This window comes from Phaseolus vulgaris, chromosome 8, assembly GCF_051622355.1.
Source record: "Phaseolus vulgaris cultivar YP4 chromosome 8, ASM5162235v1, whole genome shotgun sequence".
NCBI classification, from domain to species: Eukaryota; Viridiplantae; Streptophyta; class Magnoliopsida; order Fabales; family Fabaceae; genus Phaseolus; species Phaseolus vulgaris.
The window spans coordinates 8,093,002-8,237,180 of record NC_143505.1 but is presented as its reverse complement, the minus strand read 5'-3'; the positions used below and the strand labels follow the sequence as shown (position 1 = coordinate 8,237,180).

Here is a 144,179-nt window from a genome sequence, read left to right as displayed (position 1 = left end):
GTTTGGTCTTGCAGAGTAGTGAATTTGGTTTGGTCTTGCAGAGTAGTGAATTTGAACTACATTGCATTTATAATCATTTAAGTGCAGAAGAGTTACAAAGTTTATTCAATCTCAACATGTTATCAGATATGAAATCTTCCTTCTTTTGCACCTAGTTTCAACTTAATATAACTTGTAATCTCTTTAGCTTACAATTATTTATAAGACTTCAATGAATATGATCATACTTTATAATGAAAGTGCATGTGATGTGATTACATCTAGTTCCCGAGGATACGACTACCCCTTTTATGATCTATATTACAGTTGACTTGATCCACTTGTCTAGAAAGAAACCATCAATAATCATCTAGTGAAGTCATCAACAATGACTAGACCATATATTTTGTCCTAAAAGGTCCAAGTGTATCAACTCAAGAGGTTTTAGAGTGAATTTGTCATTTTTGCTCTTTAATGAGCTCTTGACTTGTTTCTCCTTTACACATGTCTCACAAGAAAGATTATCATTGAATGACATTATTAGCAAATCTCCCATGAGATTAGGTGATGGAGGACCATCCAACACCACTCATATAGGACATCTGACTCGTGCCATGACTAGAATAATAGATATAGGAGACACTAGTCAAAAGACTCTTCTCATGTGCTCTATTATGATTTCTAGTCATGCATAAAATGTAAATAGTAGAACACTCATGTTTAAGATTTGTATTTTGATTTCCTTTTAAGAGTACTTTGTAGATGAATCAAAGACACTCTAAAAACCCTAACTTGTCACACAAGTAAGGGTCTTGAGAGCATCTCAAGAGGACATACACAACCCTCCTTATGTCACCAAACCTCACTACAGTTAAGCTTGCTTAACTAGGGTTATGGTAGCAAGCTACCCTCACTCTTTTCATCTATAAATACCTCAAACAAACCTTATCTATTCAAATTTGGCATTATTGAATGAAGTATTCAAAATTTGAAACTCATTAACTTGTCACACAAGTAAGGATCTTGAGAGCATCTCAAGAGGACATACACAACCCTCCTTAAGTCACCAAACCTCACTACAGTTAAGCTTGCTTAACTAGGGTTATGGTAGCTTAAGTAACAAGCTACCCTCACTCTTTTCATCTATAAATACCTCAAACAAACCTTATCTATTCAAATTTGGCATTATCGAATGAAGTATTCAAAATTTGAAACTCATTCTCTCTCAAATCTCCCTTGCTAGAGAGCCTTATTGGCCTAGTTAAACCCTAAGAAAGTTGGTCACACCTCTTTCTTCTTTATAGCACCTCAAACTCGCTCCAAACGTCACCTTTTCCTCTCATTTTCGGTGCATATCTCCAATCACTTTCGCTATCACTCCGTGTCTTCATCCAATCTCAAACTTAGATTGCATTAGGTGGATCAGAGTACACCAAGATCCCATTGCCAAGCTTCACCCAGCTAGGTCAAAATTTACAGTTTTTGATCTGTTGTTCAACCTTGTTCTTGCTTTTTCTTCTATAATTTTTGTTTTTCCACTGTTTATAATCTCTTTTCACTGATTACATTCTGTTTCCACTGTTTAGAAACACTTTTCCACAGATTGAATTCACTTAAACCTTCATCAAACACCTTTCCTTTTGTCCGCTGCAAAACCTCACAAGTGGTTTTTCTTCTTAGTCGAGGCCAGCTGAGACAATGCGTTGGCCCTCATGTTGTCTTCTCTACGGATGTGCTACACCGTCACTCTTTCAAATTAAGCGATGAGGTTGGAAACTGTATGGTAGTACCTTTGCAACAAAGGTTCCTTCACTTCAAACTTTTCCTTGATCGGGGTGACCACCAATTGGGAGTCGCTTTTACACGTTACTTCACGAGCTCCCATGTCCCATGTCGTACGCCAAGTTTAGACCAGTGAGGATAACCTCGTACTCGGCTTGGTTGTTGATGGCCTTGAACTCGAACTTTAATGCCGAGTCGAGAATGAGGTCGTTCGGACCTTCGAAGACGATGCCAACTCCACATGCCGTCTTATTGGACGACCCATCAGCATAGACAGTCTACACACATATTAACAAGAAGTGTCTATATTAGAGATCGTTAAATTGAAGTTTGTTATAAGATCGTGAAATTGGTGAATACCTTGTAAAGGAAAATTCTTTTCTTTTATCAGCAAAGAATTAATAAATTAAAACAGAAACACTTCAGAAGTGTCTCAACTCGTATACAAAATCAACCCGTACCAACTACCGGCATTGGACTCTGAATGTAATATTTATGGTAACATAAAGACCCATTCCTCCATCATATAAGAGCCTACGTAATTGACCATACCTCCCATAATTGCATCTAAGTCACTGCAGAACAATTCTTCTTCAATTCTAAAAAATAGCCTACTAGGTGTTTATCAGTATTCACACAAACGACACACAAAGATACTAAAACCCTGTTCTGTTTGACATCTGCAGCAACTACTGAACAACACCACTGCTGAACACTATGCTTATTTGATCTTAGCAGAATATGATTGATTGACTTGTAATTATGAGTTTTTAATAAAAGTTTTTTCACGTTAAAAATATTTACATTTTTTCATAATTTTTGCATAATTTTTATTATTGTTGCTCCGTTGATTCTTATAAAGAGAGTTATCTTCATCATATACTTTTTTTTGGTATATTTTGAATTGTGAAATTGTTGGTTTCCAATCACTTATCTTTTAAGAACACATTAAACAAAACAAAAAAGTGTTAGCATTCCCATCGTGCACTATAACAAACCATAATATAAACTTAGGTTACTTTTGTTATATTTAATCTCAATTAGTAACTTAAACTTAGGTTAATTTATCTCCTCACTATCCGTTGCTGCTATGCCTTCACGAATTATTGTCACTGCCAAATATTATTTTGCACTATAATACTATCATCTAATATACATATAGAAAATGGGTCTAGTAAAAAAACCCATCCACAAAAACTAGAAAATTAATTGAGTCACACAAATATAAGAATATATATTAATCACAATATTATATTTTCATGAAGTCACGTTATCTCACCTCAAACTTTTAAAAATACTAAAAAATCATCAAATAATATTAATTTATAACAATAAAAATTAATTTATATATCAATATTTTTTTTAAGTTTCCAAAATAATATCTAATTTAATCAATATAACAACTAATTATTTATTGTTTTTAAAATTAGTTTTTATTTAATATTTTTTAACAATAAAAGTTATAGTCCTATAACTTTTTCATTTTTACTTTAAAAACAAGAGTGTCTTTTATATATAATATTAATAATAATAATAATAATCTCAGTTAGAATTAATGTAAATAAAATGAAAATTATTATTTAGTACTCCTAATAATCTCTCGTGTATAAAATAGATGGTAATAGTTTTTATATTTTTTAAGTTAATGTCAATTAATTTTACATGATTGATCTTCCCCAAAAATTTCTTCACTCCTATATAATACAATTTCTTATACTTATTATGTAAAATATTATAAAATATCAATCGGATTATTAATCTCTACTAACAATATCTCTTCTCTTTTTTTAATTGGTAACAGAAAATATATAAAAAATAGGAGTGTTTCAGTATACACAATTAAAATGCAAAATTAAGAAAAGAGAAAAATCTCTCCTTCTTAATAAATTTATATCCTTCACATACAAGAAACTTTTTAAATTGTATTTGAGTAAGCTGATTTATATCAAATAATTTAAATAGAAATTAAATGACGGAAATGCAAAAGAAATACATTTAAACCATCCTTTATTTTGAGTGAAAAATAAAAAATTTAAACAAAATATAATATTTTATAATTTCAATCTTAATAAGAAGATAAAATAATAACGAATAACATCGATTATTCACATTATATACGTGAACTTAATTTATTATTACATTATATAACAGATAATCAATTATATAATAAAATAATAATAAAGTAAATTTATATAATAATAATATTAACGATAAAAAAATAATAATAAATAATAGTAATAGTAGTAAATTAAATTCATATATTAATGAAATTAATAATCAAAATAGATATAAATATAAATAATAATAATAAAATTAAAACTAAATTTTGTAATTAAATGAATATATAATAACAAGGGTTATTTTTTTATATTTTTTTTAAATTTATTATATCAATCTAATCATTGACAAACTTTTTTAAAAAAATTTTCCTTTATTTTTCACTCTATTTTTCTTAATTCAAACAACATTTTTCACTCTCTTTATTAGTCTAAGTCAAAATGAAAGATTGACAATTTTTGAAAAACTACTAAGTTAAAATATAGAGATAGATACTTTAAGAAAATTCAATAATTTATTCTCTTTTAGTAGATATATTTTTGACATTTCCAAGTGATATAATGATGTGATAATTTTTTATATTTCAAATTGAACATTTAGTACTTCAACTCTTAATTTAGTGTATGAAATCCTCCATCAACTCTTTACCAAACCAATATTATTAGAGTATAAATATCTTAATGAATCTCATAACTTAATATTTATACCACATCTTAATAGTTATATTTAATAACTATTGACAATTACAAGAAATTGTGTTAATATCATGTATATCCACACATACACAACATATCATCAATCACACACCAAGTGATATTCAAAGTTTATAAAACATATTGCACCTCATTCATCACATATCCTATTTAAACCTTCTTATCTACTATATACACATATATTTAATACTACTCAACTCCAAAATACATCAATTATACAATAAATAAATATTTTACAACTCTTTCTTAGCTAACTGAGCTTTCTCCTAGCTAACTTTGATTGCGTTTGAGCGTTAAGATTCTCATCCGAGCTAAAATTCTTTCTAGAAAAGACAAATGTTTCATCTTGATTTTTAAATTGAGCGAGAAACATCTTACTCGATCGAAAATTTTCCACTCAAATTTTTACTTTAACAAAAATATAAGAAAAAATCAGATAATGTAATACTTCAAAAACCTTTCAAAATTCATCCAAAATGTATTTTATCAATTCAATCATTTTTAACAAGTTTAAAACATAATTTAACACTGCAATATCAATTTACAACTCACATATATCTAGTATATTCAAAATGACTACTTCCAACCCAAAAACAACCTAACATTACCATAACCCAAAATAAATTTAACCAGATAAAAATTCAATTTAATATTAACAATATCATTTATAGTCAAAAATTATAATTTCATACGTTTTCGTATTTTTAACTTAGTCCATACAACTAGTCAAAATTATACATTTAGAACCCTTTATAAATCCTCAGAGCTAGGATACTCAACAATTTCAAGATTTACTTAACCTTTTACAATTTCAATTATCTTCCAACATTCACTTTCAACTCAAGATACAACTAAAATAGAGTAAACATATCCGTTTTCATTACCTAGTGTACGCTTGTTTTTCAAATCTAAAGAAGAAAAATGTCCAAAAAATGCTCTTAAGAAACTTTGATCACTTAAAAATCACCTAAAACATCGAAATCAAATGAAGATTTTAATGAAACATCATCTCACCACCATCTCATTGCGAATTCAAAACTTTCACCTAAACTTGAAAAAAAACTAAAAAAATATAGAATATAAATGAATTTAGGTTATCAAAAATTTTAATCGGTTAAAATTAGTCTTACTTGATCCTCTCCTTAAAAATAATAATGAAAATTGTATCATAAAATTCAAAAAAGGTAAGAGTAATTTTTTAAAAATAATTAATTAAAATTAAAATTTATATATTTAATATAAAAATAAAATTTTAACTTGAAGAAAACAATCATTAAAAGATTAACTAAAATATTTTATTACCGTAAGATTAAGATTTTTCAAAATTTAATTGTTAGCGAGGAAATTTTTAGAGATTTTATAGTTATAATAAAACATAACTTTTAAAACTCCTAAATATATAGTTTTTCACTCCTCCTCTAACTATATCTATATAATAGAGATGACATGCGAGCCAGTTTGAATAAATTTCTCGATCTTATTCCTAAGATGTTTGACCCTTCTTAGTGCGTGTGTCCGTGGTTCCTGTGATACCGACACCTGCGAGTCCGGCCGACGTTCTTAGTGCTCGTCGCCTTTCTTGGTGGTGGGATCACATCGGCGCTCAAGGCCTTGTCCAAAATTCTCCCTTTGTCAACACTTAAAGGGGTATACATCATAAACCGAGGTCCTCGGTTCTCTGTGTGTCTATCTTCTCGACCAACAACAGGTCGGTTCAAGCGTTCTTTCTCCTTATCTTTCTCCTAATCTCCTTTGGCCTCAACCCTGACATGATTCCTGAACTGCCTTAGCTCTTCCAGTTGCATGTACTTAGTAGCCCTCTACTTAAGGTCATCCAAGTTTGCAACTGGCTCTTGCACAAGCTATTAGAAAACGGCCTCAACCGTAGGACCGTGACCATGATATGCATGGCCACGTCTGGACTCAGATTATGGATGTTCAGGGCCACCTCACCAAAACTTTCCATGAACAACCTCAGAGATTCTCCCTTCTCCTGGCGAATGTTTACCAGGGCTATACAAGTCAGGTGGTGCGATCGGCTAGTAGCAAACTATATCCCGAACTTGGACACCAGCATCTCAAAAGAGTCGATGGAATTTGGAGGAAGCCTAGCGAACGAGCTCAAGGCTCCTCCCTTCAGTGAGGTGGGGAACACTCGGCATAGGACCACGTTGTCTAAGGCGTACAAGCTCATGTGCGTGGTGTACACGTCCATGTGCTCGTCGGGGCTTGTCGTCCTGTCGTAACGGTCCATGTTCAAGCCTTTCCACATAGCCGACAGCTGTGCCCCCATCACATAGTCAGTGAATGGATGTATGCGGGACAAGTCCAGGGTACTAGTCCTGGGGACCGACCTGTTCAAATAGGACTCACCATCGGCTTCCTGGGTGTGGATTACTTTCAGCTTCTTACCAGTTATAGGGCAAGTGGGGGTGGTGAGAGACTTCCCAGCTGGGTGTAGAAGTTAAAAAGTAAGAGTTAAACACTGAAGTGAAAAGAAGAGTGCAAACACCAAGAGGATTTTCAATTTTTCTTTTTGTATTAATTCTCTTGTAATATATTGATACTATAGTCAAATAATAATGCATGTAGACTAGGAATGTGATTCAAAGGTCCATACCAATGAGCCTCACCTAGGATTCATCTAGTTTTAGTTTTATCTTAGTACATTTAGACAACGAATATGTCTTTAGAAGTTCGCATGTTCTTTTGAGCCTCACTTATGAGACGATATAGTAGATTATTGTCTTTCTAGTCTTTTCAAAGTTTAACTTTTTTAAGAAAAAAAGTTAATATGTTTTTTGTCACTATACTTTTCATGCAAAATTGGTTTTCATCCTTGTACTTTCATGTGAAATTGGTTTTCATCCTTGTACTTTCATGCAAAATTGATTTTCGTCCATAGTCTAAACTTTAAACCTCTTGAGTAGTTGTTCAAAGGAAATTACAAGAATGAGTCATTGTCAGTTTTCTTAAGGTAAAAAAGAGACTCTCAATGTGGATTATGATGTTAAAATACTTAGAATACGAGAATAGTTGGGAAAAATTAGAATTTCTCGATCTTAAGTTACATTCACATTGGATTAATATTGAAAATATAAATAAAAATAAACATTATTCTATTTTTTGTATAAATAATTAAAATTAGAATAAAATATTATTATAAAATTTTAATAAATACAAAATTATATATCTTAATAAAAATATATTAAAATAAACTAATGTATAAAATATCCAAATTTAAATTAATAATATTTATTTAATTTAATATTTTAAGATTTTTATTTTAATTATTTTTTTAATAAAATTCTAAATATTATGACATTAAAAAATAATATATTATATTAAAATATCACCGTTAAGTTAAAAAATCATAATCAATTATACTGCAATTTTCCTTTAAATCATTTTTTACTTGGGAAAAAATAGATAATAATTAGAAAAATGGATTATAATATTTTAACAGTTTTAAAACTATTGTGTAAATATCAAAATTAAGTTAATAAAATTTATTTTATTTAACATTTTTTATATTTTTTAATTATTTATTTCATTATAGTAAAATCCTATATATTATAATATTAAAAAGTAATATATTATATTAAATATAATATGGTCTGGTTTTTATAAGTTTGTACAAAAATGTATTTCAATAGGTTTTTAACATCAAAATGTTTAAAAAAAGGAAAAAAATGTTAAAAAGAGAAAAGGAAATTCAAAAACAAAACAAAAAAAAATGTTTAAATTTTTTTTTGAAATGAAGAGCAGTATCTATCAATAAGAGTGCAGCCTTCATAGAGCGCTTTGAAGCAAGAATTTCTGGGCAAAACATCTTTAATGTTATTTGATTAAAAATAAAGAAGTCATGATGATCAATTTTTGGTGTTATTTAATTAAAGTTAAAGTTGTGCATATGTGTATATAATTTTTATATCAAAATTAAAAAAATATTAGTTTGTTATTATTAATAAACGGTGGACTGATTTAATAAAAAAAATTAGTTATAACGAAAGTAGACACTATAGTTAAATTTTTAAAAATTAACATTTGTTCTGTTATAAAAAAAATAAGACATAGTTGATTTTTTATAAAATTAACAATTATGTAATTATAAGAAAATTAATATATATTAAAATATATGCAAATTAATAAGGTTTGTGATTAGGTTGTCATGCAAATTAAGTTAGTTTTATATATTTATATATTTATTTAATTGAAAATGAGAATTATTGGTCTAGTTATGACTCAAATTTCATGCCTACTATAAGTCAATTTCAAATATTGATAAGTCAATTTCAAATATTGGTTTTCTCATTTTTTTTCACATGATATATCATACATTCAATTTTTGTTCATTTAATATACATACAATGAATTATATTAAATTAATTAAAATATTAAATTAACTATTTAAATAAACTCTACAAAGTTACACAGTAGCAAATTTAAGAATTTTCAAATATTTAATGTTTTCACTAAAAAATTTATTAAATACATTACAAAATAAAGATAACATATTTTTTAATATTTCATTTAAAAAAATAGAATGAATGATTTAAAACAAATCCTCCAACCAAAATAATATAATATTTTATTAATTTCTATGTTTTTAATATATGCTATTTTGGCATAATTATTATTTTTTACAATGAATTTACTTTTTCATAAATAAGATTTTAACATAAAAATTAATAAAAAATATCAATCACTTTTTAAAATAAAACCGTATGCAGGATAAAAACAACGTGAAATCTGAAAGAAAAATATTAGAACATGACTTTAATTTTAATTAAATAACATTAAAATTGTGTTAGCAACACACCTTTATTAATAATTAAAAAAATTAATTAATACCAATTATGTTAAGCAAAATCGTAATAAATCTATTTCCATAAAAACACTAAAGTAATCCTTTTGAATAATATTTTATTATAGTTTTAAACAAAGTAATAATATGACATTTTTGAAAAGAAATTATATCATACAAAATATGACTTATTTATATATTTAAATTTTAAAAAAACTGTTATTTTTTTTATGATGTTCAATTCAAAATTGCACGATAAAATTCCCTAATAAAAAGGTGGTTGATACACTCCAAACTATAGAGGGATGTAATAAGAATACTATTTCAAGGAATAAATTAAATACAAGGTTTCAAAGTTGCTATATAAAATAATTCTGACAGTTAATTATAGTTAATGCTGCTACATATGATCCAAATGCCAACTATTTAATTAGGTTTTTAAATATGCTGATAATGTATTTTTGTGTGGATAGTGACACATGCATCATCTGTATGCACACTAATTTTTAACGTATTATTTTGTGTCACCTAATACTTTATTTGACATATTTTTCTTTATTAATTAGCATTTATTAAAAACTAAATAATAAGTGAAGTTTATTAAATAAGAAGTATATATAATCCAATTTTTTTTTTAATTTTGAATAAATTTGATCCACGTGTAAAAATATATTAATTTAATTAATATTTTTTTTCCAATAATGTCACCAATTATATGTTACATTGAGTGAATGTAATAATTATTATCTCTCAAATACAATTATATTTTAAAAATATTCCTGTTTTTTTACTAATAATAAAAAATATAAATAAAAAAAGTACTAGGTATCTCGATTCTTATACGTGAGTTATTTTTATAAGCTAAAATTCAAACATTACAAGTATATAAATACTCTAAAAAGCATAAACATAAATTATACACATATTAGAACAACTTCAATTTTCATTTCTCACTATAATTTCTATAAAAAAAACACAACAATGACCTATGTCTACCATCTTAAAAAAAGAAAACCTAACCGTGCACGGGTTGTGATGTGTAATGCTTGTGATTTTGACTTTAACATGAGATTATTTTGGTTTTTTGTTAGAACTTTTCATTTGAAAAGCAGAGTAAGGTTTTCTATGGAGCGTAATGTTCTTATAAAATATTAGATTTATAGTTTGTGCAAGAGAAACTATCTATTTATGATGTTTTATTAAGTTGGACAAATAGAAGTATATGATAATTGTTTAAGATATGATGAAGGGTTCAAATATCCCTCTCTATTATTATTATTTATATTTTTTTTCTAATAAAAAAAATACCACATGCAAAAACAAGATAAAAATAGAAAATTGTGATTACTCCACTTTCTACCAAGAAAACTCATTCCAACAATGCAACATACCATTATAACAAATGATTGAGATTGAATATGAAAAATCTAAAAAAATTCTCAGTATCTAGACTTAACAACCTGCTTCAAGTTATCTTATCCTAGATTTAACAAAAAAAAAATAGAAATCAAATAATCAAAAGAGTTGATATACGTTATTCAAGTAAAAAAAAATATAATAATGATTTAAAATATAAAGTGGTGAATTTTGTTTTTATTTTGTGGGTGAATAGAGATGAATTGTGTTGATTGTTAGAATCTTTTCTAGAATTAATTTAATATTGCATTGGATTACGTGTTCAAATCTGAATCCAAAAGTGAAGAGAATCTAGAACATTATAATTAAAGATATGTTTTATAGTCGAACTCGCATGTATTTAATTTATAGAGTGAATTAGATAATCATATTAATCACTCACATTCCAAATATGTTTAATTTGTTTTGAAGTCTTACTCTTCGGTTCAGTTGTTTCCTTCTTCAATTCTGAAATTGTTTTGGGGGAATTCGAGATCGAGCAGAACACTACAATTTCTCTTCGGTTCGTGTTCGCTGAAGTACATAAGTGCAACTGTTGCAGAGCGATTGCGGTGAGGAGATTGGAACCGCAAGAGATCGGTGAAAGTGTTTTCTATTTTAAACTGTTAGAAGCATGTGCCACGCAACTGGAGCGGTGATTTCCGAAGAAAATCAATGTGGGGTGAAGTCCAGTGTAATTTAGATTTTGTTGAATTGAAGAACTTGGAGGCATTGGTGGTGATTTGTGCATCTTTAACAATTTTCGATGAAGCAGTTGTTGAATGCGTGTCTAAGCGCATTGCTGTTCTGAATTGAAATCTGGAAACAATTTGCACCAGGAATGCGTCAGCTGAATCTGTGTTGATGTGCAAATGAGATAAATTCTGTTAAGGACTGTTGAATCGGTTTAAATCCTGATAAATATGCTGGAATTGGTGCTGAGTTGTTGAAGGAGCTTTTCTTGGAATGGTGATTTAGAAACTGAGTTGATGATAGAATCAAATTACCAAACAAATGGTGAGCAATAATCTGTTTTTAAATTTTGGTTAAATTGATACTTGAATTGCGTATATTGAAATGATTTTCAGAAGTTTGAAATAATTGAATTGCTGGAATAGAAATGAAATCAGCTGAAATCTGATACTGAAGTACATTCTGTCTTAGAACCATTATGGTGCCAACTGTTTGATGAATTGATTCATTAGAATTGGTGCAGATTTTTGTTTTCCAGCTGTGGAAATCTAAAAGTAGTTTTATTTGTTTGCAGCCGCACAGTTTTGGTGCAAAATTACTGAGTTGATGTTTTCTTACAGCTGAAAATTTTTTGTTAATTCAATTTTGGTGATTTGGAATCAATGGCCAATTCAGGTTTAATTTGGTGATCTGCAACTTGAATTTGTTGTTCAGTGTTGAGTGCAAGTGGTGTAACCCAATTGGTTCAAATCAAATAGTGCATGTGAGGCAGCATCAGGTTGATTTGGAAGTAAATTAGTGCAGTAAGCGAATTGAGTTCTGCAGAACTGGAATTTGCATGGGACCGTGTCAGGTAAGTTAATTTGGCTAATTGATTTGGAATTGATTCATTAGCATGGTGCAATATTCATTAGTGAATGGTAAAGGCTTGGAGAAATTGTAGGATGACTATGGAGTAGTCATACATTGATTCTTAAATTTTGTTTACAAATTTTTTAATCCATTCTATTGCCTATATGTAGTTGTTTCATTTGTGTCCTTACTATTTTTTTTAGTCTTAAATTTTTATTTTGAATCTTTAAAATTACTCAGTTGTCATTTAAATCTCTTGAGTTGAGTTTAGTTTTCTTAATTAAGTTTTTATTAATTTTAAATTTTATTAACTTTTTGAGATGAAAATTCTCTTTAAGGACTTTTTTGTAATATAACAAGAATTTGAGGATATATAATATATTATATTTAAATATCACCGTTAAGTTAAAAAATCATAATCAATTATGCTGCAATTTTCTTTTAAATCATTTTTCACTTGTGTTGAAAAAAATGGATAATATAAATAATTAGGAAAATGGATTATAATATTTTAACAGTTTTAAAACTATTGTGTAAATATCAAAATTAAATTAATAAAATTTATTTTTTTTATTTTTTTAATATTTTAATATTTTTTAATTAATTAATTTATTATAGTAAAATCCTTAATATTATAATATTAAAAAGTAATATATTATATTAAATATAATACGGTCTGGTTTTTATAAGTTTGTATGAAAATGTATTTCAATATGTTTCTAACATCAAAATGTTAAAAAAGGAAAAAATGTTAAAAAGAGAGAAGGAAATTAGAAAACGAAAACAATAGAAAATATTTAAAAAAAAATTGGAATGAAGAAGAGTATCTATAAATAAGAACGCCGAGCCTTCAGAGAGCGCCAAGCTAGAATTCCTGGGCAAATGATCTTCTTCCCTCCAAAGAGTTTCAAACAGCAGATAAAGTATCCGATCAACGATGCAGACGCTAGAGCAGCTATACAAGGGTTGGCCGATCCCCTCCCTTCCACTCTCATCAAGGTTTGAATTTGGTGACTCTGAGAAGAAGAACAAGATTGTAATGCAAGAAACAGTGAAAGTGGGAGAATCCATGGAAAAGATTAATATTTCCCCTTTTGAAGTTGCATTGATAGTAGATGACTACCTCTGCGCCAACAACTTATTCCAAACACGAGCCACCTTCCGCATGGAGGCCTCCTCCCTCTTCGCCGCTTCGCCACTCATTCAGGTTTCACTTCATCCCTTAACGATCCACAACTCTTTTTCTCATTCTCACTGTGCACACTTCTTTAATTCTTTCATTTCTCTTTTCTAGCCATCCAACACTTCCTTTCATTTGGACAAAATTCTCGCTGATTATATATGTTTGAGAAGACAAAAGATAATCTTGGATCAGGAAATGTGTGCGATCACTCAAGAAAAATATAGAGTTCAGAAGTTGTTGGATGACATGCACAATGCTGTCAATACTTACAATGTCTTTCTTAGCCCAATCCCAATGAATGTCTCTTCTGGTAAAAACTTCTTTCCCTGTTTAATCGTCAATTCAAAATTCTGGAATGGTGTTTTTTGATTTTAACTCTTATTTGTGAGTAATTGTGATTTTCTTTTGTTAGGTGTGTGTACTGCTACCACCGCCCATGTACAGAACACATGCAATGTACTGTCGCAGCAGTCTACCAAGAGAAAAAATAGTGAAGCTGAGCCTACAATTGCAAAACGACCTCGTGGCAGACCACCTGGGAAGAAAAATCAATTTCGAGGTATAATTATAATTGTTTCTGTTGAGTATACTTGTTTTTGTCATGTTATCAATTTAATTTTTACACTTACTTTATCGTCACCCTCAGCTCTAAACACGCTCCCATTGTCAAGGACTCAACCACAATCCACCAACTCATCAATTCTTGAAAAAACAGACAACCAAACAATTTTTTCAGCCTGCTGTTACAACATGTAATGAGAATGTTGTTTCTCATTGTCAAAACAGCAAAGTTATGGTTGATCCTGAAAAGGAAATTACTTATAAAGACAGCCTTCACTTTTCTCCTATCAATTCAGATACTAACAAACAATGCATTGCCTCTCCTATACCTCAAAGTTTGGAAAATTTAATACCAAATGAGGTTTCCACCCTTCACAAGGAAACACAGAACCACCAGTCAGACATGAATTTATCAAGCATTGATTTTGATGTGGATTATTGGTCAAACTTCTCATTTGAAGACAAAAATTTTTTGGATGATCTTTTTTCTGATTATCAACCACCTTCAACTCATTCCGAGGGTAATGCATAGAGGAATTTTTTTATGCTGCAATCAAATCTGACACAAAGGGGACCTGCTGTGCTGTGGATAACACTATTCTTTAGTTTATTAGCTTTTGGTAATTAGATAAGGCCAGTATAGTTTATTAGCTTTTGATCATTAGATAAGGCCAATACAATCGATCTTTCACTGTCTGTACATTAGTTCTTTGTAAGAATATGTTGTACATGAATAAAGTTTTCAAATTGTTTCATTAAAAGTTTATTTCTTTTTATCTTTCGATAACAGAATTCTTCAATTCTTCAGGCTTTGGTTAATGTGATGAATTTATCCCACCACTCTCGTTATATATTTTAAAATTTTGCAAGAGTTTTTAAAAATTGAATAAAGCTCTAATACTTGGGTTGAAGGATGACTTTTCATACTGCAACTGCTGTATATTTCTTGTACTTGAGAATGATATCTTATTCTTAGAGGAAGACTCTTCTGAATGGACATGTTGGCTGGTAAAGAGTACAATGAATTTGTTGTGACATGTGTTGTGTGGACCGCATTAGATTATAGTTATATGTTGGATGTAATGGTGGAGGTTATAGAGTTCTGTCCGACATTGTTGGGGTTGGGGTGTACTTAGTTTGCTGTTGTTTAATTTTCCATTATAATAGGTATTCGATTCAAGGCTAATTTAGTTATGACATTTTTAAAAAAAAATATGTACTTTCCTTAAAATCCACCCAAAATTAGAGGGTTGTTGATCTGTCATTGTATTAGAGCTTATATTATCGAGTGGTTAGGATTCAATACTTTTCAGTTACATTCTTAATGAAATTAAAAGTTCATTTGAAGGTATAGTTGGCCAGTGCTTCACCCATGATTGAACTTCGAAGTGCTAGTTTTCAAATGGGATTGTGATAGATTATGTAAAGCCATTCTTTTAGATGCAATTTCAGTTTGGATCTAATGGCATGCTTGGTGATTGGGAGGAGAATTTGGCTGTAATAACTTGTCATTATTCATCTTGGTGATTGCTTGTGTAGAGAAAGAAGATAGGTACAGTTCTGAATCTATATTTCTAGTTGTTTAGTGATTATGCAGATTTCAGTTTTGCTTCTAACTTGGGAGTCTTATATTTTAGATCATTGCTGCACACATGTGCTATTTAGTCATGTAGTTTATATTACTTCTTCAATCCTAAGTTAAAAAATCAGAAATTGATTGGATTGTGTAATTTTATGCATTAAAGTTTACATGCCAACTTTTAATTGTATAGGATTTTGTTAAGGTTTATATTCTGACAGTATTATATCCCACCCTACATATTGAAACATAATTTGACAAGTTACTGACTTCATGAACTATGGAATTGACAGTTAATTACTGATATCCAAAACTAGCGATTCTTCATATGAATATGACATCTCATGTGTACGAAGATATCATGAGGATGACAGAAAACATGAGTGAGAAGTATATATGGTGCGTCTACAGTGTATAAGTGTTTTCTCAAGAATTGTAAGTCAGTGCCTATGAAGAGGATCTATTCTCGCTATAAAGAATTTGAAACTGAACTCGAGTTGGCAGCATTAAGCACAGGAAGGCTACTCTTTGTCCCCTTATGGCCGCATCCTGTTTTATGACTACATGGAAAATGACACGGGATCTTCTTCATGGTAAATCCAAGCTATTTCAAGTTTCTTTTGTTTTTCAAATCTATTGATCCAATGAGAAATAGACCACCATATTAATACTGCATTTGTGGTGCAAGCTTGACCAAGCTTAGCTCATTTATGCTTTTAACTACAAGTTTGCTTTAATTTTTGGGTAAGACTGTCTCATGATGAGACAAAGATATAAGATTTTCAAGTATTTTTAGTTTTTTACTAGTAAAGATCATTAAGGAGGAAAACATAACCTTTAACATTAATCTTTTAAGGATTTAGAATTTTTACTTGTATTTTCTCTAACAATTAGTGTTGTTTTTCATTTGTAAGGTTTACATTTTTTGTAGGACCTTTTTATGTCTCACATTTTGCTCTTGGTATTTCAGGCTTCTCTATTTTGGCGAAACCTTTTGTATACAACTAGTTAGACATTGATTACGGTGGTTGGAATACTTCAGAAACACTGTTGAATGAGTTGTCATTCTTGCCTGATACTTTCAACAGAATGTAAAGGAAAGAAATTCTCGGAAGTTAGATGTTTTCCATGAAATTAATTATAGATAAGCCAATATGATCTATCTTCCACTGATTGTATATTATCTCTTTCTAGTAGGAATATGTTCTACCTCCTAATGAATAAAGTTTTCAAATTGTTGAAAACTTTTACTTGTTTATTTCTATAACAGAAATAGAACTGTCGTCTTCAAATTTGACTATAGTTACGTGCGATTTGAATTAGCAAAAAAATACAAATAAAATGTTGCAAAGAGTTTTTTAGAAATGAATAAAGCAAGTGTTTAAATTATGGGTTGTAACTTGTAACCTTTTGGTTCATTAGTTTTATAGAAGTAATTAACGAGCATGTGATTGTTTATCATCATCACTGATATCATTGTTATTGCAAATTTTAATTTGGATTAGATTATTGATTTTTTTTTTAACCGTTGGTTAGTTTGAAATTGACTTTGAGAAATCTGGCCATAAAAGATTTTCACCAGGGATTGATTTGATAAGAACTTTGGTACTGAGATTTCTGAGTTGGTTGATTTGACTGGGTTGGTGGATTTTTCACACCACTGTTGCATATTTCTAGTAGTTGAGAATGCTTTGTTACTCTAAGAGGAATACTCTTCTGCATGGACATGTTGGCTGGTAAAGAGTACATTGAATTTGTTGTGACATGTTTTGTGTGGATCCCTGCACACTACAATATTTTGTTTATGAAGTATTTGTCTTACTTTCATGTAAAACTACAATTGCTTGATGGGGAGTATGACTTATATTATAAACTAATAGATAATGTCGAATGACCTAAGAGCCAGAGCTAACAATTATCAGTTCGTTATATAATCACAAACAACTGTACTGTCTATTTGCACTTGCTGTTGTTGACTTTGTATAAGTTAATTTTATTAATTAATATGAAAATTAGCTACCTTTCTCCTTTGTTCTACTTTTACTATCCCTTTTCCAAACACGTTTAATATTTGCTGAAACTCGAAACTGCTCCGCACCATTGATAAGTGTATCTCACAGCAACAAAATTGTAATGAAATCTGTTGGTAAGTCCAAAATATTGTTGTCTTCTCTGCAATTAGTGCATTTATTAATTATATATGCTAAGCTTTTTCATTGTTATCAATTACATTTTAATTATACTTCAGAAATTTTTTTCTATTTAGTGTTATAAATGGATAGAGGATAAGATATGATGATATGTTCCTGGTGTGTTAATATGTGACTGGATGATTAATATCTCTCCGATGTTTCTTCCTCTAAGATTTCCCAACAGCAGTCTCAAAGTGAATGTTTTATAGTGATTCACTCACAATCTAAGTGGTGCTTCTAAGTGGTGCGTGCGTCATTGAGGTAAATGACAATGTAAGTAAGAGTAACTATTGATACGTACTTGTTTATTCTTTCATGTGATACTCTGATACTGTGATACTTCTGATTTTGAATATTAAACACCACTCATTTATGATGTATGGTTACATTAAAATGTTGAAACATGTAGGCTATATCCATTTTTGCTTTTGTCGGACATAATATCAAGCTTCTTTTAATAAGCTTAAATCGATTTCCTTGGTGACATCTGAAGATTTTTGTAGAGGCTAGAGGTTAATGAGGATGTAGGATCTGTATTTGAGTTAAGATATCCATCAATCCATCCATGTTTCTTTGTACTGATAAAAACATTTCGTTTAACCCATGAATTTCCTCTGGATTGCTTTTATAGCATTTTTGTGAGAAGTATGTAGAAGTCAATTAGGTTGCAAATAAGAATGAAAAATACCCACAAATAAAAAAATGCTACTCGGATTCACTCTGAAAAGCAAATGACTAGGAAGAGAGCCTTCACAATTCTCCGATGGAGGCAGATAGTGACAAAAAAAAGAGGTTATTGAACTTCAATGCCTTTCATATACTTGAAAGTTTGGAGAATTCATACCAGCGGAGAACCGGTCACATGCATTTTTCAGATTCATGTATGAAATTCATATTCAAATTATTGTAAGTCAAGTAATTGATTTTGGTAGTTTGCTTTTTAGATAACCATGATTAAGAGATTAACTTGGTTTGGCTTTTCAGAGTAGTGAATTTGAACTACATTGCATTTATAATCATTTAAGTGCAAAAGAGTTACAAAGTTATTCAATCTCAACATGTTATCAGATATGAAATCTTCCTTTTTTTGCACCTAGTTTCAACTTAATATAACTTGTAATCTCTTTAGCTTACAATTATTTATAAGACTTCAATGAATATGATCATACTTTATAATGAAAGTGCATGTGCTGTAATTACATCTAGTTCTTGAGGATACCACAATCCCTTTTATGATCTATATTACAGTTGACTTGATCCACTTGTCGAGAAAGAAACCATCAATAATCATCTAGTGAAGTCATCAACAATGACTAGACCATATATTTTGTCTCAAATAGACCCAGTTCTAGTAGGTCCAAAAAGGTCCAAGTGTATCAACTCAAGAGGTTTTAGAGTGGATTTGTCATGTTTGCTCTTTAATGAGCTTTTGACTTGTTTTCCCTTTGCACATGCCTCGATTATCATTGAATGACATTATTAGCAAATCTCCCATGAGATTAGGTGATGGAGGAACATCCAACATCACTCATATAGGACATCTGACTCGTGCCATGAAACCTTATCTATTCAAATTTGGCATTATTGAATGAAGTATTCAAAATTTGAAACTCATTAACTTGTCACACAAGTAAGGGTTTTGAGAGCATCTAAAGAGGACATACACAACCCTCCTTAAGTCACCAAAGCTCACTACAGTTAAGCTTGCTTAACTAGGGTTATTGTAGCTTAAGTAGCAAGCTACCTCACTCTTTTCATCTATAAATACCTCAAACAAACCTTATCTATTCAAATTTGGCATTATTGAATGAAGTATTCAAAATTTGAAACTCATTAACTTGTCACACAAGTAAGGGTTTTGAGAGCATCTAAAGAGGACATACACAACCCTCCTTAAGTCACCAAAGCTCACTACAGTTAAGCTTGCTTAACTAGGGTTATTGTAGCTTAAGTAGCAAGCTACCTCACTCTTTTCATCTATAAATACCTCAAACAAACCTTATCTATTCAAATTTGGCATTATTGAATGAAGTATTCAAAATTTGAAACTCATTCTCTCTCAAATCTCCCTTGCTAGAGAGCCTTATTGGCCTAGTTAAACCCTAAGAAAGTTGGCCACACCTCTTTCTTTTTTATAGCACCTCAAACTCGCTCCAAACGCCACCTTTTCCTCTCATTTTCGGTACATATCTCCAATCACTTTCGCTATCAGTCCATGTCTTCATCCAACCTCAAACTTAGATTGCATTAGGTGGATTAGAGTACACCAAGATCCCATTGCGAAGCTTCCCCCAACTAACTCAAAATTTACAATTTTTGTTCTGTTGTTCAACCTTGTTATTGCTTTTTCTTCCATAATTCTTTGTTTTCCACTGTTTATAATCACTTTTCACTGATTACATTCTGTTTCCACTGTTTAAAAACACTTTTCCACATATTGAATTCACTCAAACCTTCATCAAACACCTTTCCTTTTGTCCGCTGCAAAACCTCACAAGTGGTTTTTCTTCTTAGTCGAGGCCAGCCGAGACAATGCGTTGGCGCTTATGTTGTCTTCTCTACGGATGTGCTCCACCGTCACCCTTTCGAATCAAGCGATGAGGTTGGAAACCGTATGATAGTACCTTTGCAACAGAGGTTCCATCACTTCAAACTCTTCCTGGGACGACCACCAATTGGGAGTCGCTTTTACACGTTACTTCATGAATTCGCATGTCGTACGTCAAGTTTAGGCCACCGAGGATAACCTCGTACTCGGCTTGGTTGTTAATGACCTTGAACTCGAACTTTAATGCCGAGTCGAGAATGAGGTCGTCCGGACCTTCGAAGACGATGCTAGCAGCTCCACATGCTATCTTATTGGCCGACCCATCAGCATAGACACTCTACACACATATTAACAAGAAGTGGCTATATTAGAGATCGTTAAATTGAAGTTTGTTATAAGATTGTGAAATTGGTGAATACCTCACATAGTTGTAAAGGAAAATTCTTTTCTTTTATCATCAAAGAATTAATAAATTAAAACAGAAACATTTCAGGAGTGTCTCAACTCGTATACAAAATCAACTCATACCAACTACCGGCATAGGACTTTGAATGTAATATTTATGGTAACATAAAGACCCATTCCTCCATCATATAAGAGCCTACGCAATTGACCATACCTCCCATAATTGCATCTAAGTCACTGCAGAACAATTCTTCTTCAATTCTAAAAAATAGCCTACTAGGTGTTTATCAGTATTCACACAAGCGACACACAAAGATATTAAAACCATGTTCTGTTTGACATCTGCAGCAACTACTGAACAACACCACTGCTGAACACTATGCTTATTTGATCTTAGCAGAATATGATTGATTGACTTGTAATTATGAGTTTTTAATAAAAGATTTTTTCACGTTACAAATATTTACATTTTTTCATAATTTTTGCATAATTTTTATTATTGTTGCTCCGTTGATTCTTATAAAGAGAGTTATCTTCATCATATACTTTTTTTGGTATATTTTGAATTGTTAAATTGTTGGCTTCCAATCACTTATCTTTTAAGAGCACATTAAACAAAACAAAAAATTGTTAGCTTTCCCATCGTGCACTATAACAAACCATTATATAATATATAACATGCATTGCATTCCACGTAAACTATATGAAGCAATTTGTTATATCTCAGACCATTAGGGCACACTTATATTAGTGGACTTTTCAATGTTTTATGTTATGTTAGTACAAAGCTATGTTTCCATAAATTTATGTAAATACTTTCAAGAAGAAAAAAAATAAAACGAACTTTTTTTGTTAAAATTAATTTAAATTTTCCGTTTAAATTTTCCAAACTTTTTATTCTAAATTTTCTAAACTTTTTATTCTAAATTTTCTAAAACTACTTTATATGTATCATCATTTTTTAATCTTTTTAGAACTGTTTATTGGTTCAGCACAATATAAAATTGTAGCTAACTACAATAATTCACGTGAAAATAGATATGGCATAAAATAAAATATCTGGATACTTCCACAAAGTTCATTTGGAATTGTCTATAACCTGTTTTAGAGCAGTGATAAAGTCATAAACATTATAACTTGAGCAAATGCAACATGAAGAAGTTTAATTACAAGATATTTGAAATGATGTGAGCACACAACAAAGCAATAGAAAAATCCAATGAAAAAAAAGGCAAAAAGGTGTTTTATAAGAAGACAAGGTTGAATGTAATAGCTGAAGAAGTGGTGGACATGTCTACATGAGGAAGCAATTCTCCACATTAGGTTACTTTACTTAAATTTAATCTCAATTAGTAACTTCAACTTAGGTTTATTTTGGTATATTTTGAATTGTGAAATTGTTGGTTTCCAATCACTTATCTTTTAAGAACACATCAAACAAAACAAAAAAAGTGTTAGCATTCCCATCGTGCACTATAACAAACCATAATATAAACACAATAGATATTAATCACAATATTATATTTTCATGAAGTCACGTTATCTCACCTCAAACTTTTAAAAATACTAAAAAATAATTAAATAATATTAATTTATAAATTATTTATAACAATAAAAATTAATTTATATATCAATAAGTTTTTTTAAGTTTCCAAACTAATTTAACCAATATAACAACTAATTCTTTATTGTTTTTAAAATTAATTTTTATTTAATATTTTTAACAATAAAAGTTATAGTCCTATAACTTTTTCATTTTTACTTTGAAAAGAATGTTTTTTTTATATATAATATTAATATTAATAATAATAATCTCAGTTTGAATTAATGTAAATAAAATGAAAATTATTATTTAGTACTCCTAATAATCTCTCGTTTATAAAATGGATGGTAATAGTTTTTATATTTTTTAAGTTAATGTCAATTAATTTTACATGATTAATGTTCACCAAAAATTTCTTCACTCTTATATAATACAATTTCTTATACTTATTATGTAAAATATTATAAAATATCAATCGGATTATTAATCTCTACTAAAAATATCTCTTCTCCTTTTTTAATTGGTAACAGAAAATATATAAAAAATGAGGAGAAACTAGTGTTTCAGTCCGTATACACAATTAAAATGCAAAATTAAGAAAAGAGAAAAATCTCTCCTTCTTAATAAATTTATATCCTTCACATACAAGAAACTTTTTAAATTGTATTTGAGTAAGCTGATTTATATCAAATAATTTAAATAGAACTGAAATGACGGAAATGCAAAATAATTACATTTAAACCATCCTTTATTTTGAGTGAAAAATAAAAAATTTAACCAAAATATAATATTTTATAATTTCAATCTTAATAAGAAGATAAGATAATAATGAATAACATCGATTATTCACATTATATACGTGAACTTAATTTATTATTATATTATATAACAGATAATAAATTATATAATAAAATAATAATAAAGTAAATTTATATAATAATAATAATATTAATGATAAAAAATAAAATAAAAAATAATAGTAATAGTAGTAAATTAAATTCATATATTAATGAAATTAATAATCAAAATAAATATAAATAATAATAATAATAAAATTAAAACTAAATCTTGTAATTAAATGAATATATAATAACAAGGGTAATTTGTTTTATATTTTTTTAAAATTTATTATATCAATCTAATTATTCACAAACTTTTTTTTTAATATTTTCTTTATTTTTCACTCTATTTTTCTTTATTCAAACAACATTTTCCACTCTCTTTACTTTTCTATCCTCTCTAATTCACTCCCTAATCCAAATACATTAGGAACATATTATATTACCAGATTATTTTTCATAATTTTTTTTTGAAATTGAAATTAAAAAACGTAGACAGAAAATGTAGAGTGAGAGGTAATTAAGAAATTGATAAAACCAATAAATGGATCATTAATAATACAAGAGTAATTTATATGGCCAAAAAAGAAAACTTTTGGATTAGTCATTGAATGAAATTAAGTTAAATTTATTATATATATTTGAAATAAATAAAAATATAAACAAAGAAAAATCTCAATGTATAGGATTAAGACAAAACATTCAGCTCAAGGAGAATGAGAAAAATGCTTTCATTTAAAGATTTTGAATTTAAGAATTACATCTAAGACTGCTCGTATTTTAAATATAAATATTCACAACAGATAATTTTTCTTAAAAAACAGTTGTTGAATTAGATTGAATTTTGAATCATGTTTTGAAATCTGATGCAAAACTCTAAACTAAACCAAACTTTTGTTGTATCTAAAGTATATTTATAAAAATCACGTGTTTTTTTTCTAAAAATAAACAGTGACGTTTTAGTTAAATAAAACTATATACTGCAGATGATAAAGTTAGTTTGCAAGATAAAAGACTTGTTATTTCTCAATTTAAAAGACTTGTTATTTCTCAATCTAATTTGTTTGTGTTAGTGTTAGTTTGGTGGGATTTGGCATGTAATAATTTAGAAGGTTTTGTGTTGCATGATAGTTATAGTTTTTTTTTTTTATAGAAATTGGAGAGAAGTGATTCTTATTTATATATCTTTTAACTTATAGTTTTGTATCACATTATATGAATATGTAATTAGGTGGTTTGAATTTGATGTGGTGGCATATTAGGTATTGACGCATATATGTATGAGTTACGTATGACTCAAAGCCCACATCGAGTTTGGTGTCCATTATATGATTTCCACTTGTATAAGAGCCGTAGCATGCACTAACAACAATTAAAAACAATATTTCATGCATCATTCACTTTTCCATGCCATTTTCTAATATATAAAAACACATCTCATCTCTCACCCCACAATCCCATCCCCTTCTTCCTTTCTTCATCAAACCAGAGAAACATGAGAGTGGATCTTTGTTTGGACACCATTTTCATCCCTTTCAGTCTTTTCATTACAGTCACTTACCATGTCTATCTTTGCCACACCATCAAAAACAATCCTTCACGCACAACTTATGGAATCGACAAGCTCAAAAGAACAACTTGGAGTCTTAACTTGAATCAGGTGATTGCATATTCTTCTCATACCATGTAACTGATATATTTCTCACACCCTTTTGGATGTTTCTAAGATTTGATTGGCATATGTATGTGCAGGGTGATTCCGGCAAAGCTATGTTGACAGTGCAAAGCTTGAGGAACACTCTTATGTCCACAATACTCACAGCTTCTATAACCATTCTCATTAACTTGGGTTTGGCAGCTTTGAGCAACAACACCTACAATGCTAGCCATCTCTTTAGCAGTGGATTTTTTGGATCCAAGTCAGATGAAATCTTTGTTTTGAAGTATGGATCAACATCACTTTGTTTGGTGATGAGCTTCCTATTCAGTTCCATGGCCATAGGGTTTCTGATTGATGCCAATTTTCTGATGAATGCATATGGGGAGTTCTTGTCAGGGGGTTACACAGAAACCATATTAGAAAGAGGATTCACCTTAGCTCTTGTGGGAAGTAGGGTGCTTTGTGTTGCTGTTCCTTTGATGCTGTGGATGCTGGGTCCAGTGCCAGTACTTGTGGCTTCCTTGCTCTTGGTTTTTGTTCTTCATGAGTTGGACTTTGTCTGCAAATTCCCTCACAAACATAACAAATGTATTGTTGCAAAATAGCCTACCTAAACCAATGTGTATATCAAAGTCATTTTTGATAGTTCACTTGATTTCTATGTCACATAAGTACTTTCACAAAGTGATTTTTAGAAGAAAAAAACAAACGAGGGATGATATCTTTTATTAGTCAACGTGATTCCTACTTTGATTTTTTATTAAAAAATCACAAGATAACTTCATAGATATGCATGGATTAAATATCATGAACTCACATGTTATTAAGAATGATTCATATAATAGAAAGTGATGTTAGATCTTTATTGTATGTTTAAACTTTTCTGATCATTTACTATGAAATACAAAATAATGTGATAATCACACGACTAATTTAGTATTTTTCACGCGCTAATGTTTTCAAATTAATCTACAATGATTGGTTTGATCATGATATCATACTTACTCAACTCACGGTAGGTAGATGTTGTTTTAGAAATTTAGGTATTTATGTATAAGGGTTGCAATGGACCATTTCTGTGGTGGTTCCTATTTTTTTATTTTATTATTGATAAAAAAAATATCAATTACACTACACGCTTTATTTATTTTTTTGTTTAAATTAATAAAATTGCATTTTTATCAACACAAGTTCAATTTTTTTAATTATAAATAATAGAAACAAAATAAATTTGTAAAGCATACGAGACAACTCTTGACGCAACCTCAAAGACGTGATTACCTTTTTGCAACTCCAAAACATTATTTGATTAGCATCACGCAACACATTCTTCCATACTATGTGTCTTTGATGCTTATGAATTTCATGAAGACCTTTACCTAAATTATAAAACCCAGAGGGATAGATAAAATTTTCTCCCTTTGGCTAAATACAAAATAATAATCAAAGTTTCAAATTTTAGAGAAATGGAAAATAAGTAAACATTTAGAAATCAAAACTACAATTTGTTAATTTTACGTAAATTAATGATAGGATTAAAAAACCATTTTAAATTTTGGATGTATGGAAACTAGAGAAAACAACTTCGTGAATAAAATTAAAATTATTTCATGTTTCTAGTTACAAAAGATTATTTCAAATTTTAAAAGTATGAAAATTACTAAATATTTTAGAGACTCAATCAAAAACTTGTTAACTTTATAAAAAAGTTAAAATATTCAATCGTGTACCATTAAGACTTATTGATATTCGGTATTAACTGACCATCACAAGAATAATAAGGTAAAAATAAATTAACTTAAGTTAAATTGTAGGCAAAGTTAGGTAATGTAGTAAATGAGACTTTAAAACACGAACAAAGTTGATTTTTCAAGACTTGAGTGATCACTGTCTGTAAGAACTTATTTGCGGTGTATTGCGCAAGTCCCCTAGGATACAACAGGAACTTCTCGAAAATTTCCGAAGATCAGAACTAGTAAGCTACTCTTAAAAGAGTAAGAACCCAAAAAACCATAAAGTAAAATGAAAGAATAAAAGTGAAGAGGAAGAGAGGAAGAGAAGAAGAGGAGAGGAAGTATGAGTGTGAGATGATTTTCGGAGCAAAGAGAGGCACTATTTATAGATGGAGAAAACTAAATTGTCGCAACTTCAAAACCTAGATTAGTGGCACGGCCAGAACATCAGAATCAAAGCGACCGCCGGAGATGGAGGAGGACCTGCGTGAATGAAGGAGCCAACCATCCGAGACTCTTGCAACGTTCTCTGAACCACCCGATAAAGAAGGGAAGTTGTGCGTAACTCCCTTTCGTTTCTCCTTTAACTTCGCGGATGTGGATTTAGGGTTCGCAACCCTCTTTTGCAATATCTCTTCATCATTTTGTAGGTTTGATTTACAACAATCCCCCGCATATTGCAAAAGATAAAACATAGAGACAAAGAAAGAAAGAAGAAAATTATGGGTTTCGAAAAAGATGTAATGCATTAAAGTTGGTTTATCAAGCTATATGAACCAATCCTAGATTGATGAACTTAACACACACAATATAGTTGGTATAACGAGTTATATGAACCAATACACTTATTATACGTTAATGGTTTATGAATCACAATACACCCCTATTATTCTTGTTGTTATCAATGTATTACGTTTACTAGGTCATGCACTTGCCCGGTATTCATGAGTGTTATAAAGATCTTGCCAAGATCTCATGCAAGCGGCCCCACTTGACACTCATATAGGTGATTTCATCAATTGTATGCTGCAAATCATATACCACCCATAAAGGATATATGAAAATTATTAAAACTTTGTTATTCGTTAAAACTCTTTTATCTCATAATTGTAACTACAAAGTTTATCCTCTCAATAATGCAGTCTCTACCACTTTTCACACACACCATAGGAATCAGGGGTGGCAAAGTGGGGCGGGCCGTGCGGGCTGGCCCGCAATAAAAAACGCAGGGGGGGTTGACGTTTTCAACCCGCTAATCCGCATTAGCCTGCCCCGCATAACCTGTGGCCCGCGCGGGCCAACAGGGGGGCAGGCTGGCCCACTAGCCAGCAAAAAAAAATAAAATTAATTGACTTGAGAACAATGGTCCAGTGGAGGAGTGACAACTTTGAGTGAAAGAAAATTAGGTTTTCACTCAAAACACAACACAGTTACGCTGTTCCGAAAAAACGCACACAAACACACAACACACTCTCCTTTGCAGTGTCATCGCTCGCTCTTCTAGTGACTCCGCGTGGCTTCGCTTGCAATTGTCGCGTCGCTGCTGCACATCGCTACTGCCTCCACTCCTCCTCTATGTTTCAAAAAAAAAAAAACGGGTCAGCCCGCAAGCCCACAGGCCAACTCGCATGCGGGGCGGACCAACTCGACCCGCATTTTCCGGGCCTATGCAGGGCGGGCCGACCCGCTTTGCCACCCGTAATAGGAATGGACAAAATTGATTGTAAATCAATATTAGTGTTAGCAAAACTAACAAGTGACTTGTTTTTACCCATACGAACCTTATCATGGGATCTCCAATCACAAAGGTTGGGTTTTCATCACTTGTTTGTTTGCAAGTGGCTTAAGTCTCATTCCCCTCGATGCTTCTAAAATCAGTTTTCTCCTTAGGGGTTTTGTTAGAGGATCTACCAAATTCCGTTTTGACTTGACATGGTCAATAGATATCGTTCCACTCTTTAGCAGCTACTTTACTAAATTATGTCTCAATTGTATATGTATGTTCTTTCCATTGTAAGTTTTATTTTTAGCTATAGCTATTGCCGATTGGAAATCACAATGCATTGATACAAATGGGATGGTTTCATTCCTAACGGAATGTTTGCTAAGAAGTTTTTCAACCACTCAGCTTCCCTACCAACCATTTCGAGAGCAATAAACTTAGATTCCATTGTTGATCTTGCAATAATAGTTTACATGACCGATCTCCATATAATTGCACCACTTCCAAGTGTAAATACATAACCACTAGTAGATTTTGTCTTATCTGAATCAGATATTCAATTAGCATCATTGTACCCTTCTAGCACAATGGGAAATCCACTATATTCAATGACATAATCCATTGTACCTCTCAAGTATTTCATGAGTCTCTTAAGCGCATCTCAATGATCTTGACTAGGACATTGAGTGTATATACTCAATCTACCCACTGCATAAGCAATATCTGGTGTAGAAAAAATCATTAAATGCAATAAACTCCCTATTATCTGGGCATACTGAGTTTGAGAAATAGATTATCCTTTGTTCTTCTTTAATTTAGAGTTAGCATCATAAGGGTGCTCACTGACTTAAAGTCATAGTAACCAAACTTCTTAAAAAGTTTCTCAATGTATTTTTCTTGGGATAGTGATATATTATCTCCCTTCCTTATAATTTTAACTCCTAGAATCACACTTGTTTCACCCATGTCTTTAATCTCAAACTTAGATCCAAGAAATAACTTTTTTTTTAAAACAATATCATTGCATGTACCAAAAATTAGCATGTCATCCACATACAAACATATAATGACACATTCACCATTTTCAGATCTAGAATACACACATTTATCATCATCATTGGTAGAAAAACCTTCACAAAGTAAAACATTATCAAGTTTTTCATGCCATTGTTTTGGTACTTATTTCAAACCATACGGAGATTTTAAACGTTTGCATACTTTTTCCTTTTGACCTAGAACTACACATCCTTCAGGTTGAGTCATATAAATTTCCACTTCTAGTTCACCATTCAAAAAGGTTGTTTTAACATCCATTTGGTGAATTACTAACTTATGGATAGATACTAGGGCTAGCAACACACGGATAGAGGAATCTATGTTATGTTTTTGAGTAAAACCTTTAGCAACTAATCTTGCCTTATATTTCTCTATGGATCCATTAGGATGATACTTCTTCTTAAAGATCCACTTACAATCAATGGGTTTTGCTCCTTTAGGAAGATCTACTAAGGTCCACATATTATTTTTCTTAATTGAATCAAGCTCAATCCTAACAGCCTTATCCCATTGTTTAGCATCAGGAGCACTAGTAGCTTCCAAAAAACTTATGGGATCATTTTCAACTAGTGTAAAAATCATCTCCAAATGAGGTTTCCTTTCTTTGTCTTTTACTTCTCCTAACTCATGACATCACTAGCACTATCTATAGGTTGTTAAGATGTACCACTACTCTTTAAAGGAAAGATGTGTTAAAAAAACTCAACATTTTTTGTCTCTACTATAGTGTTACGTTCAATTATATCACTATTAAGAACAAAAAACTTATAGGCAACATTATCTTCCGCATATCCTAAGAACATGCAATCAGATGTTTTAGAGCCTATTTTCCTTTTCTTATGATTAGGTAACATCCCTTTAGCTAAACACCCCCACACTCTTAGGTATTTCAAATTAGGTTGATATCCTTTCCACAACTCATAAGGTGTTTTACCAGTTTTTTTATGTGGTATCCTATTTTGCAAAAAACACGCAGTAAGCAGAGATTCACCCTACATATTATCAGGAGTATTAGACCCAATAAGCATGGCATTCATCATTTCGTTAAGAACATATTTTTCCTTTCAGCTACTCCATTAGATTCAGGTGAATACAGTGGGGTTACTTCATGAATAATACATTCTTTAACACAATAATCATTAAAAAAAAAACATATTCACCACCTCTATTAGATCTAATTCTTTTAATTTTCTTATTCAATTGATTTTCTACTTCCGTTTTATAAGTTAAGAACATGTCAAAAGCTTCATCCTTATGTTTAATTAAATACACTTTGGTGTATCTAGAAAAATAATCTATAAAAGTTACAAAATAATTTTTGTCACCTCTAGACATGGTTTGTTTTAAATCTGCAAGATCAGTACGAATTAAACCAAGAAGTTAAGTTTGACGTTCTACAAAATGACTTGTTTTCTTCATTATTTTAAATTCTACACATATATCACATTTACTATTTTGTTTGTCATGCATGTTGATTAATCCTGGTCGTTGCAATTTCATAACATACGAATAATTCACATGTCCTAATCTAGCATGTCATATATCATACGAATCAACAATATAAGCAGAAGAATGCTTAAAAGCCTTGATCACAATATCCCTTCCCTGCAAAACATTATTTTTTCAGATTCAAATGACATTTTAACCCCAACTTTGCTTAGTAATGCTACAAAGATTAAATTAACTCTAACTGATTACACATGTAGCACATCACTAAAAGTTAGAGTTTTACCATATGTGAGCTTTATAAGAACCTTTCCTTTTCATAGGACAGGAGTTGTCTTGAAATTACCGAGATACACTTGTTCATCCCCATCCCCCACACTTGTATAGGAGGTAAATGTTGAACAAAATGCTTTGATGTCTCCAAATTCAAGTAGAAAGCTTGAAGATTCTGTTGATGTGTGTGTATCGTTTAGTTGTTTGAAACTTGTTAATTCACTCCTTAAGATGATCCAAGCTCAATTGAATCTTTACCTTTTTTAAAAGGTGGGTTTTCTAAATGGGTGTGAAATTTCAACCTGTTAAAATGTCGAATCAACTGGTTGCTTGACACTTAGTGGTTTTTAAAATGGTTTGGAAAAGCTTACCTTTGTTTTGGCTTTGGTGTCAAACAAAATCAATTAGTTGTTTCGATAAATCAACTGATTGTTTTTGTGAAAACCTTAACAAAATTTTGTTAAGAGGTTTTAATTTGTTTTAAATGATTCCAACAACTTATGGTTTTTTTATTTAACTGTTTTGACTACTTTATTGAGGTCTTATAAAGGTCGTTTAATGTTCCTTAGCATTAACCAACAAAGAGAGATTAATCAAAAATGTTTTCAAGATTTGAAAAGCTTTGGATCATCTCAAGTGTGTGGAATAGGATTGGGTGTTGTACTTCTGAACTTTAAACTTTGATTTACCCATGTGTATTCTATTCCCTTCTTCCTTAAACATTGTATTTATGTGTGTACTTGTGTGGTGCGATTTTAGAAGGTGTTTCTCAAAACTGTGTTGTTTGCTGAAAGTGGTGTGTGTTCTTGAAGGGTTCAAGATCATCACTTTTGGTGTGTGTTTTGTAATCTGGTTTGATTACATAGTGAATTCTTAGTGGTTAGCTGAGAACTAGATGTATAAACATTTTGTTTTATTCTCTTTATCCCTACACTCATAAACTGTTTTAACATTGTTTTTCAATTTTGCTGGTATAAACAATCAGTTGTTTCGTGAAAACAACTGGTTGATTTTATGGAATCAAACTTAAAACAGTTTTTAATTGGTTGAACAAATTTTTCAATTGATTAATTCTTCATAGCTTTTCACTCCACCTTCAACCTTTGCGAAAATCTTTCATAAACAATTCACCCCCTCTTGTTTAAGGTCTTAAATTCTAACAATTGGCATTAGGAGTTGAGTTGAACAATTCAAAAACTGGTTTTGAAAATTTGGAAATGATTTACAAAAACTCTTCTTGCAAGTGTGATTCTAGCTTTTTTGAAAACTGTAAAGCTCTTCAAAAGAAGGTCCACTATATTTTAAAAACTATGGACAAGTTTTCCAAAGGGCAATCAAATCTTAAAGCTGTTCTTTCATCTCAAAATTGTGTTTTAAGAAAGGTTGGACTGGGTTTTAACCCAAACAGCAAGAACAAATCAGTTTCAAAACCCTTTTCCAGTTTTTAAAAAAAAAAAACGATTTTGCAGGGGGGTCATACTGTTAGATTTTGCAGAGTAAGGAGGTTTTCTGTTCCCGGAGGTGTTTTAAAGTGGGTTCCTAAGAATTCTAAGGTTCCTAAGTCTTAGTTAATGCCCATGGACCCAAATTTAAAAGGGGGTCAAATCTTGCTCCTTGATCTTGTTTCATGCAGGGTTCTTTGATGGCAAATCAACACTTGTGGTACCTGGACAGTGGTTGTTCTAAGCACATGACAAGGAATAAAAGCAAGTTTGTCAATCTACTCCTTAAGCAAGAAGGTCATGTTACATGTGGGGACAACAACAAAGGGAAATTTCTTGGAAGAGGGACCATCAAAGACAATAATACCTTCTTGATCCATGATGTGCTATTTGTGGAAGGTCTAAAGCATAGCATCCTAAGCATAAGCCATTTGTGTGACAAAGGTTATTAAATAACCTTCAAGCCCAACACATGTGAGATACAACTGCCCAAATTACAGGAAGTTTTGTTGACTAGTAAAAGGATCAACAATGTCTATTTGTTTGATATCCCACATTCTACATTTATTGGTTACCTTCTAACCAAACATGAGGAATCATGGTTATGGCATAGAAGGAAAGCACACATCCACATGCATCATCTAAATAAATTAATTTCAAGAGATCTTGTGGTAGGTTTACCCAAACTCAAGTTTGAGAAAGACCACATATGTGAAGCATGTCAAAAGGGGACGCAAATCAAACACTCCTTCAAACTGAAAAATATTGTTTCAACTTCCAAACCCCTTGAACTGCTGCACATGGATTTGTTTGGTCCTTCAAAAACCACGAGTCTTGGTGGAAACAACTATACACTTGTAATTGTTGATGATTTCTCTAGGTTCACATGGAAATTATTTTTGGAATCCAAGAGTGATGCATTTTATGCACTTAAAAAGCTTGCCAAGAGATTACAAAACAAGTGTTGCAGTAACATTTATGTCATTCGTAGTGATCATGGGGAATTTCAAAATGAAAAATTAAGTGGTTTTTGTGAAACTTTGTGTGGACAACTAATCAGCCATCAACCTTGCAAAGAATCCAATCTTACATAGGAGGAGTAAACACATAGAGATCAAGTTCCATTTCTTAAGGGAACAAGTTGGAAAAAGAAAGGTAGAACTGAAGCATTGCAACACCAGGAACAAGTGGTTGATATTTTCACCAAACCATCTAAACTAGACAAGTTTGAAGAAGTAAGAGAGTGGTTAGGAGTTAGATGTGTTGCAGAATTTAGCTTAAGGAAGAGTGTTGGAATAAGGTAAATTTAGAGTTAGTTTGTTAACTCTTAAAACAATTAAAATCATAAGCTAGTTATTTTTCTGTTATTAGAATGTTTCTCTTTCATTCTAGTTTGACAATTATAAATAGTTGTACACTTTTGTTCAATACAGTACATGAATATACAATTTTACAATTTCAATTCATATCAATTTCCAACGGGCTTTATTCATAGAGAGTATTTTTATTGGTATAATAGGCTTCCATCTAGTCTTTTCTTATAGTTCTTTATTAATAGGTATAGATTACCTATTTACCATTTTTGTTAATATATGGATTTTGGTCTAGTCCTCCATATTTTTTTGTATTTCCTTTTTTTTTTTAATAATACATTTTTCATGGGGGTGACAGATGATTGTTGTTACTTGAGGTGTTAGTCTAGCTGAGATGTCAGGTTTCATAGTAATGTCTAAGATGAGAGTTTTTACAAAAAAAAATGTAAAATCTATTTTTTAAGGCGTAATTTTAAGTTACTTTTAAAAAAAAAATTTATGTTTTTTTTACTTATTTTCTTTAAAAATATCCAATCATATAAAATTACTAATAAGTAATTATTTTATCAAAAATATTTTTTATGATCAAATTTTATTTTTAAATATGTTAATTATTATTATTATTATTATTATTATTATTATTATTATTATTATTATTATAAGTTAATATTTAGAGTAGGATATTTATTTGTCAGCTGACTTTTTTTTAGAAAAATAAATAAATAAATAAATGGAAGTATTTAAAGATACTCCAATTCCAAAACTTTGTTAATAGTACCTATCTTTCATACCAAAATTACCCTCACATCTACTATATCTAACTCTGCTCCCAACGGATTTTTTCTTGTCCTAAAGATTTTATTAAAACATATATAAAACATAAACCAATACAGTTATTCCAATATAAGCCTATTTGTCAATGAGTTATCCGTTTGTCATCTTTCATTTTTGAGTTATAGCTATAAAGACATTGTAATGAGTTAATTCAATATAATAAGTTATAGTTAAACCATTTTGGGAGGAGAAAATTTATATTATGTATGCTTAGATTTCCAATAATGTTAATTATTATATTTAATAATGAATAATCCGTATTAATATGAAGACTAAAAACATATTTGGAATGTGAGTGATTAATATGATTATCTAATTCACTCTACAAATTAAATACATGCCAGTTTGACTATAAAACATATCTTTAGACAAGCTTTAACTATACTGTTCTAGATTCTCTTCACTTTTGGATCCAAATTTCAACACGTAATCCAATGCAATATTAAATTAATTCTAGAAAAGATTTTAACAATCAACAAATTCATCTCTACTCACCCACAAAATAAAAACAAAATTCACCACTTTATATATTAAATCATTATTATATTTTTATCTTTAATAACGTATATCAACTCTTTGGTTCTTTGATTTCTATTTTTGTAGATTTTTCATACTCAATCTCAATCATGTGTTATAATGGCATGTTGTTTGTCTTGTTGGATGGAGCTTTCTTGGTGTGGAAAATGGATGTCTTTGAGTGAAATGAAAACTAGTAATTATGATGGTGGAATGAAAACTTAGAGTTCACTGACATACTGTCACTTTAATGAGCAAAAATTATTACAAAGTTTATTGGGATTGTGGATGGAGCATTTTTCCAATCAACTAAAAATTAAAGACAATGATACAATAAAATTAAAGTACACAAAAGTTTTTGAGCTCTGAATGTGCTTGGTGATTTTTTTGAAAACTAAAAGAAAAAGTACAAGGCTTGAGCATAATGTGTTTGGTGAAAATTCTAAAAGTGTATGATTTGTTCCTTGAAGTAATGTACTCTGAATTTGCTTCTCTTTGATCCTTCTTTTCTCCTCTTGATAAAGAGTCCTGAAGACCAAAGTATTACCCAAAAAATGTTGAGCCAAATCACTCCTTGATGTACCACTTCTAGGACCACCAACTCACCAAAATGTGCATTAATGGAAGCCAAAGAATAAAGCAGTAAAAGCTAAAAATATGAAAAGTTAAACTGAAAAGGAATAATATGTGACAAACAGAAAAGGAAGGTGAAGAAAGACAAGAAAAAATTAAAGCTACTAATAAATGAAACACAAGAAAAAAGAACTTAAGAAATGTTCTAGAAAAGATTACAAAACAAAAATTTTAGAATGGACTAGCACTAACTGTTCCAAAATTTATATGAATTTTTTCACAAAGTTTTTTATTCTGAATTTTTTATGGTATATTTTGAACTCAACAAGAGGTAATATGCAACAAATTTGAGACAAATTGGATATATATTTACCGATAAATAAATGCAACAAGTTTAATATATCCACGAGCAATTTGGAGTAATTATGCAAGCTAGGTTCAGCATTGGCCGAGTGTAGTGAAATCAAATTTGAAGCTCAAATTTTAACCAGTGATAGGTAACGTATGTAACAACATCTGGTAAAAGTTTCAGGCTAAATCACCAAATTAATTAGGTGCAGAAAATTGAAAACCGAGAGCTATAAGTGCACTGTAACTAAGTGTGATACAACAAAAACGTCCTAGCATTTGTGATATTTAATGTTTTTTGTAGTTGAGATTAGAACGTGCCTTTTTTATTGGATGTTGGAAACATGTTAAGGTTCATGCAGAAAAAAAATTACAAGGTTTGAATGTATAACAAGATCAGAATTAATTTTGAAACAAAGTGAAAATCACACAATTCTGGAAATTAAATCAGAAACCTAAAGAAACAAAGCACAAGTGAACAAAACTTCAAGACAATGATTGGAAAAGGATTAAAGAAATTCATTAATGAACTACTAGAAAGTTAAGAGACTCGAGAATAGGTAAAAAAATGAAAAGCATCGAAGAATATACTCAGAAAATTCAAAAGAACTTTTAATAAACACTAGGTGTGCATTTAAACAAACTATTAAACACTTAGCATGCAGCAGCAAGACTTGACTGAATTAAGCAAAACTAAGCAAGATTTGGACGTGAAATTGAACATGCAAGGATTAGAAACACTAAACAAGACCTAAATGCACACATGCATAGAATTAAACTCAGAAAAACAACAAAGAATGAAGAAAAATAAGGTAAAATCGTATTAACACATGCTATATTTGGAAGGTTTTGTTGCGGAAACTATAGGAAACATAATGAAGCAAAATGAACCGAACAAAACATCAAACTAATCGTTTAAACTGTATATGAAAGATTTTAAATGGTAGAACATCACTTAGAACATAAAAAGAACCAATTAAAAGCGTGAAAATGGCAAAACAAATCAAAATCAAAAGCAACTTGTGAGGTTTTGCAGCGGAAAAAAGGAAAGGTGTTTGACTAAGGTTTGAGTGAATACAATCGGTGGAAAAGTGTTTTAAACAGTGGAAACAGGATGTAATCAGTGAAAAGTGATTACAAACAGTGGAAAACAAAGAATTATGGAAGAAAAGGCAAGAACAAAGATGAACCGTGAAGAACAAGGTTGAACAACAGAACAAGATTTGTAAATTTTGACTTCGCTGGATGAAGCTTGGCAGTGGGATCTTGGTGTGCTCTGATCCACCTAATGCAATCTATGTTTGAGGTTGAATGAAGACATGGAGTGGCAGTGAAAGTGATTGGAGATATGCACCGAAAATGAGAGGAAAAGGTAACGTTTGGAGCGAGTTTGAGGTGCTATGAAGAAGAAAGAGGTGTGTGACCAACTTTCTTAGGGTTTAACTAGGCCAATAAGGCTCTCTAGCAAGGGAGATTTGGGAGAATGAGTTTCAAATTTTGAATACTTCATTCAATAATGCCAAATTTGAGGTATTTATAGAGGAAGAGAGTGAGGGTAGCTTGCTACTTAAGCTAGCTTAACCCTAGTTAAGCAAGCTTAACTGTGGTGAGGTTTGGTGATTTAAGGAGGGTCGTGTATGTCCTCTTTAGTGTCTTTGATTAATCTATAAAGTACTCATGAAAGGAAATCAAAATACAGGTCTTATTCATGAGTATTCTACTACTTGCATTTATGCATGACTAGAAGTCATAATAGAGCACATGAGAAAATTGTTCTGACTAGTGTCTCCTTTCTCTATTATTCTAGTCATGGCACGAGTCAGATGTCCTATATGAGTGGCGTTGGATGGTCCTCCATCACATAATCTCATGACAGATTTGCTAATAATGTCATTCAATGATAATCTTTCTTGTGAGGCATGTGTGAAGGGAAAACAAGTCAAAAGCTCATTAAAGAGCAAAAATGACAAATCCACTCAAAAACCTCTTGAGTTGATACACTTGGACCTTTTTGGACCTACTAGAACTAGATCTATTGGAGGCAAAATATATGGTCTAGTCATTGTTGATGACTTCACAAGATAAACATTGATGGCATCTTTCTCAGCAAGTAGATCGAATCAACTGTAATATAGATCATAAAAGGGGTTGTCGTATCCTCGGGGACTAGATGTAATCACAGCAGATGCACTCTTCATTATAAAGTATGATTATATTCATTGAAGACTTATAAATAATAGTAAGCTAAAGAGATTACAAGTTATATTAAGTTGAAACTAGGTGCAAAAAAGGGAAGATTTCATATCTGATAACATGTTGAGATTGAATAGACTTTGTAACTCTTTTGCACTTAAATTATTATAATATAAATGCAATGTAGTTCAAATTCACTACTCTCAAAGGTCAAACCAAGTTAATCCCTGAATCATGGTTATCTAGAAAGCAAACTACCAAAATCAATTACTTGACTTACAATAATTTGAATATGAATTTCATACCTGAATCTGAAAAATACATGTGACCAGTTCTCCGCTGGTATGAATTCTCCAAACTTTCAAGTATATGAAAGGCATTGAAGTTCAATAACCTCATTTTTTTGTCACTATCTGCCTCCATCGGAGAATTGTGAAGGCTCTCTTCCTAGTCATTTGCTTTTCGGGGTGAATCCGAGTAGCATTTTTTTTATTTGTGGGTATTTTTCATTCTTATTTGCAACCTAATTGACTTCTACATACTTCTCACAAAAATGCTATAAAAGCAATCAAGAGGAAATTCATGGGTTAAACGAAATGTTTTTATGTTTTTATCAGTACAAAGAAACATGGATGGATTGATGGATATCTTAACTCAAATACAGATCCTACATCCTCATTAACCTCTAGCCTCTACAAAAATCTTCAGATGTCACCAAGGAAATTGATTTAAGGTTATTAAAAGAAGCTTGATATTATGTCTGACAAAAGCAAAAATGGATATAGGCTACATGTTTCAACATTTTAATGTAACCATGCATCATAAATGAGTGGTGTTTAATATCCAAAATCAGAAGTATCACAGTATCACATGAAAGAATAAACAAGTACGTATCAATAGTTACTCTTACTTACATTGTCATTTACCTCAATGACACACGCACCACTTAGATTGTAAGTGAATCACTATAAACCATTCACTTTGACACTGCTGTTGGGAAATCTTAGAGGAAGAAACATCGGAGAGATATTAATCAATCGGTCGCATATTAACACACCAGGAACATAACATCATATCTTATCCTCTATCCATTTATAACACTAAATAGAAAGAATTTTCTCAAGTATAATTAAAATGTAATTGATAACAACGAAAAAGCTTAGCATATATAATTAATAAATGCACTAATTGCAGAGAAGACAACAATATTTTGGACTTACCAACAGATTTCTTTACACTTTTGTTGCTGTGAGATACACTAATCAATGGTGCGGAGCAGTTTCGAGTTTCAGCAAATATTAAACGTGTTTGGAAAGGGGATAGTAAAAGTAGAACGAAGGAGAAAGGTAGCTAATTTGCATACTAATTAATAAAACTAACTTATACAAAGTCAATAACAGCAAGTGCAAAATAGACAGTACAGTTGTTTGTGATTATATAACGAACTGATATTTTTAGTTTTCTTTTCAAGTATAACCTTACTCCATATCTATGGTACAATATCTCATATTCTATATTTTATTAACATAGTATTGTGTTTTCTTTAACTCTCAATTACATAGGAGTAGTAGAAGAACAAAGAAGAATATTTCAAGAGATAGCATTTGACAAAGAGGAGAGGGGCTGACGGGATCAATTGATCCATATAGCTAACCTCATTCTATCACCTAATGAAGATGTTGTTTCTTCAATAACTACTTTCAACAGGTTCAATGATTTCAAAGCGGAAAGGGGATCAAATCCCCCATTCTCGTATTTGCCTACCCCTCTAATTTTGGGTGGATTTTAAGGAAAGTACTTATTTTTTTTTGAAAAAGTGTCATAACTAAATTAGCCTTGAATTGAATACCTATTATAATGGCAAATTAAACAACAGCAAACTAAGTACACCCCAACCCCAACAATGTCTGACAGAACTCTATAATCTCCTCCATTACATCCAACATATAACTATAATCTAATGCGGTCCACACAACACATGTCACAACAAATTCATTGTACTCTTTACCAGCCAACATGTCCATGCAGAAGAGTCTTCCTCTAAGAATAAGATATCATTCTCAAGTACTAGAAATATACAGCAGTTGCAGTATGAAAAATCATCATCCAACCCAATTATTAGAGCTTTATTCATTTTTTAAAAACTCTTGCAAAATTTTAAAATATATAACGAGAGTGGTGGGATAAATTCATCACATTAACCAAAGCTTGACGAATTGAAGAAAGACAGTTCTATTTCTGTTATCGAATGAAAAAAGAAATAAACTTTTAATGAAACAATTAGAAAACTTTATTCATGTACAACATATTCTTACAAAGAATTAATGTACAGACAGTGAAAGATCAATTGTATTGGCCTTATCTAATTACCAAAAGCTAATAAACTAAAGAAGAGTGTTATCCACAGCACAGCAGGTCCCCCTTGTGTCAGATTTGATTGCAGCATCAAAAAATTCCTCTATGCATTACCCTCGGAATGAGTTGAAGGTGGTTGATAATCAGAAAAAAGATCATCCAAAAATTTCTTGTCTTCAAATGAGAGGTTTGACCAGTAACCCACATCTAAATCAAAATCAATGCTTGATAAATTCATGTCTGACTGGTGGTTCTGTGTTTCCTTGTGAAGGTTGGAAACCTCATTTGGTATTGAATTTTCCAAACTTTTAGGTATAGGAGAGGCAATGTATTGTTTGTTAGTATCTGAATTGATAGGAGAAATGTGAAGGCTGTCTTTATAAGTAATTTCCTTTTCAGGATCAACCATAACTTTGCTGTTTTGACAATGAGAAACAACATTCTCATTACATGTTGTAACAGCAGGCTGAAAAAATTGTTTGGTTGTCTGTGTTTCAAGAATTGATGAGTTGGTGGATTGTGGTTGAGTCCTTGACAATGGGAGCGTGTTTAGAGCTGAGGGTGACGATAAAGTAAGTGTAAAAATTAAATTGAGAACATGACAAAAACATGTATACTCAACAGAAACAATTATAATTATACCTCGAAATTGATTTTTCTTCCCAGGTGGTCTGCCACGAGGTCGTTTTGCAATTGTAGGCTCAGCTTCACTATTTTTTCTCTTGGTAGACTGCTGCGGCAGTACATTGCATGTGTTCTGTACATAGGCGGTGGTAGCAGTACACACACCTAACAAAAGAAAATCACAATTACTCACAAATAAGAGTTAAAAACAAAAAACACCATTCCTGAATTTTGAATTGACGATTAAACAGGAAAAGAAGTTTTTACCAGAAGAGACATCCATTGGAATTGGGCTATGAAAGACATTGTAAGTATTGACAGCATTGTGCATGTCATCCAACAACTTCTGAACTCTAGATTTTTCTTGAGTGATCGCACACATTTCCTGATCCAAGATTATCTTTTGTCTTCTCAAACATATATAATCAGCGAGAATTATGTCCAAATTATAATCAGCGGAAGTGTTGGATGGCTAGAAAAGAGAAATGAAAGAATTAAAGAAGTGTGCACAGTGAGAATGAGAAAAAGAGTTGTGGATCGTTAAGGGATGAAGTGAAACCTGAATGAGTGGCGAAGCGGCGAAGAGGGAGGAGGCCTCCATGCGGAAGGTGGCTCGTGTTTGGAATAAGTTGTTGGCGCAGAGGTAGTCATCTACTATCAATGCAACTTCAAAAGGGGAAATATTAATCTTTTCCATGGATTCTCCCACTTTCACTGTTTCTTGCATTACAATCTTGTTCTTCTTCTCAGAGTCACCAAATTCAAACCTTGATGAGAGTGGAAGGGAGGGGATCGGCCAACCCTTGTATAGCTGCTCTAGCGTCTGCATCGTTGAATCGGATACTTTATCTGCTGTTTGAAACTCTTTGGAGAAGAAGATCATTTGCCCAGGAATTCTAGCTTAGCGCTCTCTGATGGCTGCACTGTTATTTATAGATACTGTTCTTATTTCAAACAAATTTTTAAATATTTTTTATTGTTTTCGTTTTTGAATTTCCTTTTTTCTTTTTAACATTTTGATGTTAGAAACATATTTAAATACATTTTTATACAAACTTATAAAAACCAGACCATATTATATTTAATATAATATATTACTTTTTAATATTATAATATTTAGGATTTTACTATAATAAAATAAATAATTAAAAAAATATTAATTTAATTTTGATATTTACACAATAGTTTTAAAACTGTTAAAATATTATAATCCATTTTTCTAATTGTTATCTATTTTTCTCCACAAGTGAAAAAGGATTTAAAAGAAAATTGCAGCATAATTTATTATGATTTTTTAACTTAACGGTTTAATATAATATAATCTATTATATATCCTCAAATTCTTTGTTACATCCAAGAAACAAACAAGGTCCTAGAAGATAATTTTCATCTAAAAAGTCAATAAAATTCAAAATCAATAAAAACTTAATTAAGAAAACTAAACTAAAAGAGATTTGGATTTGGAATTGTGACAACTTAGGAATAGTAATTTTAAAGATTCAAAATAAAAATTAAGACTACAAAAAATAGTAGGGACACAAATGAAACAACTAGATATAGGCATTATAATGGATTAAAAAATTTATAAACAAAATTTAAGAATACACGGTCCCATGCAAATTCCAGTTCTGCAGAACTCAATTCGCTTACTGCACTAGTTTACTTCCAAATCAACCTGATGCTGCCTCACATGCACTATTTTATTTGAACCAATTGAGTTACACCAGTTGCACTCAACACTGAACAACAAATTCAAGTTGCAGATCACCAAATTAAACATGAATTAGCCATTGCTTCCAAATCACCAAAATTGAATTAACAAAAAATTTTCAGCTGTAACAAAAGATCAATTCAGTAATTTTGCACCAAAACTGTGCGGCTGCAAACAAATAAAACTACTTTTAGATTTCCACAGCTGGAAAACAAAAATCTGCGCCAATTCTAATGAATCAATTCATCAAACAGTTGGCACCATAATGATTCTAAGACACAATGTACTTCAGTATCAGATTTCAGCTGATTTCATTTCTATTCCAACAATTCAATTATTTCAAACTTCTGAAAATCATTTCAATATACGCAATTCAAGTATCAATTTAACCAAAATTTAAAAACAGATAATTGCTCACCATTTGTTTGATAATTTGATTCTATCATCAACTCAGTTTCTAAATCACCATTCCAAGAAAAGCCCCTTCACCAACTTGCTTCAACAACTAAGCACCAATTCCAGCATATTTATAGGATTTGAACCGATTCAACAGTCCTAAACAGAATTGATCTCATTTACACATCAACACAGATTCAGCTGACGCATTCCTGGTGCAAATTGTTTCCAGATTTCAATTCAGAACAGCAATGCGCTTAGACACGCATTCAACAACTGCTTCAACGAAAATTGTTAAAGACGCACAAATCACCACCAATGCCTCCAAGTTCTTCAATTCAACAAAATCTAAATTACACTGGACTTCACATTGATTTTCTTCGGAAATCACCGCTCCAGTTGCGTAGCACATGCTTCAACAGTTTCAAATAGAAAACACTTTCACCTATCTCTTGCGGTTCCAATCTCCTCAACGCAATCGCTCTGCAACAGTTGCACTTATGTACTTCAGCGAACACGAACCGAAGAGAAATTGTAGTGTTCCGCTCAATCTCGAATTCCCCCAAAACAATATCAGAATTGAAGAAGGAAACAACTGAACAAGATTAACGCAGATGAAGACACATCAATAATGCAATGTATAATAAGTAATAGTTAAACCATTTTGGGAGGAGAAAATTTATATTATGTATGCTTAGATTTCTGATAATGTTAATTATTATATTTAATAATCAATAATCTATATCAATATAAACACTTAAAAACAAATAAAACATATTTGGAATGTGAGTAATTAATATGATTATCTAATTCACTCTACAAATTAAATACATGGGAGAGTTCGACTATAAAACATATCTTTAGACAAGCTTTAACTATAATGTTCAAGATTCTCTTCACTTTTGGATTCAGATTTGAACACGTAATCCAATGCAATATTAAACTAATTCTAGAAAAGATTCTAACAATCAACACAATTCATCTCTATTCACCCACAAAAATTAAAACAAAATTCACCACTTTATATTTTAAATCATTATTATATTTATTTTTTTTACTTGAATAACGTATATCAACTCTTTTGATTATTTGATTTCTATTTTTTTTTTTTGTTAAATATAGAATAAGATAACTTGAAGCAGGTTGTTAAGCCTAGATACAATAATGAGACTTTTGTAGATTTTTCATATTATTCAATCTCAATTATGTTTTATGATGACATGTTGTTTATCTTGTTGGAAGGAGTTTTCTTAGTGAAAAACTGATGTATTTGGTGAAAACTATTAATTACAATTTTTATTTTTATCTTGTTTTTTTATGTGGTATGGTTTTCTTTATTAGTAAGAAAAAAATAAAATAATAATAGGGAGGGATACCCAACCTTATGCATCACATCCTAAATAATTATCATTTACTTCTACTTGTCCAACTTAATAAAACATCATAAATAGATAATTCCTGTAACAACCTACAAATCTAACATTTCATAAGAACATTAAGTGACATAGAAAACCTTACTCTACTTTCCAAAATTAAAAGTTCTAAACAAAAACCAAAATAACCTCATGTTAAAGTCCAAGCCACAAACATTACACGCATTGTTAGGTTTTCTTTTTTTAAGATAGTAGACTTAGGTCATTGTTGTGTTTTTTTATAGAAATTATGGTAAAAAATGAATTACTCTAATATGTGCATAATTTATGTTTATGCTTTTTAGAGTATTTATATACTTGTGATTGAATTTTAGTTTATGAAAATAGGTTTTGTGTAAGAGTTGAGATATTGTAATACTTTTTTATTTATATTTTTTATTATTAGTAAAAAAACAGAAATCTTTTAAAAAAATTATATTATTTGAAAGATAATAATTATTACATTCACTCAATATAACATATAATTGATGACATTACAAATATTAATCAAATGCGGAACAAATTTATTCAAAAAATAAAATAAAATTTGTGAGTTATATATACTTCTTATTTAATAAACTTCACTTATTATTTAGTTTTTAATAAATGCTAATTAATAAAAAAAATATGTCAAATAGAATATTAAGCGATTGCACACAAAATAATACATTAAAAATTAGTGTGCATACAGATGATGCATGTGTCACTATCCACACAAAAATACATTATCAGCATATTTAAAAACCTAATTAAATAGTTGGCATTTGGATCATATGTAGCAGCATTAACTATAATTAACTGTCAGAATTATTTTATATAGCAACTTTGAAACCTTGTATTTAATTTATTCCTTGAAATAGTATTCTTATTACATCCCTCTATAGTTAGGAGTGTATCAACCACCTTTTTATTAGGGAATTTGATCGTGCAATTTTGAATTGAACATTATAAAAAAATGAACAGTTTTTTTAAAAATTAAATATATAAATAAGTCATGTTTTTGTATGGTATAATTTCGTTTTAAAGATGCCATATTATCAAAACATGACTTCGTTTAAAACTATAATAAAATAGTATTAAAAAAGATTACTTTATTGTTTTTATGAAAATATATTTATTACGATCTTCCTTAACATAATTGGTATTAATTAATTTTTTTAATTATTAATAAAGGTGTGTTATGCTAACACAATTTTAATGTTATTTAATTAAAATTAAAGTCATGTTTTAATATTTTTCTTCAAATTTCACGTAGTGTTTATCATGCATACGGTTTTATTTTAAAAGTTATTGATATTTTTTATTAATTTTTTATATTAAAATCTTATTTATGAAAAGTAATTAATTGTTAAAAATAAAAATTATGACAAAATATCATATATTAAAAACATAGAAAATAATAAAATATTATATTATTTTGGTTGGAGGATTTGTTTGAAATCATTCATTCTATTTTTTAAATGAAATATTAAAAAATATGTTATATTTATTTTGTAATGTATTTAATAAATTCTTTAGTGAAAATATTAAATATTTGAAAAATTCTTAAGTTTGCTACTGTGTAACTTTGTAGGTTTGATTTAAATAGTTAATTGAATATTTTAATTAATTTAATATAATTCATTGTATGTGTATTAAATGATAAAAAAAATTGAATGTATGATATATCATGTGAAAAAATGAGTAAATAAAATAATTAAGTATCTTAAATTATGTAATGACATTTTAATGAGGAAAAAAAAATGTCACGATTGATGATATTTTATTGTGTACGTAGACAATAAAAATATTTTTTTATTTATTTAAAATTTACTTATCCATTTTATTATAAATATAATTAGTAGGCATGAAATTTGACTCATAACTAAACCAATCATTTTCAGTTTGAATTGAATGAATATATAAATATATAAAACTAACATAATTTCCATAACAACCCTAATCACAAACCTTATTAATTTGCATATATTTTAATATATATTAATTTTCTTATAATTACATAATTGTGAATTTTTAAAACAATCAACTATGTCTTATTTTTTTTATAACAGCACAAATGTTAATTTTTAAATACTTAACTATAGTGTCTTATTTTCGTTATAACCAATTTTTCTTATTAAATCAGTCCACCGTTTATTAATAATAACAAACTAATATTTTTAATTTTGATAAAAAAATTATATACACATATGCACAACTTTAACTTTAATTAAATAACACCAAAATTTTATCGTCATGACTTCTTTATCTTTAATCAAATAACACTAAAGTCATATGTCACTTTAAACAAAATTGTGATAGGTGATAGACCAACGTAACTTTTGTAGAAACACTAAAGTTGTCTTTCTTTTAACATTACTCTATAAACAAAATTGAGTTATTTATAATAAAGTCATGTCTTGCAGGGCATAACTTGTTCGTATATATATATATATATTTTTTAAATATATATTTTGCATTCAAAAATTTAAAATTATGCTACTTTATTAAAATTTCCTTTTTAATATTCCTTTTTAATATTCCTGTTTTCAACCTCTTAGACTTAATGGATGGAAATTATTGTCTTGGTTAAACTTATATTGCCATTACAATTATAAGCGTTTCTAAAAGTGATTTTCCAACATTATTGAAATATATATATATATATATATATATATATATATAGATGGATTACTTTTTATTTTATTTTTATTTTATAGTTTAATGTATAAGAACAATGGAAACATCATTTCAGTTTTTAGCCACAGATTTAAAGAATCTTATTTAAATGAAGATAAATTTAATTTTGTTTTATTTTTATCAAAAATCTCTTTGTTGAATAACAAGAGGACGTAATTTTGTACAACAAAGCCAATTCCGATGATAAGCATGGTTTGATAAAGTAGTGGATGGGAGTGAGTTTTGCTCAGCCATGACCCCACTCTCAGTTTTGCTCCCTGTAAATTGGATATCAAATTCTTAATAATAATAAAAACATGCCATAGCTATCACCTTTTATGCTTGGATTTATATATACCCTAACCCAAAACCACACATGCATTGAATCTACCCTTAACCTTTCCAAAGTGACCCCAACCATCTATTCATTGCTTTGAGCTCAACACAACTTTTCTGCATGTTGCTTTCATCTCACAACATGGTTATATACTTTTCATTTACTAGAGAAAACAAATGAAAGTTTGAGTTACACAAATTTATAAAAACACAGGCCCTATTATTCATAAACAAATTTTCTTACATGGAAAATAAGATTTGACTAGGTGGTTCATTCCCACTAATTCAAAACATTGTTGTTATCTCTCATTCATTGGAAATGTCACTATTGACAATAAGAGATGGGTGTTACCATTTTCTAAGAAAAGTACTATATATATTACACGGTTTGTTTTGCATTACCTTCACTGAAATAAAACTTATAAAAGAAGTGGAAAAACCAAAACATGATGAGTCTTATCTAAATTGAAGGAAGGGTTCAAAGACATGATCAAGTTGTGCAGAATCATAGAGGACATCTGAAATGTCCACACCCTTGTACTCTGAGTCAAGTGTTGATGATGATAGAGTGACATGCCTGGGTGAATCATCAAAGGTGAGGTCAGAAGAGATGAGGTAATCATTGGAGGAAGTTGAGGGAGGAATAACCTCCTCCTTGCACTCCCTTTTGACAGATGAAGTGAAAGAAGATGAGAGAAAGGGGCACTCTTGTTTGGATGGAGTAGGAAAAGAGCTGTTAAAGCTAAGGAACATGGAAGAAGATGAAGGAGACACAGGGTCAAGTATAATCTGAGGGTTTTCCAAGCTCTTGCAGGTGTGGTCACCATGGTAGATGGTCTTGTACAGGATTGGATCCTCCTCAACTCTTTGCACCTGCTTTTTTGCTGAGCAACCCTGATCTCTGTGAGTGCACCTATAGTAGTTCCTGAAAATTCAAACCACAACACACATATCAATTACCTAGCCTTGGAACAGTACTCCTGAAGTGTCCATCCATAAATTTTTCAATAAACTCCTATGGCAAGAGAAAATATAGAGTAATAATATAAACTGAACTTTTTTATGAAAAAAGTTTAATTCATGGTACTTTTTATTGAGAACATTATTCAAATGCTAACACACATAAAATATTCATATATGATCATATATCTGTATATATACCTTGGGAATTTGGCATTCAGGATCTCCTTTTGACCATACTTCCTCCATTGGTGGCCATCATCGATTGGAGCTTCTGACTCCATCTCTCTTAATTGTTCCATTCTGCTGCAGACATGAAATGCAAATTCACACAAACTTTCTAATTAATTGGTTCTCATAAACCAAAACCAATCGCAGTGTGTGCAATCATTTTTACATTGTGTCAGACAGACATAACCATGAGTAAAGACAAACAAACAAAGACCATCATTAGACAGGTCTACCTAACAACAGCACAGTACTTCACCACATGTTATATATGAACAATAACTCATGGGTCCAATATTACTACCTACATGTAAAGGATAAAGTCACGTTATCAAATTAAAGAGACACTAAAGAAGCAAATCTAATTCACTGTTCAGCATTTAACATGATCATGTTGGTGAAGTGAAGATTGGGTGAGGTAATAATGGCAAAAGGGTTCATAAACTAAGTCTATACATATATAACCAAGGTATGTTGATTTAGTTAATTAATTACCTTCTCTTGTAACACCCTCTTCGTGATTTAACGGTGGAATTCTTGCAATTGCTCTCTTGAGAGTCCTCCTGTTTGAGAGAGTCCCAAACTTGAACACTGGAGACATCATGAGATTCAGAAGTGGGGTCGCTGTTCAAGAGCAAGAGGGACTTGGTGAAGGACATGAGCACCTCCTTCACGAGTTTCTTAGGATTTGCTGAAGACCCATTTTCACCACTACCATTGATGACACTGCTGAGTTGTTTAGCAGAATCACGGCCTCTGAGAAGCTCCTCAATTGCTTTCATACGACTCGTAGAAACGCCAAGGTTGTCCATGTTCCCACCGATCTCGGTTAGGTTTTGTTTTTTTCACTCACAAACACACACTCAACTGAACTATATATTATGCAAGGGAGAGGTTATATACCAGGAAAAATCAAAAGAGGCACCAACTTGTCGCAATGTTCACATGCTCAAGGAACCTGGCACGAAAATTCCAACACCTTTCAACATGAACATGAATAGCTACGGCAGTGTTTGCGCGTGAGACACACAGCCACTAAGATTATGCCACCTGTACATAATCTAGAATGGGACTTCGGAGTGGAGCGTTGGAAGAGGGATAGTGCGTGGGTATATCTTAGGAGAGGGTCGGTGACGTCAGTGTTCTTGCGTAGCCAAGATGTCACAGGACAGGTGGCGGCATTTGGTTGGGTGTGCCTGAAAATTGAAAAGATGAATATATCCTTACTGAGATTTTTGTGTGAGGAAAAGTGGAGTGGGTTAGTGAGGAGGAAGGAGTAATTAACCAGTGAGTCCTTGTGGACAGTGTAACATTGGATAAGGATGATGGGTAGCATAGATCACGCAAGACATTTATTAAGATAATGACCCATATATTTATCTAGTCCTGTGGGTTATTATTTTTTTAGTAAAAAAAAGAATTTAAAAATAAATTTATTTTAAAAACCTTTATATGTAAATAAGTCAATTACAATATAATATAATTTAAATTATCAATATTAACATAATGATTCAATATAATTTAATTATACGTCTAAAAATTACAAAGAAAAAACTTATATTTTTAGGATGAATAAAAAAAACTATAAACTCGTAGATATTATCTCTAGATCTCTGCATATTGATCAGCAATTAAAAATATTAAATGAAGTCCACATAAAATATATAGTGCACATTTTGGATATATATACATATATATATATATAAATGAATATAGCAATATTAATTGAAATAGAATATTTATTGTGACATATATATGTTCTAAAAATAAATTAAAGACTGTAAAAACCAATTATGCTAAAATTAAATTTTGTTGCAATTATAAACATTCACAATTACCAAATTTGTGGATTAATATTTTTAATGATGATCTAAAACGTTTAATTGAAAAAATAAATACTATGCAATACTCTACGTAGTAGTTTATAGAAAAATCGCATATAACACTAATTATATAAATTTATAGATGTAAAGCAAAAAGATTATAGTTTGGTTTAAGAAAAAGGGATAGTTTTCTTGTTTACTTTTTAGAAGTAATATTTTTTGTTAAATTCATAAAATAAGTAAATTCGAAGAAAAACAATCTATAAGTGAATGAATTGTATATTGAAAACAAAACTTTAAAAATAATGTTTATATATTTTTTTACTTCTTAATTTATTTTTACTGAAATATTATTTTAATATTGCAGAATAGGATACTATCAAAGTAAGATTAACACTTAAATCTTTATAAGGAGAACTTTACCATTCATTAATCTTATCAAAGTTAAAATCATCTCGAATATTTTTTTTAATTAAATAATGTTACTTTATAAAATTTATTATTAGAGCGTAAGGCGTGTGGAATTGTTTATGTAAGTAATATTAGTTTTACTGTTTATTTTTTTATACATTAAAGAAGACACATAATGGAGAAAATATTCTACGTAATAATTTGTAAGTTAATAGAAGAACTCATAAAATTCAATTAAGCACTCATATTCTAGTGAATTTTGGTGTATATGATTAAATTTAAATGCATTCTATATGCCATAAATTAAAATAAAAATTTCATTAGCAATCTTAAATTACAGATCTTCTAAACAAAATTATCTCCTAAAGTACATTTATTGTTTGTATAAAAAAAGTAAGTAAATGATCCATTAAATATTAGAAATTATATTTTATTAAAACATAGAAAACTAAAATAAATCTTAAAAATTCTTGAGTTTCATTTAAGTCTCTAAAATTACTTTTTTTCATCATTTTAGGGTATGGTTGATGAACTAAAGCGAAAATAATAATATATGTTTAGTGATTAAAACAATTTAATGATAACCACTTAAATGAAACATCATAAAAATTCTAAAATTTATTTAATTTTAGATACTACATGATAAAGAGATATAATTTTAGAGACTTATTCACCTAAAAGTAAACATAACATCATTTGTTAGGAGATAATTTGTGTTTTATAAGCATCTTAAAGGACTCGATTATCAAATTCTTGTATAAAAAATAGTTATTGAAGGAGTCTTTCAAACTATTCTTAAAATTTTGAGAAATTAAAATTTGATTTTCATATAACAAATTATTAGATTTTAAAAAGAGTAACCATTAATAAAGTATAAATATTTGATTATATTAAATTGCAAGGTGTATACAAATAGAAATAAATTTTTAAAATTTAACAGCATGCATGATAAAAACAATTCTATTTCATTTATGGCGTCGCACGTGACCACCAGAGGTAACTATTTGGTAATCACGTGCCCTCTCCACACATCTAGTTTCAGTTGGTTTTTTAAATTAATAAACAGCATCTATTGTTTTGTTATCGGAAACCATTGTGCTTTAGAAAATAAAATTTTACAATATTTAATTCGAAACCATTAGTTAAATTAAACCAATTAATAACTAGCTTTCAATTGATAAACTATAATATGTAAACTTCATCTTAGAAACTATAAGATTGAACTAAATATAAATTCTTTTATTATAAAATTTCACTTTTATAACTTATAAATTCATAATAGTATTTGTACTATCAGAAGATCAGACCGAAAGGTCAAATAGTCAATAAGACCCAACAAACTTGGAAGTAGACGACAAACCGCGATTAATTATAATTAAGTTAGTTTAATCATAAACTGTGATTAAGGCATAAATGAACTTTCGTATGAGTCCAAAAGCAGGTCCGCAAGAGCTGAAGCCCAACACAAAGTTATAAATATCAAAGGAGACTCAATACCAGAGGTAATTTTTCTGACTCTTAACTTATCTGCATTTTGTACTCGAACTGACTTGAGTGTCGGAGCGCCTTTGCAGGTATCTCACCTCGCTCATCTTGGAGAAGGAACCACAAGACGGGAAATCACTGAGCATAGGAGCCGCGAGGACAAGAAGACGAAAGCTGCATGAGTCACTCTAAAAGGAATCCGGTCTTGTAAGAACAATATTTTTTTTTGGAGAGATCCAATTAAACCAAGCTCTCTATAAATGTTTAACACAAAAAAAATTAGTGTGTAAGTTAATAATCTCACACAATCCGATTTTGATTAAAAGTGGTTGAAAATTTGAGATCATAAAAATGAATTTGAGGTTTCTCTAATGGTTCTAGAATTCCAAAAAACAAATAGAAGGTTGGTAATGGTTGATGTGAATTAAGAAAAGAGAAGTGTGAACAGAATATTTTCCAAGACTTCTTTTAATAGTGAATGTTATTAAATTAAGGAGATTCAAAAAGTCAAGAGCATGCATTCAAAAGAGAAGAAGACAACATGGGATGAAATATTTTAGAGCAACTAGATTCTAGGGTTTATGGATGGTGAAAAATTAAATAGTTAATTAATGTATATCCATGATGACACTCTTTTAAGTAATTTTACTTAATTATAAATTAATGCATTCTTAGGGAATGAGACACGTGCTAAGCATAATTTTAATCCAATCAAATCATATTGTGTTCCTTGCTAGATTCGATTCACATCATTATTATCTCTATATATCACTTTTTACGATGCTAAACTAAAGACATTAGGGCAATGTCACAATGATAAAATATTAAAATTTCAATTTATTTTCTACAAAATAAAATAAATTCCCTACAAAGAATATAACATGGAAAAGTATGGTGTTTATTTTTATTTTTATTTTTATGATTTCTTGTTGGTTGTAGGTAAATGGATGCAGTGACATGAGGTAAGTTGTAGAAAATTCATTTCAATGTAGAGTTATGTTACTATAATTATTTAAACAACTAACACTGTCTGAATTTCACCAAACCATTTTTTATGAGAAAAAAAATTTACAAATTTAAATTAACTTATATATAAGTTTATTTATTAAAAGTATATTATTACTAAAAAAAATCATTAAATAAAAATCAATTTTAGAGAAAAAAATAATTAGTTACTATATTGACAAAATTAGATAATATTAGAAACTAAAAAAAATTATTGTTATCTAATAATTTAGTTTCTATTTTTGATAAATAATTTCTAAATTTGTATAATTAGTTATCTGAGATTTAACTACCAATTATTTAGATTTTAAAGTTGGTGTCTAAAATTTTGGTATGTAATTAGATATTAATTTAGAAACTATTTATAAATAATAGAAACTAACTTACATACCAATAATTTTTTTAGTCTATAAAATAGTATCTAATTTTTTCAATAACAACTAATTATTTTTTATCTATAAAATTAGTTTCTATTTAATAATTTTTTAATTTTTTATCCTTAATCGGTATATAAACTAATTTAATTTATATTTTTTTATTTTCTCTTCTGAAAAGTCTTCTAAAAAACTCTTCCAAACAAGTTTTAAATCAATAAAAATTGAAAAGTATGGGAATTGCACATAGTCTTGATTAAGGTAGGATTTGCATGGATATGTATTTTATTATTTATTATATGTAGTATAACATTTATATCGCACATACCTCTATTGTCAAATACATTCATATCAATAACAAATAAAGTTTATATAATATAATATTTAACATACATAAATTAAATCATAACTAGATTAAAAAGTTTCTAATGATTATAGTTTACTAGTATAAAATTTATTTATATCTCATCATAATAAGTGTTTAATATCTTGTTAATTGTGTGAAATCAAGAAATAGGTGATAATTCTCATAAAGTACTCATTTAACTCTTCATACTCTCTTATACTTAGAAATATATCTTATATATTTACTAACTTAAGTGTCAGATTATTTTTGTAGGTGGATCTCTCTTCTTTCTTTAAAATCAGTCAATATCAAAGAGTTCGATTTAGGGGGAAGTCATATGTTTTTCCTCCTCGGAACTCTCATACCATTTCCAGTATGAACATATACTATGATTATTTAACCAAGATATATATTATGATGATTCGAACATGTTAAGTCACTTAGGTTATTGTACTGGTATGAACCGATCGGTCAATACCACGATTCGGTCCCCTTGACCTGGCTGACCGAGACCTACACGGACGAGTAGGCCGACCGACACACTTAAACCATTAACACTCAAATCAGGGTCAGTAAAACTAAACTACCATTAAGAATTAGGTAATACGTCCCTAAGTGTGATCCACTCCACTAATCTGGCCCAATAAGGTAAGCTCATTAAAATAATATAAATAGTGCACATTCTAAGAACAAGGTACGTCATTATCATTGTACACCCCCGAGTGTCGAATACCTCTTTTGCTGACTTTAGCGTCGGAGTGCCTTCTGCAAGTACCTCCTCCCCCCAATCGACATTCACCTAAGACTGAGACCCGAAGGAGTAGCATCGAGGCGAGAAGGATCCTAACAAAGCTCTAGCAACCTGCTCGAAGGAAAGAGGAAGACGTAGTCATTCAATAGTTCTCTAGGTCTCATCTCCCTAGCAGGAACAATTATGTTTCGATATACTTTTTAAGTTAGTTTTTTTTTAATAAATGCAAATTTTGAGTATTTGATATATATATATATATATATATATATATATATATATATATATATATATTAATTTAAATATATCACATTTTTAGGTTACTTTAGGTACCATCACATTATAGTTTTTTATATTTATTTTATTGTTGTCTACTTTAAATTAAATTTTTTATTTACTTATTTTTAATATATAAGATACCGATAAAAATAGATAAGAAATTTTGTTTTAACATCAAATTCTTTGAGATAGTATCAATAACTTGTATTTGAGATATTCTCCACTTTATAGTTTGAAATTTCATCATGGTTACATCCTTAAAATGCATTAAGAAGGGTTTAAGAAGATATGTGTATTTAAATTGACATTGACCTCGACTCCTAAGCAATGTGGAAATATTAAACGTACTAAAACAAGCCATGAGTCGAGGTCTAAAGGGAACGGGGATACTGCATCGAGGTATTATTCGTTTTAAAGCTTGGAGCTTCAATTAACCTAACGATGTTATCTCAACAAACTTGAGATCAAAAAATTTGCGACGTTTGTCGAGATGGAAAGGAAGCTCTAAAAATGAATCATCATCCCTTTAGACCTTGACTAAGAGCTTGTTTTAATATGTCCAATAGTCTCATATCGCTTAAGATTAAAGGTCAAGGAAAATAAATACACCTTCCTCCTTTAACCATTTAAGATGCTTTTTAAGAACAAAAATGTGAGAGAGCTTTAAGCTCCAAAGTGGATAATACATCAGATGTGATAATTGACTCTAACGATGTTATCCCAATGAACTTGAGGTTGAAACATTTGCACTATTTGTGGGGATGAAACATGGTTACAAAGACTAATCCTTGTTCTTTTAGCTCTTGACTAAGGGAATGGAAAAGTAGCTTCAAAGATGAACTTTTGGTCCTGTTAGACCTCAACTAGTGGCTTACTTTTATACACCCAATAGTTTCACATCGATCAGGATTCAAGGCTAAAGATAATTTAAATACATCTTCCTCTCTCCTTCCCTTAACTTGTCGAGACACCTTTTAAGGAAAAAACTATGATGGTACTCCAAGCTCTCTAAAGCGGACAATACCTTAGATGCAACAATTTTTCTTAACGATGTTATCTCAAAATACTTGAGGTTAGAACATTGGAGTTGTTTTTGGGGATAGAAAAGTGGTTTCAAAGATGAATCATCATTCCCTTAACACTTGATTGGGGGAATGAGAAAGTGGTTCCAAAGATGAACCTTCATTCTCCTTAAAGTTAGACTACGAGGCTTGTTAGATACACTCAATAGTCCCACATTGCTCAAGAGTTGAGGTCAAGAGTAATTTAAATACACCTTACTCCATTAACTCATCAATGTGTTTTTAAGAATAAAATCATGATGGAGTTCCAAGCTCTATAGTGAACAATACCTCAAATGTGGTAATTGACCTTAGTACACCCAATAATTCCACATCTCTTAAAATTCGAAGCCAAATGACAATTTAAATACACATTCCTCTCTTAACCCTTTGAGAAACCTTTTAAGGATAAAACCATAATGGAGTTCTAAGCTCCACAACAAATAATATATGGTATGCAATAATTGACCTGAACGATGTTATCTTAATGAACATAAGGTTGGAACATTGGCGCCTCTTGTAGGGATTAAAAGGAGATTCCAAAGATGAATCATTGTTCTCTTAGCCCTTGATTGGGGAGAATGGAGAAGTGGCTCAAAAGATAAACTATTCCCCTTAAACCTCGATTGGACGACTCTCTCCAATATGTCCAATAGTCTCACATTGCTTAAGAGTTGAGGTAAAGGACAATTTAAATATATTTTTATCCTTTAACCCTTTGAGGTGTCTTTTAAGGACAAAAATATGAGGAAACTCCAAAATGAACAATACCTCGAATGGGATAATTGATATTATCTAAAAAAATTGAAATCAAAACAAGTTTATTTATTATTTATTTTATATTATACTATTTACTTAACCATTAAATGGAAAATTGGAGTGCTTGATAAATACATATTTTTTAATATATAACCTTCTTTTAGATTTCTTACTTTAGGTATGGTATTTCAAAATGCCATACTTTAGTTTTTATATTTATTTTCTTTTTTTCTTCTTTATATTAAATTTCTCTTTTAATTTTTTTATTATATGAGATAAGGATGAAGATACAAAATAAGTTTATTTTAATTTTAATATTATATTATATTATTTAATTATCCTTTATAACATTTATATTATTATTATTGTTTCAATATTATACATGAAGATACTTATCATAAGATATTATGTAATCTTGCACAAATTTTTCAACCATTACATTAATTAAGATAGCATTAATTATACATGAAAATATGATTCCAGTTAGTGTTATATATTTTTTTTTTAAATTTAGTTAAAATTATTTCAAAATATATCAAAAGATTAATATCTTAGTACAATATGTAAAAGTATAATGATTGGAAGTATGAAATTTAACATCCGAAACATGTATTTTTAAATATATTTAACACAAAAAATACATATATATTTTTCACATGTATTTTACATAATATATATATATATATATATATATATATATATATATATATATATATATATATAATGTCTTGAATTACTTACCGACTTATTTCAACTTTAAGATCTTTAGAATAATTTGCTCTCATATCAAAACATGCTCATAGATTAGTTAGGGATGATAATTGAACCTATCACGTGAGTATTATTCAAGTTTGTTCGGATTTTGACGGAGAATTCGTGTATTGATTGGGTAGATGTATAATGTCTAATTTTTTTTAATTGGGTATAGATAAGTATGTATATATCATCCCAATATACATCTTCATTCTTATACTCATCTCCATTTTAAATTCCTAAAATACCTTTAATATATTAGGTAATCTAAAAAATTTATATTAATTTTGTTTGTTTTTAATTTCATAACTTATTTTTATATCATACATTCGATTATTTTTACTTTTTTTCTATAATTATTTGACATCTATCCAATTATTATTTGATACTTTCATTTGATATTTTTATAATTATAATTTCTCTCTTAATATCTGACATTGGAGAAAATAAAATGTGTATTTTTTTTACATTGAATACTTGATAATATTAAGTTTCTTTTGTTGTAATTTTTATTTTTTATAAAAAGGTTATTTAATTAATATTTGGAACAGTAAAAGGATGGATATAAGTGGAGGTATAAGTATTCTCGTTCTTTGATGGGGATGAGAATGAGAAAAAAATTCATACCCATTAAGTATGAAAATGAGATATTCAAACCCTCAAACCCGTACTTGCCTGTCTTGTTGCCATCCTAATCATAGTCACATGCTGAAGTTATTGGGCAAGCTAACTATAAATTTTAACATATAATTAGAAATAACATATGAGAAGTTTTATATGGAGTCTACCAAAGAGTACACATGTCACTCACACACAATATAGAATAACAAACTACTACCACATGACTACCACAATACCTAGTTTATTTGGAAATGTCGTCATTCTGGTATAGATATAATCTAGCAATCTCATAATAAGGTAATCTCTATATATTATTAAGTATTTGTGACTTTTCATCCCCAACTTAATGTCTCATAGATCGTCACTAGATGATATTGTTGTTTATTTGACTGACTTGGTATATCATTCAAATTGGATATCTCATAAGTTTTTCAAAGTTAATATTTACACCACATTAATAAATCAATAATGTCTTCCCACACATACATATTTATCATAGTAATGTCACATTTGATTATTACTCACACATCATTCATAAATATTAATTCCACCAATCACACTATCTAATTTCACATTTTTCCATTATTATGAATAACACGTCATCAACATATTATATCAAAATCATTAGATGTACATCACTTGGACAATCTATCTTCTCTAAAAAGGAGAAGAATTATTACTTACAAAAACCTCACATCACTTATAAGATAGTGGAGTTTAAGTCTAACTCAATTCTACAAAATTGGTTTATTAAGGTAAGGTTTGCTTACCACTTATATATTAGAATTTGGTCATATATTTATTCGATGTGTGATCTTCAACTCACCTCTTCATGTTGAGTACATCGAGCATTCATGTTGAGGACATTGAGCATGGAAATAAAGAGTGATCTAATAGTGTATGACACAATAGACTAAAATAGACTCTTATTAACTTTGATATCATATCAAGGTAAGAGAATTTAAGCATAACCAAAACCTATAAAACTAACTCGGCAAGATAAGGTTTGGGCCTCATTTATATGTTTAATTTATTCATATCTCTTGTGGAAGTGAGATATCCAACACTGCTTGAGCAAAATCAACTTAAGAGGTGAGAGAATTGTCTTAATATTTTCTTCGCTCAAGCCGCAATCTTGCTTAAGTGAAAAACATTATTGTTTAAGTGACCACGACATCACTTAAGCAAAACTGTTTGAGCAAAATTGTTCAACCCAAACAATGATTACTGTTTACTTGAAATTGCTTGAAAAAAAAACCTAACCCTCTAACTTAACCCTAAACTTAATCCATTCAAAACTATCTACTAACGGAAGAAATTTATTAGAAAAAAAAAAGATAAAGAATAATTTTAAAAACCTATAAGAAAAACAAATAAAGTATGTAAGAAAAATAAATAAAATAACAATGAAATCCAAAAGTAAATAACTCAATATTAAAATTATATTTATATACTTAAACATAATTTAGAATTTTAATCATTTTTAAATCATTCGTACTAAACAAAAATTGTATTTAACATTAAATACAAATATGATAAAAAAATATTTTTATGAATTATATATATATATTTATAGGATACTTTAATGAATAATTTAATCAAATAATTCCAATTTAATGAGATACTTAACAACTTTCTGGTATCAATACCAAAACTATTTTTTCTGTTGTGTTTTTCAATCACAACCTTAGCCTATATTTGACAGGACATTTCAATTGTCTTTTACTTTTTTAATACCTAAAAGTTTATTTAACCTTTTAAACAATGTTTAATAAATATGCACTTTTGACACTACCTTGTAAGACTTGTTAAAATGATGTGGAATATAGCTACCTTCTAATTTATAGTTTTATTTGTGTATTTTCTTTTTCTTCTTAAAAAGACTTCTAGAATTATACTTCACCCTTTTAAATAATTTAGATTCATTATAATTTTACGATTACACAAATGAACACAGTAAAACGTTTAGCTGTGTTTTTTTAATTTTATTAATTTTATTTTAAACTTGATAGGAAATATTTTAAAATAGTATATAATATTAATAGTAGAATATAAAATTGAAAAAAGATTAAAACTAAAGAAAATAATTAAAATAACTTCTGAAGAAACTTTATAATATTTCTTACTCCATTCCTTCTTTTGATCATATCTCAAGTACATTTTTTTAATATTTATTTCACCTATATAACATAATCTAATATCACGTTTAAATTGGTAGAAGAAAATGACAAAAAGAATGAGAGAATAAAATCACTTAGTTTCCACTAAGAAAAAAATTGAAGAATACAAAATGGAACACATATGGTGTGTTCATTACTACGAAATATAGAATGCAAAATGTAAAGAAAAAGGAAAAAAAAATTAAAGAGCCTAAACAATTGTGTAAATTCTACATTTTTATTTCTATAGAAAACCACACCAAATAAAAATGAACTTAAAAAGGACAACGGATTATGTCTTCACAATTGGCTGGCAGTGAATAAAGTTATTCTAATAATAATTTTAAAAGAGTTATTTGTCCATTTTATACTTATTTTTCTTTGAATCTAATTGCCAAGATAAATTACTCTTCAGCACCATTATATTAGATAATAAAAAATGAAGAGTAAATATTCTTCTCTTATTTCCATGCCTTTTGTTCTCTTTGCCTCATTTTTTTCTGTTACATAATCCCTCTAATTAAAGTGCAAGATTCATCATGCTAATTCACTTCCGAGGAAAAGTTCCAACCCCCATGAACTTTCAAAATACCCAGACTTCCACACACACCTAAAGGATCTCAACATATATGGAAAAAAATGCATGTTTTACTTCTTAATCCATTGTATTAACTATTGTCCTTGAAATAATAGTTCAAAATTTTCAAAAGTAAAAAAATCATTAAATCGAATATTTAACGTAAAATAATTTTTTTCATTTATTAATTTCTTAAAGATGAAACAAATCTTAAATTTCAGCAAAAGATCTTTCGATGTATCTTCTAATCGCCCAAAAGGATGACTCCTTAACCATAGCAATTAAAAGGAACTATGAAACATAAGACACCAAAATCACACAACCTTCCGAATAAGGGATAGGGGGGCTTGTAAGAAGAAATAGATGAGATTGTAAAAATTACCTTTTCTTTCCTTTCACTGTGTCCTTTCCTGAGACATTCTTCTTTTAAAGGACGTTTTTAAGCCTGATTTTTACAGAACTATAGTACACTTACTTACACTCTATTCTCTCCCACACTTTTTCTATAGATCGTGGATCATTATTAACAAGTCACCACTAAAATTCCACCCACATCAAATCGTTGGTGATTCAGATACCTGAGTCTGGGCCTCCTCCAACTTCTATATATTTACCTTCCTGTCCTGACCCAAGGCATTTGAAAAACTAGGCAAGCTATATGCCAACCTTGGCCGTGTGCTTCCCGGCAACATCATCTGTTCCTATATTTTGGATGCCCAGCATTTGTTTTCCACCACAGCAGTCTGCTCACCATCTCATCTGGAAAATATAGCCCACAAAAATCAGGACTGGGCACAACAAATTTGAACATATGAGGAGTCATCTTTTCTTGTGGTAGAGACAGTTAATTTTAATCATGTAGGAAGTGTGCGCACAATGACAAATACTGCTTTTCAAACCACATAAAAACCTGTATGACATGAAAATTTTGGGAACACTAACTTGTGACATAGAATCATGATCAAGGCAGTTGCCTGTTACAAAACTTAACTGCAAAAATCTTTGAATGTGGATTTCACTGAAAATCTACAACCACTCGCAAGAAAAAAAAATGATAAATGTGTACACTGACAGAGCATCCACGATCCAACAAAATCGATCCTTGACCAAATGAGGCTCAATGATTATACAAACTAAAGTGAGGCAATGGAGATTCCTATGCACAAATGGCCAATAAAACTAAAGCCAAACTGCAATAATTGTTCACAATTTCTATCTAACTCTCGATCCATACGGATACAAGGATGGAAAGATCCTTGTTTCAGGTTTAACTTAGAACCAGCAAATTATGTTAACAGTACTTAGTAGCCGCCACCAAAAGACATTTTAGTCTGTTATTCACAACTTACTATATTACAAGATGCAAAGCTGCGTTTTGGGGAAGACTTCCATTATTCATCACTAAAATATATAGCCGTCTACATAAACAAAAGCATGAGTCACAGAAAATTATAAAGACAGATTCATCTTGAGGGTACACGTCGTAACAGTCGAAAGTTAACTCATGTTAACTTGCGACATGCAACTAGAGCTCTTTGAAAAGAAAAACCATCTTCAATGTTAACAAGACCTCGTCTATTTCAAGTGTATGTTCATCATTCTAAGAAAAAAGCACTGAAACAGTAGCACAAATTTAATAAAACCGATTAGTTTCTTTAAGAAACACATTTAAATAAATTCCTATTCTATCTTCACTTTCCTATCTTTAAACTTCTTACGTCTTTCCATTCCGCATACAATTAGAGTAGACTATGCCTAGTGACATACACCCCTTAATATAACAAATGAGGGTGAGGGCACCAGAGCACAAATGATACTTCATTATTCAACCTAGTACCAACTTGTGCTATAATTCTTGAATATTTTGTATATCTAAGCCTTCTACCACTCGTCAGGCAACTTCTGGATCTATCCTGATTCACAAATTACCACTTAAATTAAAAAAGGATGTCTTATGTATTGGTCAATTTGCAATCTAAAATGAATTTATTCTAGGATAATGACAACCACCAACTAGTGTGCTGAAAATAATATTAGAGAAATGAAAAATCATTATCTGTGATTCAAATCCCACACATGATCGTGACACAGCAAAATCGTGCAGATCGTCAAATAAAATCTAAACCTAAATAAAAATTAATACAATTAAAATTTCAGCTTGTTATAATTAAACCCTAAAACCCACAAATATATACACACACACACACACACACACACACTTGAACGGAATAATATGAATGAAAGAAGATTTTTATTCAATTGAATTAATTGAAGGAGTACATTAGCCTTTATATAGAGAGAACTCTAACCCTAGAGTAATTATTAGAAAGAAATATTAAGAATCTTCTAGAGCTTCTAACAACTTCTAGTAGAACATTAAAATCCTACTAACAAGAAGCTTCTAGTAGTACCTTAAATATCTTACTAACAACACTCCCCTCAAGCTAGTGAATGGATATCTATCATTCTCGACTTGCATGATCATGAAATAGTTCAATGGGAAGACCTTTTGTAAACAAGTTTGCTAATTGAAGCTCAAATGAGACATAAGGAGTAGTGATAAGGCCACTATCCATTTTCTCTTTAATAAAGTGTCAATCTATATTTGTGTGTTTGGTCCTATCATGTTGAACTAGATTGTGAGCAATACTTCAGCCTTTGCACTAGACCTTGCAATAACATTTTGTTTCTTACTTCTCCAAGTCACCAAATTTCCATACAAGAACATGATATATCCTGAGGTGGATTTCCTATCAACCTTGCATAATTTGCATTAGTATACACTTTCACTCTTAATTTTTATTCCTCTTGAACAATAATCCTCTCCCTGTACTTGTCTTCAAATATTGAAGGATTCTATTAACAGATTGTAAATGTCTCTCCCTTGGATCATGCATGAACAGACTAACTACGCTCACAACATAGGCTATGTCAAGTCTGGTGTGAGCCAATGAGCTTCCCCACAAGTCTTTGATATTGGCTTTTATTCGTAGTAAAATTGCCTCAATCACTTCCAATTCTATGGTTTTGTTCTATAGGAACCTTAGTGGTCTTGCAATCAATCTTATTTTTTTCTTTAAGATCAAGAACAAACTTTCTTTGGTAGATAAAGATGTCTTTCTTCGAGTAAGCTTACTTCTATCCCAAGGAAGTACTTTAATTTCAAGATCCTTCATTTCAAATTGAGTAGCAAGCTTTTCTTTCAAGATTTGTTTTTCATGTTCATCATCTCTTGCAACAATCATATCATCAGCATATACCAAGAGTAAAGTAAGTTTAACTTTTGGGGAATGCTTGATGAACAGGGTATGGTCACCTTGACTCTATTGATACCCCATGACTACTTGAGTCCGTACAAGACTTTCTTCAACCTGTACACTTTATTCCCTTCTTCAAAAGACCTAAAACCTAGAGGAATTTCCATGTAGACTTCTTCCTCTAAATGTCCATGCAGGAAGATATTTTTCACATCAAATTATTGTAATTCCCAACGAAAATAAGCTATCAATGAGAAAATGATTCCAACAATATTCATCTTTGCCACTGGAGCAAATGTTTCCTCATTAGTTATTTTAGTACTATGTACTTATTTGTTTTAATTATTTTGGTAAATTATATAATTGAAATATTTTTTTCACATGAAGTAAACTCTTGTGAGTTTACGTAGACTCTCAAGTTTAATAACCTTGAAGAGAAGTATTAGGAGTACTAAGAGTAGAGACATCCATACGAGATGTGTCAGAGAAGTATTAGGACTACTAAGAGTAGTATATCAATATGAGATAGTTATTGTTGGACAAAAGATGACTCAAGAGGTACAAAAGACTATGCTTTGAAAGAACACTCTCCTTGAGGTTGAGAATGCATGTAAAAAGATTTAGTTTCATCAAAAGTGACATCCATGGAGGTTAAAAACCTTCGACTTGGAGGATGATTACAATGATATCCCTTTTTATTAGATGCATAACCAATGAATATACATTTAATAGCTCTAGGATCTAACTTCCCACGAAACTGACAATGAGCATGGACAAACACCTGACTATGAAGACTAGAGAGAACTAGAGAGAAAGGGAATAGATGGAAAGAAGGAAGACATGGTTTCAATGGAACTTTGACCATTTAGAACCTGGGAGGGTAATCGGTTAATAAGATAGGTAGTAGTGAGGACAACCTTGCCCCAATAAGATCTAGGTACATCTAGAAAAGGAGTGTTTGTGTTACCTCAAGAAGATGCCTATTTTTTCTTTCAACAACGTCATTTTGTTGTGGTGTATCCACACATGTGAATTCCTAAACAATACCAATTTCGAAAAGGAATTTAGAGATATAATTATTTACATGTTCCCTTCCATTATCAAAATGTGAATGTTTAATTGACTTCCCAAATTATGTTTTTATCAAATGCAAGAATTTGACAAGTTAAAAACTTCATATTTTTCTTTCATAAGGAAAATCCATGTAACATGGGTACAATCATAATAAAAGTGACAAACCATTTAGCACCAAATATACGAGAGTTTGATGCAGGCCCCCAAACATCATAATGAACCAAATCAAAAGGATTTGTATTACTAGGAGGATATGTGGCATGATGGTGCTTAGCAAGTTGACATACATCACATTTAAATGATTCTTCAGACTCTTCAAAAAATAAAGAAGGGAACATAGACTTTAGAACAAAAAAGGATGAATGTCCTAGACATCGGTGGACAAGCCAAATTTGATAGGGCCTACTAGTAGTGCAAGATTGGAGACACGAGGTAGTTTGTGTTACATCGAGAATATCCCTATTTTTTTCTTTCAGCAATGTCATTTTGTTGTGGTGTATCCACACATGTGAATTCCTAAATAATACCAATTTCGAAAAGGAATTTAGAGATATCATGATTTACATATTCCCTCCCATTATCAAACGTGGGCGTTTAATTGACTTCTCAAATTATGTTTTTATCATATGCAAGAATTTGACAAGTTAAAAACTTCATATTTTTCTTTCATGAGGAAAATCCATGTAACATGGATTCAATCATAATAAAAGTGACAAACCATTTAGCACCAAATATACTAGAGTTTGATGTAGGCCCCCAAACGTCAGAATGAAACATATGATGTTAAAAGAGATGAGTAGAGGTCATATGGTCTAGAACCCAAGAGTCCTTACATAAATTTTTAGAAACACTAAAAGAGGAATTGGAGTTATTACCAATCATGGTTAGGGAGCAAGTACCAGAAAGGTGGCTTACTAATAGACTCCACGAGAGAGACTTTAGACGTTCAATTTCAGCACGTAATGTAGGCATCCCATCTTCAAATGAAGAGGATGGAGGAAGATCAACATTTCTTAGTGGAGTTGTCATGCTTAGATATATAATAAGGATTCCTTAGTCTCCCTCCTAAGTAAAACGAAACAGTAAAACATAAAGCTCCAGTGACTGCTCTGACAACGGCGACGAGTGGTGATAGAACCACCAATTGGGTGCACTTTGGGTGCACTTCAAGCAACCCTAAAAAGAACTTTATCTAAGACGGTAAAGAAAAAATGCAGAAACAAAGCCCCCAAGATCGAGAGCTCTTATACCAAATTGAAAGGAATACTCTGAATGACACAAGATTTTTATAATTGAAACACTACATCAACCTCTGTATATAGAGAACTTTAACCCTAAAGTAGTGTTATCACTTTTCGGTTATGGCGGCACCATGGCAAAAGGCGGTGGCGGATTTTCTTACCACCACCACAAAAAGGCGATGGCAATGCGGTTTTCTCACGGCGACTGCTTTTGACATCTCGGGATGCTAACGAAAAACGGAAATATCAAAAAGGGCGGAGAAAAAGACGGTGGCAGCGGCGGCATACGCTTTAACAACAGCGACGCACGCTCTAACTGTCGACGAAAGAAGAAGGGACCGTGCAGTGCATGAAGAAGATGAAGACCCTAAACCTAATTTTGAAAAACCCTAATAATTTCGAACCTTTGGCCCATTCCAACTTTTAACTAATAAAACCCTAATTACTGAAATAAAAATTTGAATGTGTTGCGGCTGCATGAGCGGTTAAACCTAATTAAGAGTTCAAAACCTACTTAAAATTAGGTTTTGTTGGGCCTATTTTTGGCCCATTTAAAATATTATACTTATTGCAACCCACAACATTTTTTTTTATCTCTACCACAACACCTTCCACCATAACCCATTATATTTTCCGTTATAACTTTATAAAGGATTTATGGGTCTTCGATATGTTCCGTTATCCAATATCGATAGCACTGCTCTAAAGTAATTATTACAAAGAGATTTATAGAATCTTTCACAGTTTCTAACAACTTCAAGCAGTACATTAATACCCTACTAACAAAAAGCTTCTAGTAGTACATTTAATATCCTACCAATAAATAAGAAGCTTCTAGAAGTACCTCTAATATCCTACTAACAATTTTTAGAAAGTAAAATCTATGATGCCACGATTTACAATTTTGTGACCCTTTCACAATCCTAACCATAATTTCAATTTTAACTACCTTGATTGTGATAATAATAATAATAATAATAATAGCAAATAATAGGAAAAGAAAAATAGGGAAAGCATGCCCTTACCTGATAACTTATGCAAACAACTGCCACAAGAATGCATTGTGATGGACAAATACAAGGGAAGCCATTTCAATTGAGATTTCTGTAATTTCTACAAGACACGGGACAGTAACACAAGTTAACTGGAAACTTGTTGCCTTGGCCGCAAATTAGCCTGTCGTTTTCTCATTAACTCAGCTTCTCTAGCTATCTGGATGTCCGAAGGCCAAAAAATTTGATAGACAACTTTGCAAATGAAGCGAGGGAGCAATGACACAATAATTATAAGCAAAATTGTTACCCAATATGTAGGGGACCTTGCCAGATTATAAATAGTCCTGCAATGTTTTCAAGGGATCAGTTAGTTATATATTACACAGAACCCAACAGTACTGCAAGATCAATAATACATATTACATAATAATTATTAAAGGACACACGTAACTAACCAGTAGTTGGGAAAGACAGGTATAGAATCCAATATCACCATGCAACCATATGTAATGATTATTGATCCCCAGATGGCAAAGTGAGTGATTAATACCCAACGGTTGATGTCCATACCAAGGTGTACATTTACAAGGATAACAACTGCAATTGTCCACAAACTACCCATGCTCCATATGTCAATTGAACTGTCCTTATAGGTGAACAATGGGATGTAGAAAAGAACAAGGCTCTGCCATACTGTGTCAATCATAGTGATCCAAAATAATTGCATATTGTAAGCTTCTTGCCTGTGGCCTGAACCATACAGTTTTGGATACTGCAAGAGTGTCCTATGACTCAAGTCCTTATCCTGAATACCAACAATAATAGTAGGAACAGATGTGTATATCACAGAATAGAAAACACTACTCCAATCTGTCAACGCAGAAGTTGTAGAAAAGGCCGTGCATAATATATACCTAAGACAAGGAAAGACATTATTATTACATCAGAATGTTTAGAATCTCATAAAACCTGTAACTATAATTAAAATAAAGTAACTTTTATTTTATCTTTCCCATGATTTATGGTACATCCAACATATTACATATCAACAAGGATAGCAAACAGAGAGAAGAAATATATTTCCATACATGTTGGCATCAGAATATCATAAGATAGAGCTGTATAAACAAGAGTTAACATCTAAACATAGAAAAATCATTTTGTCAACTATCTGCACACAGCCAATTAATATCATCCGCAGAAAGTATAAATATTGAAAAACACATGCTTTTAATTCAAGCTTGTCCAAATGATTGAAAGAAAGAAGTTAAGAGCGGCCAACTCATACAAACATGAGTCACCATACATACCAAAATAACATCAACACAAAGACAGCATTGCGGTAGAAGTTGTACAGAACTAAATAGCCAACACGCTGATAATTCCAGTGCCCATGGACCAGAAGTAATTTTTTTAAAAACTGAAACTGTCCCATTGCAAAATCTGATGCCATCACTGCTTGGCGCCCTTCCTGCCCACATATTCCTACACCAACATCTGCCATTTGGATCATTGACACGTCATTGGCCCCTGTAAAAAGCAATTAGAACGAAAATGATTTAGCTCATATTAAATCAAATCTTATATTAAAATCCACCTGGCAACACCAGCGAAGCCTGGTGACCTCAACACTATAGGCAAATTATTATCAACCATCAACAAGGCTCCCCAAGAAAAACAAAAAACTTAAGTGTCATTTCATATCATTATAAAGAAGTTACCATCGCCTATGGCCAGTGTCATATCATCTGTGCGGCTCTTGATCAGATCAACAATTCCTGCCTTTTGCAAGGGTGCAACACGGCAGCAAAGCACAACCCTGCAGGAAATTGCTAGATCGAAAAGCTGTTGAAAGGAAAAAGGAAATCAGTAAATATATACCCTTAAAATTTTATTTAACAACCTCCATCTAAAGCAGTGTTATATTAATTAACGACAATAGCACAACTCTGAGAGAAAAAGTAAGTTTTAGATGTTCAATAAGTATTAATATTTTAAAAAAATTAAAATGAGGAAGGACAATTTTACCTCTGACTCCAATTCCTTCTCCAAAATATAAACCAAACTGTTTCCATCAATTATAAGTGCCAATGGAGCAATAGTTCCCTCTTCCTTTCCAGGAGTCCATTTGGGAAAGCCATTGGGAATATCAAGAAGATCACCATGCCCAGCATTGGTTTTGTGTTTCAAACTCCGACGACCTCCACTTGAAGATTTCACACCATATTTGGCTTTAGCATCAGCCAAAAGATTTCTACATTCGACCTCTGAGGTGCCATTTATAATAATCTGCTGCATATCTCCACTAAGAAGTTTGCAGGAAAGACCAATTGAAATTGCTGTCTCTTGCTTATCACCAGTAAGAACCCAGACCTTGATTCCAGCTTGCCGTAGAGCCTCAATGGCTTCTGGTACACCCTCCTGTAGCTTGTCCTCAATTCCAGTTGCTCCAAGTAACTTTAAATTGCTTTCTATAAGAGCTGCTGTTTGCCTTAGCTTAGTAGCTCGGTCAGTCAACGATGTACTTGCCTCCTCGTACCGGCTTTGCCACTCCTCAAGTTCAGCATCAGAAAGATCCCTGGAGCCAATTACAAGAGTGCGCAAACCTTCTGAAGAATATTCATTCAAATGGCTCTGAGTTGTGTGCTGTATTCTATTGTTACTCTCTCTGCCATTTTCCAAAATGCTAAACATTGAAGAATCAGCACCTTTGACTAACACCTTTACCGCATTGTCAGGAAACCGAATAACAACAGACATTCTCTTTCGCACACTATCAAACTCATGCAGACCCAATACATCCAATCTATATATCACAGAGATAATAATGTTATTGAAATATTTAGGTTATTCAACTACATAATACAATTTACTAATTATATATGTGAAACATTGTCAAATCAAAACAAAGTAAAACAAGTAGTCCCCCACCAAAAAGAAGTCACTATCTACCTGAGTTTCTCACCGTTGACGTCAATAACAATATGTCCTGATGTACGTTCAAAAAGAGTATATCCATAAGCAGAAGCTGCAGAAACTAGAGCTTGTTCATCAGGAGATTCTCCCTGGTAATCAATGCGTCTAATATCTTCATTTAATCCAGTTGTTCCACAACTGGAAAATCCACCATCACCATGTATAGGGATTACAGTGTTACAAGCAGCCAGTGTAAGAAAAAACTCATGACCAGAAACTCTTTCTTCTCTATCTGCGTTTCCCTGCAACATTATCATCAGTTCAGAATCCACTGCAATTTCAGATTTGAGCTTCCATCTGCGTTTAGGAGTAACATCCGCAGCTGCTGCAATCAAAAGAAAAAGACTCTTGAGATATGCACCGTCATTTTTGTCAATTCATCATAAGCTTACAGATGATTTCTGATAAGAAGATGACAGCGTCTACATTAGACCAGGAATTCAAGATATAGAATCGAATCCTAAGTTACAGGCAAAGCCATTTCATGAAATGCACAAACCAGTCAGAAGAAATGTGAACAATGAATAGAAAAGTATAAGCTAACTCATAGTAAGCTCTTCCCCTCGTACAATAATTACAGAGATTTAAATATTCACAAAGCAATTTTGCAAGGTCTATCCCAGAATCAATTATAATAAATTGAATGAAAAATAACAACTAAAGAGCACATGTTATGTTGGCACCAATTCTCATGCCCGGCAGAACAACCACTATCATGGAAAGGCAATCAAAATTCATAACTATTTGATGCATTTCTCAGACTTTCACAAGAAATCTACATTTTCTGTTAATCTCAACCAGAAATAATTGTTAGCTTTCAGTAACAAGGATTTCAAAACTGCAGTGGCAAGGTAAGAAATAATGACACTATCACGTCATTAAACAGTATAAAACTAAATAAAATCTCAAGAGGACACTGAATACCTGTATTATCAACCATAGGCAAGGAGCTCCCATAATTCTTCCCATGTATGCTAGCCCTCCTGAATTCCATTTTGTTTTCTGTGAGTGTTCCAGTCTTGTCCGAAAATATATAGCGTATTTGACCCAAATCTTCGTTTATATTTAATGATCTACACTGAAACCTTGACCCAGAGCTGGCATCATACATATCCCTGTCTTCAATCATAAAGTATGACTGACCCAATCGAACCAACTCCATTGTGATATAAAGTGATATTGGTATCATTATCTGAAACACTATAACAGAACTCAAAAAGGAGAAAAATGCTTCCATCGGAATCCCATAATACTTGTATCTCTTTCCATTATCGGGTCCATTGGTGAAGTACCTTTTTCTGTAGTAAGGCAAGGTATCGAGCTGGTTCTTGTGGCGTACCAGCCAAAGACACATCCCAAGGGCCACAACCAAACACATGATAAAAAGAAAAACAGACAACCAAAGGGTTTCTCTGTTCATGTAACATTCAAGTCTGCTTCTCTTGGATGGAGAAGCTGCACTGTTCAGCATTGCTTTTGTTTCCTGTCCGGCATAAACTACAACACCAATTATCCAATCCGTGTTCTTCAGCTGGCAGCCACGCAGAACAATGTTTGACTGGCTAAGGGAAAACTTAAGTCCATTGAACTCCATATTGGCAGTGAACTCGTAAATATTCCGGTTCGGTTGCTCGCACCTAATTACCCCAAAAACATCACAAGATTCCGAAGCAACCACCGAAGCTGTTTCCTGCCTAGCATACCTTGTCTTCAAATTTGACTCTCCATCCAAATTCATGGTCTGAATATAGGCAAGCCCACTTTGATCACTCGTCCCCAACAAGACCATATCAGCCGGAATTGTCTCATCAGCAAAGATCTTCACAACCTCCCCAGCTTGTATTTTTTTCCACTTCTTCGATCGGAAATCACCGGACTGAAGCACCAAAGACTCCCGGTTGTTTTCATTGCGATCTGACCTGTGCCGCCGCCAATCCTCATAGCCATCCTTAATAGCCGTTACACAAAGCACAAACAACAGAGGGAAAAGAGACACAGTCCTCCCAAAGACAGCCAGCGGAGGAAGTTGATTGAGCGCTGCAATAGCAAGGAAATACAGATACGCAACCCTATGAAACTGAATGAAAAGATTCTTGGGCAAAAAGGTAACAAAGGTGTATCTACTAGTTCGGATCTCATTCCCGGTGAACTCATACTTGTCGTTGGTCTTCCTGGGATCATTGATATAGATCAACCTGGCACCATCCTCCTGAAAAGCAGGATCATCAAACTGCACACTCCTGTGCCTAATCCTCTGAGATTTACTATTCAACCTATCCTGCACATGAGACGCACCTCCGGATATCTCAAAGGGCACGCTCCGGCTATCAGCATCGTGCAGTTCCATTGCACCCCACGATGCAGAGCGCCGCCTCTCGCGCGTGGGGCATTCCCAGGGGAACTTCGACTCAACAGCACACGTATCAGAGCAATTACTATTACTAAACGACGCAGGGTGGAAGCTGCAATCGCTAGCCAAAACAGCCTCCTTGTTTCGTTCCTTCACATCCAAATCGCTGATGTCAGCAAGAGCCGCCTCGAACACCGAAGACGAGAAGGAACCATGGCCACAGAGGTAGGTCCGGGAACCCGATTTCCCGCGGCGGTGATGAATCACAGGACGCGGATCCGATTCCAATAGCAATGACTCATCAGAGCTCATGAATACTTCCCGAGCCGCATTGTGTGGAGACACCCAAACCAATCGAGCGTGGTGGAAGGGATAGTTAAACCCCAATCCATCCAAAAGTAACGAGATCTGAGACACGAATCTGATTCACCAGAAGGTATTCTCCATTAACACAAACAATAATTAATAAATAAACAAACAAACAAATAAATAACCTAGTTGGTGAATTAGGCCAGAATTGAGGGTGGAATTGGATTAGATTATGAGGAAGGTTGAGAAATGGGTTGATTGGAAGGGCGTGGTAACCCTAGAATGTGAGAATTGGGGTTGAAAGGGAAATGTGGTTGGGAGGAAAGAGAAGCGATGGAGGATTGAGATTTGGATTAGGGTGAAAGTGAGAGATGGAAGGTGCATCAGAGTTGGAGATGGCAGAAGAGAGAGAGAGAGAGGAACGGTGAACCACCAATAGCAATTAACAACACTAATAGCAATAACAGTACAATACCAATCCAATGCTTTGCTTTTCCCTTACTTCCTTTCTTCTTTCTCTTTCGCGTTTCTTCTCTTCTTCGGGCCACCACCATCCAATGCCATTACTGTCCATTCTCTTCCCTTCTTTTTCAATATTATTTTAATTAATTATCCATATTATTTTTTACTACGGGAACAGAGACATTAACGTCCTGTGTATCCGCATTTTTTATTTTTTTAATATTTTTTTTAATTTTTAAAAATAATTTCTCTTAATAACATTAAAATGAGAAGTTTAAGAGTAATGGAGAGAGAAGTTAAAAAATTATTTTATTAATTTTTGAAATTATAAAATGTCCAAATAATCAAAATAAATTAATACAATAAATTATTAAGTAAGGATAAAATGGAAAACAAATTAAGAGCAGTTAAGAGAGGAATAAGAAATGACACAATGATCATAATACAATAATAAAATTAAATATTAATATAAGGATAATATTAGAAAAAAAATTAAGAGCAGTTAAGAGGGGAATCCTCTTTATATATAAGTATAGATACACTTAATTATAATCTTTTTAATAATCCCATCTTCACTTAAAAATTATATATATAATTTTAGTTCATAAATGTTAAATTTTATAAACTATTTTTAATATATTTTATCCTAAGTTTAGTTTATAGAGATTATAAATGTTTCTTTTACATTTAAGGACTAAAATTGACTTTTTTTTACCATTTGAAAAGCCAACACATAAGTTCTCACAGCTTTTAGAGATTAAAAACAGAATTGAAATCATTTGTATGTATATTTATTTTTAGTTTTGGAGAATAATATGCTTATTTTGTGAATATGCTTCGTGAAATTTGATTTAGCTAATCTCATTTGATGGGTTTTTCTATGATATTTTAATTTGATTTTTATGAATTTTATTGATTCGCATCCCTTTCGGAAGATATTTTTTAAACTATACTCTAATGTATCTTATAAGATCCGAAATATAATTCGGGATTTTAAATTTTATGTTATTTTATCATACTTTAATTAATTGAAAAAGGTTATACTCAATTCAATCACAAACTAATTTTTAAAGTGAGTTTTGTATCTTATATATTATGATTTTATCATATTTTTAATTAAAGTGAGATGTAACAAAAATTTTCACACTAAGAAATTAACATATTAAGGATGAAATTAAATATTTGTGGATGATCCAATGGGAACATAGTAGTGGGTGAGACACTTCAATGAATTTGATTAGGATAAGCTATGAATGAGTCTGATCTAATCTTAATAAATGGATTTATGTCTAAATCAACATAACAAAACTGACTTGTAAAATAAGATTTGTAACTCACTTATAAATCATAATTTCGACATATCACTGACTCATATATGATTTCCAACACATTCACTAACGTTGATAAATGAAATGTCTATTAAATATTTGTGGGTAGTCTCATCGGAGTTGAGTAGTGGATGACACAACAACTCTAATAAATTTGACTACGACAAACTCTAAATGACGGTTTGATAGTGTAAATCTATGTTTAACTCAACTTCAAAGACTAGTTTATAAAATAAGGTTTGCACCTCACTTATACATTTCGATTTGATGTCTTTAGTCAATATAAGATCTAAAAAAACCTTTGAAATCAAATGGTGGGAAGCATTCTCTTTTTTTTTTTCGTGTGACTAAACCCTTCACTTACCTCTACCGAAATCATTTAGGAGAAAACACTACAATGATAAAACTCTTTTTCAAAACATGTAATGCATTTAAATAATTGTTATTTGAAATTTTTATTGAGGTTGGTGACTATGTTTCATTTCTAAAAAATTAATTCAAATTCATTATTCAACATAAGAAAGTCATGCCCACATATTACAACAAAATTGCACACAATGTCATTCATGCTAGATAAATAGGTTTATTCTCATATGAACTTAATTTTTTTACAATAGTGTTGAAATTTAAATTTATTGAAAGTCGTTATCATATAATAGCATAAAACATTTGACCTTATATTGATTCATGTCATCGGTTGTCTCATAATCATCACTATGGAAAGTAGTATCTTCATCCACAACTTCATCTTCTCGTCCTTCTCGACCAACTTGTGGAAAGTTATTCAAGCATAACATATGTTGCATACTTGATAATGAAGAAATTGAAAAGGTCTGTCAAAACTAGTAGTCATGTGAAAAGCACAAAGTGTGTTAATGGACATGGTGATTTAGACTCCTAGTAAAGCCTAAATATCAGATCATCATATTTCCTAACTTAATACTCACATTATATTCATACCAATTAATATTATATTCTTAATAATACATTCTCATACCAATCATAACATTGATCCCATCCCATTTTATTAAATTTATTAAAACATATCCATATTTCATGGTAAAATATTTGGAGTATTAGTAAAACCTTATATTATGATTATATAACATTTGAAGCATTTAAGAACAAAGTTGAGTGATTAAAACATGTTATGATGGAATATCGTGCGAATAAGGTCTCTTCAATTTGGAGATTCTCTATTAAAATTTCACTTGCTCTCGATAGTCAGTCACTTTGTTTAAATGGTCAGTGAAGTAATACTTAGTCGTTTGAATAATACTTGATCTCTTTAGCAAGAAACTCTAGTAATAGATCCTTACTCTTGACCCTATGTCGCTTGAATGAGATACACATTGCTTGAATGATATGTGCAAATACCGAAACTAGAATAGACATGTATATTTCAACTCAAGTGAATCAATATTTATACACATAACCTTTCAATAAGTTCACCTAAAAGTGAATTATATTATATACCATGATTTCAATTATGATAAATAATTCAAACATAGCTTAGTTACTCATAAATTACGTAAAGAAGTGAGTTTAAAGTCTAACTCATCCTTACAAAATTGGTTCACTAAGATGAGGTTTGCACCAACTTATATATATATATATATATATATATATATATATATATATATTATAAAATGACTTAATTTTTAGTCGATGTATGATCTCCAACACACCCCCACACTGAGGAATGTACATCTTGTGCGTGAAACTAGATATTTATGGGGGTTCAATAACGATCTGATAGCGAGTGACACAATAGGCCTAATAAACCTCGTTAGGATAGACTCGAATATCATATTAAGAAGTGAATTTAACCATAACTTATTCTCACAAAACATACTTAGTAAAATAAGGTTTACACTCACTTATATACTATAAATTGATCTCATAATCAGTCGATACAACATCTCCAACAACTTTTTATTTATTTAATAACATGAGAAAACAACCCTTAAAGTATATGAAAGCTTTCAAGCACAAGGTGGTAAAAAAATCTATCTATTCACTATAGAGTTATACCAACTTTAGAATCTAAATAATTGGTAAATAATTAGATACCAATTTAAAAACTATTATCAATAATAGAAACTAATTTAGATACAAATAATTTTTTTAGTCTAAAAAATAATATCTAATTTAGTCAATATAACAACTAATTATTTTTTGTCTCTACAATTGATTTCTATTTAATGACTTTCTAATAGTATTGGGTGTGAAAGAGTGTTAATACCTCAATTTTTTTTACATATATATAATATTTAATTTTAGTATATTTTATATATTTATTTCTTTAAAAAATTTGTATATCTATTTTAATACTTACGTGAAGATTTGCCAATAGATCACAAGTAACTATGAGGGAGCTTTGGGGACAAATGAATATGATGGGTTTTTTTTTCTTCTCTTCTCTCCTACACTTATGTTTTCAGACAGCAATTGTTTTTAGTCCTTTCTATATTTGGTTTTTTTGCAATGTTTTAATATTTTATGTGCTTATATTAGGTATAGTTCATTTTAAAGTTTGATGAATACTATCGTAATTTTATCACAAAAAGTCGCTTTAATAAATTATAATTTTTTATATAAATTACTTTTAAATTTTAGTTTTAAGTAATATGAAAGTTTCATATCAAATCTTATTGAAAATCAAAGCAAACCCCAACTTTCTCTATTATGTATAACTTTTATATATACTAGCGGGAACATACGCAATAGGCACTGACGTGTCTGTGTATCCGCATTTTTTATTTTTATTTCTTTAGTATTTTTTTATTTTTCAAAAACAATTTCTCTTAATAACATTAAAATGAGAAGTTAAAGAGTAGTGTGCATCTGCATTTTTTATTTCTCTTTCTTTAGTATTTTTTATTCTTCAAAAATAATTTCTCTTAATAACATTAAAATGAGAAGTTAAAGAGTATACAGTTAAAGAGTGGGTTAATAAAATAGTGGAGAGCGGTAATTAAAAGTTCAATATGCTAAAGAGAATGAATCAATTTTCAAAATTTAAAATTTAAAATTCCTATTTGAATTCAAAACCGTCTCTCAGAAAATAATTAAATAAAATTTGAGTTTCATATTTTTTTATAATTTTTAATATTTTATTAATTATGGGTAAAAATATATATATTTGGTAATAGTTAAAATTTATTTAAAACTACAAACTCAACCGAAAAAATAATTAAATAGAAGTTGAGTTTCATATTTTTTTTAATAATTTTTAATATTTTATCAATTATAGGAATTAAACCAATATTTTTCATTAGGTATATAAACAACCAATAATATATGACAATCATTACAATACATATGACACCATTAAACAATAAACCAAAAATTCATCCTCAATTGTTTGAAAAATATTATATACAAAAGAAGAAAATGCAATGAAATATGTTTCTCTTTTCTTCACCTTGGACCCTTGGACCTGTATAGAGACTCGTTTAAATTGTTCCCATCTTTCGCACCCAAATCTAATGTTCCTTCGTGTTAGAATACGATTGGGGGAGTGAGTGCGACAATCCTTCTCTGATTCTTCTATTTTGCTATGAATATTAACTCTCTACAATTAACAAATAAAATATTAGTATAACATGTAAAACATAGATTTAAGAACACGATGATATACCTTCTCTACATAATGTTTTCTCTACATAATGCTCTCCGGTGAGAGAACCTATTTTGAAGGTGGTCTCTAAAATCATAACTTTATGAAAAGTTAAGATGATTTCAAAAATCAAAACCTAAAAGAAGAAAATATAGAGGAAGAACAAAGATAAAGAAATGGTGATGACAAAAAACTTAAAAATCAAATTGGAAGTAACTTTTCCATAAAATATGAGGAAATGAGAATATAGTTTAGTTAATGATCTGTATGATTTCATTTAAATTCATAAAATTGTTACCAAAAAGGGTCTTATGATGACTTTCATCATGTACCTCTGTCTCCTCTTGTTGAGTCCTTCTTATCCTCTAGTCACATGTTTCAATCACAATTTTAGAAGACAAATTAGTGTTTTACAAATTGAAATGTATATAAAGAGAATTACCTATTGTTGTGATGAAACGCGCAACTTTTAAGTCTTTTTGTTCCCTCTAGTCACAAACTTCAATTACAATTTCATGAAACAAATGTCAAATTAGGGTTTCAGAAAGATTAATCAAAGAAATGAAAGTATGATTTTACATGAAAGTGAAAAGGAAAGAGAAAAAGAAAGTGAGAAGTATGGTAAAAAAAAAAGAATGTGTTATGTGTAGTGGAGAGAGAAAGTGGGAAGTAGGTACCTAGGAGAGAGAAAGTGGGAAGTAGGATACGTGAGTTATGTGTAGTGGAGAATCATAAAATCTGTTTCTTAAATCAATTTTAAAATTCTACAATTTTAATAAAAAAAGAGTATCAGTTTAAATCAGAAAAGTCACGTACCAAATCTCCACCCTCCTGCTAAGTTGGTCCACAAAATATTACAAATATCTTTAATTTTTTTTATTTAATAGAGAAGAAGATCTTTAAAACAGAAAAGTAACTAATCAATCTCTCCACTCTCCAGTTAAATAATAACAAATAAAATAAATTTTAAAATTTTAAAATTATTTTATTAATTTTTGAAATTATAAAATGTCCAAATAACCAAAATAAATTAGTACAATAAATTATTAAGTAAAGATAAAATGAAAAAAAAAATTAAGAGCAGTTAAGAGGAGAATAAGAAATGACACAATGACCATAATACAATAATAAAATTAAATATTGATATAAGGATAAAATAGGAAAAAAAAATAAGAATAGTTAAGAGGGGAATCCCCTTTATATATAGGTATAGATAAGAACAAACCTAACGAAGGAGTAAGAGTGTTATTAACTTTATTTGTATCCAATGTTATTGTTCCAAACTCAATTCTTTTAAAATATATCATTAAGATGAATAATCTTTGAACAAACTTTATCAAATTTTTATAAGAGAAAAAATATAAATTAAAATTGATTTATGTACAAATTAAAAACAAAGCATTAACAAATTGTATGAAAGGTTATTGCAAAATAGCTTAATTACAAGTTAATTTTAATTTCTTATAAAGACCATTTTTTTAATTCTTCTCCATGCATATATGTACTTAAGTGAGTCCCACGTCTCCATGCTTGCCTACGAATGGTTAGTAAAATACCCAAACAAACTTGCTACCAGCACCATATAATATAATCTCAATTTTTGCCACCATAAATTTTAAATTATTCCAAGTCATACATAGTTTTATCTCTGCATTTATTTTAGATTTTAGATTAAGACAGAGAGTAACCATTCCTTCACTTTTGTATTTATTGTTATCCACGGACGAAATTTCCTTTACTATTGTAGTGTCAGCTATCCCAGTAGTATAATGTTCTTTCAATTTTTATTTTATTTTTATCAAAATTTTCATGTTAAATATTATTATACAACTTTACATCTCAGTTAGACTGACATCTCAACTAACAACAATCATCTGTCATCAATTAAAAAAAATATATTATTAAAAAAATAAAAAAAATGAGAAAACTAAACCAAAACTTATATGCTAACAAAAACTATACATAATAGACTATACATGTTCATAAAGAATTCTAAGAACAGACTAGATGAAAGCCTATTATACTAATGAAATAGTTTTCTAACAAAAACGATAAATAGGTAAACTATACTTATTCAGAAAGAATTCTAATAACAAATTAGATGCAAACTTATTATACCAATGAAATAGTTCTTTATAAATAAATCTTAAATTAGTCAACTTATCTGCACATGCATTTCTTTCATGAAAAATATGATTAACCCTAAATCTGGTTTTTTCACCGTAATTAAGACAAGTATTCCGCCGATTACGAACGTCTTTACAATTTTATAATAGGAAAATTTACAATAATACTTTAATGCTTAAGTTAGTTAAAAATTATAATACAAAAAATAATTTAAATACAATATTTATAGTTTAAATACTATATTATTATCTTTCACTTTTGTATTTATAAGAGTATCATGATTTTTTTTTTATTTTTTATTAAAATATTGATAATTTGATATTGATGTTACGGGAGTTCAAGTCCTTATTAAAAAAAGAAGAAAAACGGCAATAAAATTGAAAAAAGAAAAATTTGTGGCCATAATTTATTGTGTGTAAAGCATTTCGTTTTCATTTGAAATTCGTGACTATAAGCAGTCAGAGCATGAATGTACACAAAATGAATGTCTAGTTGCATGTCGGAAAGGGACCGGAAAAAAATAAGACTGAAGATAACAACAACACGGAGAAAGAAATAAAAACAAATTGTTACTGATATAAAAAGAGCTTTAAAAATTAGAATTTTTTTATATAAATTCTGAAATTGAAATTCTAAGACTATTTTATAAAACTGTAAGATAAAATATTATTTTTATTATTTAACGTTAAATTTCCAATAATATCTAGTGATCTCAATGTCCCTTAAGAAAGTAGAAGAATTTGAAGATGAAATAAGGAGGAAAATTGAGTCACAACAACTTTTTTTGAAAGATAACAAAGAAGAAATGCGTGTTGAGAAAGCAAGAATTGGGTGGTTGGTGGATAATATAACCTAAATATTTTTATTTCACCATTTAACTCGTATTTCTCATAAGAATGAGATAAATAAAAAATGTCCTTAATAAACACTATCCTAAATTAATTTAAACATGGTTTCAAAATTATGTTTATGTAGTCCATGAATATTATTATAACCTTAATTACTTCCAAAAAAACATTATTACACATTGATAATAACCATCTTGTGTCCAAAAAGTTGTCTTTTACATATCTTTAATTTCCACTCACATCTAATGATATTTTGCTCACAAATTAATCTTTGAAACACACTACAACTCTATGTAATTGGTAACACATCATCAATCCTAATTAATGAATACTTATTTTTTATAACTAATTTTTTCAACCAGCTCATAAATTAATCTTCGAAACATACCAACAACTCCATATAAGTGGTAATAGATCATCATGCTAGGTAATGAATACTTATTCTTTATAATTAGTTTTCAGCTATCTATAATTATAATTAATGTACACGTGATGACTAGTCATTATTTTTCATTAACAACACCTTAGAAAATAATGCAATATCACTTACTGACAAATTTTAGAAAATAATGCAATATAAGTTACTGACAAATTCTATATGGAAGGTGAAAAATTCGTTGATAATTGCATATCTTTAAAAAAAACAATGGTTGAAATTTGTCAGTAAAAATTCTCAATATTTTTTTTTAAGTTATTGGTATTAAAGACGAATTTTGTCAAGTCATCGATAATTATCAACAGAGAATTCCTTTGATAATTACTGATGAATAAATATGTGGGTTAATCAATCTAGGATATCTCACGAACATCAACTTAACAAAAAAAAAATCTTTATATTTATTCATGAATGAATCCGTGGGTAAGTTAATTCAGGATATCACATAAACACCAACTTATCGATAGAAAAATCCTTTAGTATTTACTGACGAAGTCATTCGTCGATAAATTGATGTTGAAATATATTCTAAATTCACTTGTTGACGAATAGATTCGTTGGTAATTATAAAAGAATAATTTGTCAATAAGTTAATGTGGGTTCTTATAGGCTTACCGACATATTTAAGTGATGGATAACCACACCCTAAATCTAAAACATGGGTTCCCGTGTTTAACACTTAATTTACCAATTGATCTAACCGACAAATAAACACACACAAAGAACTCTACTTCTATAACACGGGTCTCATAGGTTGGTGCCCAATTTACTGACGCATAACCACAAAAATTTTCTAATCTACTCTTATTAATATTTGTGGCAAAATTTTGTCGATAATGATATTAAGAAACCAAAGACCTAAAGGACATGTTGAATTGCAAGGCTTTATTAAATTTAGGAGCAACAAACATTTACAATTCTCTAGAGGTTATAGTTGAGAACATGCTACACATTAATTAAGTAAACATAGAAATATATCGTGTCATTAATTTTTGTGATAACAAAATGATAAATTATGTTGTGTTTATGTTGATAGAAAATGTTGAATATTGGTAGGATAGTGTCAAAAGATTATTAGAAGGAGGGAGAATAATTATTACATGAAAATATTTTTCTAAATTATTTGTTCTAAAATATTTTTCTAATGATGTGAGAAGAGAAAAAGAAATATAATTTATTCAATTAAAACAAGGAAGTGTGACAATAAGAGAATATGCTTTTATGTTTAAAGAGTTAGGAAAATACTCTACTTTCTTTTATCACCTAAATGAAAGAATGAAGTGTATAGAAATTGAAGATGGACTTAGGCTTGAATTGAAAAATACAATAGGAATATTAAAAAATTATAAATTTTATACTTTTATTCACAACTGTAGACTTTTCAAAGATTTTAAAAATAATCAAAATAGACCTTGGTCAAATACAATGACATTATATAAGGAAGAAAAATCCTATAATCGCTCCCAATGAAAACCTCAATCTACCCATTTTCCTTAAGAAATCCACCAGACTTGTGAATAATACTATTAGGTGTCTCAAGTGTGAACAAGATCATTATGGTAAAGGTTGTCATTTAAAAGGACTTGTTTATTTAAAGTGTGGAAAATTTGGTCATGTGTTCACTGAACATGGAAAACAATGATCTAATCAAAGGTAGATGTTTCATTAAAGGTAAAACCTTAAATGTATTGTATGATTTATGCATGATTCAGTCATTTATTTCTAATGATTGTGATGAACACCTTCAATTGTTAGTCTACTTTCTAGATTGTTTTAACCCCACAAGTAAATAAATACCCTATTCCTAGGATAATGATTTAATAGACTAATTAAGAGAAGCTTTTGTACTTTATAGGATAAGTTTAAGGTTGATATATCATTAAATTATAGTGAAAACAAAAGACATATAGAAAAATGCATTCATAGCAAGGTATGATCATTATGAATATGGAATAATGCCTTTTGGTGTGACCAAACTCCTACAACATTCATAGATTATATGAATAAGATATTTCGTCCATTTTTAGATCATTTGGTAATTGTTTTCATAAATGACATTCTTATTTACTCCAGGACTTAGGAAGAACATGAGGAACATCTTCAAGCTATTCTTCAAATTTTGAAAGCAAAGAGTTGTATGTTATGGGGTTTAGGTGTGAATTTTGGTTAGAGGAAGTAAAAATCTTAAGACAAGTGATTTCCAAAGAAGGAATACCAATGGAATGAATCCAAGTAGAGATAGTTTCTCAATGAAAACCACTAAGAACAATGACCGATTTTTATAATTTTCTAGATTTGATTGGGTATTATATGGGATATGGATCATCAATTTAGTCGGTTCATGTTGGCTTAATTGAAAAAATAGAAGTGTTTTTCTTTATGGATTACCAACCCATTATGCGACTTAAAAATGCATATTTTTACATCATGTTTTAAAGGAAAGATAGAAAGACAAAAATTGTGTGTCTACGGTGAGCAAATAAAAGAAACCACACGAAGATAGAAAAAAGATGATAGTAACCATTGTGTCCTATACAAATATGTGAAAAAAAAGCTAGTTTCGAGAATATGGTTTTGTCAATTATCTCATGTATTAGTTCTTTTTATTGTTTAACTATATACTCATTAGAGTTTTTTTTATGTTGTTATCCACCTCCTTGCTGGTGAAAAGAAAATTTTATATTGATCATTGGAGTCTGTGAAAGACCTATTAATTATTATTAGTAGAAGTTTTTATTGGAGTATGTCCCATTGATTTTTCCTTCATATTGAGGTTTTTCATGTTAAAAGTTTTGGTACATCCTAATTTTTCTTTTTTTCCTACTTGGTGGATCCATTGTTTTGTCTTATTATTATTGTTTGATAATTTTATGGAGCCTATTTTTATATATTCATATTGCATAAATGAAATATTTTATCAATATATGTTTAATATTTTACAATGTCTTCCTCTTAAAAAGTAAAAGACACAAAAGTGACAAGAATAAGAAAGGTAAAACATGTAACAATTGATGAAGTTCTTTGTCCTAAACTACTGTAAAAAGTTTTAAATCAAACACATTTTTTTAACAACAAGATCAAATGGATGAATGTTATATTTTTTACCATAGAATAATTTCTTCCCAAGTTAATACACTTTTCAAAGATTGGAATATTTTGTGTCCCTCACTCAACTTCATATTATAAGATTTTATAAATGTATTTTCCTAAGATGAGAGAAACTAATAATAATATAAAAGTCATATACAGAAATTGACTCACTATTACTAATCTCAAATACTATAACTAAAAGTCATCATTTTCCTAAAAGAGTTATAGTACAATGGTGATATGAAATTGAGTTATAATACATCTAACTATTTATTTAATTAAATTCAGTTAACAATTAAGTTTAAATTAATAAAAACTTAAGTTTTGGTTGTTCAGTTAATTAATAACTTATTCAATTTAAATTTCGTGGGAATTTTCTTTAATTATTTTTCAACTTCATTAATGAAATATCTAAAAGTTATTTTAACATTAATCTACTGACAAAAGACAACCTTTTCTCTAATAAATAACTTTAAACAATAATATTTTATATAACATAAATTAATAAAATATGAATTTTAAATTAATATTTGAATAAAACATAAATTACTCTACACTTTATTTAAAATGGTGGTGTAAACATAATATATATATATATATAGAGAGAGAGAGAGAAGGTTGGAGTGATTGTGATGTGATAATGAGTGGAGCAATGCGTGGGAAGTGATGAATGAGAGATCTGTGATTTGCATCTGTGATTTTGCATCTGTGATTTGCATGCACTTTTTTTGTCCTTTTCAAAACCAAACTTGTCTTATCATAATTGCTTCTCTGTACCCACTCTTCCCTCGTACTCCACGTTGCTTATTTTTATAATTACATTATTTAACTAATAAAATTAAATATTAATTAATATATTTTTTAAGTAATAAGAAATATTTAAATTAAGTGAATTAAATCACTTTAGATTTATAATTATATTTAATTTTATTATATAATTTATTCTGATTGGTTTATATCAGTATTGTTTTTTATTAGTTTTAATTCACTAATGTGTTTTAATGTTGCACTTTTAAAAAAAAAATATCATGCCCTTTGACGTTATTTTGATATTTTAATTCATTCAGTTTATTATTTATGATATAATATATTTTTAGTATATCAAGTTTCAATTCTTAACGAAGATGATTGTACAATATAAAGAGATAATATATTATTTTATTAAAATTTTGATTGTGAAATTCGTTTTAATTTTTTTACTTAAAATGTTTATAATTTTATGTTCTCAATCAGAATAACTCTAATTTATAAATTTCAAAATAAAATTATTAATTTATTTTATAAAAAATTCAGTGTTGTCTTAAATGATGGGTGTTACAAAACAACACACCACTCTTATAAAATTAACTTTAACTTTGAATTTAGAGTAAAGGTAGTTTTACTTTATAGTATTTTGGTATCAAAAATAAAGTGAGAGTATATAATTCTTTATTTTTCTCTTGATTTTGACACACTCTATTTAGTTCTAAACCTTAAATCCTAAAAATTTAACTTTCATATAAAGTTAATTACATTTTTAAAATTTAAGGAATTTGTTGTTCTATGCAAATATCATGAGTAATACTGACTGATGTTGGAACCAAAAGATAGTTACAAAAAGACAGTTGAATGTCATTTACATAGAGGTTGATGGATAATTTATTTTGTTTAATTTAAACATTTTAGAATATTATTTTATTTTTGAATGTGAATAATCAATGTTATTTCCCTCCAATAATTTTTGAATTGAATGCACTCTTTATGGGAACTATGTGAATGAACTGAATGCATTTCTTTTATATGGAGAAGTTCAAAATGCAGTTATAAGTATACTGTTTGTCAATGTTAACAAATTTAAACATATATATATATATACTATTTTATGTTATTATTGGTTAATTATAAAGTTCATTATTTTGTGTTTTACACTCTCATTATGTTCAAAATTGTATTCACTGTACAAAGGTACAATACATTGTCCATTTTGAAGAGGCAACAACTCTTAAAAATGATAACTTTATATTTGAAATCTTGTTTGTTAAAAGTAAAATTGTTCCTTAATATATGTAATGTAGTGTAATTTTTATTTATATTGTATATGATGTTTGAAAGTAATGACTCGTTGTCCCAAAAATTAAGTCACTTAATTGAAACTTTTAAATAATGTATTGAAGATGAGTTCCTTCAATTCACATTTAGAAATACCATACAAGGATTAAAAAACTTTAAAAGAGGTAATAATGTATAGGACTGTTATGTGTTAAACATTTAGGTGCCCATGACTTTGCTAGTTTTCAAATATTCTTACAGGTACCACTTTCGCAATTTTAAGTACCATTAAACATGTTGTTGTTGATGATGATTGGTGGTATACTGCTTGCATATATAATAAAGCACTATACTCATACACCAAAATGTTTTTTTTGTTGTGAAAAATGCAACAAACATGTCATGAAAGTTATGCATAAGTACTCCTTATTTATTTTATATCAATTTTATTTGTAGTAATGTTTTGGTTTTAACATGGTGTTCTTATGTTATAAACATTTGTATTTTAGGTATAAGATCAAGGTTCGTGTAATTGATGAAATAAATTCAACCACTTCTGTCATTTTTGATAGGGATGTAACTGTAGAAAAATTAGGCTTTAAAACGAACAAAAAATGTTTTCCCGAGGCGTGAGTAATCATTGTCCGTAAGGACTTATTCGCGGTGTATTGCGTAAGTCCCCCATGATACAACAGGAACTTCCCAAATATTTCCGAGGATTAGAACTAGCAATTTACTCTTTAAAACAGTAATACCCAATGGAACCCAATATAAAACTTAAAATAAAATAAAGTAAGTGAGGAGAGAGAAAGTGGAAAAAGAGAGAAGAAAAGAAGCTTCACGGTGGGTGAAGAAGATGAAGAGAGTGAATGAGAGAGATGTGCATTTGGAGAGGATGGAACCCCTCTTTATATAGGGATAGGAAGCAAAGATATTTTCCATCTCCATAGCTTATTTCAATTTGTTGTTGCACCTAATTTATTTTCTTGTTGCCCTCATAACAACATTTGACATCTTCAATCAACTTCCTCCAAAATCTTCCGCAACTCTAGGCACGTGGGTTCACAATTGCTTTTAAGATATTTTGCAATATCTACTTCGTTTTACAACAACCCCCCACATATTGCAAAGGATAAAGATAAAGAGAAAAAGAAAAAAAAAATTGGGTTCATCTAAGATGTAATGCATCAGATCTGGTATAGCAAGCTATATGAACCAAGACACTTAGTATGTGTTAGAGGTTTACCAATCACAATACACCCCCACATTACTTGTTGTTATCGCTGTGTTGCGCTACTTGGCCATGCGCGTGCCCGATATTCATGAGTGCTATAGAGATCTTGCCAAGATCTCATGCAAGCGACCCCACTTGACACTCATATAGGTGATTTCATCAAGTGTATGCTGCAAATCACACACCACCCATAAGGGATATGAAAATCATTAAAACTTTGTAAATCCTTAAAACTCTTTTACCTCTAAATTTTAACCATAAAGTTTATCCTCTCGATAATGCAGTAACTAGCACTTTCACACACACCATAGGAATGGACAAAATTGATTTAAAATCAATATGAGTGCTAGCAAAACTAACAAGTGACTTGTTTTTACCCATATGAACCTTATTCATGGGATCTCCAATCACAAAGGTTGGGTTTCCATCACTTGTTTGTTTGCAAGTGGCTTAAGTCCCATTCCCCTCGATGTTTTTCTAAAATCATTTTTCTCCCTAGGGGTTTTGTCAGAGGATCTGCTAGATTCCGTTTTGACTTGACATAGTCAATAGAAATCGTTCCACTCTTTAACAGCTGTTTCACCAAATTGTGTCTCAATTGTATATGTCTATTCTTTCCATTATAGATTTTATTTTTAGCTATAGCTATTGCCGATTGGCAATCACAATCCATTGATACAGATGGGGTTGGTTTCATTCCTAAAGGAATGTTTGCTAAGAAGTTTTTCAACCACTCAGCTTCACTACCAGCCATTTCTAGAGCAACAAACTCAGATTCCATTGTTGATCTTGTAATAATAGTTTGCCTGACTGATCTCCATGTAACTGCACCACCCCCAAGTGTAAATACATAACCACTAGTGGATTTTGTCTCATCTGAATCAGAGATCCAGTTAGCATCACTGTACCCTTCTAGCACAGCGAGAAATCCACTATATTCAATGGCATAATCCATTGTACCTCTCAAGTATTTCATGAGTCTCGCAAGTGCTTCCCACTGATCCTGACTAGGACATTGAGTGTATCTACTCAATCTACCTACTGCATAAGCAATATCTGGTCTAGAAAAGCTCATTAAATGCAATAAGCTCCCAATTATCTGGGCATACTGAGTTTGAGAAATAGATTCTCCTCTGTTCTTCTTTAATTTAGAGTTAGCATCATAAGGGGTACTCACTGACTTAAAGTCATAGTAACCAAACTTCTTTAGAAGTTTCTTAGTGTATTTTTCTTGGGATAGTAATATACTATTTCCTTTCCTTATGATTTTAACTCCTAGAATCACACTTGCTTCACCCATGTCTTTCATCTCAAACTTAGATCCAAGAAACAATTTTGTTTTAAAAACTATATCATTGCATGTACCAAATATTAGCATGTCATCCACATACAAACATATAATGACAAATTCACCATTTTCAGATCTAGAATACACACATTTATCAGCATCATTGGTAGAAAAACCTTCACAAAGTAAAACATTATCAAGTTTTTCATGCCATTGTTTTGGTGCTTGTTTCAAACCATACAAAGATTTTAAAAGTTTGCATACCTTTTCCTTTTGACCTTGAGACTACACAACCTTCAGGTTGAGTCATATAAATTTCCTTTTCTAATTCACCATTCATAAAAGCTGTTTTAACATCCATTTGGTGAATTACTAACTTATGGATAGATGCTAAGGCTAGCAACACACGGATAGAGGAAATCCTAGTAACAGGTGCAAAAGTATCAAAGTAATCTATGTTATGTTTTTGAGTAAATCCTTTAGCTACTAATCTTGCCTTATATTTCTCTATGGATCCACCGGGATGGTACTTCTTCTTAAAGATCCACTTACAACCAATGGGTTTTGCTCCTTTAGGCAGATCTACTAAGGTCCACGTATTATTTTTCTTAATTGATTCAAGCTCAGTTTTAATGGCCTTATCCCAATGTTTAGCATCAGGAGCACTAGTAGCTTCTACAAAACTTATTGGATCATTCTCAACTAGATAAGTATAAAAGTCATCTCCAAAAGATGTTTCCTTTCTCTGTCTTTTACTTCTCCTAGCATCCTCACTCAAGGTATCACTAGCACTATCTATAGGTTGTTCATATGTACCACTACTCTTTAGAGGAAAGATGTGTTCAAAGAACTCAGCGTTTTTTGTCTCTACTATAGTGTTGCGTTCAATTATATCACTATTAAGAACTAGAAACCTATAGGCAGCACTATGTTATGCATATCCTAAGAACATACAATCAGATGTTTTAGAGCCTATTTTCCTTTTCTTAGGATCAGGTAACATCACTTTAGCTAAACTCCCCCACACTCTTAGGTATTTCAAATTAGGTTGATAACCTTTCCACAACTCATAGGGTGTTTTACCAGTTTTCCTATGTGGTATCCTATTTTGTAAAAAACACGTAGTAAGCAGAGATGCACCCCATAAATTATCAGGAGCATTAGAACTAATAAGCATGACATTCATCATTTCTTTAAGAGTCCTATTTTTCCTTTCAGCTACTCCATTAGACTTAGGTGAATATGGTGGGGTTACTTCATGAATAATACCTTCTTTTACACAATAGTCATTAAATAAAACATATTCACCACCTCTATCTGATCTAATTCTCTTAATTTTCTTATTAAGTTGATTTTCTACTTCCGCTTTATAAGTTAAAAACATGTCAAAAGCTTCATCCTTATGTTTAATTAAATACACTTTGGTGTATCTAGAAAAATCATCTATAAAGGTTACAAAATAATTTTTACCACCTCTAGACATTGTTTGTTTTAAATCAGCAAGGTCGGTATGAATTAAACCAAGAATTTCAGTTTGACGTTCTACAGAGTGACATGTTTTCTTCGTTATTTTAGATTCTACGCATACATCACATTTACTACTTTGTTTGTCATGCATGTTGATTAATTCTAGTCGTTGCAATTTTATAACATACGAAGAATTCACATGTCCTAATCTAGCATGCCATATATCATACGAGTCAATAATATAAGCAGAAGATTTAGATTCATTCATAATTTCAGAAATGTTTAATACAAAAAGGCCTTGATCACAATATCCCTTTCCCACAAAAACATTGTTTTTTGTCATAACAATCTTGTCAGATTCAAATGACATTTTAACCCCAAATTTTCTTAGTAATGCCACAAAGACCAAATTAACTCTAATTGATGGCACATGTAGCACATCATTCAAAGCTAGAGTTTTACCAGATGTGAGCTTCAGAAGAATTTTTTCCTTTTCCTAGGACAGGAGTTGTTCTGGAGTCACCGAGATATACTTGTTCTTCTCCATCCCCCACACTTGTGTAGGAGGTGAACACATTTCTGTTTGCACAGATGTGTTTGGTAGCCCCAGAGTTTACCACCCATTTGCTCACATTTGTCACAAGGTTTACTTGTGAAACGACTGCCACAATAGTATCTTCCCCTTCGGCTAGATTTGCCTTAGGAGGATAGTCGTTTTTAACCCTATGTCTGCACTGAGGTGCATGATGGTCTGACTTTCCACAGACAAAGCAATTACCTTTTTTCTTGAAAGTGGGGTTAGTTTCACTGGGACGAGAGAATTTGTTATTAGGTTACTTTTTGTGATCAAATTTTTTCTCGTACCTTTTTGGAGCTAGTTTGTCTTCTATCACGTTTGCTTTGGCAGACAAAGCTTTGGCCTTTGCAGCAGCGCACTCTTTCCTGTTTGTGTCTTCGATGATGATGTGGGTGATCAAATCTGATAGAGACATCTGTTTCTGTCTGTGCTTCAGTTGTTGTTTGTAATCCGTCCAAGACTGCGGAAGCTTTTCGATCAAGAGTTCGGACACGAATTCATCTGGCAATTTTATGCTTCCAGTTTTGATATCTTCAATTAGTTTGTGATATTCGTTTATTTGGATTTTGATGTCTTTGCCTTCGATCATCTCCCAACGGTAGTATTTTGCAATTACGAACCTTTGTCTGACGATGTCTTCGGCAGTATATTTGAGGATAAGAGAATCCCAAATATCTTTCGCATTCTTATAAGAAGCATAAACATCGAACAGATCGTTAGATAACACACTGAGTAAAGTGTGACGACATACCTTATTCGCATGGATCCAGTCGTCAACTTGTTTCGAAGTCGTGGTTGAGTCGGGTTTGGCAGTTGTAAGTGCATGAGCAACTTCGTACATGTCCAATAGGGTGGACACGCGTTCTTGCCAACGTCGGAAGTTCTGACCGGTGAAGACTTCAATTTTGGAGACCTCCGAAAAAGGTTTCGCAAAAATGGTTTGCGTTGCGGAAACAACATTTGATGTTTCCGGAGCAGTGTTGTCGTTGTTGTTCGGATTTTCAGCCATAAGTCCTTACGATTGTAGAAAAATTAGGCTTTAAAACGAACAAAAAAATGGTGGCGTGAGTAATCACTGTCCGTAAGGACTTATCCGCGGTGTATTGCGTAAGTCCCCTAGGATACAACAGGAACTTCCCGGATATTTCCGAGGATCAGAACTAGCAATTTACTCTTTAAAACAGTAATACCCAATGGAATCCAATATAAAACTTAAAATAAAATAAAGTAAGTGAGGAGAGAGAAAGTGGAAAAAGAGAGAAGAAAAGAAGCTTCACGGTGGGTGAAGAAGATGAAGAGAGTGAATGAGAGATGTGCATTTGGAGAGGATGGAACCCCTCTTTATATAGGGATAGGAAGCAAAGATATTTTCCATCTCCATAGCTGATTTCAATTTGCTGTTGCACCTAATTTATTTTCTTGTTACACTCATAACAGCATTTGACATCTTCAATCAACTTCCTCCAAAATCTTCCACAACTCTAGGCACGTGGGTTCACAATTGCTTTTCAGATATTTTGCATTTTACATTTTTTTTTGTGAAAAATGCAACAAACATGTCATGAAAGTTATGCATAAGTACTCCTCATTTATTTTATATCAATTTTATTTGTAGTAATGTTTTGGTTTTAACATGGTGTTCTTATGTTATAAACATTTGTAGTTTAGGTATAAGATCAAGGTTCGTGTAATTGATGAAATAAATTCAACCACTTCTGTCATTTTTGATAGGGATGTAACCACACTCCTTAAGAAATCATACATGGAGATCTTCGAATCTCACGATAAGATTAAGTGTTAAACAACTTGACATTTATTTCCTTTGTTTATTCATATTTTAATTTCAATGACTTAAATCTTGATTATGCCTTTAGAACACTATTTTTGATAATATTCCAAAGGAGTTTGCACTTTTGATTGGTAAGACTTTTCTTTCAAAGTTGAGTGTAAAAATTATCAAAGTTTTATATTTGAGCAATCTTTTAGAGTTAAACGAATTTATACTGATGATAACATCATTGGAAAGTCAAATTATGGTTGCATTAAGTCATTGGTGAGTAGTTCATTCATTGTTATATGTAGTTTTATACATATTTTTAATTCACATTGATTTTTTTATGGAAAACAATTGGTTTTCGAAGGATTTATGTGTTGAAAATGGGGTATTTTCCAAAACTAAAGCTTTATGAGTGTGATAGTTCATGTATTCGTATTGAAGAGGTATGTTCTCTTTGGTTATAATGTACACTATTCAAACATTTATTATCCTAAATAGTTGTATTTTTTTAGTGGACTTGTTAACCAAGTTTTCAAATGAATCCAATGATTCTACATTTCAACTGTTGACTTGATCACTAACATTATTTTAAACAATGATGTACTCCACTCAAGAGGGAATGTGCATCCATTTTCCATGCAATAGAGGAAGGTATGCCCTTGAAAACATTAAAATCGTGAAATGAGTTACAATGTGCAATGTCATAGGATTTTTTTAAAAAATTTTGTTAGCATTATTGTCAAATTTCATGTGTTGATTATAGTTTGTTTTATAATTGTGTTACGTTTTATCACTTAAAATTTGACAGGGTAGGTTTATTTAATAATTAGTATTTTCCATTATGAAATGTTAACTTATTAAATGAGTGTTGAAATGATTGATAAGTGTCATATTTCAGTAATATTTCATGTTAAAAGACAAACACTTATGGATGTTTATTGATAAAATAGCTATAATTTAACCCTTAATTTATGAATTGAAACATTTTTACATATTTTGTGATTATAACATGAATAAGAACGATTTATTCCCAAAATTTGTGTTAATTTCAGGATTCTAGAGAAAAATGAGATGAAATGGCTAAAGGAGAATAGACAAGATAAAAAAGGAAAGTTGGGACATTCAAAACTCAACCAAGCAAGCTCACTCTAGAAGAAACTCGTTCAAGCAAGATCACTCAATAGGAACTTTCACAAGACTTGTCCAATGCTTGTCCAGGCGAGTTCACTCTAGAGAAGTTGAGTTTTTTTCTTGTCAAACTCACCCAAGCAAGTAATAATTCGCCTAAGTACAAAGTCATATATTCCAAGCCCAACTAGGTTAAATATGAGGCATGAGACATAACCCTAAACATCATTAGGAGAATAAAGACATAGAAAACCCTAGAAGAGACCGTCGTCGAGGAGAAACATCCTAGATATTTTTTTTTTTTTGCTTTTCATGCTTGTAATTGCCAAATGAGTCACTAATTCTTCTCATTGGGATTGAGAGTAATTTATTCAGACTCTTATGTATTGAGGTGATATTTATCTATAATATTTCAGTTCTTGATTGATGATTGATATTGTCATTTTATTCTCAAAGCTTGAATTATTCATGATTTTGATCCTTAGATTTAACTTGAAAGTAAGGATTTGACCTAAATGATAATGCTTAACATATTTGAATGTTAAAAATAAATAGTGGTTACACACAGTGGACAGTCTTATAAGAACATCTAATTAGACGCTATGAAGGAAGCATCTATCACTACAAATAAATCGAATCACGCAAAAGTTAAAGTTACTTTCTTGAATCAAAACTAGAAACAAAATTTGAGCTAAAAGAGTTAGAGAATAAAATCTGCAATATCTTAGAAATGGGATTGGAAGCAAGAAACATAATCATAATAAAACTGGAAACAAAATTCAATAATTATGGAAAGTTGGAAATTGAGAAACTATGAACAATATCTGAAGCAAAAATTATTCTAAGATTCTTGGAGAAGAAAAACCTATAAAAGGATACAAACTTTAAGGAGACATCACTCAAGCTTCAAAGTTTGACAATGACGTTCGAAAAATAAAGTTTTAGAGTTTTCTTAGTTTACTTATTTTCTTCTTTGTAATTTTTTCGTTTTACCTCTGATGAAAGACTAAACTCCTTTGAATTGATTCTCTTGTAATTTCGTAATGAATTATGAGGTTTTGTGCAATTAAAAATTTGTTCTTCAAATATCTTGTTGTGTTAAATATCTGATTTTTTTCCAAGTTAACTTGTTTTGGGAATTGCTTTTAAACGCATGTTGATAATTCAAGATGTAAAGTATTAAAAACCTTATGAAGACACGTAAAGTACTGACTGAATAAATTAGTAGACATATGTTTCATTAATAAAATTCAATTGTCTTTGGTTAACGCATGTTGGTCAATTCAATTTTGTTTAGATGATTGAATGAATGATATATTTATCAACTAATGGAGAATTTCGTTGTTGAAAAATCTTAAAAGTCAATATGCTTTCTCTTGTGTTTTTCTATCATCTACTTTACTTTTATGCACAACAATTTAAAACCTTTTTTACTTTCTTGTTATTACCAATGTTATCGTTTGCAAATCATTCTAAAAATTACTTAAATGGATTTATTATTGTATTTATTGAAAAATGACTTAAAATCATCTAATCACAATTATACTACAAAATCTTCCGTATTAGACAATTTAACATTGTGTTAAAGTATCTTCACTGAAACCATTTTTTTATTTTGACAGCTAAACAACAATTATCAATTAATTATACTGTGGATAATCAATGTCAACTTTTCCATTCCATTACTTTCATCAAGTTAGAAACTTTCGTTTAAATACCTATGTCTTTCAGTTATATTAAACATTTAATTATTTGTATTTTTTTTAGTCGTCGAAACTCAAAGAGTCCCTCCATCTCACATTAATCCAAGACAATAATCCTTTCTGAAAAAGACAAAATGGCCAATTAATTATTTGTCATTTATGATATATTATTATTAACTTTCTTCATAGATAAAGACTTTCTACCATCTATTTCAATCTTAAAGTTCTGAAATCATGCTACTTTTTCCAGAAAGAGTATGAACACATTTCTCAACACATTGGATCATGAAGAAGAAATTCAAAAATAACAAAGTTTCATTAATTTTGTTTTAAAATAATTATTTTTTATAATAATTATTTTCAAACTATTATTACCCATAAATATAAATTAAATAATTGTAGTAATTAATTAAAACTAGTTCTAATAACATCATTTTATGGGGGAATTTTTTCTCAATGCGACTTTTGACGCTTAATTTGATATCAACTTACTTTATAGACACTATCTTTTAGAGCAAACTATGAACAATAAAATGTAGTTTACTCTCGTGAAAAGCATACTTAAAAAAGGTGTTCTATATGCTTTCGGAACATAACCATAGAATCTCTAATTCTCCATTTCAGAACAAATTACTTATATTTTCTTATTATTCAATTTACATTCACAAGCTGTGATTCTGGAGCAATAGCAAAACAGAAGAGGTAAAACAGAGTGCACAAGTTTATCAGCAATACAAATATAGTACTACTGTGAGCCCTTTTCTTTCTTTAAACAGAAAAGTACAAATTGCAATGTGAAATAACCACAATATTTTAAAACAAACATAACGAGCAATTATGTATGGAAAATTCATCAAAGATAATGTCTAACTAACTATCTGATTTTGTGTGTGTAGTATGAGTTTGTGAACAAGCTGAACCTGGACTCTGCAGAACTTGGCATTCGCCGCCAACAGATTCCGATTCCGACTCCGATTCCGACGCCACCGTTTCCTCCGTTTTCATCTTCTCAATACCAAAACAAAGATACATTTCTCAATTCCTACTCTCTTCAATCAATTAATGAGTTCAAAAATCAAGAACACCACGTGCGCTTACCTCCGATGTCGATGACGCTTCGTTCACTATCTTTCCTTGTTCCTTCTCCCTGAGCGTTCGCATAGGAGAAACTCTCTGTTCCAATAAAGAAAAAGAAAAAGAAAAAGAAAAATCAGCATCGACAAATCGAAGTTGAAACGAATCGAACATAAGAGGTGCTTCTATTGTTGTACAAACCATGCAGCGATTCTTGAGTTCCTTCAAACGGAACAACCGGTCAACCTCGATCTCAAAGCTCTTCTGAATCTCCCCTCGCTCTTCCATCTCCTTCATCTTCACGTCCAGCATCGCGTGTTTCTCGTTCAGTATTTTCTCCGTTCTGTCCTTGTCCGCTTTCATCCTCTCCAGCTTCTTCTTGACCGCGCTGAGCTCCTCCGCCAGCGACGTCTCGGGCGGTGCAGCTGCCGGAATCGAGACGGCGGCGATTGGATTGTTCTCTTTGTCGATCAATGAAATCTCGAAACAAGGCCGGTCGGGCTTGGGCTTGGCAGAAGGCTGGATGGGATCGGCGGGAGAGTTCTTGAGCTGAAGCGGCGTCCGGCCAGATCGCGACCGAAGCTTCGGTGCTCCGGTCGTTGGAGTTAGCATTTGCGTCTGCATTTTGGTTTAGGTCGTGTTTGGTTGGTTTGTTATTATGGGACGGGGAACTGAAGGGAAAGGTATAAAAGAGATTGGAGACGACGAGTTTTGAATTTGAACCAGACAGGCGCTAACGGCTAGTGCTTTTTTTATGGCTTTGCTTATAATGATTTTTGCTTTTTTAAAAAATTACATTGGATTCTCTTCTATATATTTGCAAAATTACACTTAGATCTAAACTTATTTATCAGGAGTTAACTCATATTTCATAAGGCGGAAATTTTCTGTTAATAGCAACATGCACCAACAATTCTGACTTATTAATTAAGGTATAAACAATGCTCTTAAGCTTATATTATATTAATGACGATTTTTACTTAATTGAGAATATAAGATTTTATAGACTTTCATTATATAAATATAAATAATCTCTGTATGTTTTTAAATCTTAAATGATGATTATTGAGTTCATTACAGTTGCACTACTTTTCAATACTCATGTTTAATTGCTTATTAAAAGAAGAAATATCAATGTCAAACTACAGGTAAGTGATTAATATTTATTTAAAAAAAATAAATCAATGAAACTAACTGTACAAATAAATGAAAGCCTACTTCTCACCAAACGTAAAAAGGAAAAGAATTTCCTTTTGGTGTTTATAACACGTATATTTCAACTTTCATAATTTTTTATAAATAAATGTTTCACATGAAATTTGGCAGAAAATTCATTGGAATCAGAGATAGTCCATTGGAAGCTCCCAATTATCTTCATCATCCCATTCTTTTTTATTGGGTTTCTTTCTTCTCCTTGAAATACGACCATATGTCTCAGATTGTTCGGAATCATAATCTACTGAATTTCTCACATTGTGGTTGCCCAGAAAACCCTAGCACAGACAAAACAGGAAAACATGGGCTTATTATTTTAATGAGAAAAAACAACAATGTTCCATATTGAACATGTAAACACTTGTAGAAAAAAAAATTAACTTGTCTTTATAGAAGTTCTTTCACTTAATTTATTCTATCAGAACTGTAAGATTCTATGCATGATCTATATCAATTAATAACGATTTTATTTTTATTTTTTTGTTCACTTCTTTTTTACCACTTTACCTATATAAACATTTATTGATTTTATGGTCTCTGAAAAATCACCCACAATGAGTAGTAATTATTTGATGAAAAATTACAAGTGTTGTTCCTATTATATAATATAACATCATGAAGTTTAATTAAAAAAAATATTTTTATGGCTTTTTTTTATGTACACATTTTTTATAACCTCAATATAAATTTTAGTAATCATTTTTTCATTTTAATAATTATTATAATGATTATGTTTTTAATTATTATAAAATAAAAGCAGAGACTGGTTGTCGTTCACACTAGTTCATAATAAGCATGATTATATATTTATGTTTGCAGAAAGAATTTAGAACCAGAAGAAACATTTTGAACAGGTAAGAAACTGATGCGAAGAAAATGACTAAGCAAATCCAGCAGTTTTATTGATGAAGTAAAGGTACCTTAGAAAGCCTTTGGATGCGTAAAGCTGCAGCTTCATGCACAACAACTGCATCAGATACTACTTCCAGTACGTCCTCAACCAGCAAAGAGTAGGTACTCACCTAAAATTTAACATGTGTATCTGGATGAGCCTATTTTATTTTTTGTGTTCGTTACTTGTAATCGAAAGCTGTGAGAACTTTTGTCGAAATCCCTAGAAACAATCAAAATCTTAACATGCTCTAAGAGTAAATCCTTACGAGTACTAAGATATTAGGGTGGCTCCAGGATTTTAACGAAACTTTCATTGAATAACATTTTCTAGTAGATTATGATGTGTGCCAATCAAGGGTGTAAGATTTTATTAGAAAATAAAGCATTTATTATATTGGAATTTAGAAGCATAAAATAAATATTTTCTTTTCCAGTAAAGCCTTTCCATTTTAGTTGTTTAAAATCAGCCCTGAGGGTTAATTTTAACAAAAAATTTATTGAAAGAGGAAGTTGAGAGAACAGAGACAATGAATAGCATTTTCTAGTAGATTATTTATGATGCTAAAAGATAAAGCAAAAACCCCTATTTATACTAAATAATACTAGATCGTTTCCTATTCAACTAAGGAAACATCATGAGATAATATGGCCTTAAGCTTGTTACTATTAAACTCTATAATATGGTCTCCATTGGACATGCCTAGAATGATCATCATTCAACAAACTAGCTCTAGCTCCTGTGTAATCTCCACCAGTGCACAAGTTACATATTTTCAATAAAATGACAAAATTTGCATGCAATCTACCTCTGTACATTATTATTAATCTTACAAAGAAGCCACCCACTTACCAAGCTTGATGGAATGATTGATAGTCCAAATGAATCAAGTTCAAGCTCTTCAACAGCACCTGAATTGATGCAGAAAGTGTACCCACGCACCTACAAGTTGAGATTTCCACAATTACATAATGAAGATAAAAAAGAATAAGTGAAAACAACATGGTCAAGAGATTTGTAACCTTTCCAATATTCCGTCGAGAGGGAGTTACAACTTTGTATCCAACCTAGCAAATATAAACACATTAAGATATCTGGTAACTTGTATCAGATCAAGCTACCCAGCAAGCTGAGAATTCAAATTCCTATTTCATTTTGGAAAATATTAAGAAAATTCATTGCAATTACCCAGTGTCAAGCTGTGAGTCACCCTAATGATGCAAACCCAGGAGTTATGAACTTATCTGATTTTTCAATGGCCTTCATCCAACTTATCAACTACGTAATTTTATCTAGTTGTGGCATTGACTATCCATGTTGGCATACTCTATACCAAGGTTCTTGTTTTGCTAAGCAATGGTCTTGTTACTGTAATTTGATTACCTTTAAAAGATTCAGATAAGTTCCCAGTTCTCAAAAAACCATAGAGAATTTAGATTTCTCCAAGAAATTCTTTATTCCGATCCATGTTGAGAAGTAGGTTGACTTATTTACACATTATTTGCGATAATTTATATAGAAACTTGGAATTTTGAATCAAACCCTAATAAGGTTTGCAAATTACTTGTATAGGGTTAAGATGTAAGCCAAGCATGCTAGCCTTGTCATCATCACTTAACTCCACTACTAATGTTAGCTAAAGTATCAAATTTTATTTTGCAAATCCATAACCAATGCGAGGATATTTAGAACACATTCAAATAATTTTTTTTGAGATATTCCTTCATAAATATTCAAACAGAGAAATTGATTATTTAGAAAGAACGGAACAAAATATCAAAAGAGGAGAGATTGCATTCTACTAACCAAAACATCTGACACACAATATCATAACAGAGGTTATGTTCACATAATTTGCAAACCATGGAAAAAAGTCACTGGTACAAGCTTAGATTCTTTAAACGACCAAATATTTCCCTCTAAGGCAAGATTACGGTCTTTGCATTAAATATTAATCTGCACTGCTTCAGCAACACCAAGAGTTTGAGTACCATGTAATGCACATAGACAACTCCTAATCCATATTGTGCCAGACAATGAACTCAAATAAATCATGTAAAAGAAAGTAATCCACAAGTTTGAGTCCTTTAAAATAGTAAAGCATACCAGTGTCTCCAATCCAATCATTTTAAATTCATTATCTACAACACTTTCATCTTGGACAAGGATGACGTCTCCAACCTGAAAAAGAACAGAAGTCATTTGCTGGAAAAGCAACGTACACCATATTAGGAGTTCAATATGGCTACGAGCCAAAGTACAAAGCCAAGCTGGAAATTTGCCATCAGAACATTCGATGCATCGGACATTTTTGATAAAAAGATTTAGAACCCCCTTCCACTGAGGAAATCCCTAAGTAATATATTTTATATTATTGCAGGCCAAAAAAACAAAAAAAAACTCCACAAAAATGATATGAAAGCAATACTTAGATTAGGACTGAGTAAAGTATGTTTGAAGCTACCATGTACACATTCAACCGAGAGAGGGATCAAACCTAAATAAGAAAAAAAATCTCTCCCGAATCCAAACTTCTTATACCTGGCTAATATCTTCCAGAAGGAATTTTTCTGAATCCCCAGAAAGCAAGTTTGGCCTCACCTCCACGAACAACACCATCCACTGAAAATAGAATCCACCAAAAGAATAAATGCATAAACAAGTTAATTACTTAGTCCCACAAATAAGACATCACAGCAACAAAACAAACAAACACTATTAACAGACTCCTTGAAGAAACTTGTATTCTAGAGACATGCTAGCAAAACGAAGAAACTGCACAGAATTGAGATTGAGCAACTACTTTCAAGACTCACAGAGGTGGTGTCCACCCAAAGTTGCGAGACAAACCCCATGCTAAGGGCAGAGCGAATACTGATCACCTGTTTGGCCAACAAATTCGACCTTCTAATTACCTGCTTACCTCTTCTCACTCGTTTACCTCCAAATTTCTCATTCTCACCTTGATCAACACTATCATCTTTCTTCAAATCATCGCCATCCCCATCTGCATCCCCCTGAACCCGAACCAAATCACCCTCTCCCTTATCATCAGCACCTTCCACTTCATCAAACGGGACAGACCCACTTGCAGTGGGGGAATCTGCACCAACAGGGTTTCTCTCCAACCCAAAAGTCTTTTCCTTTATGTCCTCAAATTCAAGTTCGTTGTAAAAGCCATAGCCCCTTGATGGGTCTTCATTGGAGCGGGAGCTGAGTGCCCAAGAGACACTCTTGTTATCGCAACTGGTTTTGGATGGTTTGGAAGAGAAGGGGACGCGGTAATTTGGGTTAAGTTGGGTTCTGGGTGTAGGAGTTTGGCGCGAATTGAGGAAAGGGAATCTTGGAGATTCTGCAGCTGAAAGGGTAAGAGGGTTTGTGGCTAGAAAGTCAGTCATAGTGAGTGAGGGGGCAGACAGAGACCAGGCACAAAAACAGCATGGTACAAATTTTACAACATTAGAAATATGGTGTGGTTTGTTGAGTATGTTTGCATGTTGAAGCAAAGCAGAAGCAGATACAGATGCAGATACAGTAGAAGGGATACGAGTAATGTATGGAATGGATGAATAAGAAAATTAGAAAGCTGATCAATAATGGATGTTGGAAATTAAAGAAATTATTCTATCTAATAGATAAACGGGTTTTCCATATTCTTTCATTTGCTTTTTTTTTTCCTATTGATATTAAAAAAATATACGAATAAAAGAAAACTCTATAGCTACGCAGAGAGAGACTTATATTAATACGGATACTGACACTACTGTATCTCTAAAATGTAAGACACAAATTTATAATATTATATAATTATAAATTATATAAATTAACAATAAATATATGTGTACAAGTATGTTTCAGATTTTTTTGCAACTGAAAGATGTTTTTCATGATTGATTCAAAAAAATTTTTGTTTCTTATTTTTATAATCATAATAAAAATTTATACAATAATTTTGAGTTTTAAAAAATTATTGTATTTATCCTTTTTAAAATTGTGTTAAAACCGTGCAAGAATTCTCAAAAATCCAACAAATATTTTTTGAATTGAACACTTCATCGATAAGTGTAGTTGAGTTTCGTAAAAATGTCGACATCGATATGTGTGTCCGACACGGACACATCATTTAAGAGAAGTGTCGACATCATAGCTCTAGAATAACAAATAAAACTCACTTCCATTATTTATATTTTTTTAAAGAATTAGTTTTAATCAATTTGATCATAGAAACATACTCTTAATGCAAAAAATAATTAGATCTTTTATAAAAGAGTCTTGTATATCCACTTTTTCCCTTCCTCATGCAAAGTAGATAATTGGATGCAAACAAAGACTTTTTAATATAATTATTCGGTTGAGTTTATTTTTTCTTGCGTAGTCGTGTTTTTTTGTGGTTCTCGAATTCAAATTGGTTTGTGTAGGGCCCAATAGTCCATGTTTCTGAATAATTCTTCTGTTTTTCTTCCACCATCCATTCATTCTTGGCACGAGGCTTTGTTCAGAGTGACACGAGGCTCCTCCATGTAACGCAAATCCCAGGTGTTGGGTGTTGTAGAAAGGAAGAGGATGACACAGTGAATCTCTTTCATTCCATTTCCAACACTCTCAACCCAAATCCCCATTCATTTCTCTCAAATTCTCCTCCAAAGACTCAGAAGACTGTAGCAGAGGAGAGGAGAATTTCGGTTTCACTTAAAAAGGTAATAATTTTTAATTCTTTAAATGTTCATTCATTTATTCATTGTGTGCTATTCAATGCATGCTCTGTTTTTGGAAACTATGGTTTCAAATTTTGCATCAATCACATATCTGATCAATAATAATAAATTTAACCCACACATTGGTGGTAACCCAATATAAATAAAAACTGTAAATTATGTTACTTACATTTATTTACTGTGTTACTTGTTAATACAAACGCTTAAAACTGTTTCGTTATTATGAATATTAATTATAATATAGCGAGAAAAAAAGTGTATATCGAATTAGAATTTTACACTGTCAATTTTTACCATATACGTTTATTTTACTGACTTCAATAATAATTATTGTAAAAATTTAAATGAAAACCTGAACTTTTAAATTTGCATATTTATTATGAGCGTTTTGTATTGTAGTGTCATATGGGTGAAGTAGTATCCTGAAGCCTATTTAGAACAAGTGGGCCTCACTCCAAATTCTGAGCCCAAAAATAGTTAACGGAACAGCATATTCGCATCCCTGAGATACGATAAACTACCACTCACGTATCGCCACGTGTTGAAGAGCAAAAGAAAGAGAACCATAAATCCATCAAAGAAGCTATAAGTGGCGACGCGAGTTCCTCTCTCCGCGGAATCAAATATTCCTGAAAACATCGCATTCCTTTCACTGTCCCTTCCCAATTCCCTTCCCTGGTAATGACTCTCTCTCACTCTCTCTCTCTCTCTCTCTCTCTCTCTCTCTCTCTCGTTCTTGAAATTATTGTTTTGTTTTTAATTTTGATTTCATCGTTTCGATTTCCTTCAATTTCAATTCCGTTTGTTAATTCTCTTCTCCGTTGAACCCTAAACTAGTTTCGCGCTTTGTAACGGAATCGTGATTCAGTGGTTCGCATCTTTCCGTTAGATCTCGCTGTCCACTGCCGTTTATGTCGATTTCAGTTATTTAATTCTAAGTATATTTGTTGGATGACGAAAAAGCTATTGTTTTCTTGTTTTTCCTTTCTGATGTTACAACGTTTTGGAATTCGAATTCGTCCTCTTTAGGCGTTGTGAATTGTGATGTGTAATTTATGACAGTGCTGTTTGTGGAGTATGTTGTGATTATGTATTTAGGTTTGGTATTGGTAACTAAATAAATATTGTGGAATATTTTGAAGTTCATCCTCTATTAGTGGCATAAATTATGATTGTAACTTGGCTTTTTTTCGTTTTTGTTCTATTTTTGGGTGAATTGAATCGCAGATTGTCAATTGGATCTTCATGAGTTCAGCAACCACTGGAGCATACTTCGTTTCCTGTGTCGCGGGAAACAAGAACAACGACCTCCTCTGCTGGGTTTTGCTCTTCTTGCTGCCTAAGTTTTTGGGAACTCCATTTGCCTACATCAACTTTCTCTTGATTCAGGCCATTGACAGGAGTCCAACTGCGGTGGGGGTTTTGGGAAACTTCGGGGTGGTTCATCTATAGTCTTTTTTAGTTTAGTCATCATCAGCAGCAGCATATTTAGATCCCTGATTTCTGAGCGGTGAGAAATGGTTTCCTCTCAGTTTTCTGGTTTTACAAAGGGCGGTTACAAACCGTCACAGGCTCATTTACTCTTTCCTGCAAACCTTCCTGATACTGTTAACACAGAGCATATTGAGCTAGATTTCTCTGATGTCTTTGGCCCAGTTACTGTAGATTTGAACAACACTGGTGAATCTGTAGAAGAAGTGAATGAGCTGGTTTATGATGACCCACCAGTCATTTACACCCGATCTCATTCTCTGGTTGGCCCTTCATCGTGTGTTAGTCAATCACTTAAGCTTAGCAAACTCACCATACATGAGACTGAGGATTCCTTGGAACTAGTGGATTATGTTGATGGAGAGGCCATTAAGGACATCAAAGAATCTTCCTTTGTTGAAGAGTCTTTGAAAGATGAAGACGGGAATCTCATGAAAAGCCAAGGAGTGGGCATTGAAGATTTTGAGATTTTGAAGGTTGTGGGGCAGGGTGCATTTGCTAAAGTATATCAGGTGAGGAAAAAGGGTACTTCAGAAATATATGCTATGAAGGTTATGCGGAAGGACAAGATTATGGAGAAGAACCATACTGAATACATGAAAGCTGAGAGGGATATTTGGACAAAGTTAGAACACCCTTTTGTTGTTCAACTCAGATACTCTTTTCAGGTACTTAATTTCGAAATGGCATACCCCTTAAACTACTTTCTGCTTTTACTATCATTGTGTATGTTACACAAAATCTAAATGAATATTTTGTTAGTTCAAGTTTTGGATATATTTTGAAGTACGTTATATCCAGAATTGTCTTCTTTGTTGGTAAAATGTTAACTGTTGTTCTATCTATAATACGCTCTTCAGACAAAATACAGACTGTATCTTGTGCTTGATTTTGTAAACGGGGGCCATCTCTTCTTCCAGCTTTATCACCAAGGCCTTTTCAGGTGAGTTTATCTTTGAGATTTTTTGTTTCTTTTGTTTCCCTGTTTTTAATTTGCAGGATTAATTTGTGGTTCTATTTTTCGTCCACTGTTCAGAGAGGATCTAGCACGCATATACACTGCTGAGATTGTTTCTGCAGTTTCTCATCTCCATTCAAATGGAATAATGCACAGGGATCTAAAGCCTGAAAATATTCTACTGGACGCTGATGGCCATGTACTATGTCCTCCTCATATTTTTTCATAGTGACTTTAAACCTTGCTTTCATACCTGTAATAACTGAACAGTTATTTATTTTTTGATCTACTAGGTTATGTTGACTGATTTTGGTTTAGCAAAACAATTTGAAGAGAGTACAAGATCAAATTCGATGTGTGGTACATTAGAGTACATGGCACCTGAAATTATTCTTGGCAAAGGCCATGATAAGGCTGCTGATTGGTGGAGCGTAGGTGTTCTACTGTTTGAGATGCTTACTGGAAAGGTTTGCATTTCTTTCCTTCTTACTTTGTAAGGCTGGTTTTTCTGTTGGATCTTTGTAGGTAGATGATCTTTTTTTTGGGGTATGAGGGCCTGTAGGCGTACTAATTGAGGAAATATCCCACTTAGTAAATTTACTTGGCTCTAAATTTTGAATCATGGGGTTTAAGAGGAGTGACGTCTGTGTCAAACTTATACTTGCATCAAACACTACCTAATCATGGCTCAATAATACACTCTTACTGTGTTTGATGTTATTTCCTTATTGTGTCCTAGCTGCCTTAGGGTGCAAGCAAACTTGTCTAAAACAAGTACCTTCTTTGAAAGCTACATGTTTGGACCTGTTTTGGAAGATATTAAACTATTGTTGGCTGTTTGATACCAAAAACTAGCCCTAATTCTCATTTACATGTCAGTATTTTTTTTTCTTTCTTTCCAAAGGTGTTTTTTTTGTATAACAACTCTAGCCAGCATAAATGTGGTTTGTTCAAGTTGTCCTGTTCTGTCAGTTCTTGTTGAGTTATAATTGCATGATTTATTAATTGTTTAATTGGCCATAGGATGATAATGTAGCTTCTTAATTGATTGTAAAATGTTCAAATATTTTTTATTCTGTAAGACAATGTTCTTATCTTAAAACTTAAGTGTATAAATATTCAATTTATAGAATTCAATTAAAGTTCTTACGTGTTTTGTGTCAGTTCTTGCAGAGTTATGATTGTATGATTTATTAAATTAAATGTTTAATTGCTCTTAGGATGATAGTATACCTTCTTAATTGATTGTTTATTGCTAAAATATTTTTTATTGAGTAAGACAATGTTCTTATCTTTGAACTTTGGGTGTAGAAATATTCAATTTATTGAATTTAATTGAAGTACTTTCAAGCTTAGAGCTGAGTCTACTGAAGCACCATGGTTGCTTGCTTGTTATTCGAGTTTCAAAGTGCACTCAGTTTTGTTTCTTTTAAGCAAGTTAGTCAACTTTATTTGTTTTTTGGCTTGCAGGAAATTTAATTCTTTCCTCAAGTTAAAAAGAGAAAATGTCAATTTTGGGATTTTTTTGGACAACATGGCACATATATTATTTGATTCATTATTTTTGTTATTGTAAATTGTAATACTATATACTTGTTAGCTGGAATGGCTCGGGAACTAAATAACTGCAAGGCCTTTTGGAGTTGCTAAATGTTTGTTGATGTTGTCTCACCTCTGCAGCCGCCTTTCTGTGGTGGGAGCCGTGACAAAATTCAGAATAAGATAGTTAAAGACAAGATGAAGCTGCCAGCATTTTTGTCAAGTGAAGCACATTCACTATTGAAAGCGGTAATCACTAGTCCACACAAAATATTTATTTTCATTATTCTGCAACAGTTCATCATCATAATCTATATCTTATATGATTATTTGGTGCAATTGTGCTCTACTTCACCTTTACGTCTTAAATTACTGTTGTGAATATAGGCTTGCTATATTTTAAACTGGCTTTCTATACTTACAAAGCTTGAAGTCTTGAGGGACATTGGTCCGGAAAAGGACTTAATTTCCAATGTAGTTGTTGAATCTACCAAACTAACATGTACCGGAGCAAATAAAATATGGCGGTACAAATACCTATGAGATTATTAAGTGCCCTAAATTGAAGGTTATTAATATAATTAGTGTTAATTTTCTTTGGGGCACGATCAGCAATGCATCTATTGTCATGCTTTTTTTTTTCTTTGACTTTAAAAGGATCGAGTTTGAATCACATCTGAAAAAGATGAATTAATCTTTTCTTAAAATGCTGTAGAAATTCATAATTTTTCTTCTTTGGTAGAGATTTCAATTCCTTGATTCGCATTCTATTGAGCTTTTCTACTATAGCTAATTTACTAGTAGGCAGAAGTTGTAACATGTATTAAGACGATTATCCCTGTTACAGCTGCTACAGAAGGAAGCAACGAAGCGCTTAGGTTTTGGACCCCGGGGGGTTGAGGAAATTAAAGGACACAAGTGGTTTAAACCAATCAATTGGAGAAAGTTGGAAGTACGAGAAATCCAGCCAAGCTTTAGGCCAGAGGTAGCTGGTACGCACTGTGTTGCCAACTTTGAGAAGCGGTGGACTGATATGCCTCTTGAGGACTCTCCAGCTGCCAGCCCAAATGGTGGAAACCCCTTTAAGGACTTCTCTTATGTGAGGCCTGCGCCCTCTTTTCTTCAGAGGAATAGCCCTGCTTACTAAATGCACTACTTGTAACGCCTTTTACTTATTCATGTTTTCATACTACTGTCTTTCCTTCTCATTTGGTAGTTGTTTGTATTTTGATGCGCGAACAGTGAGTGATAAACTGTCACAATTGCCAACACTAAACAATTTCTTGTGCCCCCTAGGACTTGTGTGAACTCTGCAGGTTGTGAGTTCAGTAACTTATTTATGTTCCTTGCGGCTCCACAATTGTATTGAGCTGTCATTTCTGGAGGAAATAAATTGCCTTTTTTACAGTTGATACCATGCATGGTCTCTTCCCCTAGGGACATAAAATACTGCGCTTAGCATTATCTGCCATGGGAGTTTAAGGGTGCTGAAAGTAATTTTTGCCAACACCAAGGTTATGTACTTCTTTATGTTTCAACACCTACTGGAGTATGAACTAGAATCGCAGTAAAGAAGTTGCTTTACCCTTCGTATATATTCATGGTCATTGTAAAGTTTCAGGATCTATTAGTTTATATAAATAGCAATGATAAATTAAGTTTCGAAACTATTAATTTAACTGCACAATTACACTAATTGGTTTTATTTTTAATAATCTAGTGGTGGTCGTGTTTGGCCTTTTACTAATTTGTATCCGTTGAGGCTGCTTCTTCCTACACCTCCATTGTTCCTGCATCACCCTATAAATTTTATAATTTCAAAAATATATTTATGTAAAAAAGTTAAAATATTTAAAGATTTTGATATGGAGGTGAGTTTTCAGTATATTCTGAATTGTGTAATCCACAATCCAGTGCTTAATTAGTTAATTCATAATATAAATTATATTTTATATTATGTAATTCGAGACCTTTTTCTTAAATATTTTAAATTATATAATTTGAAAGTTAATTTATGATTTTTTTTTCTGATTGATATAATTTAGAAGTATTTTAAAAAAAAATACATTTTAAATTATAAAATCCATAAAAAATTTCTGAATTTTTTAAAAATAAATTCTAAATTACATAATTTAGAATGTATTTTACTAAAAAATGTGTTCTGATTACATAACATTTTTTAAAAGATAAAAATGTATTTTCACATAAATTTGTAAAAGTATGGAAAAAAAGGTGCAGGAAGAAGCAGCCGTCCGTTGATTGATTGTACCGATTTCCAAAATTACATTTGGGCTCTGTTTTGATACTTTTATTTGCATTAAGAAGAATCAGTAAAATATTTTCTTTTATCAGTAATGACAATCAGTAAAATATGTATTAACTGTAGGATATTTATTCAAATTAAAAACTTCAATAAATATAATAATTATTCAAACTAATCCTTTAACTCCAATATTCCTTCCTTCACTTTAACCGACTAGTGGATGATTTCGTTTCTAGTAATAATAATAATAATATTTTTTAGAAGACTAATTTGTAGCTTTTTAAGGACTAAAATGAAAAAAGAAATTCTTACAAGATTAATTTTTGCATATATTTTTTTGAAAAAATTTAAAATCAATGGTGTAAGGGCACAAACATAATTAACACTTATTTTTTTGTGTGTAAGGTTTTGTTGGATGAGGATGGAGTGATTTTGAACATAGAAAATAAATAGAAAAGGTGGATAAAGTAAGGAGGAAACAGATGGTCGAAGAGGTACCATGCACGCTGACGTTATTCATTTCTAGCTTCTTGTTTTGTGAGAAACAACCAACCAACATTGCTCAGAGCATTGCCTTGTTTGGAAATAACGGTCATGGCTTCTCTGCTTCCTACAACCGGAACAACACTTCAACATAATCGCACCATCTGCTTCTCTCCTCTCAAACTCACCATCCCAATTACCATTTCCTTCTCAACAAACCGTTTCAAGAGTAGCTCTGGAAAGTGCGATGCAGTTTTTGGTAACATTCCCAAAGACTTGTTGGAGACCACTTTTCACGTGGACCACTTTTCTGTCTTCCAATCACTGTTAGTGAAGTTTCAGAATGTAACTGAAGATTTATCAGACTTGCAGAGGTGGGGGTTTGTGATACTTGCAGGGCTGACATGGGCCTATTTAACTGCAAGGCCGGGTGTTCTTGTCGGCGCCATTGATGCATTCCTTTTGGCCCCTATGCAACTGGTTTTGGACAGTGTATTTGGAAGGAGAAATCTCAAGAGTACTGATTTTCTTATTGGAGATAAACTAGGAGAAGGGTCATTTGGTATTGTTTATTCAGGTGTTTTGGTCCCAAAGAATGTGGATGTACAAGAGTGGATGCAAAAAAATGGAAGAGGCAAGGTCACAAAGTTGGATGCCAAATCTAAGGATAAAGTCATTCTTAAAAAGGTAGCCTCAAGATATGCGTTTATTTTCCCATGCTTCCTTAGCTTATGGGGTCATTGTTGGAACTAAACTGGTATGATTTACTGACATTGCGTCCCACTTACTGTTTTTGAATCAGCTGCGATCGTATGTTCCTCTTTGTTTCTTTAATATAATGCAGCATGCTTTTTCTGTTTTAAGGGTTTGGGGGAAAAAAGTGGGATAAGGTTTTGCTCTTTTTAGAAGCAGGACGTGCATTTAATTATAGTGTCTTCCATCTTACAAAGGATTGAATGATTGATGCAGAAGAGTTAGACTCATGAAGCTCGGACATGCCTATTTGTGTATGTTCCAGTGTCGGACACTAACACACGAATAACACTTGTACGACACTAACCGCTGAAATGTCTAATTCAAAAAATATTTTTAATACGATTCCAACACAATTAAAAAAGGACAAACATAATGATTTTCTAAAAAAATAAATTTATTGTATAAGTTTCTATTATGATCATAGAAGTAAACTACAAATCCAGGGATGAAATGCTTTAAATGAATTATATTCTCTTTTCACTTTCCAGATTTTAGATAGATGAATTAGATTATTTTTTCTATATTTGACTAACTTTTTTCACATAAATCTTGATTGTCAATTTATATAATTCATAATGATATAATATATAAATTTGTGTCTTCATATCCTACATTTTGGAAATTACACGTGTTTTGAAGTATCCGTGTCCATGTATGTGTTCAATGTTTGTGTCAGTATCCGTCCTACATATTAGACACATTAACCCCCATGTTTCTTTTGTTTTGGAGGATTATGATCCTTCTGTTCTTTCTTTCCCTGTCTTAGAAATTTCTCCTTTTTAATAAAGGGAAAATAGATATATATAGACTGGATTTTGAATATTTAATCTTTATATGTTGATGGTAAATTCAAACTTGTATGCTGACTTGGTTTATCTTCTCTCAACTTACATATGATGATGTAATTCTTTTTCTTTTTCTGTTTATAATCATAAAGCCAGTTAAATGTACTCAGGAGCTGACTGATGGAATGTGCAGGTAAAGGTTGGAATTGAAGGGGCAGAGGAATTTGGTGATTTTGAGGAGTGGTTCAATTACAGACTCTCTAGAGCAGCTCCTGAAACATGTGCTAAGTTTCTTGGAAGTTTTGTAGCTGACAAAGCCAATTCACAGTTCACAAAAGGTGGAAAATGGCTAGTTTGGAAGTTTGAGGTGCTCTACCAAATATTCCCTTTAGTAGATGAAGAGCCATAGGTTGCCTATGCAGGCTGCTGTGTGCATTACTTAGCTCATGAATTTTGTCACAATTTTGTTATATTATTGAATGACGTTCTGTGCTTACCCACCTGGTGGGATCAGGCTTTGCTGTGGTTTGTTATGGTGAATTTAATTTCAAAATGTTGTCATGAATATGGTACAAAAGTAACTAGCTCTGACTCTAGTTTATCCCTTCATTTATTTGAATGGATTGCATAACTTAATGCATACTGATATGCTCCAAACATACTTTATGATATACCAACTATTCCATATACTAATTGCAGGGTTGTCCACATCACAGGGAAGGCGCTCTCTTGCTGATTACATGGCTGATCAAAGCTTCCCATCAAACTTAGAGTCTACCATGTTTGGACGTGTCTTGCAGGGTGTAGACTCTTCAAAACGAAATGCATTGATCATCAAGCAAATAATGCGACAGATCATTACTTCTCTTAAGAAAATTCACGACACTGGAATTGTTCATAGGGATCTTAAGCCTGCCAACTTGGTAGTTACCGAACGGGGGCAGATTAAACTCATCGATTTTGGTGCTGCAACAGACCTTAGAATTGGAAAGAATTATGTTCCCAATCGTACCCCTTTGGATCGTGACTACTGTCCCCCTGAATTGTATGTTCTACCAGAAGAAACCACGAGTCTTCCACCAGAGCCAATTGCAGCTTTCCTTTCACCAGTCATGTGGCAGGTTTTATTTATATACTTCCTTGATGTGGCCAAAATTATGTTTCTTCCCTAAGGTTGACATTGTGTCAGTTTTAGTAAAATTATATAATACTGGCTTTAACAATTATTGAACTTAGTTAAAGCAGTATATAGGACAATATATTCACTGAATCGTGTATAATTTAGTTAAGGAACTCCTGCTTTAGGAATGTTATCAACCTCAAATGAATGTCTCAATCAATAACACATTCACGTGTGGCTAGCATTACTGTATTAGAAACATCTTCACTGGGATTTCTAAATTGCTCCAAGCCTGAGTTATTCATTTTCCTATAGATTTCGGATAGCTAGTATTTACAGATTGTGGCATGATTGGCATCACTTGGTAATTAATCTGTAAGGAATCGTTTCATTCAAGTATGCACACCTTTTCAATGTGTAGGGATCATCCCATGATTTATCCTCTTACCTGTTTGTTTTTGCAGTTAAACAGTCCTGATCTGTTTGATATGTATTCTGCTGGGATTGTACTCTTACAAATAGCAATTCCAACCTTAAGGTCTTCAGCTGCTTTGAAGAACTTCAATTTGGAGATAAGAACATGTGGATATGATTTAAACAAATGGAGAGCGTCTACTCGCATGAGGTCTGACTTCCAAATTCTTGATAGTGACTCTAGAAGAGGTTGGGACTTGGCAACAAAGCTTATCTCCAAGAGAGGTTCCCAATTAAGAGGACGTTTATCTGCTGCTGCTGCTTTGAGGCATCCTTATTTCCTTCTGGGTGGGGATCAGGCCGCCGCAGTCCTTTCAAAACTAAGCTTTTAAAGCACAAAGTGAGCTGCTTAGAAATGCTATGTAAGTATATGTGTTCCATTTTGTGATTGTTTCATTTTTTTTCACCTGGTTAATATTTCTGACTCTTAAGTAAGCTTCTGCAAACCCTTGTTTGCTTCTTAAAATGTGTGTACAGTGGTACACTACATAATTAGATTTGCATATGGAAAAAATGATTTCTATTGACTTTAATTAAACAAGATGCATTTGGATCATTATACAAGCAGCTAGAACTTTATATCGTTGCCTTTTGCACCATAAGGTTGTTAGGACAATCAGTTGTGTCAGTTGTAATAATTAGCTAGAGGGGAGTTCTGAAGTAAGTTGATAGGAGTAGGATGTAAGGAAGGGATAATGAGATCAGTATCAGTTATAGACTAAGCAATTGCTCTTTGTGAAAGGAGAAATCCTTAAAATGAAGAGAACTATCTCCTTTGTTGTTCGTTCTTTTGAAATCAGGGAATACAACTTTCTTTTCTCTATTTTCTAATGACTTAACAAAAAGTGTGCAGTAAAATATGTTTGTTAACAAATGTAGTGTCAAATCTAAGATAACGGGTTTCTATTGGCCTCTGATTACACTGATAACATGCAGGGATAGTATACCTATTTGTTTTTGCTCTTCTGATGAGTACAAGCCATATCACTGTTAATTGAAGTTCTCGGTGGCAATGTTATTACAAAACGTCTGTTTTCTTCAGGAGGAGCTCGTACGATATGGATATAATGGCATCCCATCTAAAGGCCAACTAATTTATAAATTTACAAGCAGAATTGGCAGATTTTTTTCCATATTTTCTATGTTTAAGCCTGAGAACCTCCAGAAGATCTGAAAGGAAAAAGCTATGATAGCTGCCTAGCATGTTGGCGGTCTAATTTTATACATACCTTCCTTGTTATTTGTTTGTCTATATTATATAACATATCTACTCTCAAAATCAATGGCTTATTCAAAATCAGGAAGGAGTACTCAATGGTTTACAAAGGCTTAACAAGCCTTTTTCTCATGCTTTCTTTCTTCAAGAGGTAAATATTCAGAGTTTGGCAGGACATGACCAGTAATGTCAATGGGTAGACACAATATAGAACTAAAGGAAGAGACAATCTATTGCTTTTTTTCTGATAAGTAAGTATTTTTTTACTTATCCATGATATTTACTTTCAAGATTGGATGGTTTATTCAATTTCATTTGACACTTATGGTTTATTCAATTTCATTTGACACTTCTATAAACCAGTGCTCTTGTACGAAATTGTAGTTCATTGTATTCCAATCTACACTTTGTTATGTTTTCCAAAAGAGAACCGGTGTACTTAACACCTATACTATAATGCTAACTTATTTATTTTACTGATTGCCATATAATGGTACATATGTTTATATTCTTATTGTAAAACAACGAAGAATACTTCAGCACTCTTCTAGTTTAATATGGTCATGACCTTGCATAACCATAATGGCACGACATACAAATTAAAGCATTGTTTATAACAAAATGATATGGTGAACCACATAGTTATCCATGCATGGTTTTACACGACCACAGCATTACAATTGGAAACTTTCCACATATGGTGTTACAGTTCATCGTGATAGAGTATTTTGTTCAACAACTTTTTCTTCTTACATCCCCAATTGCATTTAGTATTGCACAAGGAATTGAACAGAGCAAGTCTAGTGGATTGAAGTTGTATGATGCTTGAGGTGGAAGGAGATTTTGAGAGAACAATTGCATACCCATCATCCATGTTATCAGTTCCATCAGGAAAAAATTGCCACAAAAGGCTTCCAGCCCCACTCCCTCCTTTCTTTGTGGAGTTTAGGATGGTATTGTACACACTACTTATGACTGTATCTCGGTATGATGAATTGTAGCCAGGGTCTTTGGAAGATACACCAAACTCAGCAAAAACAACTGGCATTCCAAGATGCTTTTCAGCATCCTCTATATGGGCTTCCATCCATGATTTTATAAATGAGAGATGAGAATCAGCAATTTGTTGTGAAATCCTTCAATCAGGTAATTGATTAAGTTAGAACTGTAGTATACGTATGTCAAAATAGATCACAAATACAAATTAGTGTTTGTGACACTAAACAATATAACTGTCATCCAATCACAGGATTTCATGTATGGTAAGCTTGTCCACTTTTATAATAATTACCTTACCTTAGAAGTCTATTGGTTGACAATATAAAAATCTTTATACTGACAAAACGTGAAAAAGAAACTCTTTACATAAACGGTTGACATAAGTAAGTTTTATGACAACTTCATATCTTTTAATAAAAACAATTGCAATTCTGAATAGACTTACCAAGAGTCAGCATATATATGAACAGAAGCGAAGTCCACACCAAGAGCCTGGTGGTTTCTTATAAAATCAGTTCCAACCTGTGTAGCATATGTATTGGGATTGAACTGAGTTCTCTGAGGTGTTGATGGGCCATAAAATCCTTCTAGTCCAACCTCTACTAGGTGTTTTGGATCAATTTTCTTCACTTGGAATGCCATTTCTTGAATCCAGTCCTATGGAATACATATTCAAGTGAGTAGTTGAGTTTAGGGAACTATGTGACATCATGGAAAGAACTTGCTATTAGAATGCAATTGTTTAGTGCGATGCGATGTGATTATATGACATCACAAAATGTATATATATTTTCTTTTCAATCAATACCTCAAGACAATATGGAAGCCAAAAGAAAGGGATAAACCTGTAACTTGTCACCTGTGGGATCTGAGGTGCAACGAGGCTCATTCATCAATTCCCAAGCAAAAATTGTTGGATCCTCCTTGTAAGTGATGTTTGTGAATGTGTTAACTCTATTGAGCACAGTCTGCACAGTGAAAATAGTACTGGAACCAACTTAGCATAATCATAAAGAAAAATAATAACACAGTAAACAGCAGTCCATACATATCAAGATAGGATTCCAGCGTGGTTTTAGTTGTTGCAATATATAACAAACAGGCTTCAATTCAAGGGTCCAGATGAAACTAACCAATGGTCACTAGTGCAAAAAGCTCTTAGACAGTGATTTTTAAAGCTCTTAGACAGCAGTTTTGCAACCGTAGTAAAAGTTTGTTTATTTAAAGGAACTTGCCTTAACATGGGACTTGTAGTAGCTTCTAAGAGTTGGATGTGAGAAGAAGTCATCATCAGAGGTCAAGTTAAGGCCAGCAGCATTGCCCCATTTCACATATTGCGCTTTGCCTCCATATGCCTCCCAGTTGTTAGTCAATGATAATATAAGCCTGATTTTGTATTTCTTTGCTTCACTTACCACAAAGTCCAGGGCCTGAGGAACCAATAGTAAAATGGAATTACATAAGGAATGCTAGTTACCTACACTGATAACTAGTAACTCAGTTTGATTGTAGCATTCTGATTTCAATGGTAAAGCTTACAGAAGAAAACAATTAATAATGGTTGTGGTCTAGCACATTGAACATGCTTCAATTGAAGTAACAAGTAGCTGATAATACTGGACAAGTTAACATGATAATACTGTGTGGTTATATGTAAAATATTATTTGTTGCTGTAAACTGAATACCAACTTAGTGTAGAATATTTCACAGAATAACAGAACAGTAAAAAAGCACCTTGAAGACTTCTTCATCATAAACTGATGGAGATTTCTGTAGGGCACGCCATTGGCCATCATTGAAGGCCCATGTCCTACAAACTGTCATACCCACTGAGGATGCCTGCTTGAACACCTCAGTGACCTTTCCTCTGGTGGACTCATCTGCAGCAAATACCATAAGCCAATATGTGTTGAATCCATTGACATAGAAAGGTTTGTCATTCACCACAAATTGGTTTCCCTTCTTTTGCACCATCTGCCAATCATCATCTTTCACGCCCCTCATTTCTCTATAAACATATATACAAGACGTGAGTGCCAAGTAAACTAAAGATGCAACAACTAAAGATGCAAGGAATTTCAAACACAAACCCATAATTTGAGATAGAATTTTCCATTTCATTGTTGCCTTCCATGAGTGCTTCCTCATCCTTCATACTCCCTCCAAAAGCATTGGAACTTAAATTTTTAGTAAGCACCAAGAAAAGTACCAAAGAAATAATGCGAACACCAAATATCTCCATTGAGCTTGGTTACATAGCCACGGTGTATTGGATCATATTATATACGTGAACATCTTTAGCTTTCTTCCATACAAATTCATCAAACATACAGAAGAGTAGGGTGCAAGTGGAGTTCAATCTGATGATGTTTCTACTCTACCTTTAAAGCAAAGAAAATTCTCTATTCCATTGTTCAGCAATGGATAGACAAGGTAATTCAAGGGTAGGAGTAAAGTTTCATAAACTTCACGTCTTCAACCCCTTAAGGTAAGTTCAAGTGGGTTCCACACCTCCACTAATTAGAGTTGGTACACAGAGGAAGGCTTTGTTAGATTTGAACTAGTTGCTTACAGCATTATAGGAAACATGTTAAGATTATTAAATATTAAGTCATTGATAAAAAGTATACACATAGGATAATCTAGTACAAGGTCCTTGTAGCAATTTTAGTTGTGCTGTATCCATCATAGACATTTGAGGAAGAACTTCATGATAAGAATGGTCTCTCTTACTGAAAGTATAAATGCTTGGAGGAGGAGGATCATGTTTCTTTGTTCAGAAGGGGTAGAGTAGAAGAGAAGGATGAAGGGAAAGAGAGAATTGAAGATGAGATGCAAAAGGGTTGGTTTAAATTGGCACTCTTCTTTGTAATACTTATCTAACTCATTTGCTTATGGTTTATGTAAGTTTAGACTTGTGTGCTGACCCATTTGATAAAACAATAATAATATTTTAAAAAAATTAAAACACAAATATATATAATAATAATAATTTATTGATCAAATAAAAAAAATCTATTAATGTGACATAAAATTAGATTAGACATAAAAACTATAATTCATTTAAAATTTAAATTATGGGATAGAGAATTCGTTATGAAACCTCTCAAACATGTTAACTTATAATGGTGTTAACAACTAGAAATTTCTTTCAAAGAAAAAAACTCAAGCTCACTAGAAGTAGATAATTTTCTCCACACTATTTCAAGATTTTGGCACTTCTCTGAGAAACAAATAATGCTAAGAGGATCTAGTTTAGGAATACAATTAAAAACAATAAAAGTCGTTTAAAAATAGAAAATTAAAATATGGATGTTTCTTCTTACACCTCTAATTTTTCTTCTTGCACCCTACATTATTCGAAATAGCCAAATTACCCTTAATAGTTTTAAGTGATTCTAGAATAGGGCTGTACCGTAGACAAAATGTATTTTTGCAATAAATATTTCGAAAGACAAAAAATTATTCCAAAATATTTTTTTGAAACATATTTTTTTATTTTTAGAATGATAAATCCAAAATAATAAAATGTGTTCTGGAAATATTTAAAAAAATATAATTTGAAAATCATTTTTAAAAAGAGTAAAACAGTCTTTTTAAAATATAATGGGTTATAGGAAAAAAAACATCCTTAAAATATACACTATTAAATTGTACATAACACTATATGCACCTTTTGAATTTATGTTTATAATTCTTTCATTCAGTAAATATTGTTTACACATTTCGATTGAAAACTTATAAATATCTTGTAATCAAATATTTAAAAGTGGACATTTAATTAAGAAGTTATTAAATAAAATAGTTCAAAGTTACTTGACGTTATAGAGATAAGAATCTTTGAATACCTAATTCAATTTAAAATATTCATTAAATAAAATCAATAGAACATCTTAAAATATCGTAGAAATTACTTGTTTTATATTTCTTAGTTTGAGTATTTCTTTAAAATATTTTAACTATTTTTATTATTTTGTAAGTTGTTTTATAAGGTTTACTAATATTTTTTGCGTTTTGCTTCCCTTTTTATAATTATTTCTTAATTTATGTGTTTTTTTTTGTGTTATGTTAATTAATATAATTTTTTTAAAACCGGTATAAAACAAAATCTTGTAACATTGATCATGTCCATAAAAAAAGCTATGTTATTTGTTTGCTTGTTTACTTTAAATTGTTAGTATAAATGAAACGTTGCTACGTGAAGTACCAAATAACATTCATGAAGTAATAGTTCACGGTTAGAATATTAAAAGAATTTCAAATTATTTAGTTAATGAGAGTATGTTTAGCTAATACGTCTAACAGTGTCTTAATAGCATCAATTTAATCGATGTTAATAAAGTTCATTTAATGTTGGACACAAATAGAGTTAACTTTTTCATTCACACTCATCTCTTTCATCTTCACTTCTATTTTTCTTCCACCCTCAAATTCTTCATTTATATATATATTCTTCATCCACATTGTTCTACTCATCCCCTTCATTCATATTTATTTTCTATATTCACCCTCATCTCTTTCATCTATTATATTTTTTCCTATTTCTTTTATATTTTATTTTTTAATATTGAGGCGTTATACGAAAAAAGAATTTGTTTATCATCAACATCAATCAAACTGATATAGAAATTAAATTATTATTAAAAGAATATTTTATTTAACATCTCGATTTTAAAATAAATTTTAAAATAAAAATACATTAATGTTAGTTTAGCTGACATTAAGTTGCTTTAATTAAAAATTAATTTAAAAATTAGTGATGAATTAACATCGACTTAATTCAAAATTGGTTTTTAAAAATAGAAACTAATGAATTACTGTTTATAGTTTTAGAGTCTCCTATGCATGCAATGCAAATTTGTCACTATTAACTAATTAGAGTCAATTTTTACTTATTAGTATCAAATTTTGAGAGACATTAAATGTTTTCTTATAGGTGAAAATAACCTATATTTAGAACCTTATTAAACTATTTTGAATCATTAATTTTGTAAGAATTTGTTTATACGACTAAATATAATTATGTAAAATGAAATGAAAATAATAATAATTAAATGGAATTTATGTTTAAACTTAGTTTATGTTAATTTGTGTAAGAGATGTATATGAGTTGGCTGTGGGTTAAATGATTATAAATGGAAAGTTTGGAATAATAGTTGGGTCTTGTTTCGTAAAATTAAAGATTTCAAACAAGAAACGGGTGTGCTTAGTAAAAGCAAGGGGTTCCAATTACAAAAGTGATATTTCTCTTCTTACCTTTAAACATATAAGTTCTTCTTCTATATCCTCTCTTTCTAACCCCTCTCCTCCTTTTTACTAAACCTTTTCTTTCTTAAAATAATAATAATGTCAATTTGTAATGTAACCTCGAGTAAATTTTCTTCTTCCTTTCTTAAAATTTTCATATTTTCCAATGTTGAAAACCATGCATGTCTTAAAGATTATGATGTTCAAAAGAATGTTTGCATTAACTGAGTACGAGTACGGGTATGGGTAATACTCAATTTTTTAAATTAGGTATAAAAACGGGGATGAGTATGTACATATCCACCTCACCCATGTCCTTATACTTGTCCCAATACATATCATCGTCCTCATACTCGTTCTCATTTTAAATTACTAAAACACCTTTAATTTATTAGGTAACTTAGAAATTTATATTAATTTTTCTTTGGTCCTTACTTTTGTAACTTATTTTTGGTTCATACATTTGATATTTTTTACTATTTTCTATAATTATTTGACATTTATCCAATTTTTATTTGATACTCTCATTTGATATTTTATATAATTATAATTTTTCTCTTGATATTTGACATTACAGAAAATAAAATATGTATCATTTTGACATTAAATACTTGATAATATCATGTTTTCTTTACTATGATTTTTACTTTATATAAATAAATATTTAATTAATATTTGAAACAATAAGGGAACAAGTACGAATATACTTGTTTCTCGATAGGGATGGGTATGAGACAAAAAAATAATACCAGTTGTGTTTTGGGATGAGGATTATGATGAATTTTTACTTTAGGGATGAGGATGAGTCACACCCGCCCTATTTCCATCCCTAGTGTCAAGATAGAGTTCGCACTTCATAGAGGAACAACACATCGCGATAGGGTTTGTGTTTCACATATAAATACTACATCACACTATGCTATGTTTTTTAACACCATTATTCTGCCCACAAGATTTGGCCACAACATTTCATCATGTTTCACCTTCCTTTCACTACAAAAAAATCATGAAATAGAAACCAATTTTTAGAGACCAAAATAATTAGTTAAAATAGTAACTAAATTAGAGATCATTTTGGAAACTAAAAAAAAATTGGGCTTCTAAATCAGTTTCTATTATTGTTAAATAATTTTCATACCTTGGTTGCTAATTAGATACCAATTTAGAAACTATTTAACAATAATAGAAACTAGTTTAGAAACCAATTTTTTTTTTTTAGTTTCTAAAATGGTTTCTAATTTAGTTACTATTGCAACTAATTATTTTGGTCTTTAAAAATTGGTTTCTATTTCATGATTTTCTTGTAGTGTTTCACAATTGCACCACATTTCATCTTCCTTCCATAATCACATCACATTTCTTATTTGGATACTAAATTGATGTTTCATTTTAGATCCCACAATAAAGATTTGAATGATATAATTTTTACTTTTTTAATTTTATCTCACTTTTTTCTTCATGTTTAGTTGTTGAAATTTGAAAATGTTTAGAAGTAAGACTATTTCAAATTCTTTTAATGTAAGTATAGATGTATCATTGCTTCTGTTTACACCTAAAAGTAAAAAAATTTACAAGAAATTAGACTATGTAGGGCGGAAAAATGATGTAGATGTTGAGGATAATGAAAAAAAATAATTAAATGTAATTATTACTCTAAGTTGTTCAATGGAGGAATTGCCATATTCAAGCATCATCTTGTTTGTAATAGATATGATTTTGAGCATTCTACTTTAGAGTTAAAAGAAGTTAGAATTGTAATGATGAAAATTGTCTGAAAGGTTAAGGAGGTATCAATGAAAAGAAATATTAAACAAAATTAAAGAAATTGTTGATGAATAAAGTGAATGGATGAATACAAATACTAGAAGTATATGTTTAAAAACAAAGGAAAGGAAAAATGTAGTGATAATGTTGAAGATACTTTAATTTAATTGTAGCAAAAAGGGAATAAAGAAAATTTTAAAGTTTAAGATGCTTAATTTTTCTACACAATTATTGAACAATCTTAAAGAGATTATGTCTCTTTATTCATTTGATATGGATAACATTTAAAAAATTATAGATAAAGTATTCAAGATGTTGGATAATGTTCTGAAATTAGTTGGAGAGGATAATGTAGTATAAGTAATTACTAATAATGGTGCAAGTTTTAATGTGGCTAGAGAACTATTGATGCAAAAATGAGAGCATTTGTACTGGACCTCGTATGTTTTCCTTTGCATTGATTTGATCTTTGAAGATTTTGAAAAATATTTTCCATCAACCTACTATCAAGAATGGAAGAAAAATCACCACCTACATTTATGGTAGATCAATGTTAATCAACATGATGAACAAGTTTACAAAAAAAGAAGAAAGTTAATAAAGTATGGTATGATTATATTTGTCACAACTTAGTTGACTCTAGCTTGTTTTCATGAGTTAAAAGTGTCGATGAAATTATTTAACTTTGAAGACTATAAAATAAGGAAGTCTTGGAACTTCACAAGAGGAAAAAAAAATTGAGAATGAGGTATTAGATAGTCAATTTTGGAAGAATGTAACTATATGCCTTAAAGTTGTAGTCCCTTTTAAGGTGATCTTTTGATTGTTGAATTCAGATATAAAACCTATAACAAGTTTCATATAAAGAGATTAATTGTACAAAAGAGAACATTAAATATAACTTTAATGATATTAAGAAAAATTGAAATTTCTAAATCTTCTTGTTTAAAATTTAATTATTTAGTTTTGTAATTACTTCTAATATAGCATCATTGATATTTTCATAATTATAAACTTGTTTGGAAAATCATTTATGAGAGATAGGATGATTACAAAGTGGACTTTAAACCTGACTTAACAACTGGCTCATCGGGTGAGATTTGCACCCACTTATATATAATGAAATATTATCATCTCTAGTCGATGTAATATCTCCAACACACACCCCTCACGCCAAGAGTGAGAGCTCGTGCGTGGGACAACATATTATGGGTGGTCCGATAACGGGTGACACGATAGGCCCAACAAACACTCGTTAGGATAGATATCTCTAGAGATCCCACATCGACTAGATTCAATAAAGTTTCCTAACACCTATTTAAGAACTAAGATTCTTTAAAATTCTAAAAGTATAAAAGAAATAATCATGAATTATTTATTAAGATTGAAATAATAAAACAATTCAGTAAACGTTTATGTAATAAAAATATGATAAATATTAATATTTGAAGTCAATATACTTTTTTTTAAGACTATCCACTCTTGCAAATATTACATATAATAGAAAGTAAATGTATATAAAATTAATAATTTATTATATATTTATGTGTTTCTCATTTTAATTTTATATCAAAGTATAGTACTCTATTCTTATCGTACTACATTATCTCTTATTTATGATTGTTATGCGATTATGAAAATTATTTTTTTACATAAAAATGTATAATAGTATAAATATATCACCACACATACCCAAAAGTAAAAGAAAAAATGCAAAACTTATTTTAGAAAATTTGTATTATAAATCTTTTATATATAATAAGTATATTTAGTGTGGTTTATAATTTTTTTTATAAAAAATCAGATTTATTGATGAATTTTTATCCATAAACCTGAATTCGTAGGTTAATTGAGTATTATCTCCGTATATTATCCATTGATATGAATCTGTAGGTCAATTTAGTATTACCTCCGGATATTATCCATGAATCTGAATCCGTAGATAAATTCAGCTTTACTTACGGATTATTATCCATGGATCTTTATCTGTAGATAAATTTTACATTATCTACAAATTTTACCTACAAACCTATATCTAAAATAAATCCAATATTATTACTAATTACTAATATAAATATTTTTATTAGAATATAAATAATTTTAATAATTTTAAAAGTTTTAAAAGTTTTAATAATAAAAATAATATTAATCATAATAATTATGTACAAAATATTAAAAAATATTATTATAATATGAATAATTATAAAATCATACCTAATATTCATAAACAATAATAATAAATAATAATCATAACTAATACATACTATTAAAATTTATAAAACTAATAATAATAATAATTTTAATAATAATAAAAATAATATTAATAATATTAATGTTATTAATAATGTTGATAACATAAATAATAATTATAAATAATAATCATAATAATATATAATATTGGTATTTAATAATTAATAATAATAATAAAAATTCATATAATAATTAAAAATTTAAAAATAAAATATGTTAGATTTATTCACATACTGGAGTTGGTAATTATTGTTTTCATTACCCAAAATTGGTAGGTAACTTCTATTTCCATTACTCACGGTTTGGAGTTGGTAGATAACTACGATTTTCATTACTCACGGAACTATTATCTCTATGTAAATTACCTTATTATATACGAATTTATATTAATAATATAAAATATTAATGATATTAATTTTTTTATTAATATTAATAATAATATTATTATTATTTATAATATTAATGGTATTAATAATGTTAATACTATTATAATATTAATAGTATTTAATAATATTTATAATAATTAACAATATTTATAATATTTAATAGTATTTGATAATATTTAATAATATTAGTAGTATTTAATAATATTAGTAATATTAATAATATTTATTAATATTAATAATATTTAATGATATTTAAGAATATTAACAATAATATTTAATGATATTAATATTATGAATAATATTATTATAATAATTAATAATATTATTATAATAATTAATAATATTATTAATTTTAATAATAATAATATTAATAAAATTAATTATATTATTAATTTTATTAATATTAATAATTATACTAATAAATATAATAATAATCACTACACCATAACATAATTGATCTAATAAAGATTATTCTAAAACCTTGACTTCAATTCCTACAAGTTTATTTATAACATTAATTTCCAACATTAATAATAACTATAAATTATGATAGTATTTATAATAGTTGTCAATAATATTCTAAAAATAAATATTAATAATATTGGTAAATAGAAATTAGATATAATAAAACAAAATTAAAATAATAATTAAAAATTTAAAAATAAATATGCTGGATTTAATAATATTTTTTTGTTAAACCCTAAATTTTAAAAATTAGAATGTGTTTAAAATAAATTTTTTCATAATAACTTTTCTAGAAATTTTGTTACTAATTAAATTAACTTTTTATAAATTAAAAAAAAAATTGAAATAAGTCATATAAAAGAATTCATACAATTTAATTTTAAGATAATAATAAATTGTTTTTTTTTTCAATCTTAGATGTGTTGGAAGAAGTTTATACAGTCATATTGGTATTGAAATTTGCAGTGAAAGTCTATATTCTAGATAGTTCCCACAAACCTAAAACTATTGCATAGTAAATATTGGGAAATCCTTATCTTCTTATTTCATGTGACATTTTTGTAGTTCTCTGTGTGATGTCTACACCAGAACCTTCACTTTTTGAAACACAACACTTTCTAATTTTCTATACTAATATAGATAATGACAATAATTTCCTGAACACAATAAAAAAGTTATATTCTATAATAATACACATCAGATCAAGGTTCATTATTAATGGAGTTTATACAGAAGATGATGCAGTTTAATTGTCTTGTTTCATTTTTTTAAGTACACTCTTGGTATATGGTATGTGATCACAATGTATATAGAACATTATTTGTCCATTAATCTTAGTAGTTTAATATGCCTTTTAATATTTATTTCAGTAGTTTAATTATCAATAAATATAATTAAAAACATTAAATTGTGTTAAATCCAACTATCATTGTCAAGTAAAATATTTTAATATATATAATTATCATAATAGTTCTTCTTATTATTATTGTAAAGGAAATTAAGGTTTTATTAAAATAAAGTATATGGATATATAATAACCTATTATTTTGTCTTTTGTGTTTAATATTTATTTCAGTAGTTTAATGTCTTTTAATATGTGATCACAATGTATATAGAACATTATTTATCCATTAATCTTAGTAGTTTAATACGTCTTTTAATATTTATTTCAGTAGTTTAATTATCAATAAATATAATTAAAAACATTAAATTGTGTTAAATCCAACTTTCATTATCAAGTAAAATATTTTAATATATAATTATCATAATAGTTCTTCTTCTTATCATTGTAAACGAATATTAAGGTTTTATTAAAATAAAGTGTATGGATATATAATAACCTATTGTTTTGTCTTTTGTGTTTAATTATGAATTAATTTAAAACTAAAAATTCCATACAAAAAATATAAAAACTAACAATAATAAAAAAATGTTAATAATATTAGTTTCATGTTTTAATTCTTTATTAAATATAATTAAAAACATTAAATTAAACTAAATCTAAAGATCATTATGGAATCAAATTTTTTTAGGATATTTTATATTATTTTGTTTGGAAGAGCTTTATATATAAAAATTTATAAATAAATAAATAAATAAATAAAATTGATATAAATTGAAATCGATTTATATAATATAAAAAAAAGTTAAGAGAAATAATATGAGTTTACAAATTAATTTATAAAAAAAATCATGAAGATATTATTGTAAACATATTTAAAGAAGTTTGTAGGAAAACTACCTATAGTTATCTTTTCTTAATATTGAAAGTCTCAACTTATATCTCACATGAAAAATATTCAAAACTATGCTCATGTCATAGTGATTTTGGATCGTATTACATTGTCGTGAAATTGTGTAGCACAGAAACACAATGAAACAAATATGTATTCATGACTCTTCAGTTAATCATATATAAAATAAAACCATATTAAAAAGATTTGAAAATAATAAAGTTTCAATATTTTTTTTCTCACTTTTATATATTACTCAATTTATTTATTTATGTATATTTTAACCTCCAACTTAGAGTAACTCCAAAAAAACAACCTTGAACTGAGTAACATAGCAGTGAAGGCAATCTGTGTATAAATAGATAAGGGATCTTGTCTGTCTCACTGCAGTTGAAGCAAAAAGTGCTGAAGTGAAGAAACACAATGGAGAGAAGAAGGTTTAGCTATGAGGTGCTGGTGTTTTTGCTGACCCTTTTGCTCTTCTCATTGACTTGTGCCACTGCTTCATCATCAGACCCAACACAACTCCATGACCATGTGGAGCAACCCAGGAGGAATCTTCTTGCTAATGGCCTTGCTAAAACTCCTCCAATGGGGTATGTGTGTGATTTGTGTTCAGTAACTCAAAGTTTCTTCTTTTTGTGAGAATGACTGTTTTTTTACTTGCAAAGTCTCTTAGTTTCCCTGTTTATCACTGACAAATTACAATACTCCTCAACCGACAGTCGGTTTGTGTTGTAAATAGTGCTGGCAAGCATCTTGGGAGAACAGTTTTTTTTCTCATACCTTAAATAAGTAGTTACAACTACACATAGCTCATTCCTGTGTGATTCCAAATTTATCCATCAAAAGATTTATTATACTGAGATGTTATTACTTACAATAGTTCTTTTTGGTGCAGGTGGAACAGTTGGAATCATTTTTCTTGTCAAATTAACGAAAATATCATCAAAGAAACTGGTATGTGGTTATTTGTGTGTATGCTTTGTGAATTTTGTATTTATCAATCATCATCAATTTATGGTTATATATAGAATTATGTGTACATGTGAGAACGTAGCTTTTGACTTTTATTTTATTTTTTTTAGAAAAGATCCACTTGGTTGAGAATTTAGTCTGACTGTGAATTTTTTATATGGGTTTACAGCTGATGCCCTTGTTTCTACTGGTCTTTCTAAGCTTGGATACAGATATGTCAATATAGGTACATGAAAACTCCTATTTTTTCAAGAACAAGCATGTGCTTCTTTGCTATGCAAAATGTCATAAGCACAAGCAGTTAAACTTAATCCACAATTTTCTATTTTTCTATTGTTGCAGATGATTGTTGGGCTGAATTAAACCGGGATGCTAGTGTATGTTTGTTATGGTTTTTATATGCTTCATTGCATTTAATTTTCTTACTGCTTAGCTGAAAGTTCTCACATTCAATTAATTTTTGTTTTCTTCGAACATCTGTATAGGCTATTGTTATTTGTTGTATTGTTATAGGGTAATCTGGTAGCAAAAAAATCAACATTTCCTTCTGGAATCAAAGCTCTTGCAGATTATGTTCACAGAAAAGGTCTTAAACTTGGAATTTATTCAGATGCTGGGTACATAGACTTAACTAAACAACTAGCCACCAATTTAGTCCAATGTGCTTTTTTTATAACATTTTTAACCAAGGTTTAGATTGGTCAATTTTGCAGGTATTTAACTTGTAGCAAACAGATGCCTGGTTCTCTTGGTCATGAATTTCAAGATGCCAAGACTTTTGCATCATGGGTATTTGACATTGTGCTCTTTTCTTCTTCTTTTCCCTTGGAATTATCGTATATAGTGCAATTAAACAAATGGTTCTTTTGGTTTATTTACAGGGTATTGATTATTTGAAGTATGATAACTGTAACAATGATGAATCAAAACCAACTGATAGGTATTCATGCATATTGGTGTTATATTTTGATTGATCGAGTTGAATATTTGAACATTCCACTTTGTTAGTTGTATATAATTTTGAAAACTATGGTCTTCATATGACTAGATACCCTGTTATGACTCGGGCTTTATCGATGGCTCGTCGTCCAATCTTCTTCTCACTGTGTGAATGGTAATTTTACTTGTGTTTAGTATCTTATTGCTGCACCAATTTTAAGGTCTTCCCTCTAATCATATTTGGTGTGTTTGTTAGGGGAGACTTGCACCCTGCTTTATGGGGTGCTAAAGTGGGAAACAGCTGGAGAACTACCAATGACATTAATGATTCATGGGAAAGGTGAAAATTATGTTTTTAGTTAGTCAGTACAAATGGAGCAAATTTCTATAGCCATCTCATGTGTCTATTGCACACCTATTCAAAAGAAAATTATCTAAAACATTAGTTTCATTGTTAATCAGAGTAACAATCTACTAACCAGGATCTAACTCAACTGGTTGATCAGTCTTGAGTTGTTGTAAGCTCTCCTGGTACTTGTGTTCAACTCCTATAAATAAGAAAAAAATGATAATGTACCACTTAACGGATCAAATCAACTGGAGCAGAATTATTCTAAAATTGGTCCTGAAATGTGATGAAGCAGGGTATGTAGCTGTTCACCTAAATTGATTAATTTGGATCTGTAAGGAAAATGTATGGAATTTGGCTACTAATTAAGAGCTAATCAAGTAGGCTATTTAGCTGTTCAGCCATATTGAATTAATATGGATCTGTAGATAATAAAGGTTACCATTATCTTTGGCAGCATGATTTCAAGGGCAGACATGAACGAAGTTTATGCTGATTATGCAAGACCTGGTGGTTGGAATGGTTAGAATTTCATTAACCTTACGTTTTCTTTAGTATATTTTATCCAATTGAGAATCATGATATCCATTGAACATGTGAACTCAACAGATCCTGACATGCTTGAGGTGGGAAATGGAGGGATGACAAAGAATGAATATATTGTTCACTTCAGTTTATGGGCCCTTTCCAAGGTAGCACTGTAATTCTTTTGTTTTCAAGTACACTGATTTATGTAAAAGCATGTGCAAGGCCTTCTTCTTTTATTTCCTCATGTGAAGGTTTATTGCAGGCTCCTCTTCTTCTTGGCTGTGATGTTAGAAATATGACTAAAGAGACTGTGGAGATTGTAACAAATAAGGAAGTTATTGCAGTTAACCAAGGTGATACATAACTAGGGTCATTCTATTTTCTCTAATGAAAATAGTTTATGTACTGACAAAGTAAAGATGTTTTATCAGTCTTTACAAAAATTACTTGAAAAGTCATAGCTACCATGATTTTTAATTGGTCGGTTTTCATTGTCTAGAAACCTTTCACATTCTGTAAAAATCTTGAACTTTGTTAGTTTATATCAAATTCATTTCTTATTCATTGTTACTGTTATTAATATTTATATCATACAATGTCAGATTCACTTGGTGTACAAGGTAAAAAGGTTAGGATGGAAGGTGATATTGAGGTAAGTTGAATATGGAACACAGCACATGCTTTTGTCTCTATTTTCATATGAACAAGAAATTATCATAGATGAGTTTTTTTGCAGATTTGGGCAGGTCCTCTTTCAATGTACAGGGTGGCTGTTATCTTGCTTAATCGTGGCCCTTGGAATATTTCCATTACAGCCAACTGGGATGACATTGGTATTCCATCAAAAAGTGTTGTCCAAGCAAGAGACCTTTGGGAGGTATTGTATTGGATTCATTCAATCTTGCATGCATGCTTTGTTTTCATCACAATTCTTTTGGTACTGATGCTATGATTTATGTGCTACAATGCTTGCAGCACAAGACATTGGTGGAACGCTTTCAGGAAAAATTGACTGCCCAAGTTGATCCACACGGGTGTAAAATGTACGTGCTGAAGCCAGTTGCTTGAGTTCTGAAACAAATTTTTGGATTGCAGCTTGTGGAGCCACTGATGTCAATATTGTTTTTCTTAGTGTAACTTTTGCACGAGTTTCTCTTCAATAAACATTTTCATGTGCTTCTGTTCATAGAAGCTTGCTACCTTAGTGTACAAAGCTTGGAAGCAGTCAATCAGATGATAATAAAACTGTTCAAATGCTAAATGATTCCAGAATTTACAAATTTAAACACAATCTCTCAAGTGAACAAACTTAAATAAAAGTTTACTTGAATAGAAAGTGTTGTCGAACGGGGGGTTAGGGTGCAGGGAACTAGTAAGATCACTTTTCTCCTTCTTCGATCATGTTGGGTTTAATAGTGCCAAAGTTCAAGAGGGGGGTGAATTGACCTTTTAAAACTTCTTCACAGAAACAGTGTTTAACCCAGTTTTACAGAAAATAAATCGATTTATGTAAAAATGAACAGATTTATTTCAGCACTGTTTTTCTGTTTGAAACGCTTTTAATACAGCAAGGTTAATCACAAGACTATGCAGTGAGGATTTCCAGCAGCACACACAGATATCAGATTTGAAAAACAGTGAAACACAAAAACAGCAAGCTTTAATTTCAAGCAAGTGATTAAGGTTCAATTGATAGTATGCTAGTTAAGTGAGTAACCTTTGCAAACAAGCTGTTCCTGTGACTTTTAACAGACTATGAGTGTTCTTCTTGATGTCAAGAAATTTTCCAGAAATTAAGAACAATGAATCACAAAACAGCAAGCTTCAACTTTAAGCAATTTGTTTAAGGTTCAATTAGTAGCATTAACAGTTTCTTGAATAGCCTATCACATTCAATCTGTTCCAATGGTTTTAGCAGATTATGTATGTTCTTATCAGATTCAAATACCTTTTTCAGAAATCAAGAACAGTATGCACAGTGCCCAGAAAGAACAGATTTATTTTCAATTGAACAGATTTATTTCTTTGCTGTTTTATCAATTATGCAGAAACGAAATTGCAGAGTGAGGGAGAGAGAGAACACAAACAATTATACTGGTTCACTCAACCTGAGCTACATCCAGTCTTCACCAACAACAGGTGGAATTCACTAACACACAGTACAATCAAGTACACTTCCCACTGTTCTTGAAACCTACAAGAACTTAGGTACTCTTGCTGAAAAAACCTATTTCAGCACTCATACACACACATCCACTCTTCAAGAACACCTATCAAGAAGAGGATTCAACCAAACTTTTACAAGTAATAAGAAGTGAAACGACTACACCTGATTGAGGTAACAAAGATCAGCCTTAAACCAGTAGGCAAGATTGCTAGAACAGTAGCTGCACCTCACACCAAGCTTTTGGAACCAAACCAAGAACAAGCACTTTTTGATTTTTGAAATCTTTGAAGAACAAATGCTAATCCTTGAAAACACTTAACTCTCTGCTGTTAAAACTTGTTTTTTGCAAAAGTATAAACTGTTTGAATCGTTGTTAAACTCAGAAAACAAGTTTGCATTTTATAGAAAGCCAGCTTATAACAGAATTTTGAAAAACAGTTAAAGCTGTTATAAAATGAACAGATTGAAAATAAAATGAACAGATTTATTTTCAAAAGCAGTTAGAGAATCTGTTAAGTGAGGAGACTTAGTCAACCATTCTGGTGCTGAGATAAAACTGAAAAACGTTTAAGCATGACATGGCACCAGAGGCAAAAAGAATCTATTCATTTACAGATGAACAGATTTATTTTTCAAAACGAAAACAGAGGAAGTTTAACTATTTGAAACTCAGTCGTTTTGAAAAGAAGAAGACTTAGTCAAAAACCTGATGCACAAAATCCAATTTTTACAAGACTTTAGCCAAGGCATCAGTGAAGAAAATGAATCTGTTTATTTAGAAAAGAACAGATTTATTTTTATGCAGTAAAACGTGTTTTTGTGTAAAACATGTGAAAACAATTTTAGAAGACTTATGCTTGTTCTTATCACATGGCCAGTGGTTATGAGGTGAGTTACTCAGCAAAAAGCTACTCTTAGACAACCTCTAAGCACTAACTAAGACATACTTAAAGCAAAGCACAAATACATGGAAAGTACATAAATGTCTTCATCAAACACTACATACAAGTCTTCATCAAACACAATCTTGAAGGGGCAGCAACCATCTTCAACAGATCAGTCGTATCGTATTTCAGCTTTTCTTCTTGCAAACCCCTTCCTCCTCTCTCCTCGTTTCACCTCTCAATCTTCTCATAGCTCAAGCTCGGATAGTACCCGCAGAAGGTACTTCGACGTACAAGTCAGTTTAGTATTCGACACTCGGTTGTCAGAGTACTGTTTATGATCACGTACTTGGATCTTAGAATCTGTACTATTTATATTATTTTAGTGGGTCTTTTCTATTGGGTCAGATTAGAGAGTTGGAATATGTTTAGGGATACATTACCTAGTTCTTAATTATGGGTTAGCCTCACTGACTCTGCTTAAACGTAACTAGATTTGTGTTGTCAATCAACCCATTGATGGGGACCTAGTCATCAGTCGACCCAATGATAGGGACTGAGACATGTGATCAGTCGTACGACCCTTACTGGTACATAAAGCAACAAAAACACTTTTTAATTAATTTAATAAGATAAACACATTTTATAGAATATAAGTTGGTACAAACATAATCTTATAAATTAGTTTTATAAAGTTAAATTATGTTTAAATTTCACTTCTTAATTTTGGTATAGTCATTTAGATTCTATCCAAATTATCCAAAGATGGTTTCGATTGGACGTCGAATGGACCGACTAGATGGCCCAAAGATGTTTCTTTCTAGCTGAGTTAGAGCATCTACCTCCTGTAAAACCTGTGACAATTGTGTTGATTTCTCGTTCGAGTACACCAAGTGAGACTGGCCCAACAATAGTGTTAATAACCTCCTGAACCCTACATCTGGTTCGATTGTATCTCTCATGACTTCCACTTCGTGGTCGCGTCCTTCTTAGTGGACTTTCACTTCGTCTTTGTCTCGTTGGACGTTGGTTGTCGTCACATTGACGTGAGTCCCCCTGTTCGGACCAATCATAGTATTCTTTTTGCCCTCTGGGTGGATATCGATCCCTTTGTGGGGATCGATATGTACTGGTATCAGTCTTGATGAATTTTTGGAAATGACCCGCTTGAATAAGTTCTTCTATTTTTATCTTTTCAATGCTTGGCATCCTTAGGTCGTATGGCCATAATTATCGTGATACTGGCAACGTTTAGAAGTATTAGTGTTCTTTAGAGTTTGTGACTATTTCAAGGTTGGGATTAACTCGACCTGTAATGCCTTATCGAGGATTCATCCTCTTAGGACAGTTAAAGGTGTATAATTAAGGAATCGGGGACCTCAAAGCGATTAGACCTACCAGGTAGAGTTCGATTGCTTCTATCTTTTTCTTTTCCCTTGTTAGCACCTTCAAATTGATGATTCTTATGGTAGTCAATATGCTCTTCAATCTGCATGAATTTGGTAACACGATTCCTCAATTCTTCCATATTTTTGGTTAGTCATTTGATTAAGCTTTCGGTGTTGATAAGGCATTCAAGTGTTCATCCTTGTTGATACCATTGTTTTCGGTTGCTATTTGCTACTAGAAATTGAGTAATACTTCAATCCCACGGTGGGTGCCAATTGTACCTATATAGGCTGAGGGACACAGATAATACCTGTGACTGGACATACAATTATTGATGTGTTGGTATCTTTAAGTTCTTTTAAACCTCCTTCTTCCAATGTTGATGCTCGATCGGCCGAGGGTACTACGATTGTACTCTAACGCTTAAGTCAATGCTCTGATTTAGGTGTATTATAGCATAATGTAAAAAATGTACCTTACTTCTTCTCATAAGTCTTTATTTATAGTACTTGGTTTATGGGCATTGACCCTTATGGGTTGAATATCAGTTGCTTAACTGATATACATAGCGGTTCCTTAATATATGAGGAGTATCTTTCAGTTTAATCAGCTTTATTTGTTACGTTAGAGATATTTTTTGTATATTTTAAAGTGTGGGTTGACTCATTCAACACCATCGCTATTGTTGTTACTTATCACGTTTTTGTCCTTTAATTCAAACAGTAGTCGAGACTGGTTCGTCCGGTATCGACCAATACACCTAGTTTATTCTAATCTTGGACTATAATCAAAACTTCATATAGGATGTAATAAAAAGTTATTTTAATAGAAAGCAATAGAAATCCTCATTAATTAATTTAATAAGATAAAAATATTTTATAGTATATAAGTTGGGACAAACATAATCGAATTTTATAAAGTTAAATTATGTTTAATCTTATATATAAGTTAGCATATCTTTGTAAAAAATTAATATATTAAAGATTTTATATTTATAAATTGATTTTATATGATGAAATTTTAAAATATATATATAAAAAAAAAACACTTATTTCAATACAAACTTTTTTTTTCAGTAATCCAAGAGATTTGATTTGATGTATATTTTGACCAAAAGTCTTTAGTCTTGACAGGCTTCAGTGAATTCTAACTAATTAGATTATGTCCTTTTGTTAATATAATAAAAGCCCGTTTGTGTTAGCTATCCAACACCCGTCACGGTCATATTATTACTATTGTCTCTGTCAATAATTTTAGAATAAGCACTTTTAAATGTCTCAACTTATCTGTCATTTCCATGTTAGATAGCAATACTTATTCTGAGCAATTAATTAAGCATAAGAAAGTGACATCAGAAGAATGAAAACGCGTTTGCAAGTTGGAAGCTCATATCTGTCATCTAATCATCACCGCTTTTGAATTTCTATTTTCCTCCAGAGTCGGAACGCCCAAGTGGGTGGTTTACAGCCAAACAACCATGGACATTCGTTGCATTATACAAAAATGATGAATTCAAATATCTCTATACCAGCAACTTTAATTTTAATGTTACTAATTAAATTGAATTTTTTTTATTAATATAAATTAATAAAATAATTAAATTGAATGCTTTTAAAATACTAAATATATTTTATTATAAGATAATAGAATAGTCGTAGTAAATATTACTTGTTAAATAATAAAAATGTTATGGATCTATTTAGAAAGTGAGCGAAAGTTATAGATTTATTAATTAATTTCAGTTTTGTTTGTGAAATGTTTTTTTTTTGTCCTCTTACAAGTAGGTGTGGTATTTAAAGTAGTTTTCAGTGTTTCTGGCACTTTCTCACTTCATTTCCCTCTTCCACCATTATCTCTCTGTTCCTTCCAGCTGCAAGCATCTGGCATTCCAATCCAACCCTCAAAACTCGGGATCGTCCCGCTTTGACTCACCGAGTTGCTTTTCAGCTCCTCTTCCCATGGCGTAAGGTAAAACACCTTCTTTCTCAAATTTCAGTTTTCTTCAATATTCAAACCATCCTCACCTTTATTAGACCCCCCTCTTCTTCCTGATCTGGGTTCCTAAAAGATAAGATCTTTGCGTCAAATTTGTGGTCTTTGATTGTTTTTCAATTCTGGGTGTGCGTGATTGTAATTCCCTACAAGAGGTGTAGGCTATTTTATGGTAGAAAACAAAGCATTTTGAGTTTGAGTTTGAGTTTGAGTTTGGGTTTGGAATTCTGTGTCGTGATGTGGAGCATGAATCGGTACTGTGTTTGTGTTCCATTGTTGGTGTGCTTGGTACTGGCTATTGAGCTTGTTGTAGCAAAGGATTTTCAGCCTACTGATAATATCCTGCTGGATTGTGGGGGTCCTCCATCTAGTACTGATACTGATGGCCGTGAATGGACCACTGATGTTGGTTCCAAGTTTGATTCCTCCTCTTCAAAATCCACCACCGTATCGCCGGCGGCAACTCAAGACCCTGCCGTCCCCCAGGTTCCCTACATGACGGCACGCGTGTTCCACGCGCCGTTTACCTATGCTTTCCCGGTGGCTTCCGGTTGGAAGTTCCTCCGGCTGCACTTTTACCCGGCTTCTTACTCCAATCTCAATGCATCTAATGCCCTTTTTGCGGTGACGGCGAATTCATACACGCTTCTTAGGAACTTTAGTGTTGCTCAGACCACCCTGGCTTTGAATTATGCCTACATTTTGAAGGAGTTTGCCATCTATGTTGAAGGGAAAACCTTGAATGTGACTTTCACTCCGTCTACCAATGCATCCAATGCTTACGCTTTTGTTAATGGGATTGAGGTTGTGTCCATGCCTGATATTTATACTTCTACTGATGGAACTACCATGATAGTTGGTACAGATACTGCTTACACTATTGATAACAGCACTGCACTTGAGAATGTTTATAGGTTGAATGTGGGTGGGAATGATATCTCTCCCTCCCATGATACTGGTATGTTTAGGTCATGGTATGATGATGTTCCCTTCCTCTTTGGGGCTGCATTTGGAGTTACTCAGCCTGCTGATCCCGATGTCAAGTTTGAGTATCCTCCGAGCACACCAAGTTATATTGCTCCACTTGATGTCTACACTACAGCCAGATCAATGGGTCCGGATGAGAATATCAACATGAACTACAACTTGACTTGGATCTTCAACATTGATTCTGGGTTTTCCTATCTAGTGAGACTCCATTTTGCTGAGGTATCATCAAATATAACCATGGTTAATCAAAGAGTGTTTGATATATTCCTCAATAATCAAACAGCTGCCCCGGCTGATGTTATTGCCTGGGCAAAAGATTTTGGCCTTTCACATTCTAATGGGGTGCCTGTGCATAAAGATTATGTTGTCTTTGTTCCCGAGAATGTAGAACCACGGCAGGACCTGTGGCTTGCATTGCATCCAGATCCCACTAACAAGCCCATGTATTATGATGCAATCTTGAATGGAGTGGAGATTTTCAAAATTAATGATACTGCAGGAAATCTGGCAGGGACAAATCCCATTCCTCCCCCTGTGCAAAAAATAATTGACCCATCAACAGCTAGAGCACATAATCATGGTAAATCAAAGAATCATACAGGCATTATTGCAGGAGGTGTTGCTGGAGGAGTTGTTGTAGTGCTTGTGATTGGGCTATTTGCTTTTGCTGCGTCCCATCGTCGTAGACAAGGAAAAGATTCTGGTGCAAGTGAAGGGCCATCTGGCTGGCTTCCACTTTCTCTTTATGGTAATTCACACTCTGCAGCGTCTGCCAAGACCAACACAACAGGAAGTTATGCTTCCTCTCTCCCATCAAACCTTTGCCGTCATTTCTCATTTGCTGAAATCAAGTCCGCCACAAACAACTTTGATGAGGCTTTGCTTCTTGGTGTGGGAGGATTCGGTAAGGTTTACAAGGGAGAAATTGATGGTGGAACAACCAAAGTAGCAATTAAACGTGGGAATCCACTATCTGACCAAGGGGTGCATGAGTTCCAAACTGAGATTGAAATGCTCTCTAAACTTCGTCACCGCCACCTTGTTTCTCTGATTGGATACTGTGAAGAAAACACTGAAATGATCCTCGTTTATGATTATATGGCATATGGAACGCTAAGGGAGCATTTGTACAAGACCCAGAAGCCTCCACTTCCATGGAAGCAAAGGCTTGAGATATGCATTGGAGCTGCTCGGGGTTTACACTATCTACACACTGGTGCTAAATACACAATCATCCACCGTGATGTGAAGACAACAAACATTTTAGTGGACGAGAAGTGGGTGGCCAAGGTTTCTGATTTTGGATTGTCAAAAACAGGTCCAACATTGGATAATACCCATGTAAGTACTGTAGTAAAGGGTAGCTTTGGGTACTTGGATCCAGAATACTTCAGGAGGCAGCAACTAACTGACAAATCTGATGTTTACTCATTTGGGGTGGTTCTCTTTGAGATATTGTGTGCTCGACCAGCTTTGAACCCGGCCCTTGCTAAGGAGCAAGTGAGTCTGGCTGAGTGGGCAGCTCATTGCTACCTCAAAGGCACTCTTGACCAACTCATTGATCCCTATCTAAAAGGCAAGATAGCTCCAGAATGCTTCAAGAAGTTTGCTGAGACTGCGATGAAGTGTGTGGCTGACCAGGGTATTGAAAGGCCATCCATGGGTGATGTCTTGTGGAACCTTGAGTTTGCTTTGCAGCTGCAAGAAAGTGCAGAGGAAAGTGGCAACGGATTTGGCGGCATTCACAATGAAGTGGAGCCGACATATACAGATTCTAAAGGAAAGAAAGACTCTGATGCGATGGGGGGTTATGATGGTAATGTGACCGACTCCAGAAGCAGTGGCATTTCAATGAGCATTGGAGGTAGAAGCTTGGCTAGTGAAGACTCTGATGGGTTAACCCCAAGTGCTGTGTTCTCCCAGATCATGAATCCAAAAGGGCGTTAAGGTCGTGCAGTAACAACACTCTCACTACATACAGAGTAAACCACTCAAATTCTCTAGTGCAATCGGCTTTCACCAAATTTGAATGTTACCCGTTATTCATTTTTCTACTATTTCTATTCATTTCTATGGTTGTTTCTAATTTATTATGATTGTGTAAGTTGTAATTTGTAATTTGTGACCATGTTATGTAAAGATTGAAGAAGAGCCAACATGTTGTAACGAGGTTGCTATATCTGAAATTTTGAAACACTCCTTTTCTTCCCATATAGATAAAGACGTGCAAAGCATAGATTAAGTGTTCTTTTTCCCTTTTCTTAGTTGAACTACTTTGTTTCCATTATAAAATAAATTCTTCAAATAGTCAACAAACTCAGATTAACTACTGGTTGGTAGGAATAAATTATGACAGTATCAAAGTGTGTGTTCTATATCAAATCATGCAGGTCAAGTTAATATGCAGTGTCAACTTTTCTCTAATGGTATGACTCAAACCAGGCGCATTATGATGATCATCAGGATCAACGGTTTATTGATAACCATCGTAATGATCTGTCTAAATATCACTACTATAAGAATTTTATGCATTCTACCAACCATGAAAGAAATTTTAATATTATAAAATTATACCTGAAACATGTTCACCAGGGATAACGTGTGAAGGACTTAGAGAGGGAATAGCATTCTTCAACGTTTGCTTTGTATGCATGATTCCATCTGACACCTGTTCTGTGTTCAAATAATAAAATATTAAAAAGTGTATTTTAAATCTAATTTATTCTTATAAAATTATAAAAATTAAATTTTAAACCTAATTTAATTTTACAAAATCGGAATCAAGTTTTAAAGTGAGGTTTTAGTTATCTATTATAAAATATCCTGAAATCTCTAACCTAAAGGATGAGAAAAGGGTCAAATATCATTCATACATGTGAACACTTACCAAATTTCACTGTATTTTTTTTATTCTCTTGCACCAAATTTCACTGTATTTTTTTTTATTCTATTGTGTGTTATATATATTGGGGTTGTTGTTTATACTTTCTTATAAGATTAGTATATAAATAAGCATATAACTAAAATTGAGGCATTGACAAAGGAAATGCTTCAATGTGTGATCTGTGTGAAATGGAACAAACTTTTGAGCTGTGAGATGCTGAGGAAACTTTGCAATATAGCTAACCAATTGATCTAATTTTTTTGTCCTTAGTTTAAATCCTATAATAATATTTTTATTTATTAAATATAAAAATTGAGTACATTTTTTTTTCTGAAGCATTAAGTATAGTTTTCAAATTCAAAACTTATTGAAAAAGATTTATAGAACAATATAATAGAAACACATAATAACATTGCTAAAATAAACAAATAAAATAAAATGGGTGAACAAAATGAAATATAAGATAAACCAACAATTGAAAATTTTTAAGCCATATTGAAAAAATGTCTTTCATTACCCAATAAATGTCAATTTCACATTATCAATGGCAGACAAGCCATGTTAGGATGTCCATGGCAGACAAACCATGTTATTATCAAATAAAAACAATGGATTAATTTTTTTTATTACGAATATTTGACACGTATAATGTTTTATAAATTATGTTAAAGTAAAACTATTTTTAGAAAAAAATATCTAAGACTTAAATTAACTCCTTTTATTTTAATAAATAAATTTATGTTTATCCCAATCTCAATATTTATCATGTATAATACTTCACATTTTTATCTTAGTTTTGTTTATTACTTTATACTCAGTCAAAATGGAAAAATACACGTGTTATGACTCATTTAAAGGAATTTTAAAATAGTTTTTTATTATGTTTTAGATAACTTGAAAGTACCTTCTGCGTAACTTTTCTTGTAAAGAATCCTTTTATCTTCTTGTGAATGCAGATGAATTGGAATTGACTAAATGATGATAAGAAAAGAAAAATATTGGTTGTTTGGAATCAATTTATGTTGAAAAAAATGAACCTTTTTAATAATAATTATATTTTTTTTGTTGTGGAAATATACTATTTATAGTCAGCCTAACGGTAAGATATGTTTTGAATTCTCATATTTTATAAATACTTTTGTATTATATAAGATTATCATCTCAACAACTCGAAAACACTATTAATGAACACATGACAATTAAGATCGAAGTTTAATAATATAATTATCAAACATAAATAGTAAATAACTTATAAATTGTGATTAAGAATACACTACAAGAAAATAATGAGATAGAAATCAATCTTAGACAAAAAAATAATTAGTTGCTATAGTGACTAAATTAGATACCATTAGGAACTAAATAATTTTTTAGTTTCTAAATTAGTTTCTATTATTATGAAATCATTTCTAAATTGGTATCTAATTAACAATTAAGGTTTTTGTTATCAAATTTAGAATATAAATAATTGGTAGTTAAAACTTGTGTAGCTAATTAGATACTAATTTAAAAATTATTTCACAATAATAGAAACTAATTTAGAAACTAATTTTTTTTTTAGTTTCTAAAATAGTCTCTAATTTACTTACTATTGTAACTAATTATTTTGATCTCTAGAAATTGGTTTCTATTTGATGATTTTCTGGTAGTGAGAGACTAACTATTTAATAAACTAAAAATGTATAAATAAGTAAATATATTAAGGTAAGAATTATTGATTATTGACTATTAGTATATATTTTCTAATTACACTGCGAACTGAATTAAATATCGGAATATAATAATTGCAAGTATTTCAATAAGATAAAAAATTAAACATCAAGAATCAAGATCTAAAAAAGATAGTGCAAAAATTTTACATGCCAATTCGATCCTAAAAAAACATGTAATTTAAAAATATTTTAAATCATTATTAATGGTAATAATATATGAAAAAATTATATAAAATATTAATAGAAATGACACTTTTAAAGACCTATTTTTCATATAGATATGAGAAGAAATTTGAATGAATAATTCTTTTAGTAAAGGAATTCAAGCCAAACATGGAGCAAATTAAAATAAATAATAAAAGATGTAAATTAGAATGAACTTGGAATTCATTGGGTCAAAACAAGATAGGAATAGGAGCATATAAAAACAAAAATATCAAATATAGAAAGAAAAAAAAGTAAAGAAAACTTACAAGTACGAAAGAAAATTATGTGAGTTGAATATTGAAAAGAATATTTGTTTTTATTATAGGTTCCATACTTGACTTTAAAAAAATGAAGATAAAACTCAAAGCACAAGATACTCTTTTAAGTGACCTCACAAAAACTCAAGTTTCATATATCTTCCAAAGTGAAGCTATATATTAAGTATTTAAGGATTAAATAAATGGCAAAGCACATGCACTCATGTTATCTTCCAATCGTCCTTTCTTCGTTAATCCACTTTATTTTCTTCCACTTCTCTATTCATTTTTTTACTCATCACTTATATTATATTCTTATTTTAATATTAATATATTTATATTATTTTTAAAGTAAAAAGATAACACATAATCCTGTTTTATAATAAGCATATAGTTATTTATATGTGATTCATCGTATACATTTATAAGTAAATTCATTC

General features: G+C 31.0%; 11 protein-coding genes and 1 pseudogene across 25 annotated transcripts; 6 read left to right on the top strand and 6 right to left on the bottom strand.

The window, feature by feature from the left end:
• Positions 1-11,122: 11,122 nt before the first annotated feature.
• Positions 11,123-16,851, top strand: LOC137823781 (uncharacterized). 2 transcript variants are annotated; one of them, XM_090294367.1, is made up of 5 exons: positions 11,123-11,751; positions 12,103-13,486; positions 13,574-13,772; positions 13,875-14,021; positions 14,109-14,815. In XM_090294367.1, the coding sequence occupies exons 2-5, from the start codon at positions 13,217-13,219 to the stop codon at positions 14,216-14,218; spliced, it is 726 nt and encodes a 241-aa protein (XP_090150493.1). In that variant the 5' UTR covers positions 11,123-11,751; positions 12,103-13,216; the 3' UTR covers positions 14,219-14,815. The 2 variants fall into 2 exon arrangements, with proteins under 2 accessions (XP_090150493.1, XP_090150494.1); XM_090294368.1 differs by lacking the exons at positions 11,123-11,751; positions 14,109-14,815 and adding exons at positions 15,896-16,195; positions 16,573-16,851 and having other exon boundaries at positions 13,074-13,486.
• A 7,674-nt stretch (positions 16,852-24,525) lies between these two features.
• LOC137826666 (transmembrane protein, putative (Protein of unknown function, DUF599)) lies at positions 24,526-25,439 on the top strand. The gene is made up of 2 exons (XM_068632733.2): positions 24,526-24,789; positions 24,882-25,439. Exons 1-2 carry the CDS (start codon positions 24,625-24,627, stop codon positions 25,392-25,394), a joined length of 678 nt encoding a protein of 225 aa, XP_068488834.1. The 5' UTR covers positions 24,526-24,624; the 3' UTR covers positions 25,395-25,439.
• A 22,491-nt stretch (positions 25,440-47,930) lies between these two features.
• LOC137823779 (WRKY DNA-binding transcription factor 70) lies at positions 47,931-49,802 on the bottom strand. 2 transcript variants are annotated; one of them, XM_068629045.2, is made up of 3 exons: positions 49,415-49,802; positions 48,893-48,997; positions 47,931-48,656 (listed from the first exon to the last, which is right to left on the bottom strand). In XM_068629045.2, exons 1-3 carry the CDS (start codon positions 49,729-49,731, stop codon positions 48,188-48,190), a joined length of 891 nt encoding a protein of 296 aa, XP_068485146.2. In that variant the 5' UTR covers positions 49,732-49,802; the 3' UTR covers positions 47,931-48,187. The 2 variants fall into 2 exon arrangements, with proteins under 2 accessions (XP_068485146.2, XP_068485147.2); XM_068629046.2 differs by having other exon boundaries at positions 48,893-48,994.
• Positions 49,803-61,684: 11,882 nt separating this feature from the next.
• Positions 61,685-74,129, bottom strand: LOC137827157 (phospholipid-transporting ATPase 1). Of its 8 annotated transcripts, none has more exons than XM_068633378.1 (9): positions 73,998-74,129; positions 71,788-73,634; positions 70,840-71,188; positions 69,916-70,693; positions 69,609-69,732; positions 69,198-69,417; positions 68,343-68,801; positions 67,918-68,231; positions 61,685-62,079 (listed from the first exon to the last, which is right to left on the bottom strand). In XM_068633378.1, exons 2-8 carry the CDS (start codon positions 73,523-73,525, stop codon positions 68,033-68,035), a joined length of 3,867 nt encoding a protein of 1,288 aa, XP_068489479.1. In that variant the 5' UTR covers positions 73,526-73,634; positions 73,998-74,129; the 3' UTR covers positions 61,685-62,079; positions 67,918-68,032. The 8 variants fall into 8 exon arrangements, with proteins under 8 accessions (XP_068489479.1, XP_068489476.1, XP_090149846.1 ...); XM_068633375.1 differs by having other exon boundaries at positions 74,025-74,108; XM_090293720.1 differs by having other exon boundaries at positions 70,853-71,188; positions 74,025-74,108.
• Positions 74,130-88,792: 14,663 nt separating this feature from the next.
• On the bottom strand, positions 88,793-89,772 carry LOC150025379 (secreted RxLR effector protein 161 pseudogene; annotated as a pseudogene).
• Positions 89,773-97,242: 7,470 nt separating this feature from the next.
• LOC137826981 (myelin transcription factor) lies at positions 97,243-98,439 on the bottom strand. Its single transcript, XM_068633151.2, has 3 exons — positions 97,913-98,439; positions 97,736-97,810; positions 97,243-97,642 (listed from the first exon to the last, which is right to left on the bottom strand). The coding sequence occupies exons 1-3, from the start codon at positions 98,333-98,335 to the stop codon at positions 97,508-97,510; spliced, it is 633 nt and encodes a 210-aa protein (XP_068489252.2). The 5' UTR covers positions 98,336-98,439; the 3' UTR covers positions 97,243-97,507.
• A 418-nt stretch (positions 98,440-98,857) lies between these two features.
• LOC137826980 (uncharacterized) lies at positions 98,858-103,522 on the bottom strand. 2 transcript variants are annotated; one of them, XM_068633150.2, is made up of 7 exons: positions 102,635-103,522; positions 102,360-102,440; positions 101,925-101,999; positions 100,841-100,885; positions 100,671-100,760; positions 99,847-99,948; positions 98,858-99,204 (listed from the first exon to the last, which is right to left on the bottom strand). In XM_068633150.2, the coding sequence occupies exons 1-7, from the start codon at positions 103,214-103,216 to the stop codon at positions 99,052-99,054; spliced, it is 1,128 nt and encodes a 375-aa protein (XP_068489251.1). In that variant the 5' UTR covers positions 103,217-103,522; the 3' UTR covers positions 98,858-99,051. The 2 variants fall into 2 exon arrangements, with proteins under 2 accessions (XP_068489251.1, XP_090149649.1); XM_090293523.1 differs by having other exon boundaries at positions 102,622-103,444.
• Positions 103,523-104,187: 665 nt separating this feature from the next.
• LOC137826979 (serine/threonine-protein kinase AtPK2/AtPK19) lies at positions 104,188-109,938 on the top strand. Its single transcript, XM_068633149.1, has 8 exons — positions 104,188-104,515; positions 104,933-105,211; positions 105,761-106,692; positions 106,885-106,967; positions 107,061-107,181; positions 107,276-107,449; positions 108,663-108,770; positions 109,369-109,938. Exons 3-8 carry the CDS (start codon positions 106,051-106,053, stop codon positions 109,666-109,668), a joined length of 1,428 nt encoding a protein of 475 aa, XP_068489250.1. The 5' UTR covers positions 104,188-104,515; positions 104,933-105,211; positions 105,761-106,050; the 3' UTR covers positions 109,669-109,938.
• A 1,284-nt stretch (positions 109,939-111,222) lies between these two features.
• Positions 111,223-116,124, top strand: LOC137825655 (serine/threonine-protein kinase STN8, chloroplastic). Of its 5 annotated transcripts, none has more exons than XR_016515088.1 (5): positions 111,223-111,954; positions 113,002-113,175; positions 113,508-113,929; positions 114,393-114,764; positions 115,445-116,124. XR_016515088.1 is itself a non-coding variant. In XM_068631380.2 (5 exons), the coding sequence occupies exons 1-4, from the start codon at positions 111,379-111,381 to the stop codon at positions 114,732-114,734; spliced, it is 1,497 nt and encodes a 498-aa protein (XP_068487481.2). In that variant the 5' UTR covers positions 111,223-111,378; the 3' UTR covers positions 114,735-114,764; positions 115,445-116,124. The 5 variants fall into 5 exon arrangements, 3 of the variants coding, with proteins under 3 accessions (XP_068487481.2, XP_068487480.2, XP_090150517.1); XR_016515087.1 differs by having other exon boundaries at positions 115,339-116,043; XM_068631380.2 differs by having other exon boundaries at positions 113,525-113,929.
• An 87-nt stretch (positions 116,125-116,211) lies between these two features.
• On the bottom strand, positions 116,212-118,961 carry LOC137825657 (mannan endo-1,4-beta-mannosidase 6). The gene is made up of 6 exons (XM_068631383.2): positions 118,709-118,961; positions 118,353-118,626; positions 117,853-118,047; positions 117,463-117,585; positions 117,063-117,274; positions 116,212-116,754 (listed from the first exon to the last, which is right to left on the bottom strand). The coding sequence occupies exons 1-6, from the start codon at positions 118,858-118,860 to the stop codon at positions 116,322-116,324; spliced, it is 1,389 nt and encodes a 462-aa protein (XP_068487484.1). The 5' UTR covers positions 118,861-118,961; the 3' UTR covers positions 116,212-116,321.
• Positions 118,962-128,781: 9,820 nt separating this feature from the next.
• On the top strand, positions 128,782-132,518 carry LOC137827146 (alpha-galactosidase 1). Its single transcript, XM_068633365.1, has 15 exons — positions 128,782-129,059; positions 129,365-129,423; positions 129,611-129,667; positions 129,784-129,818; positions 129,955-130,058; positions 130,155-130,230; positions 130,323-130,381; positions 130,490-130,555; positions 130,637-130,720; positions 131,187-131,251; positions 131,339-131,421; positions 131,520-131,610; positions 131,860-131,909; positions 131,994-132,134; positions 132,233-132,518. Exons 1-15 carry the CDS (start codon positions 128,887-128,889, stop codon positions 132,323-132,325), a joined length of 1,236 nt encoding a protein of 411 aa, XP_068489466.1. The 5' UTR covers positions 128,782-128,886; the 3' UTR covers positions 132,326-132,518.
• A 4,984-nt stretch (positions 132,519-137,502) lies between these two features.
• LOC137827145 (receptor-like protein kinase FERONIA) lies at positions 137,503-140,875 on the top strand. Its single transcript, XM_068633364.2, has one exon. The coding sequence runs from the start codon at positions 137,927-137,929 to the stop codon at positions 140,624-140,626; it is 2,700 nt and encodes an 899-aa protein (XP_068489465.2). The 5' UTR covers positions 137,503-137,926; the 3' UTR covers positions 140,627-140,875.
• The last annotated feature ends 3,304 nt before the right edge of the window (positions 140,876-144,179 follow it).

Coding starts and splice junctions, on each gene's coding strand:
- LOC137826666 (XM_068632733.2), top strand. CDS start 24,625: ATGAGAGTGGATCTTTGTTTGGACACCATTTTCATCCCTTTCAGTCTT. Junction 24,790..24,881: donor GGAGTCTTAACTTGAATCAG/GTGATTGCATAT, acceptor ATGTATGTGCAG/GGTGATTCCGGCAAAGCTAT.
- LOC137827157 (XM_068633375.1), bottom strand. CDS start 74,086: ATGGCATTGGATGGTGGTGGCCCGAAGAAGAGAAGAAACGCGAAAGAG. Junction 73,635..74,024: donor AAAGAGAAAGAAGAAAGGAA/GTAAGGGAAAAG, acceptor CTGGTGAATCAG/ATTCGTGTCTCAGATCTCGT. Junction 68,802..69,197: donor TTTGTGTTGATGTTATTTTG/GTATGTATGGTG, acceptor TCCTTGTCTTAG/GTATATATTATGCACGGCCT.
- LOC137826979 (XM_068633149.1), top strand. CDS start 106,051: ATGGTTTCCTCTCAGTTTTCTGGTTTTACAAAGGGCGGTTACAAACCG. Junction 106,693..106,884: donor AACTCAGATACTCTTTTCAG/GTACTTAATTTC, acceptor TACGCTCTTCAG/ACAAAATACAGACTGTATCT. Junction 108,771..109,368: donor CACATTCACTATTGAAAGCG/GTAATCACTAGT, acceptor TCCCTGTTACAG/CTGCTACAGAAGGAAGCAAC.
- LOC137823779 (XM_068629045.2), bottom strand. CDS start 49,731: ATGGACAACCTTGGCGTTTCTACGAGTCGTATGAAAGCAATTGAGGAG. Junction 48,998..49,414: donor AGAGGGTGTTACAAGAGAAG/GTAATTAATTAA, acceptor TCATGTCTGCAG/CAGAATGGAACAATTAAGAG. Junction 48,657..48,892: donor CTGAATGCCAAATTCCCAAG/GTATATATACAG, acceptor TTGAATTTTCAG/GAACTACTATAGGTGCACTC.
- LOC137826980 (XM_068633150.2), bottom strand. CDS start 103,216: ATGACTGACTTTCTAGCCACAAACCCTCTTACCCTTTCAGCTGCAGAA. Junction 102,441..102,634: donor TTTGGGTGGACACCACCTCT/GTGAGTCTTGAA, acceptor TTCTATTTTCAG/TGGATGGTGTTGTTCGTGGA. Junction 99,949..100,670: donor CAATCATTCCATCAAGCTTG/GTAAGTGGGTGG, acceptor GTTAAATTTTAG/GTGAGTACCTACTCTTTGCT.
- LOC137827146 (XM_068633365.1), top strand. CDS start 128,887: ATGGAGAGAAGAAGGTTTAGCTATGAGGTGCTGGTGTTTTTGCTGACC. Junction 130,231..130,322: donor CCAAGACTTTTGCATCATGG/GTATTTGACATT, acceptor GTTTATTTACAG/GGTATTGATTATTTGAAGTA. Junction 131,252..131,338: donor AAGACCTGGTGGTTGGAATG/GTTAGAATTTCA, acceptor TGAACTCAACAG/ATCCTGACATGCTTGAGGTG.
- LOC137825655 (XM_068631380.2), top strand. CDS start 111,379: ATGGCTTCTCTGCTTCCTACAACCGGAACAACACTTCAACATAATCGC. Junction 113,176..113,524: donor GGCTAGTTTGGAAGTTTGAG/GTGCTCTACCAA, acceptor TCCACATCACAG/GGAAGGCGCTCTCTTGCTGA. Junction 113,930..114,392: donor TTTCACCAGTCATGTGGCAG/GTTTTATTTATA, acceptor TTGTTTTTGCAG/TTAAACAGTCCTGATCTGTT.
- LOC137825657 (XM_068631383.2), bottom strand. CDS start 118,860: ATGGAGATATTTGGTGTTCGCATTATTTCTTTGGTACTTTTCTTGGTG. Junction 117,586..117,852: donor ACTACAAGTCCCATGTTAAG/GCAAGTTCCTTT, acceptor TTCACTGTGCAG/ACTGTGCTCAATAGAGTTAA. Junction 116,755..117,062: donor CATATATATGCTGACTCTTG/GTAAGTCTATTC, acceptor ACCTGATTGAAG/GATTTCACAACAAATTGCTG.
- LOC137823781 (XM_090294367.1), top strand. CDS start 13,217: ATGCAGACGCTAGAGCAGCTATACAAGGGTTGGCCGATCCCCTCCCTT. Junction 13,773..13,874: donor CCCAATGAATGTCTCTTCTG/GTAAAAACTTCT, acceptor TTCTTTTGTTAG/GTGTGTGTACTGCTACCACC. Junction 14,022..14,108: donor GAAGAAAAATCAATTTCGAG/GTATAATTATAA, acceptor CGTCACCCTCAG/CTCTAAACACGCTCCCATTG.
- LOC137826981 (XM_068633151.2), bottom strand. CDS start 98,335: ATGCAGACGCAAATGCTAACTCCAACGACCGGAGCACCGAAGCTTCGG. Junction 97,811..97,912: donor AACTCAAGAATCGCTGCATG/GTTTGTACAACA, acceptor TTATTGGAACAG/AGAGTTTCTCCTATGCGAAC. Junction 97,643..97,735: donor AAGCGTCATCGACATCGGAG/GTAAGCGCACGT, acceptor GGTATTGAGAAG/ATGAAAACGGAGGAAACGGT.
- LOC137827145 (XM_068633364.2), top strand. CDS start 137,927: ATGTGGAGCATGAATCGGTACTGTGTTTGTGTTCCATTGTTGGTGTGC.